Source organism: Sorghum bicolor, chromosome 4, assembly GCF_000003195.3.
Source record: "Sorghum bicolor cultivar BTx623 chromosome 4, Sorghum_bicolor_NCBIv3, whole genome shotgun sequence".
Taxonomy (NCBI): Eukaryota; Viridiplantae; Streptophyta; class Magnoliopsida; order Poales; family Poaceae; genus Sorghum; species Sorghum bicolor.
The window spans coordinates 54,655,282-54,797,472 of record NC_012873.2 but is presented as its reverse complement, the minus strand read 5'-3'; the positions used below and the strand labels follow the sequence as shown (position 1 = coordinate 54,797,472).

The 142,191-nt window shown below is 45.4% G+C and overlaps 12 protein-coding genes and 2 non-coding genes across 14 annotated transcripts in view; 8 read left to right on the top strand and 6 right to left on the bottom strand.

Moving 5' to 3' along the window:
* Nucleotides 1-3,638, bottom strand: part of LOC8070575 (protein FLUORESCENT IN BLUE LIGHT, chloroplastic) — a 4,158-nt gene extending 520 nt beyond the window's left edge. Inside the window, exons 1-4 of the mRNA XM_002452316.2 lie at nt 3,433-3,638; nt 3,200-3,345; nt 2,396-2,555; nt 1,962-2,279 (exon numbers count right to left, since the gene is read on the bottom strand). Coding sequence (XP_002452361.1) covers nt 1,962-2,279; nt 2,396-2,555; nt 3,200-3,345; nt 3,433-3,535 — 727 coding nt within the window. The 5' untranslated portion in view covers nt 3,536-3,638. The remainder of the gene's footprint in view (nt 1-1,961; nt 2,280-2,395; nt 2,556-3,199; nt 3,346-3,432) is intronic.
* LOC8070573 lies at nt 7,405-12,741 on the bottom strand. The gene is made up of 4 exons (XM_002452314.2): nt 12,474-12,741; nt 12,179-12,322; nt 11,505-11,673; nt 7,405-10,708 (listed from the first exon to the last, which is right to left on the bottom strand). Exons 2-4 carry the CDS (start codon nt 12,290-12,292, stop codon nt 7,680-7,682), a joined length of 3,312 nt encoding a protein of 1,103 aa, XP_002452359.1. The 5' UTR covers nt 12,293-12,322; nt 12,474-12,741; the 3' UTR covers nt 7,405-7,679.
* LOC8055425 (bifunctional epoxide hydrolase 2) lies at nt 41,982-44,621 on the bottom strand. Its single transcript, XM_002452312.2, has 5 exons — nt 43,630-44,621; nt 43,302-43,519; nt 43,032-43,193; nt 42,692-42,927; nt 41,982-42,607 (listed from the first exon to the last, which is right to left on the bottom strand). Exons 1-5 carry the CDS (start codon nt 43,700-43,702, stop codon nt 42,352-42,354), a joined length of 945 nt encoding a protein of 314 aa, XP_002452357.1. The 5' UTR covers nt 43,703-44,621; the 3' UTR covers nt 41,982-42,351.
* LOC8070571 (small nuclear ribonucleoprotein Sm D1) lies at nt 45,641-48,983 on the top strand. The gene is made up of 4 exons (XM_002454040.2): nt 45,641-45,799; nt 45,919-45,995; nt 48,363-48,554; nt 48,646-48,983. The coding sequence occupies exons 1-4, from the start codon at nt 45,786-45,788 to the stop codon at nt 48,705-48,707; spliced, it is 345 nt and encodes a 114-aa protein (XP_002454085.1). The 5' UTR covers nt 45,641-45,785; the 3' UTR covers nt 48,708-48,983.
* On the bottom strand, nt 49,516-53,291 carry LOC8055424 (ras-related protein Rab-2-B). Its single transcript, XM_002452311.2, has 6 exons — nt 52,996-53,291; nt 52,669-52,808; nt 51,575-51,657; nt 51,276-51,480; nt 51,123-51,191; nt 49,516-49,933 (listed from the first exon to the last, which is right to left on the bottom strand). Exons 1-6 carry the CDS (start codon nt 53,039-53,041, stop codon nt 49,844-49,846), a joined length of 633 nt encoding a protein of 210 aa, XP_002452356.1. The 5' UTR covers nt 53,042-53,291; the 3' UTR covers nt 49,516-49,843.
* LOC8055423 (cytochrome P450 724B1) lies at nt 74,880-78,396 on the top strand. Its single transcript, XM_021460482.1, has 8 exons — nt 74,880-75,113; nt 75,367-75,697; nt 75,879-76,031; nt 76,379-76,621; nt 76,935-77,021; nt 77,355-77,433; nt 77,675-77,781; nt 77,890-78,396. Exons 1-8 carry the CDS (start codon nt 74,911-74,913, stop codon nt 78,151-78,153), a joined length of 1,467 nt encoding a protein of 488 aa, XP_021316157.1. The 5' UTR covers nt 74,880-74,910; the 3' UTR covers nt 78,154-78,396.
* LOC8055422 (nitrate reductase [NADH] 3) lies at nt 86,024-89,389 on the top strand. Its single transcript, XM_002454038.2, has 4 exons — nt 86,024-87,197; nt 87,302-87,442; nt 87,550-87,782; nt 87,904-89,389. The coding sequence occupies exons 1-4, from the start codon at nt 86,135-86,137 to the stop codon at nt 89,236-89,238; spliced, it is 2,772 nt and encodes a 923-aa protein (XP_002454083.1). The 5' UTR covers nt 86,024-86,134; the 3' UTR covers nt 89,239-89,389.
* TRNAI-AAU lies at nt 90,962-91,035 on the bottom strand. The gene has a single exon. It is a non-coding gene; the product is annotated as a tRNA-Ile (tRNA).
* Nucleotides 96,897-97,918, top strand: LOC8055420 (late embryogenesis abundant protein 3). The gene is made up of 2 exons (XM_002454036.2): nt 96,897-97,219; nt 97,298-97,918. Exons 1-2 carry the CDS (start codon nt 97,031-97,033, stop codon nt 97,775-97,777), a joined length of 669 nt encoding a protein of 222 aa, XP_002454081.1. The 5' UTR covers nt 96,897-97,030; the 3' UTR covers nt 97,778-97,918.
* Nucleotides 99,035-99,108, bottom strand: TRNAI-AAU. The gene has a single exon. It is a non-coding gene; the product is annotated as a tRNA-Ile (tRNA).
* On the top strand, nt 103,510-104,288 carry LOC8055419 (heavy metal-associated isoprenylated plant protein 47). The gene is made up of 2 exons (XM_002454035.2): nt 103,510-103,725; nt 103,848-104,288. The coding sequence occupies exons 1-2, from the start codon at nt 103,717-103,719 to the stop codon at nt 104,220-104,222; spliced, it is 384 nt and encodes a 127-aa protein (XP_002454080.1). The 5' UTR covers nt 103,510-103,716; the 3' UTR covers nt 104,223-104,288.
* On the top strand, nt 107,530-108,363 carry LOC8055418 (heavy metal-associated isoprenylated plant protein 47). Its single transcript, XM_002454034.2, has 2 exons — nt 107,530-107,631; nt 107,753-108,363. The coding sequence occupies exons 1-2, from the start codon at nt 107,626-107,628 to the stop codon at nt 108,116-108,118; spliced, it is 372 nt and encodes a 123-aa protein (XP_002454079.1). The 5' UTR covers nt 107,530-107,625; the 3' UTR covers nt 108,119-108,363.
* LOC8055416 lies at nt 117,154-121,916 on the top strand. The gene is made up of 3 exons (XM_002454032.2): nt 117,154-117,188; nt 117,313-117,680; nt 121,667-121,916. Exons 1-3 carry the CDS (start codon nt 117,183-117,185, stop codon nt 121,722-121,724), a joined length of 432 nt encoding a protein of 143 aa, XP_002454077.2. The 5' UTR covers nt 117,154-117,182; the 3' UTR covers nt 121,725-121,916.
* LOC8055415 (heavy metal-associated isoprenylated plant protein 47) lies at nt 138,761-139,624 on the top strand. Its single transcript, XM_021458151.1, has 2 exons — nt 138,761-138,891; nt 138,977-139,624. Exons 1-2 carry the CDS (start codon nt 138,886-138,888, stop codon nt 139,415-139,417), a joined length of 447 nt encoding a protein of 148 aa, XP_021313826.1. The 5' UTR covers nt 138,761-138,885; the 3' UTR covers nt 139,418-139,624.

Genomic DNA, 142,191 nt, shown 5'->3' with positions numbered 1-142,191 from the left:
GTGCAAGTTACTGAAGCTTAAAACTTGAGTTTGTTCATTCGAGATGATAAAGGTTGACAAAAAATCGTCCATGAAAATAAAAATTAAAGCACCACTATAAACCAATACAACAAGAACAAATTACATAAGTTTGTTCATTCGAGACAACTCAGCCATAGGTTTGAAACATAACTAGTCACCTTATGCTAAGAACTAATGCAGTCATTTCAGTCCAGTTGATATAAGGTGTATTACTAGTTGACAACATAATTTGCTTCAAGTAATCTCCGGCATGTAAATAAATCTCCAAAGTTACAGACTAAGCACACATGCAGATAAAAATCTACAGTATGTATCTTAGGTATGTAGCTATCTGAAGACCCAACAATCCATTGCGATTTGCGACGTTTTGCATCTGCTGTGTATTTAGTTTTACAAATTGGAACTACAAAGGTCAACAAAAGATTTTGTTTCTGGAAAACCAGTAAACACCAGTATAAACTAAAGCAACCTCAACAAACTACATAACTTTGTTTGTTGGAGGCAACTAAACAAGAAGTTTGAAATCTCCCAAAAAAAAAGACCAAGAAGTTTGAAAGACATTGAATTCATCGTTAAAAAACTAAAGTCACCTTATGCTGAGCAATAGCTTTCCAGTTGATATAAACTCTGCTACTAGTTCACATTGAAATTTGTTTCAACTTATTTCAGATATGCAGATCTCCAATTAGAGAGCAAGGATACAGGAAAACAAGGCCGTGTTTGGTTGTTTTTCTAGATACTGTTTCATCTCGCCAAACAAGACTACCCATTTGGTATGTACCAAAAAACTTGCTTTGCAAGGCAAGCTGGCCTAACCCGGCAAGGAAATCCTTGCTCACACGGGCGAGCCAAATCGGCTTTCCTGCACAGGCAAGGTTGATTTGCTCGCTCATCTCTCCCATTGGGTACAGCGCTCTCTGACCAAATCGTTGTTGGCTCATCTGAATTAAGTTTTTGGCAGCCCAAATCGAAGTCCACAATGCTAGGAGCAACCACCAATCCAGCCCAGACTGCCTTATCATAGCTTTGGCGCATGGGATCGACGAGCAGACCACAAAATTGATACCGTACTGCTGGGATTAGAGACCAAATCACTATGGAGTCACCAAACCAAGAGGCCCACTTCTAGATCAAGCCCGTCACCACTGCAATTAGCTTCCCGTGCGTGTTGATTCCAAGCTCCCTTTGCCACCGGCCATGGAGTCTTCTCTCTCATCTCTCGATTCCCCTCTCTCCATTCTTATCGTCTGGTTCTCTCCTTGTCTCAATGACAAATGGCCCCACTGGTTTGGCAGATAATGAAGAATACGTAAGGCTAGGAAACCAAACACAGCAAGAAATCTTACTTGATATTTCTCAGCAAAGCGAGGCTACTTCAGCGAGGAAAGGCAAGCTTGGTAATGGTTCCAAACATGCCCTATGTATTCAGTAAGAAGCTAGATAAGATCTTCAGTATCTGCAAAATCTACTATCCAATGGGATTTGCGAAAAATTAGTTGAAAATTTTACTTGAAGATCTTCACCCAGCAATTATTCTCCTAGAAGGTTTGGCAAAAAAAAAATCTGCGCTTCTAATAAATAGAAATTATTCAAAATTCAAAGTGAAACAACAGTCATCTCATGCAGGAGCAACTGAAACACAATGACAGCAAGAAAATTCAACCTAGGTGAAACAACACCAAACATTTCAGTTATTTTTCAGTTTTTATATACAAATATCCACTACTTAGCTAATGCTTTGTGCCAAAGTTAGACAGCAGTGCTAGTTCTCCATCAGTCAACTACATTGTGCTGATTAATATTATATAACCCGACTAACCATTTTTATGAGAGCGGAAAGCATATATGCCTTTTTACGAACAGCACATGTTCTATTATTTATGCCCTGTTCATCCACTATGATAACAAAAAATAACAGTGATTATCAGGGAGAAAAGAACCTAGTCCTCGTGCAGCTTTCTTTTCTTCAAAACGATCTCCTATGCTCTCTGCAAGCTCCAAAGCTGTTCTGAACTCCACTATAGCCTTATGAAGATCTTGATTCCTCATGTAATTCTTCCCATTTCTCAGATTTGTGACCAACTGCTGCTTCCTTGGGTCAACAATAACATCAGTTTCATTTGTTCTCCTAACTGGCGCATAAGTAAGGCCAGGCGCAAATGATTCAATCTGTGCCTGCCTTCTAAGTGCTGCATTGATCTGGCGAAGTTGATTATTGAGCCGCTTCAATTCTGCCTTTCTTTGGCGTGCTAACAATCCTACATGTGGAAAATCAGAGAGGAAAAAATATTAGCAACTAAATAACATCCCTCTCCATCAACTTTACATGCAAGAAGCAATGATGCGAGCGAGCACATATGTTCAGATGTCTTACCGCCAACAGCAGCTCCTATTAGAGCTACAGCAATGAAAATTGGCATATTGGCGAAAGAATTAGGTGGTTGGCACATCTCCGCTGATGCCTCAAGAGGTACAGCAAGTAATGTCATGGTTGAAAGTACAGCAGCTTTCAGAAGGTTGGGACATGCCATCTTCTGCATTGGCAAATTTCAAGTGCACAGATAATGCCGGGTCAACATCCATGCTGCAACACAACTGAATGGAGAGCAGAACAGCATATCAAAGCAAAGGCAAGCAAGGATATGCTCTGCTAGTGAAATGTAAATGCTGTAAACCACTCGAAGTTTTGTAAATGTACACAAAATTATGTAGATTATGCTCACTGTGGCCTAAACCGACACACTGAACTCTGCAACAAGCCTCCTTCACGATGAGCAGAAATTCTGCTCACTAGTTCAGATGCAACTATGTAAGCCCATATTTCTGCCTGGTTGTGATTCACAAACTAGTTACAGGTGGTGGGCAAAAGGATCACACAAACTGCCAAGGAACAAGAAAAATACAAGTGCCTCGGATTAAATAAGCTATCTAATCTACAACTCTGCGTATACCATAGCCATAGCCACATCAACAGGGTATTCAGTTGCAATGTCAGTTTGCCACCTCGAAGACTTATTTTTTTTTTGAACTTAAAAAAAAAAAAATCTTCGAGGTGGCAAACTTCGAAGACTTATGCATTGCCACTGTACCCCCACATCACGTGAAATTTAAAGTAGTTGGTTCACAGTTCGATCAATTAAACTCCCATTGCAGCAATCGAAAGCATAATCGAACGCACCTGATGATCGATAAGCATTCCCCGGAGGGCGTGCGGCAGCCGCGGCGCCTCCGCATCCATGGCTTCGAGGTGCGCGAAACGGCCGCTGCCATGTGTCCGCGGCTGGGGCAGGTAGCCGACGCGAAGTGGCGCCGCCGCCACGCCTTCTACTCTCGCATCAACGCGGAACGCGAATCAATCGAAGCAGCGAAGGTAAGACCACAACCTGCGTCCTCGGCGGTTTAGCGGCTTACCAGAGAAGAGGCGGGCCCGGCCGGGGAGACGGAAGCCACACCGAAAGCGTGAGAGCGACGGGGAGCAAAGGTTGGCGGCGCGGCAGCCGCCTGCCGCCTGCATGTCGAGGCCTCGGGCGGCGTCGGCCTCGGTCTCGGCAGGCGGGGGAGGGAGGGAGTGGGGAGTGTGGAACGCGGTCGCGGGTGACGGCGGTCACGTGCTGCGTGCAGCATGTCGAGGTCGAGTGCGGCGTGCTCTACATCACCGCACGAAGGTTTCGACTGGGCCTGTGGCCCTGTGGGCTATGTGTACACGGTTTTGGTCAGCCCATGGAGATGACAGCTGAAGCCTTCGTTTTGGTTACTTTTTGTAAAGATTTTCTTGTAATAATATTTTTTTCCGCTACCGTTAGTACAGATCAACACCTTATTTTAAAACACAAAGTTGAATAAAAAATGCCACAAGTCCACAAGGCATGGACACTCCAAGAATTAGAGTCTGTTTGGATTGGCTAAAACTAATTTTTAGCCAGAGAACTAATAAATAGCGAGCCCAAATTACGCCTTGTTTAGTTCAAAAAAAAATTGTAAAATTTTATTTCGCATCATATCGAATCTTGCAGCACATACATGAAATATTAAATATAGATAAAAAATAACTAATTACACAGTTAGTTCGTAATTTGCGAGGCGAATTTTTTAAACCTAGTTAGGTCATGATTGAACAATATTAGTCAAATATAAACAAAAATGATACAGTATCCATTTGTCAAAATTTTTGGAACTAAACAAGACCTTAGACCATCAAACAGGCAGCTAATAAAGAGCTCGAATCATTTACAGCGTTGCTGCTGCTGCTCACTGCGTTGCTGCTGCTAGCCGCTCACTGCGTGCTTATGAAGTTGCTGCTGCTGCTACCTGCTACTAGGTGCCCTGCTCTGCCACTTCACATACAAATTTATATTCAACCGATAAATAAATTATATATAAGTGCAGAAATAAAACTAAAAAATTACAGTGCATACAAATTTTGTTATTTTCATTACAAATTCCACTCCTCTCCCAATCACTCTCTTCTACAGTACCTAGCAAACCATCAGCAGCAACTTCTTGAGATGTAGACGACTTCGACAATGGGAAGAGAAAAGTCTACTAGTTGTTCAAGTAAAGGATCAGCAACCTTCGGCAACCATCCCAAACACCTATGGTCAACAGAACAAACACAGGAACTGTTCAGATAAAGGAATTCTCTTCATAAGGGGAAAAAATATCAGTTAACAGAATCAAGTACTAGTCACAGTGTGTTTGTCATCAAGGTAATCCACATCATCCCACAAGGTAACGTAGAACTGAAAACATTAAAAAACACAAATAGAAGGCCAAAACAAGCAACAAAATACTGAAAAATGGAACATCCAATATTATCAATTAAGACGCTGGGGCAGGCATTGCACCTGTGAGGCATTGCAGTTTTCACCAGCACTGGCCAGAGCAACAGTTCCAGTTTTTGAATGCCTTAACACTGGATGGATCTCATCATCAAAAAATCAAGCTTGATCACCATAAAGAAATCTGAGAAAATAAGATATAGTTTTCAGGCATACATTTAACAATATGTAATAATAAGATACCTCAATAATAATAATAACTGCATACATATGAAAAAGAGCAAACAACTAAGAAAGACTATCAAAACTATGTGTATTGTATCCATTGAAGACACTAGGTATATCTAGATGTAGGATACCGCATTATATAGTTCAGAGATGAAACTTTGAAGACATTTCAAAAAGTTCAAATCAAAAGAATCACTTAACTTGTATACGGAATCACCACCGGTGACAGTTCCAGTTGGATCGCCAGTTTGTGCCAAGAAATCCTTCTCCACCTTGTGGAACAGACACCCATTGTAGTACTTCATTCTGGTCAGTCAAAGAAGAAAACCAGAGAATAAGTAACCTAATTATCTGAAATGATAATCTCAAATTCATGAGATGGTATTTTCCATTATTAAGTGATAACAAAAGAGCAGCCAGGCATAATCTTCGATTCTTCAAGCACTTCACCAATGGTGAAAATTCAATATTCTGTGGAAGAAATTGAGTGCAGGAACCACAGTAGAAGCTAAATCCGGTTCCAGTAATGCCATAAAAAATGATAACAAGAAACCTAAGAAACAAAATACAATCCTTTGATGGTACCTAAGATCACCTCTGTGGCTCTATCATCTCTATAAAGGTCCATTAGTAAGCCTGCAACGTAATAATTTCAAAATTTCTGGTAGCATAAATACGAGCCTAGAAATCAGTAAGCAGCTAAGTACATTAGGAATTAGGAATCCCACAAAACTAGATGTAAATTATGAATAGATGCAGGATCACCACTAGCGACTAGCTTCACCAACTTATACCTATTGCAATTGCAACCCAAAAATTACAATCAAGCCAATAGTGGCCCTACACGCTGAATTGGACAACTGAACAGCTTGATACAGGACAGAAAATAAATCATTGTGTTGTCAGAAACTACAGACGAACCCACGAGATCGAACAAGCCCTAGACACGGGACGGGATGCTTACATGCATAGCTTGAGGAAGTTCTTGGTGGTGAGGGGGCACCGGTTGGTGTGGAGATCCACCTCGATGTCACCCACGCTGGCGACGATAAGTCCAAAATTAAATTACGATGAGCCCAAATTACTACAGGTACAGCATGTTTAAACTAGCCCAAATTAAATTGTTCACTAACAAGTCGAATTACTTGAGGTACATAGTACCAAAACTCATGTATGACTCTTGACTCTGGCTGCACAGACTGACCGAACTGAACTTGACAGAAACAGATAGCAGCCTAATGTTGGTGATCATTATGTTTGCAACCAGAATTTTTTAACAAAAGAACACAAACTAGCTACTGATTCCAGCCAAAGCTTGAGCCCATCTTTTTATATACCATAACAAATTCCATTCCCATCTCAGTTGTATACATACAGTGATAGCAGCTGTATACATCAGTACTGTACAGCTGTAGAATACTGTCAAAATATCTTGAATATGTCTACCTCACCCATGCAAAAACAGTCATGACTCAATCACCAGGGACATAAGACACTACCGCAAAAAAACTAGCTGGACCATCAACTCTCAGCAAAAAAATACTAGTGCAATATGCTAATCTGTTATATGAATAAATCTTACCATTTAGAAATAAATCAATGAACAAGACAGCACACAGCAGCATCTTATTCTGAAGAACAAAATTCACAGATGGGTTCACCTTGTCCTTCCTCATGGATAATCCTTACACATGTTTTTTTGGATCAACATGGTGCTTGGGAGCTATTTACAGCAAATGGATCCATGGATCAACAAACTCAGAAAGCCATCACACAGTTATGTAGTACGCAGCTTGCCAATAACTGAATGTACATAACATGGCTCACACAAATATTTGGTTTGTCAAGACTCCAAGTGGGTGGTGAGACTGTGACCTGCTTCTATCTATCAAGGCACGTAACATAACCGATAAACCAGCAATGTGATGATCAGATCTATTGCAGAGGACGAAGTTTACTTCTGAATCAGTCATGACTAGCAACTTCTTTAGGACAGGTCTGAATTTTCTCTATGTAGTTGTCAATAACAGTCACTCAATAAAAGGCATAGATAACAATCACTCAATCACGCACCAACATATCACTACTAAAGAACAAGATATGCACTTGAGAGTAGGCAAAAAAATTCCATACCAGCTGCGAGAAGATGGAAATGCCAAATAGCATGGAAGGTGGAGGCATTGGAATCCTGTGCAAATGCCAAATAGCATAAGTTGGGAGCTTGAGAATGTCCATATGGACCGATAGATTGAGCATCTACTGACTACTGCCACGATTTGTAGTTGGCCCCTCATATTTTTGTTTGCCTCTAGGACTTTGGCCCTTGAAACATTATCAAATGACTAACATAAGAATTTTCCACATTTCAACTTTGATATGCTATATAATTGACATTCCCCATCATTGTGTATACATGAATTCGTGAAAAGAATCGTTGACCATCAGATTTTATTTTATTTACACATACACAAAAGGGCCTGCTCAAATAACACACAAGACAAACATGACATAAGTTATGTGCTCAAAGCTCACAAGTTGTGCCAAACAGGGTGACAAGATCACAAGATTCAATATGGTTCTATGTTCTAGCTGCAACCCTGTAACCAAATTGAACAACTGACAAAGAAGACGAGCAATTTGGGAGGGTGTTAGCTAAGTTGAGTTCAACTTCTTCTCCAGTCGCTTTGCCGAGCGAAGGGCCTCCAGGGCCTCTGCTTGTTTCCCTTCCCGCTTCAAGTTAAGCGCTTTCAGTTTCTCCACCTTGATCTGTTCTTCAAGTTGACTTCTCTCGCTCTGAGGTTTGCTGGTCCCTGTGACAGATGACTTCGCTTCCACTTTTTGAGGAGGTTGAGAAGTTGAGGGCTGCATGGGTTTCTGAGGTTGTGCACTAGAAGATTGCATGGATAAATCCATGTCGCTCCAACCAATGGATCTTAGGGCAGACATGATCTGAGGATCAAGAAGATTCTCGACTATCGCATCGTTTGGTTCACTTGACTTGCCCCCAGAGCTTGAACTTTGGTTGTCTGGCTCTTCAAGTTGGCTCTCTAGCTCCTTGGCCAGTTCGAATTCTGCATCTGCTTCTGCAGTCTTTCCTTCTCTCCTCAACTTGAGGGCGTTGCGCTTGTGAGCGAGAGATTCGCGCTGGATTTTGAGACGATCTCGGCTGGACATTGCTTTCTGAGGTTGCGTCGACTTGCTCACTTGTGCAGGAGGGGCAGAAGTTACGTCGTCAGTGTGATTGCTGGAGCTAGCAGGTTGTTGGACCACAATGTTCTGTTCCACAGCAGGAGTAATGGAGTCACCCACACCATCCATGCTGTCTTGTTGAGCACCTTGAAGGCGTTTTTCTAAGAGTTTTGCCAGTTTCAATTCTTCTCTAGCTTCTGCCATCTTCCCTTCTCTCTTAAAGGCAACTGCTTTTCTCTTATGAAGCAATATATCATCTTTAAGAGTATCATCTCCTTGTGTTTTCTGATGCTCATAATGATCATGTACTAAAGAAGGTGAATGTGACCCTTTTTCAGATCCCAAGGGATCAGTAAAAGCTGGCTGCGACAAGGCTAGAGACCTTCCAGCTCTACTTTCTTCTCCCACATCACCTTGTTTAGAATTGGTTGTATCAGTCTGCGGTTTGATTGAAGAACCAGGTTTGATTGAAGAACCAGATAGAGTAACCTCTGACGTACCAGATTCAGATGCATGCACTGGCAATATTTCGTCCCCCTTCATTGCGTTTCTTACTGAAGATGGGTGTACAGTTGCATCAACACCAGGAACATGCTGAACATCATACTTATTTTCTGTAATTTGATGGCCAGCAGTAGTAACACCTTGACTAGCACTCAAGTTATTTGATTCTTCGATCTCTGCAAGTTGCTGCTCCAAGACCTTAGCCTTCTCCAGCTCATCCTCAGCTTCAGTGGTTTTCCCTTCCCGTCTGAGTGCAAGAGCCTTCCTTTTTATACCAAGCAATTCCTTCTGAAGCTGGCCCTTAGTTTTTGATGATTTATGAGGAACTACATGTGAAGAAATTGATGGTTTGTCAGTTGTTTCCACCGAATCTGAACCAGCATCTTCCCATCCCATATTTTTTAGCACCGATAGCAATGCTGGATCCTGCATATCATTGTCTGTAACCTCAGGTTCATATACCTCATCAGCAAGACTGATATTTGGGGGTTCAACCTTGTACGGGGGATTAGATGGCAAGCTCCTGGTTTCCTTTGGTACAGGTGGTTTGGAGGAATTCTCAAGCTCTTCAAGCTGCTTTCCAAGAACACTACCTTTTTTCAGCTCTTCCTCAGACTCATCCACCTTCCCTTCCCTCCTCAAAGCTAGTGCCTTCTTCTTCAGAGCCAACAGTTCTCTCTGAATTGCAAGCTTACTTTTTGGCGCTGATATAGACCGGGCATTCATCCCTGCAAAAGTGGCATCTTCTACATTTGTAGTTTTCTGTCCTTCTGGAGAAGGAACCTTTGAGACTGGCTCTTCAATTTCAAGATCCTTTTCAAGTAGCTTTGCCTTTTTAAGCAACAACATGGCTTCTGCAACATTGCCAGACCTTCTGTTTGCAACAGCCTCTCTTTTTAGAGCAAGTACCTGCTCCTTTAGTACCTCTTGATTTGAAGAAACAGGTTCGTGATTTTCCAATTGTTTGTCGTCCTCCTCACTCCAGCCAAATGATTTTAGGGCAGCAGCCATATCTGGGTCATTCATGTCATCATCTGTAACATCAAAGTGACCATCAGTGGCAAGATCATTAGAGGCACCCAGAATTTGTTCAAAGTTGAAAGCAGGGAATTTTGGATCATCAACAAATATGTCATCATTCTTATCGCCGTCCATGTTCCGAATAATAGCAGCCAAATCATCATCTGAGTCTTCTGCTTCACCCAGAATCTCCTGTTCCTCAAGTTGTTTTTCCAAAATTTTAGCCTTCTTGAGCTCTTCCTTTGCTTCAGCAAGCCTACCTTCCCGCTTTAGCAGTAAAGCTTGCCTCTTCAGAGCATTAACCTGAGATTTATCAACACCACCTGTTCTCTTGCCCTCCAATGGTTTGGGGGCCACCTCTCTAAGAAGCTGTGACAACTCTCCTTCCAGACTCATAGGGGCAGCCTTTGTTTCATCACGAAGGTCTGCATCTGACCAGCCTAGATCTCGGAGCTCAGATGCAAGATCATTCTTTTCTTTCTTAATCCTTTTCCCAGTTGAAGACCTTTTTGTTTCGGCCTCATCAGAACCAGCAGTAGTCGAAGTACCAACAGCAGCAGAGACATTAGGTGCTTTTGTAGCCATTCTCCTACTCCTTCTCAACTCTAATTCCAGCGCTGCAGCTTGCCTCTCAAGTTCTTTACCATGCTTGAACGCCCGCAGTGCTTCCTCTGGTTTACCTTCTGATTTTAAAGTTTTGTACCTTTTCTTCTCTTCTACAGCTTGTTGGCGCAACTCCTCTGGGGTAAAAATAGATGCAGTATTGTTGAGTTCATAATTGTGTGCTTCGGCAGAAAGGCTTTCATCTCCATTTGAGTCTGCACTGAAATTAGAAGAAGTTCTTCTGGAGGTACTGGCATTGCTTGTGGTTCTCCCAGGAAGCTCAGAATCCAGAGATTGGATATGCTCTCCACCTCCAAGAATTTCACTTAGAATATCATCCTCTGGTTTCGAACCAGATTTGGTAGCTGTAGAAATAGGTAGAAAGGATTATTTATGTTAAAAATCTTTCTCAGATAATAAGAAACATAGATGACAACTACACAGTACATACTAAAAATATCTGCATGGTATGACCAAAAAGTTTTCTTGGTTTGATTGTGCACCATTTATCATAGATCAGTCTCATGCATGCATAACACACTATTTTATTTGAATAATTTCACTATATATGTTAGCTCCCATAGATCCTATTTTGAGATTTTTTTCATGTGCAATATAACGATAGGCAAAATACTGCATGTAATATAGAAATATGAAAAAGGTACACCGTTACATATGTACGAATAGATCTTTGTAAGTATATCAGATCAAAGATCAAACTTATGTCATTGCAACTGGTTAGGACGTAAGCACTTGTAGTTGTAGCTAACAAAAGGTAAACCACAGAATAAAATAGTTTCCCTGAGATAGAACAAAATAGTGTCAATAAGCATTGTGTTTCCGAGCTTAACGATATAGCTCCCATAAAGCATAATCAAATGTAAAAAAAAGAAAGAAAAAGAAATAATACCAACCAGCCCAAACCTTGTGCACAAGCACCCAAAATGGTCAAACGTGATTTATATTATGATGAGAGCCAAATTTCAACGTAAACTGCATCTACATTGGGTTCCATGCTGATAGTCAGATTTCAATCAACATGGCCTTGATTGCTATTGGTTTATTATGATTTCCACAAATGTACTACTTAAACATATTTCATAGAACGTTTATTCACTGAAACACATGACTGATCGAAAGGATAAGAAAAAGAAAATAGACCTCTTGTAGCTCTATTTTTGTGCCCATATCTCAACTCATGGCGTGCTGCTTCCTCAAGCTTTTTGCAAGGATCACAAATTCTAACAGGTGAATCACCCTGTCCACGTAAAACCATCCTCTGCTGGGTGCAGCTGCTGCAGAACAATCCCCCACATCTTTGGCAATGGTGCTACATATCAAATACACAAAAGTCAATTGAAGGGCAATTTCAGAAAAACCATTAACATGGAAATGCAAGCATTTAATTTATTGAAACAAACAAGTGAGACATTTTTTAGACAGTAGATTTCATAGCAAGCATTTCACTTCATGATTGACCATATTTATAACCAGTAAATGACTAAAGGAAAAGCATTCCAAGTGGAAAATGACTAAAGGAAAAACAATGGAGAACATGAACCAAACAAAGTGATTATAGTTTCTACAATTAACAAATTTCTTTAATCAATTTGCTTAGTAGTCCAACATTTCACGAGTTTTGCTAGTGGCGGAGCAAGTAATGTAAATAAGCAGCTTTTCATTATGGAGAAGAAAAATAGAATCTCATGATATAAACCAATCACGACAGCCTACGAGATTATGGAGAAGAACTAAATTAAGCTTTTCATTAACATAAAAAAAACAGAAAAGGGAGCATAATACTATCACTGCAAGGGAGGAAAAACAGAGATTACCTTCCTAGTAAACAAGGAGAACTGAACAGAACAACCCTGACAGTGGGATGCATCCACCACCCAGGTAGCGCCTCGCATGGACGGCTTCGGCGGCAACCCAATCTTTTCCAACATAGCTGCCTGTGTGGATAAACTCTCTTCTCCCTGCGATCACGGGCGGACCCAGTAAAGGACATGGGTGAGATTCAGATCCGATTACGAGGGTTTGGGCGCACGGTTTTATCTACGAATTACGTTTAAGGTTTGCGCGCACGGCTTCGCACAGCAGGAAGGGAGGACCAAGGCGAGGGAATACCTGCTGTCCTCGTGGTGCTCGTCGCCGGCCAAGGTGGCGATTGGCGAAGTAGGACAACGACGACGATCGCTGGGGCGAGTGGCTGCAGAGGGCGGACGCCGCGCCGGAACTGGTCGCGAGAACGCTGAGCCCCAGGTGGTGCTCGACCTAGCGTAGTCTCCTCTCCGGATTGCGGCGCGGCAAGCGGATGGAGGAGATGGCCGCGGGCGAGACGAGTTCAGGTTGCGTGCCGGCGGTATCTATACGGTGACCTTGCCTAGAGTTCAGGTGAGCACCTACACTTTGTACATATATTATACTTTTAAATAAAAGAAAAATAAAAAAATTATGGACTTAAAGTTGTACTCAGTACAAAAGATTAAAAAAAGTTCAATCCACCTTATCTTTGATTCTTCTTTCTAACTTCTACTCCCTCTGCCTTATTCAAAAAATGTTAAAAAAATATAAGAGGTTCTAGTGAATTTACCCCCTCAAAGTCTCAGTCATATGCATACTTGACATTAGTATTTATCATTAAGATCAAATATGGTAAGCACAAAGTCTCTCTATAGTTAAGGGAGGATACACGTGTCATTTGGATTGCCCTATATTTTTCCTAAAATTCCTAAGAAACCTTATATTTCAATGTATTTGTCATCAGACTCAAAATATGGTAAGTATAAAGTTTCTCTATAGTTAAGGAAAAATTATATATGTTATTTGCATAACCCTTGTCCTAGAGTTCCTAGGATACTTTAGGCCTTCTACAGTGTGATCCTAGAGTGATGCCTAAAGAAGAGAGGGTATTTAAACATCTTTTCTACCACTGCAGCATGTGATGCCAAAATTGAATGGTGCTCCAAAAACTGGGAGTGATGAAAGTGTAGACATTAGTTCCAACTCATACAACACAACATCAAAAACAGGGGAAAGCATATGCATGCTGAAGAAAATAGAGAGAGAACACAGGACATGAAGGGCTCAAGAGTGATGCCTTCCAATGTAGCACAAGAAGAGTGACTCCTATTTCTATATGTGGGGTCCATTCTTAGTTTTCTGGCATCACCACGCTATGGAAGACCTTATATTTTAGTGTCGATGATTTCTACGTCCACCTGGGAGGATACCAACGGGGCTAGAAACTAGCAAGATAATAGTTAGCCTTCAATAAAGGACAGAGCCCATACCTAGAAGGAGTGTACGTTTCTACGGCTCGAACTGGGTCAACTTTATGAGTGTGTCACCGAGTAGCTTGAGTGGGTTTCAACCTTGCGTCTGCCTGTGCTATATGAGCAAGGACACTCAATTAAAGAGGGTAACTGGAAGAACACTAAATAGTTTCCCCTAAGTTATCAATCTTCTAATTCCCTAATCCCAAATTCTTCTAGCCTTTCCTCAAACTCCTTCTACACATTGTAAGTATTTAACAAATTGGTATCAGAGACATCGTTCGGGAGATGATTTAAATCCACTATGATCATTTTACTCGCTTCCGCAAGCATCTCGTCATTATGGATCCCCAATTTAAGTTGATCCTCAAGGAGAAGGTTGTGCATGGCTCAGTGGTAGTTCTTTAGTCATTGCTTATTGCGCGCGCTAGTTTGATGGAGCATTCCATCGGCATACACTTTAGCGACCTAGAGATTGTAGCCAAGGTGTTTTACATTTGGAAGCTAAAGGTAGACGTGTTGATGGAAGACTTGTGCGTCGAGCTCGGAGCTTTGTGGAAGACTATGAATTGAGTGGTTCTTAATTTGGGTGTCGCTTCATCGGAGGGAGTCTTCTTAGTACTCGGAGTGACTGCAGTGACTTTACATGACGACAACTTGTCCACCAACCCTTTTGGGCACCACGTCGAACATGGTCACTGAGAGGTTGGATCTAGTGTGGTTTACACCTATATCCCTCTCCTGGTCAAGGGTTTGCATAGTCCACCCAAGCCTTTGTTGTTTCGTTCTTCATCTCCCTCAGCTTTGGAGGGCTTGGGTAAGAAACATGATGGGTTTTGTGTAGGGTTTGGCCACCCGTTTTGCAATACACCGCCTAGTTCTAGTAGCAAATTACCCAAGTTGAATTTTCCATCTTTTGATGAGGAAAACCCAAAGCTATGGATTAGCTTATGTGAAGATTACTTTGACATGTATTAGTCAAGTCTTGTCTATGGATCAAAGTAGCTCATATGCATTTTTTGGCTATTGTTGCACATTGGTTACAACCGCTTGACCATCCAGGATGTTTTCACTATATTTAGACACTAAAAAGAAGTGAAACCGAATAAAAATAGTAAAGGCTCCCTGCAATAGTGTCATGTCATTTTGTAATTAGATTTTGTGCAAAATATAACTTTACACAAATATTATCTCTATCCAATATCATACATATATAGAGAGATAGACCATTCTCAAAATAATTTGTAAGACCTTTTTTGACTTATGTAATTATCAATATGTCTTCAACTAGGGGCAATCATGAACTACACAAACTGAGTTCAAGGACATCTTATAATTAATGCAGAGATTGAGTGATGTATCATCATCATTTGGTAAAGAACATCTTGCATCATTACATATCCATAAGTGAATACTTTAGTATGTATATTAAGCTGGAAAAGATTGTTGTTTCCACTATATTAAGTGTGAACCTTGAATTGATTATTGTCTTCTTGATACATTCCTTATACTCTTTCCCTTTTCATTTATTAGTCACATTTCACATTTATGTATAGCATGTTCACACCCTCTACATCTAATTCAATTTCAATAGTGATTGAGCTTTCCTACCTAATCTCAAATGGTTCGGTGTTGGGATACTTCTATGGAATGATTCAATAAGACACCATAACTTTTTTGTCCATATGGAATTATGTTGGGTCGATTCACATCTAGAATTTTAGTAGTAAAAAATAGAGAGTTCAGCATCAAGTGATAAAATTAAGGAGGCAAGTAGATTTATAAGCTTTGGTACCACTATATACATGACATGCGGGTGGTCAGGTAGAAAGAAAGAATATTGTACACACTAGTATTATACCAACAACACTTAATTATTATTAAAAAAAGTCTTAGTTTTCCCTTATTTGTATGTAGTGAATTTCCATAATTTCTATAGAAAAGGTAGCAATATCGATTATTGATAGCTAGATGGCTTGGATCGAAGAAGAAACTGGATGCAGAGGTAGTTGTGGATAGAAGCAGAAATGCAAGAAAGGAACTATGTCTCCAAATCCGTGTAACATTCAGCATCTCAAACAAGGATCATACATAAAAGTAGGAATCAAAATATGTGTGTTCATTAATAGACATGTAAATTTATTACTTTTGCATCACTTGTTTGTATATGTAGTCATGGTATTTGAATAACATGAGTATGACTTGTGGTGTAATGAATAATCTATTGCATATACTTAATATGGTAGAATAGATATAAATGATGCTTCAAGTCTATTGATCTTGCTAGAGAGATTGCATCATTGTCCAAAATGAAGTATTCATGACTTGAGGGATGATTAAAAAAAAGATATGTTAGCATTCTAATCTCAAACTGCAATGAAACATAAGTAAATCACCTAACACTGGAACAAATCAACATTATGATCCTTCCAAGAATAGTTGTTAGAATCACAATACTATAAAGTTTAGAATCTCTAATTGCATTGATTCTAGAATATAAGATTTTAGGTTTCTAGTACTTACGTTACTATGATATGCGATTCTATCGGTAGAGTTCTGATACGGTTTAGGTTCACAATTTTACCACTTTTGTACCAAGTGGGCTAGATGAACTCCACTATTTCATCTTAGTGTTTTTGAAAGCCTAAGTTTGGTTTTGTTAATTAATGACACCAAGTTGCTAATGCCTTTTGTTTAAGTGACTTGAGTTAGGCATAGCAACACATGGGATGAAGGAGCATGGTGGCATGGAAAGGTGGCCACACGATCACAAAGGGATGAAGCATGAAGTGGAGATCATGGTGATAGACGAGGAGCAAAGTTATCAAGGCAAAGGTATAAACATAGGGTTTTACTTTTGCCGGTCTAAGATGAGTAGAGAAGTGATTGACCGGGTTTAGGATAGATAGCCGACTATCAAGAGGGGAAATCACGGTCATCTCTCGAATCAAGTGCTACTAGGTCCATATCTTGAGCATATGCATTAGGATCTAGTAAAGTGCTAACTTAACTCCTTTGGTGAAAATGTTTGTGAAAAGCTAACACACTTGCACTTTGGTGGTGGACGCTTGTTGGTGTTAGCACATTTACAAAGGAGGTGGAGTTCCTAGGGTTCAGAGGGGTGTGGGTTCCACGCTTTTGAGAAAAATAAGTGTATATTTTCTATTGCGCCGGTGAGAATTTTGGAGAAGTCGCGGGAGTGTTTTCTCACTGAGAAACACTCACTGGACGCTGAGTGCGGAGGCACCGGACGCTGGCCTCAGCGTCCGGTGTGCTTGACCCTGCTAGGGTTAAGCACCGGACGCACTCTAAGAGCGTCCGGTGGTTAGCGTCCGGTGTGAGGGGTTTTTGCAACCCTCTCTGCGCACGAGTCCGGTGAGCACCGGACCGTCCGGTGTGTTGCAGGTAGCCGTTAGAAACTGACACGCGAAATCGAGGAAGGACACGTGGCCAACTCTAGTGCACCGGACGCAGGGTGTCGAGCGTCCGGTGCTCACTTAGTAGCGTCCGGTGCCCTCGATTTCAGCCCAGTGAAAACAGCCAACGGCTAGTTTCTTTGAGGGGCTTATAAATTGAGGGTGGCCGGATTTGGGAGCTCATCTTATGCACATTTGATTACTTGAGACATACATTGAGCTAGAGAACACTCCCTCAACTCATCTCCTTGCTTGATTGCTCATCCTAGTGAGATTGAGTGAGATTCAAGTGTATTGCTTTGAGAGTTGCATTTAGTGGCACTTGATTCTTGAGTTTGCTGCGGATTTCTTGTTACTCTTGGGTGTTTCCCGACGCCCAAGACGGCTTGGAGCAGCGGTGGTGTTGAGCTCGTGATTGGAGATTGTTTCGAGCCTCACCAAGTGATTTGTGAGGGGTTCTTGAGCCTTCCCCGCACGAGATCGCAATTGGCTACTCTAGTGGATTGCTCGTGGCTTGGAGGATCCCCATCTTGTGAGTGGATGTGCGGCACCCGCTGAGGGTTTGGCTTTGGATTGCCAATTAGCTCGTGATCCATCAAATGGGTGCATCGCCACAAAGAGGAGTAGCTTGCCGGGAAGCAAGTGAACCTCGGTAAAAAATCTTGTGTCATCTCTTGCCGAGGTCTCTCTTGTGATTGTGTACGTGATTGATTGGATATATCTCTTCTCTACAACGTCGGTATAACAATCACCCTCCTCTCTTTACATTCTTGCCTACCTTGTTAGTTTAGCTTGTGTAGCTTAATTCTTGTTAGTATAGTGTTGTTGTGCTTTAGTGTTTAGCCTTGTACTAGACTTGTATAGGTGGCTTGCATAAGTTGTGCTAGTGCTAGTATAGCTTCGCCTTTGTTTTACTAATCAACTTATCTAGTTGAAGTTTGTAGAAAATTTAAATAGGCTATTCACCCCCTCTAGCCTTTTGGACCTTTCAGTTTTTGTATTTTCCTAGAAAAGATTCAAGCCACAAAATTGACTTGTGTGAATTTCACTCATCAGTTAGTTAGGTATGATCATGTTCTTGCTAACAAGCATGCCTAAGTGAAAGCCCTAGTTTGGTTTTGGATAATTGATGAAACCCTAGTATTAACCTCTATACTAAGTGTGTGTAGACTTAATGAGATTGGTACATGCCAAGTGATGGAGCAAGTGATGATCATGGTGATGATGGTGATGACCACAAGGTGATCAAGTCCTCAACTTAGAAAAGAAGAAAGAGAAAAACAAAACCCTATGGAGATCAAGGCAAAGGTATTGCTTAGGGTTTTGGTTTTGGTGATCAAGACACCATAGAGGGTGTGATCACATTTAGGATAGATAGTCGTACTATAAAGAGGGGAATTCTTTGGCCACTAGGTGTTTTTGTTCATGTGCTTGCATTTAGAACCTAGTGAGCTAACTTAACTTGTAACACCCAAAATTCGGATTTCAATTAATAGGATTTAATTTGATTTAATTAAGTATTTTTGCGAGCATTTAAATTTAGCATTTAAATAATTTTCGGGAAATTAAAATTTATCATAAGTTTAGTAACATGATTTTGTGCATTCATGCTGAGACATATTTTATTTTGTGTTGATTGCTTTTGGTTAGAAATAAATTGTGCTTTCAAAATTCTATTTGGAAAATGTTTTGGAAAAGAACCAGAAAAGAAAAGAAGAAAAAAAAGAGGGGAAACCCCCTGAGAAACCAGCCGAGGGCCAGCTTCCCCACTTTCCCTTCCCCGGCCCACTTCCCCTTCCCCGCGGCCCACGCGCGCACCCTCCCTCTCTCTCCTTTCTGCCGCTGGTGACCGGGACCCAGCGCCCCTTCGGCTGACGCGCGGGACCCACTGCGCAGCGCCCTTCTCCTTCCTTGCCGTACCCGGGTAGGACTCGGTTGGGAGCAAACCGACCCGAGCTCAAACTTCCAAATCCCGAAAACTTCGAGATTTTCTTGCCTTTTTTAGCACTATAAAGTTTCTCCCCCATCCCGCAACCTCCTTTTGCGTCCCAATTCCAAAAACCGAGCCCTAGCCGTCACCGTTTGGCGTTTTGGATCTCGCCGAAACTCTCCCTCGCGGCGACTCCTCCCTGCTCCTTCTCGTCTCGAGTGGACCGTCTAGGTGAGTTCGCGAAGTGATTCTCCAACTCCTGGTGTTTTTCCTTCAAGAAACGGTGCTCGGAATCGGCCAGGCAGCGAGCTCCGGCGAGCTCGGCCTCCCCGGCCATGGCGCCACCGCGCCGGAGGCCAGAGAGCCGGCCGGCACGCCGCCTGGTGACCCCTGGAGAAATCTCGGCCGTCGGATGGAGATCGGATGGCCAGCAAATGAAGATACCCCTTCGCTGCACACTTTGCTAAAGAGTCCCTGGATTTTCTCAGGATTTAACCCGCGGTCCATGGCGTATTTGCAACTTTACGCTTTCCAGTTTTAAAAGTGTATTTCCGTCGGCTGAGTTCCAAATGCACTTTTTAGAAATTACAGAATTGCCACTGATTTGGTTTTGCTCATAAAATATTCATTTTAATTCCATTTTTGTCCATTCAAATTCTGTTAGATTCGTATTTACGAGCTCTACATGTTAGAAGTATTTATTCTCTGTTTTGAAACTTTTTAATTCTGCAGTAGCATTTAATTAATTATTTCTCAATAGGAAATCTTAAAAAATTCATATCTTTCACGTTTTAATTCCGATTTTCGTGAACTTTACGTTTGTGTGATCGTAGCGCTGTGTAGAATATTTTCATAAACTTTTATCTTTGTTTTACCACTGTTTGGTGTAATGTTCTAATTATATCTTGTTTGCTTTGTGTATGATTGTCTCTATTGGATTGCGTGTTGTTGATTGATGATTGGGAATAGACGGTGAGCCGTACGTTGGTGATCAAGACCAAGCTTTTGAAGACCAGCAGGCTCAGGAGAGCTTTGATCAAGGCAAGTATAACTTGGGATCATCCTTGTTACCTACTCACTTATAACTACACTTATATATCATATGCATGCTATCACCTTGTCGACCTTAGCAAAATCATAGATGTTTGTTACCTGTATGCCTTGTTACCTATTTGATATGCATTTGGTGTAGATATGCTAGTGGTTGATATAATCCATGATCTTGTAAGATGATTAATAGCTATGCAATGAACGTTAAATGATGACAAATAACTATATGAGATCTTGTCTGTAAGTGATCACCGGGACAACAGTGCAACCATGAGGGCTATAATGGCTCTGGCTTTAGCTCAGTATGAAGCCTTTTTCTAGCTTGTTAGAGGTTACCCGAAAGGGCGAAGGGGCTAAACCGTTTTGGGTATAGTGCGAGCCCCTGTCCCTATGTGTATAGGCTGCGCGTCATTGTGCCATTCGGAAGGGGGGTATCTATATCTGCCCGCAAAGGAAACCTTGCGGCCCTAACATGTTAGACGAACTTTTGAAAGGCTTCATAGTGATCCCTGCCGTTCTCCCTAGGAAGGGGGTTAAGAGATTAGCTACCTTGGGCGAAAGGGTAAATCATGACTCATGGGTAAAGATGTACAACCTCCGCAGAGTGTTAAAGCTGGTATACTAGCCGCGCTCGCGGTTATGAGCGGCCTTGGGGGTTCTTGCTGCGACAACGATGAGCTTGTTAAGTTGTTATGTTCATTTGATTATCATTTATGCTATGAATTAATTATGCTTACACTTGATCATGGGATTAATGGATTATTTATGCTACCTTGACAATCGCTATTTAATTATGAATATGTTATCTACTATTAAAAGCTAAATGCAGTCAAACCCGTGTTAGCTATTTGAGCCTCATGAACCCCTGGTTATACTTGTTGAGTACGATATGTGCTCGCTCTTGCAATTTTCCAACACCTCAGGATATGATAATGAAGATGACTGGAATGAGGATTATCGCTATGAGTACTAGGTTTGGAGTCAACCAGTCAACAGTGTCCCTGTGTGGAGCTTCCGTTGAGAGCGTTGTTTACATATTATTATCATTTTTTGTGTAAGACTATGTGATTTACTATGTTCCGCTATGTAATAAACACTGCGATGGTACATTTGAGATTTGTCTACTTATGTGTGCGACTATTCATGGGGCACATATGAGTCTTTTATGCATCATATTTCGTTCTTAAAATATGGCTGTGACATAACTCCTTCAAAGAAAATGATTGTAAAAATGCTAACACACGTGCACTTGTTGGTTTACACATTGTGGTGTTGGCACACTTTGAGAAGGAGGTGGAGTTTGAAGAGTAGAGAGAGGATGGGTTCCTCTCTCCCTCTCGTTGAGCTTGCGAGGCGGGATTCGGCGCTTTTTGAGAAAATGAAGTGCATATTTTCTATTGCGCCGGTGGGAAAATTGGAGAAGTCGCGGGAGTGTTTCTCGCTACCGGACGCTGGCCACTGAGGCACCGGACGCTGAGTCTGTGCGTCTGGTGTAGTCAGTGCCTGGCCCAGCTAGGGTAAGGCACCGGACGACAGGCACCGGACGCAGGCTTGTGCGTCTGGTGGTACGTGTCCGGTGTGAGGTCTGTTTGTTTTCTTCCCTGGGTTTAAGTCCGGTGAGCACCGGACGGTCCGGTGCTCAGCGTCCGGTGCCATACGCGTTTTGCGAACCTCCCTACGTTTAAGACCGGTGTGCACCGGATGCGTCCGATGCCAACTTAGGAGCGTCCGGTGCTTTGCAGGTTACCGTTAGACTTTGACGCTGAGTTTCAAAAAGGTGACACGTGGCTGACTTTGGAGCACCGGACGCAGGTGTTGAGCGTCCGGTGCCCCCTGAAGAGCGTCCGGTGACCCTGTGTTTCGCCCAGTGAAAGAGCCAATGGCTCTATTTGTTTGAGGAGCTTATATATACGTGTTGGCCGGCTTGGGGCTCACTCTCTTGGCATTCTAGCATACTTGACATCCTTGTGAGCCTAAGCAAACATCTCCCACTCATCTCCTTCATAGATTAAACATCTTTATGAGATTGGGAGTGATTCCAAGTGCATTTGCTTGAGTGATTGCATCTACTGACACTTGGGGATCGTTCTAGCTGTGGTTTTCTTGTTACTCTTGGTGGTTGCCGCCACCTAGACGGCTTCGAGCAGCGGAGGAGGATTGGCACGAGTTGGTGATTGTTCGTGGCCATCTCCCAGTGATTGTGAGGGGTCTTGTACCTTCCCCGGCGGAGAGCCGAAAGGTAACTCTAGTAAAGTGCTCATGTTATTGAGCTACCTCACTTGTGGGTAGGTTCTTGTGGTGTCCTAGTGAGGACGAGGTTCATGCTACACCTCTTAGCCACCGAACCACCAAGTGTTGGTCGACACAACGGGGATGTAGCGTGCCGGCAAACACGTGAACCTCGGGAGAAATATTGGTGTCTCAATTGTGTTTGATTGGCATTCTCCCGGTGCTTGATTGTTTACATTGGTGAGTGGTTCATCCCCTACACAGCGGTATAAATATCTCATTCTATCTTTTACTTACCGCAACCTAGTGTAATTAGTTTAGTTGCTTACTTTGCCTTGTGTAGTATAGTTCACTAGTGTAACTTGTAGAGACTTAGTTCTTGTGTGCATAGTGATCATAGCTACTAGAGTGGGTAGGTGGCTTGCAAACACCCCTTTAGAGCTAGAGCAAAAAGGTTCGCTTTGTTATTTACTAACCACATGCTCTAGTGAGTTTGTAGAATTTTTAAATAGGCTATTCACCCCCCTCTAGCCATATTAGGACCTTTCACTAAGGCCCAACAATTCCAATTTGAAAGCAAAAAACTAATTGCTATCCTAGTGCTTCAGGGAAGATGACATCATATTGTTGGACCACACGGTCATTATTCATGCTTGGTTTGGTTATATCTTCTTCTTTAGCAATAATGAGATCCACTAGTGAGGGGTTTGCTGGTTGGAGTTTTCAATGAAATCTCATAAACTATTTTTTGAACTTCATAACACTTTATAAACCCAGAGCTCCAGGCAAATCGTTGGAGACCAAATCATTTACAAAGCTTGGTGCCTAACACCAGAACACATGCCCTCCATCAGGAAAAGCAGCTACAGTGCTACACCATGATTGGCCATTGAATCAGCCACCATGTTACATAATTGAGGACAGATAGAGATTGAACAAGAAACAAAGTTTCTATTCATAGCTAACTGAATTTGCCTAAGTAAAGCTCCTTCCGGACCATCACCCATCAGACTTGTTGTCAATGCCTTCCCCAAATTTGATGCATCTGTCTCCAAGATTATCCATGCCATTCCTAGGTGTTCTACCCTTTCCAAACCATAGAGGGTTGCCAATGCTTCACCATGAAGTGCACTTCAGCATGAATCTCATAAACTTAGATAGAGGGTTGTCGAACAATAGTACAAGATGATGTCAAGGTGGTAGGCATGGGCCCAAGAAGAGAGGTAGTTGTGATCACTAGCTGCAAGAGGTGGTGAAGTATGGTTAAAGAGGCAGGAGTACAACTATCATGACTTGATCAATTAGCATGTGCATCATAGATCTAATGCATTGGAGGCACCATATACAGGGATGGAGAGGTGAGAAAGAATAGTGTGATTGCACGTCTGAGTTAGAGACTTGCTACAAATTATGTTGTGACGGCGGTAGTAGTGGAATCACACACATCAGGAAGGAGATCCAGAGGTCGAAGATGACTAGGGTGGCCACTATATCTCGCTCAGTTGGTAAGGGTCATCAAATCTTCATTTAAGGGTGGAAGAACCATGTGTTAATGGTCTAAGAATACTTAGGACCTGTTTGGATGGACTAGAACTAACAACTAGTCCTGTTAGCTCCTATATGTGGACTAATGGATAAATAACTAGTCCATAATTAGTAGACTATTAATTAGTCAATCTATTTGGATCATTAAGGACTAAAAATTATTGTAAGTGCATTAAGCCACTTGATGTGTTTTGGATGATTGAATGGCAACTATGATTAAAGGAACTAATGATCTTGCTAAGTGTGAAACAGGGAAAAGCTATCTCACAGGATTTGATTCAAGTCTACAAAAGCCAAAATTATGTATTGTTGTATGAAGCAATCTAGTTCAAGCACAAAACAACAATGCAAATGGAATTATTGAAAGAGGCTTATTTATTGTGAAGATAGCTATCACTCATATGAAAGCAAAAATGAAAAGTATAAAGTTGATTGGATGATTCAAAGCACAATATGACTTGAAGACTTGAGATGGTGAAGATAGCAAGGAAAGGCTTCGAGGTACTAAGCAAGGGTGAAGGGCAAGCGACGGCTTGACGACCGAAAAACCTAGCTCGGGTGAAGAAGGATTTACTTGCATTTAGTTGAGGTACTAATCAAGCTCTAAGGGTCATGTTGTTGTGGAGGATCAAATCTACTATTGAAGTAGTTAATGGAAATGACTTGGTACATTTGGAGTCAAATCTATCTATTGAATGGAACCAAGTCATGTGCTCAAGATGGCTATGCTCAAGATGAAAACAAGTTTGACATGATGACATCCTCAGCTTATCAAGAATTGAAAGAAAGGCTTTGGTTTGATGGAAGCTTCTCAAGTGGTTTAAATTTGATTTATCTTTTGCCCTTGAGTTGATAGGAAAGCCGTACTATTAAGAGGGATGCATCATGAACATGGATTAATACTCTCTAGTGCTCAAGTCAACCCATGTGAGGTCTTAGAGAGACTAACCTGAGAGTTGAACTCAATGTGCACAGGCCGTGCATACCGGACGCGTCCGGTATGAGTACTGTTGCGCATACTAACTTTTTGAGTTGCGGTGACCAGGGAGTTGTTCTGGAGCGCGTTAGCACTTTCGGTGCACGTCAGTAGTGCTGTCTTGTCGGAAGTTCCGACGTACGTCGGGAGTTCCGACGTAGGCTTCTCCGTGGTTGGGAGTAGCAAGCTAACAGGGGTAAGTTTGTTGGCCTCGTTCATATCGGACGTGTCCGATATGATACCGGACGCGTCCGGTATGGCCAACGGCTAGTTAACGGCTAGTTTTGAAAACTGTCTTTAAATACCCCTCAGCCCTCCTCTTTGAGGGCTACTGATTCTACTGGCTTGGAGACACTTTGTTGAGCTTTGCTAACTCTCCACAACCCTCTCTTTGTGAGTGTTTGGTCTAGATTGACAAATCCAACTTGTGGGTTGAAAGTTCTTCGGTTTTGAGAGCAAGCCACCTCTTGAGCACTTGAGCATATTGTCTATCTCGTGATTTGCATTTGTTACTCTTGGACTCTTCGGTCCTAGACGGTTAGGCGTCGCCGGAGAGCACCCAAGTGTTTGTGGTTGCCTCGGATTGTTTGTGCAGGTCGGATTTCACCTCCGCAAGGGAAGAAATCAACTAGTGGAAGGAGGAGTTGGAGTTGGAAGAGACTCCGGCTAGAGTTACCTTCGCGGTATCCTCTAGGGAGGACCTTTGAGCTAGAGTGACCTTAGTGGTATCCTCTAGGTCATCGAGTGCCTTACCCGTAGCCCCCTCAACGGAGATTAGGTCTCTACGGAGACCGAACTTCGGTAAAACAAATTTTTGTGTCTCCATTTGCATTACATTTAAAATTTGTGTCTTATTCTTTGTGTGAGCTTCTCTGTAGGGTTCAAGTTTCATATATACTGTGATTGAGGTTTTTGCAGGGAAAGGAAGAAGTTTCACAGCACAAGGATTGAATATCCTCTGCTCGTGAATTCCGGACGCGTCCAAGATTAAGCCGGACGTGTCCGAGTTGTGCCAGCACAGCAGAATATATTTAATTTGTATTATCTGTGTTGGATACCTTCTTGCAGGGTATTGTATATCTTTACTTCATCATACAAGCTGTGTGTAGGTTTAGGAGAAGCTAGAGAACAGAAACAGCTAAGTGTTGTGTGCTCGTGTATCTCGGACGTGTCCGAGTTGATACCGGACGCGTCCGATATTTGCGAGTTGTCAAGAATATTTCTTTATGCGATCTAATCTCTGTGGTGCAGGTGTTAGACTTATTTAATATTGTTTACAACTGTTTCTCTGATTATCTTTGTGTGGAGTTTTTCATTTGCTTGGAAAACTCCAGTTCTAATCGTTTCCGCATTTTTAAGTTGTAAATTTTCAGAAACGCCTATTCAACCCCCCCCCCTCTAGGCGCATCCTTGGTCCTTTCAATTGGTATCAGAGCCAGGTTTCACGATCGAGCTTCACCGCTTGTGAGAAAAGGATGTCGACGCCTAATAACATGGATCCCATACTTCTCCAAAATGATGGTTCAAACTTTCTATCTTGGTCAATACTTTTCGGACTATAAGTCCACTTGTAGAGCAGATTGTGGATGCAAGTATATCTCATTCCATAGTTGATTGGTTTAGTTATAAGAACATTCCAAAAGAGGAAGAGATATATGTGCAACTCAATGCTCTAGCTACTAATATCATTTTGAGTACATTAAGTGTAGAGGTTCAGGATGAAGCAATTTTCAATGGACAAACTCTTCCATCAAGTGCTCATGTCATTTGGATCAAATTGTATGAGTTATATGGTAAACCCAATGACAATGAGTGCTATGTGTGGAAAACAAAGGATAACATGTCCACTATACTTCATTGCAATGAAGAAACATCCAGCAACCTCAAAAGTGCAGAGCCGAAGCTGATCAATGCAAATGCTGCTGTGCTGGCAGTGCAGCACATACCGGACGTGTCCGATATGATACCGGACGTGTCCGGTATGGCTGTGGCAGCAGGACAGCAAGCAGATCAATGCAGCAGTAATGCACCTCAGTGGAGACCAAGTGATGAGTCAACAATAGAATCCCATGACTCTCATCACTTGTGTCTCATGGCCAAGAAGAGCAAGAAGAAGAAGAAGAAGAAAGAAACCAAGCAAAAGAAGGCTCAAGAGGATGATCAAAGAGAAAGTGAAAATGAAGATAGTCACATGCTTGATCATCTTAGCAGCAAGGACAAGCTCATGTTCATGAAACTGATAAATGAGGAACAAGATCAAAAATTTCATGATCAAGACAAGTCCCTCATATCCAAGCTTGAAGAGCTAAAGGAAATGAATGAGAGGTATGAAAAATTGTCAATTGAGCATGATTTTGTTACTAATGCTCTTTCTAGTGTTGTTCAACTAGAAAAGGAAAACTTCGAGCTCAAGAAAAGGCTTGACAAGATTTCATGCAACTTCAACACTCTTCAAGTTGTGCATGAGCAACTCAAATGTTCACATGAAAGCCTAGTAGAATCACATGCCATGCTTGAGATAGCGCATGAGGTTGTTGTTACAATGGTAAAATCCTCTCAACCTCACACTCACCCACTCACTAGCACTCCCTCTAAATTAAATATTTCTTGTGCTAATGAGTGTGCTTCTCAAGCTAGCCAATCTTTGATCGAGCATGATCCTATGGAAAACCTTAGGCTCAAAGAAGAAGTAGAAAAATTAAAGAAATATGTGATTAGGTTGAAGGGTAAGGAGAAAGCACAACCTTCTCAAGATAACCGTGAAAACATGGTGAAGAAGCTTGAGAAGGGTTCAAATCTTGCTTCCTCCAACATACAACAAACTAACCACATCACAAGCAAAGAAATGTCAACCAAGAGCAAGAAACATGGTAAAAGGTTATGCTATGGTTGTGGGGCATATGGGCACATGAGAGATATGTGTCCAAACAAGAGTTGGGCCAACAAGTGTGAAGTGGACGAGAAAAAGGCCTCTAGCAAGTTGGCAAACCAACTCAAGATGGATGAACCTAAAGCTAGCATCAAGTGCAACAAAGTAAGCCACTTGAGCAATACTTGCAAGGATTTCAAGAAGAAAAGAAACAAGGCTCAAGTTGCAACAAGAAGATGTTATGCATGCAATGAGGTTGGACACATGATATATGAGTGTCACAACAAACAAAACAAGGATTGTAGCAACAAAGGCCGCATTTGCTACAATTGTAGAAGAAAGGGACATCTAAGCTATGATTGTCCCAAAGGTAACATGCCCAAGCCAAATGCATATGTTTTCAATGATAAGCTTAGAAGGACCACAAATGGATCTAGTACTAGCCAAGCAAGGTATTCACCACATGGTAGCACTAGAGCCACTTGGGTGCCTAAGCACATTGCAACTAACTCTATAGGACCCAACAAGAGTTGGGTACCAAAGTGTGCCTAAGCTGTAATTGTAGGTACTTGGTGAAGATGAAGGCTTTGGGGTGGTTGAGAAAGCATACCATGTCTTTACATTTGACACGCTCAACCTATCAACTTGTTCATCAATCTCCAATATGTAGTTGACCCAAAGCTAACTAAATTGTCGTATCATTCACTTCATCTTCATCGTCGGTGAGAAGTACCTAAACCAGTTAGCTTAGTCACTCATGCTTAATATTTCACAAATAGCAATATTTGTGATATTTGAGAAAGTGACTAAGTAAATTTGACCACTTTCTAACTTACCATTCAATGCCATTAATGTCTCTCTAGTAGAGAAATATTTTCACCTGTGTGCAGGTCAATTCAAAGGCAAAAGGAATGGCTAGAAAACAAAATGTTTAGTTTCTGTCCTGTGCATGTCGGACGTGTCCGACATTGGGTCGGACGTGTCCGATATTCTCGAGGCAGAAATTTTCTGATGAGAAGCCCATGAAAAGACATGAGCTAGAATCACTTTAGTATTTAACCATTAACAGTGGTCCAGGACTAGCTCTACTGCCCAAAAGATTTTATTGCAGGGGTGTGGGACATCTCGGACGTGTCCGACATTATCTCAGACGTGTCCGGAATGCACGTGACCATACTTCAGATTACACTAAGTGGTATTCATAGGGGCTCAAGGCTAAGGTATGGTTTCATATGAGCATTGTAAGTGCATGTAAGGTCCTTATGCTAGAATGTGCATTTGATTGACTTAAGATAAAATCTTTTCAAAATCTCTAATAGCATGAGTAGGCTGAGTGGTTTGTGAAAACAATTGATTCTTGGTCTTTGTGACCTAATCATGCTAAGTGTGGTTATTGTTCTCCTTGGTTGATTGACTGCCTAATCACACTCGGCATGATTCTCTCAAGTCCTAAGTCACTCTTTTATCTCTTCCTCACATCTCTAAGACATCATAAGACTCATGGACATAAGACTGAGGAAAGAATTCTTGAAGAAATTTCAAAAAGAGATTTGAAATATTTTGGAGTACAAATTGTAAAGAAAAGAGATGAGAAATGATTGGATTAAGTATATATGTGTTTGGACTCAGTGTTAACATAGAAGGGGTCTTGGATCAAGAAAAAGAAGAAATTCAGCAAACTATTTGGAGCCCGAGCATCTCGGACGCGTCCGGCTTCATCTCGGACACGTCCGGTATGCGCGGGGTTAAAGAAACAGCGTACCCCTTCAGACCTGTTCTCTCCTCATTCCCTTTCTCCCTCCCAACTGCACATTGCCACTTCTCTCTCATCTCCTCAGCGATTTTGTGAGTTGTCCGTGGAAAAGGAAGGGAGGAAGGTGGATTGGAGTCTCCAAGCATCAAGAATCAAGGATCTGCAGCAAGAAATTGAAGATGCTACATTCCTTGTCTAGAAGCCGTGTCCAAAGTTTGGATTGAATTGGTTGAGTTTTGGAGTTGGAACCCTAGGATGGGGCTGCTGCGTCCAAGTCGGACGCGTCCGACCTCATACCGGACGCGTCCGGTATGGATCAGCAGAGCAGCACCTGCTGCTTTCTTGCTTCAGACTTTTTCCCTATTGTCTTAGATGATCTCAATGATTATTGTAGATGCTTTGTGAACCTATTTGGCATTGAATTGTGTCTAGGTGATTACAAATTCATCGAATGATTATTGTTTCATCTTATGGCAATATGAGAGGCACTTTTGGACATGGCCCTAAATGCTTATATATCTCCTTGGTGTTTATGGATTCAGGGGGAGATCATGACTAGAGACGGACGGATTGAGCCATGAGCTAAGCACAAGAATGATCCCATTGCCATGAGGTACTACAAAAGAACTAGGGAAGCTAGGAGAGCAGCTGGCAGCGGTAGTGGCAGTGGCAGTGGAGGTGGGAGGAGAAAATCTGGCAGGCTTGCAGATAGAGCACCAGCTGATTATGCAGAAGGTAGTGATGATGATGATTCTTCATCTACTTCAGAGTCAGATCAGTTCAGAGTTGAGGCCAGAGGTGAGATTGAGTCTGGACATGAGTCAGGCAATGGTCAAGGGTCTGAGGATAGTGATGAAGACCATGTGCAGGCCCAGAATGTACCACCAGCACAGCAGCCAGGACAGGGAGGCGGACGTCACTTGGGGCATCCTAGAGTCTATGCTCCTAATGTGCCAGATTTTGTGCAGAGAGCAAATTACAAGGGCACAGGGATGACAAAGAGAGTGAAGACTCTTAGGAGTGAGGATCCCAGTACTCAGCAGCAGGTGATGTATGACTACAGGTTTCGCACTCTGTTTCAGATTGATTTCTACACCACTGTTATTTTGACTAGAAATCCTGTGGTCATCAAGTCTCAGTGGGCTAAGTGGAAGGAGTTGAAGGCTCACAAGAAGCCTTCACTTGATAAAGTTGTTGATATTTGTGCACGGATTGGTGCTAGTGAGATCATGTCCTTCAAGCATGATTGGAACACAGAGATAGTGGCTCAGTTCTATGCCATTTTGTATGTTGATTCAGATAGGGTGATGCACTGGATGACAGCTGGAGAGTGTTTCAGTGTTGAGTATGCAGCCTTTGCTGGATATCTTGGATTTGATGAGGAGGATCTTGCTAGAGACAAGATTCATGATGAGATAGTGACACCTCCAGAGAGGATGGGTCAGCTGTACATTCCAGGCTTTAGAGGAGCAGTTGTGGGGAAGGTGAAAGGTCTTTACCCCACATACAGATACTTGGACAGGATGTTTAGGAAGACCATCGCCTGCAAGGTTGGAGACAAGGGCAATGTGGGAGATTATAGCAGAAATCTATTGATGAGGATGTTGCCTAATGCTAGACCATTTAGTGTGTTTGATTTCATTTGGAATGAGATCAAGTCAGTGGGTGAGAGACCAGTCAAGGGATGTGGCTATGCACCATACATCACTTATATGATTCGACAGGTGACAGGCTACTCCTTTGAGTATGACAAGCAGCACAAGGTTATGAAGATTGCTGCTGACTTGGCTGAGATTGATTTGTTACCTCCAGGAGCAGCAGCAGGAGGAGGTTCAGCAGCACACCCTACTCCACCTCGTGGTCCTTCCCGGTCTTCTTCACGTGGCCATGCCCCTCCTTCTCCCATTAGGAAGTTTTTCAGTGCTATATTTGGGATGTGCAAGGACATGAATGCAATCAAGACTAGACAACACCATGAGAGAGAAGCAAGGAGGAAGGATACTCATACTCTCAAAGAGCTTGCACAGAAGAATGAGCTTCCTACTCCTAGGTCTCCTATTTCTGACGATGGTGCTAGTGAGCCCGAGACTTTTGAGCAGCAGCAGGCTAGATATGAGAGAGAGTTTCAGCAGGAGTTTGGTGGATACTCTCAGTCACAGCCAGTTCCACCACAGGTACAGCAGGGTCAGACAGACCAGGGCGAGCAGCCTGAGGCGCCCTTGCAGCAGCAGTCACAGGAGCACTGGTGGGACAGTTTTCTTTACTTTGGTGAGTCTGGCTACGGTGGTGCAGGGACCTCTAGTGGCTTTGGTGGATATGGTCATCTAGGTGACCCAGGACAAAGTGGTTCTCGCCCACCAGGTACTTCTCGCTCTCCAGATCAGAGGTATGGAGATGATGATGATGATGATGATGATGATGATGTCGATGACGAGTGAGAGACAGCCGGTTACAGCTTGCAGCCCTCCTATGTCATATGCTTTCTTGTACACTTTTTGGAGATGGATGACAAAGGGGGAGAGATATTGATTAAAGCTTCAGATATTCTTCATGTTTGGCATATTCTGAGATATGTACTGCAGTTTTAGTGTCTATGATGAGCTCTTTGATGAATGAGACTTGTTTTATTTATCATGAGACTTGTTATATCATCTTGTATCATGTTGAGTCTATGTGAGATGTTGAATAAGACATGATCTTTATCTTAGTGACTTGTGGACTTGGGAAATCTATGTGATGTTTGCTATGTGTGTTGGTTATTTTTTTTACTTTATTTCTATTTTTGCAAGTGTGTTGCCATGACATGTGTTGGTGTATGTTTCATATTTATTCTTGTGTGATCTACATGTCATGTGCATCACGGTTATATTGTTCACACTCACTTGCACTGGATGCAATGATTTAGGGGGAGCTTGACACTCACTTAAAATGTGCAAATTGACCTTTATAGGTCTCATTATGAATTCCACTCATATTGCACATATTAAGGAAGAGCTTCAAATAAATCATTAAACCCAAGAGCTTAATTTTATTATCTTTTGTAAGCTTTAATAAGGTTGTCATCAATCACCAAAAAGGGGGAGATTGTAAGTGCATTAAGCCACTTGATGTGTTTTGGATGATTGAATGGCAACTATGATTAAAGGAACTAATGATCTTGCTAAGTGTGAAACAGGGAAAAGCTATCTCACAGGATTTGATTCAAGTCTACAAAAGCCAAAATTATGTATTGTTGTATGAAGCAATCTAGTTCAAGCACAAAACAACAATGCAAATGGAATTATTGAAAGAGGCTTATTTATTGTGAAGATAGCTATCACTCATATGAAAGCAAAAATGAAAAGTATAAAGTTGATTGGATGATTCAAAGCACAATATGACTTGAAGACTTGAGATGGTGAAGATAGCAAGGAAAGGCTTCGAGGTACTAAGCAAGGGTGAAGGGCAAGCGACGGCTTGACGACCGAAAAACCTAGCTCGGGTGAAGAAGGATTTACTTGCATTTAGTTGAGGTACTAATCAAGCTCTAAGGGTCATGTTGTTGTGGAGGATCAAATCTACTATTGAAGTAGTTAATGGAAATGACTTGGTACATTTGGAGTCAAATCTATCTATTGAATGGAACCAAGTCATGTGCTCAAGATGGCTATGCTCAAGATGAAAACAAGTTTGACATGATGACATCCTCAGCTTATCAAGAATTGAAAGAAAGGCTTTGGTTTGATGGAAGCTTCTCAAGTGGTTTAAATTTGATTTATCTTTTGCCCTTGAGTTGATAGGAAAGCCGTACTATTAAGAGGGATGCATCATGAACATGGATTAATACTCTCTAGTGCTCAAGTCAACCCATGTGAGGTCTTAGAGAGACTAACCTGAGAGTTGAACTCAATGTGCACAGGCCGTGCATACCGGACGCGTCCGGTATGAGTACTGTTGCGCATACTAACTTTTTGAGTTGCGGTGACCAGGGAGTTGTTCTGGAGCGCGTTAGCACTTCCGGTGCACGTCAGTAGTGCTGTCTTGTCGGAAGTTCCGACGTACGTCGGGAGTTCCGACGTAGGCTTCTCCGTGGTTGGGAGTAGCAAGCTAACAGGGGTAAGTTTGTTGGCCTCGTTCATATCGGACGTGTCCGATATGATACCGGACGCGTCCGGTATGGCCAACGGCTAGTTAACGGCTAGTTTTGAAAACTGTCTTTAAATACCCCTCAGCCCTCCTCTTTGAGGGCTACTGATTCTACTGGCTTGGAGACACTTTGTTGAGCTTTGCTAACTCTCCACAACCCTCTCTTTGTGAGTGTTTGGTCTAGATTGACAAATCCAACTTGTGGGTTGAAAGTTCTTCGGTTTTGAGAGCAAGCCACCTCTTGAGCACTTGAGCATATTGTCTATCTCGTGATTTGCATTTGTTACTCTTGGACTCTTCGGTCCTAGACGGTTAGGCGTCGCCGGAGAGCACCCAAGTGTTTGTGGTTGCCTCGGATTGTTTGTGCAGGTCGGATTTCACCTCCGCAAGGGAAGAAATCAACTAGTGGAAGGAGGAGTTGGAGTTGGAAGAGACTCCGGCTAGAGTTACCTTCGCGGTATCCTCTAGGGAGGACCTTTGAGCTAGAGTGACCTTAGTGGTATCCTCTAGGTCATCGAGTGCCTTACCCGTAGCCCCCTCAACGGAGATTAGGTCTCTACGGAGACCGAACTTCGGTAAAACAAATTTTTGTGTCTCCCTTTGCATTACATTTAAAATTTGTGTCTTATTCTTTGTGTGAGCTTCTCTGTAGGGTTCAAGTTTCATATATACTGTGATTGAGGTTTTTGCAGGGAAAGGAAGAAGTTTCACAGCACAAGGATTGAATATCCTCTGCTCGTGAATTCCGGACGCGTCCAAGATTAAGCCGGACGTGTCCGAGTTGTGCCAGCACAGCAGAATATATTTAATTTGTATTATCTGTGTTGGATACCTTCTTGCAGGGTATTGTATATCTTTACTTCATCATACAAGCTGTGTGTAGGTTTAGGAGAAGCTAGAGAACAGAAACAGCTAAGTGTTGTGTGCTCGTGTATCTCGGACGTGTCCGAGTTGATACCGGACGCGTCCGATATTTGCGAGTTGTCAAGAATATTTCTTTATGCGATCTAATCTCTGTGGTGCAGGTGTTAGACTTATTTAATATTGTTTACAACTGTTTCTCTGATTATCTTTGTGTGGAGTTTTTCATTTGCTTGGAAAACTCCAGTTCTAATCGTTTCCGCATTTTTAAGTTGTAAATTTTCAGAAACGCCTATTCACCCCCCCTCTAGGCGCATCCTTGGTCCTTTCAATTAGTCAACTAGTAGTTAGGATCCAAACATTGCCTTAGTTATTTTGTACACACCCTTTGGAAATGGCTAAGTATGAATCCTTTTTGTGCTTGTGAACCAAAATTCAAAATGACTGGAACCAAAACGAAAAGATTTTGGAAAAGGCTATCACCAACAAACAAAACACACATTATCATGCTTGTTAACCATTCAAAACCACTAGCATCAAAACCAACGATACAACGGTGCCTTGACGCTTGCATGGTGCCCACGTTCCTAGAAAATCTACATGCCCTCTATCTCCATGTTCATGTCTTCACCATAAAAAACGAAGGCCAGTGGTGGTAGCTGCTCCTCCTCGTCCTCTTCTTCTTCACCGCCATCACCCTTTAGGAAGACCCTCAACTGCTGCAATATGATAGGGCAATCGGGAAAGAACAAAGGCCAACTCCATCGTTTACCTGGGGCTACGTCGTGCGCACGTCCTGATAATTTCTAGCAATTAACAAGTCAAAAAAGTTAAAACAACCGGGGCACGACATAAAACTTATATTGATAGTAAGAAAAGTCTAGACACAAAGCTCATGCCACACTGCATTTCCATGACGGTATCTCTTCTCTTGATTTATCCTTCGTATCATGAGTGACATGACTATAGCCAACTAGTAACTCATGCCTTTAAAAGTTTCTTGTCTTCTAGCATAATCTTTTTCATATATTTATAGTTTATATTTGTAGTGTATTAAATCTAGTTAGCTACCTTCATTGTGCTACTATAGCAAGGCAAACATAATTTTAGCTATGTGTCTATGTGTAAGCTTTTAGCTAGGAACAATAATTAAGGATTTGACGATCTGTATTAGTTACACCATATATCCTCCAAAGATCACATATTTGAATATCATATTATCGCTTACTTTTATGGAGGTGTTTTTCCCTTAGGGGCATGTGCCCCTGCACAATGCACCCCTGCCCAATGCACATTCAATGGTGCATTGAGGTGCCATATACAAGGATTGAGAGATGAAAAAGAATAGTGTGGTTGCACGTATGAGTTGAAGACATGCTATAGATTATGTTGTTGTGGTGGTAGTGGTGGAATCACACACCTCGAGAAGGAGATCTAGAGGTTGAAGATGACTCGGATTGCTACTGTATCTAGCTCAATTGATAAGGGCCATCAAATCTCCATTTAAGGATGGAAGAACCATGTGTTCAATGGCCTGGGAATTCTTAGAGCCTGTTTCGATGGATTACGACTAACAACTAGTCTTATTCGCTCCTATATATGGACTAATATATTAACAACTAATCCATAACTAGTGGACTAACAAATAGTATATTTGTTTGATTCTTAAGTACTAAAAACTAGTCAACTAGTTGTTAGGATCCAAACCTGGCCTTAATTATTTTTGTACACACACTCTTTGGAAATGGCTAAGTATGAATCATTTTCGTGCTTGTGAACCAAAATTCAAGAAGTTTGAAACCAAAATGAAAGGATTCTGGAAAAGGCTATCACCAACAAATAAATAAACAGACAAAACATACATTATCCTGCTTGTTAACCATGCAAAAACACTAGCCTGAGAATGGAAATACTAAGAGCTGATTTTTCCAAGGTGGGGAATTAGGGGTTGTACAAAACCAACGATGCAAAACAGCATTATATTGACGCATGCATGGTGCCTACGTTCCTAGAGAATCTGCCCGTCCTCTATCTCCATGTCCATGTCTTCACCATCAGAAGCGACGCCCAGCGGTGGCGGCTGCTCGTCCTCGTCCTCCTCCTCCTCCTCGCCGCCGACATCCGCGGCCTTCAGGAAGACCCCCAGCTGCTGCAATATGCTGGGGCGACCGGGAGAGACACGGAGGTCAACTTCATCGTTCACCTGGGGCTGCGCCGTGCGCGCGTTCCGCACGGTGCTCACGACGTGCTCGAACGCCGCGATGCCCAGCAGCTCCATGTCCCGCGGATGGATGCGCTCGTCGCGCAGCGCCGCCTTCTCCATCTCGAGAAGCTCCTGGCGAGCCTTGGCCATCGCACGCCTCGTCCTCTCCTGTCGCGCCATGGCGATCAGGTCGTTCGTCTGGACCTCCTGTGGCTGTGGCTGTGGCTGTGGCTCTTCAATCTGCGCCGCCACTGGCGCCGGCACAGGTGCCGGCTGAGAAGAGGTGCCATTCTCGTTGGGAAGAACCGCAGGCGGAGGCGCGCTGCCGGTGATGGGGTGCACCGTAGCCGCGGGCGCCACGAACTTTTCCTTAAGCTTCTCTGGCTCTGCAATCTGGACAGTTTCCGGTGCCTGCTCTGGTGGCTGAGCAAGGGCGCCACATTCCTTGGGAAGAACCGTCGGCGCAGGTGGGCTTTTGGTGACCGCGAACACCGTCGCCGCCGCGCACTGTTTCTCCGGCTCTGCGATATGCATCGCCTCAGGTGCCGGCTCTGGTGGCTGCGCATTGTGTTTGCCTTGGATAGGATTAGCCTCAGGCGCCGGCACTGGTTCTCCGGCTCTGCAACATGAATGCTCCTTGGGAAGAGCCTCCGGCGAGCTGCTGCTTGAGTCGGAATCAGAGGATGTTGCATCGGAGTCACTGCTGGTGCTTAAGCTTGGGCTGCTGCTATCGCAGGTCTTGGCCGGGAACACGACAGGAGAGGCGTCGCCGCAGATGTCAACGTAGCTGTCTTCCTCGGCGAGATCGACGTACTTGCGCTGGAGCGGCGACAGGAGCTGAACACCGATGTCATTCACGAGCTCGCCGTACTCCTCGGCGATGTCCCGGATCGCTATGCGAGAGACGCCGCCACAGATGTTGATGCCCTCCTCCTCTTCCTCTTGCACCGGGGGCATTCTGCCTCCTGCTTCTTGGTTCTCCGCCTGCGACAGGCAGCTGATGCCGGAGGCAGGCAGTGGTGCGCGCTCTCCGCGACTCTTCGGCGTGCTCACCTCCGGCGCGAACTTGTCCACCAGCAACTTGGGCGTGCTCTCCGGCGCGAACTTGTCCAGCAACATCTTCAGCTGGAACAGAGCACCATCTTCCATGGACTGCACGTCGTCCATCTCGATCTCGCCGTCGTCTTCGCGGGAATCGGCATCCCCAACGCGTCGGTTCTGCAGGAACGCGACGACGTCATCCGGCAGCACCGCCGCCATCGTGGCCAGGCGGCAGGCCAGCCGCTCCCTATCATCTCGCCTCGACTCCCTTGCGCGCTCCGCCTCCGCGAAAGGAGATACATTTCTGCTCTTCGCCGCTCTGCACCCACCATCATCATCCTCCACCGCCGCGCCGGGGGCAAAGAGCCGGTCGTCCTTCTTGCCGGCTGCGCCAGAAATGCAGGAATATAGCTCCGCCTTACTGAGGAGATCGCGCACGGCGTCGAGCTCCGACCTCAGCCGCTTCCTGAGGCGCCGCCGACCCGGGACGGACATCTCGGCGACCGGGAAGACCACCCTTTTGACGCCGAACACGTTCCTCCCGAGCGCGGAGGACTCATCGACGCCGACGCCACCGATGGCTAGGTCCATCTCGGTCGCCGTCGCGGACCTCGTGCCCGTCCGGAAACGGGCGCTCCGCGACGGCGGCTTGCTCCGTCGGTGACCTCGCACTGGATGCAGCAGGCAAGGCACGAGAGCCAGAGAAGAAGTGTACTGAATGGTGGCGCTCGCCTCCCCTATTTGAGGAGGAGGAGGAGGAGGAGGAGAAGGGGGCGGCGCCGCGGCGGCCGACGTGGAACAGCGTTCCGCGGCAGGGCTGAATTGGGAGATTGGAGGGCTGTCCGACTGCTTTGTGTCGACTGTGTGGGATGGAAACGTCAAGGAGAGGGCATGCACCCCACGTGCCACTTTTTTTTTTGTTGCCGTTTCTACGTGCTCTAAAAAGCTTTCTGGCAAATTACTGATCACAAGTTAAAATTCTTTTTACACAGGCAAAAATCAATATAGCTTGATGCTATAGCAATGCTTCAGGTAACAAGCAGTGGAAAACAAAGATTAAGCGTTCGACCGCCTTCACCTCCGGTATCACGTCTTGCGTGAGGCTCACACAAGGAATCAAAGTTTGTGCAATACATTTTTTTTCCAAAGAAAAAATAACTCAAATTATTTTTATCATTCCACATGAATTTCTTTAGTTTTTACATATTTATTAATATTACTTCTCAAGTTCACATATGGTGGTCAGATCTACTGCGTCTAGAGTACATGTGTCGTATCTACGAGATAATCTCTAGCAATTAACAAGTGGAAAGAGTTAACCCGAGCACGCAATAGAGCATCTATCTATAGTAGGAAAAGTCAAGGCACAAAGGTCATGCCACGCTGCATTTCCGTCACGATATCTTTTCTTGTTTTGTGCTCCATATCACGATATGCATTTCCATCACGATAACTATAGACAACTAGTAACCTGTGCCTTTACAAGTGTCTTGTCGTCTAGCATCATTTTTTTCTTCATATTTTTATACCTTATATTCGTAGTGTATTAAATCTAGTTAGCTACCTTAATTGTGCTACTATAGCAAGGCAAAATTAAAATAATTTCAGCTATGTGTAAGTTTTTAGCTAGGAACAATAATTAAGTAAGGATTTGGCGATTGCATCATTTATACCATATATCCTCCGAAGATCGCATATTTGAATATCGCATAATCACATATTTGAGAAGTTTGCATTTCCATGACAAGTTAGTATACTCTAGGTTTTCAGCATTTTGAGGTTGATCCTGTCCTTTGTAGTTAGTAGGATGAGAACATGTTGGTAAATGTATCCTGTGGATATGGTGATGCATAGACTAATAAAGTACAGAACCATAGAAGCACAACCCTCTTTTTCTTTCTTTTTTTTTCTTTTTTTTGGGCTATCTGCAGGCAATCAGGATACATGATAGAATTTTGTGTATTTTTCAGGTGGAGCATGCTGTCGTCTAAATACAAGTACGATACAAATCTTGTACAATAAATAGCAGGATTGTACCAAGACCAACCCTGCATATCATAACTGATCTAGCTCCATCTACTTCACCATCTTTTGCTTATTGTCATCTGACATGTGTGACGCGCTCGATGGTAGCTGTGCATGATTATTTGACCTTCTCGCTTCTTTGGAGAGATTTCATGGCTATCAAGTATGGATTATTGGACAGGGCATGACGGTGACTTGTAGTTCTTCCAGCACATTCGTAGCTTGGCTTTCCTCCGTGTTTTACGTGATGACTTCATGTGGTTTTTGCCATGGTCTGGGACAGCCAACATACGTGCAGTTCAGAGTGAACTAAAGATGATGATGATTATCTGCTCTGCGAGTGATTGAAAAGTAGCTTTGTTTTTCAGTTAGGTTCCACACACAACATAAAAAAAAATTCTGAAAGTGATCGTTGTCGCTGCTGCACAAAGGGTTATCTCCCAGTATCTGGAATTCCTCATTTGCCACGGTTCTGTAGCCACGAGAGAAACTAACTGCACTAGAGATAAGGATTCATCCACCCTCACTAGCCAAATTCACCTCATGGAGACTCTCAAGGCCACCGCTACTGAAGATGGTCTATTATTAGTAAGTTGTAAGCATAGCATATATATGATAAACCTCAAAAATTACTTAAGCGCTAGAGAGTAAAAAATGAATTAACTAACTAAATGACTAAAATCCACTTTCTAATTCTAAGCTTAGCATAATTCATGGGTATAGATGGGATTACAAAATACATTTCTCTTGACCTTAAACCCTTAGCATTTGGTTCTCGGTATTATTAGCACTACAAGATTGTTCATGAGATACTACTATACAACCTGTTTTTAGAGAAGATTAGAATTGGTTTTCAGAAATTTCTCAAAACCGTCTCTATTCAAGTGTCTCTAGGAAGATGGTATCTAATTTGTAAGAAAAAATGGACCCCATGGACCATTAAATTGGATTTTGATGTTTGATGAATAACACGATCATTTGGATTAATCTTGTTTGCTATAGTATATAAGATATAGTTCAAATGGATGTAAGGTGGACATGGACTTAGGCAAAGTGGTGATCTAGATAATTAACACCTCAAACAACACATGTTGAATACCTATAAGTGATACTAGGAGTCCAAGACGTAAGATAGAAGAATTCCAGACGAAGACACATGAAGAAACGAAATAAAACAGAGATTGTTGTGCAACACCAGAGCAGTCGGACCATGCGTGCACACTTATTCCTGGGCGGCTGCAGTAGGAGCACTGGATTGGTCTGCTACAAGGAGAAGAAATGCACTGGACGTCAAGGCACGGGCCCGTGGAGGAAACAAGTATGTTAGATTCACCTGAGTATTCTACTAAAGAGGGCTGTAGCAAGGTTGAAGGGAAGATCAACACACCGGATTAGTCTGGTGACCAACCATATCATTGAACCTCCAACGGTCTACAACAACTAGGTCTTGTTTACTTCTAATTTTTTTTTACAAAATGCACAAGGTAGTATTTTCGTCTCGCAAATTACAGATAAACTATCCAATTAGTTATTTTTTTATCTATATTTAATGTTTCATATATGTGCGACAAGATTCGATGTGATAAAAAATCTGAAAAAAATTTGCAAAATTTTTGAAAACTAAACAAGACCCTAGTTTGCCCGATGGCTAATCGACGTGGATGCACCGAATTGCTCCACAGTGCCACCACCGGACCAGTCCAGTGAGTGCGCAGTCCAACGGCTAGTTGAGGAACATTAATCTTAATCATAAAAGAATATGTGCTGACATTGTTCGACCTCGGAGAGGCCTAAAAAGATTAAAAATGTTAAATGAATTATTATGCAATTATGCAAATATCATAATTGCTTGTCTATCTACATCTCTATTTTTTAAAAAAAAAGATTTAAATGGACCGGCCTATCCGGCAGCGGTAACCGCCTGAGACCGATTTTAAACCAGCTATATACCTCTTCCCCTTCTGCACAGTTCACGTGTTAATTACCCTTCAACCGAATTGGAAATTGGAAAATATACCCCGTCTGCAGTTCTGAAGAGTTCACATGCTAATTACCCTCCCACCCAATTGGAAAATGGAACCTTAAAAATCAGCAATGTGCTAATTAGGAAATTAAACTTCCCATCATGCATGCCCACATACACCATTGCCTTCCTTCTCCCATCTCATCACATGCATTTCCCCTCATTTCCCATCACATCACTTGCTCTTCATGTACTGTATACGTCATTCTCATCGTGTTACATCCACCAGTCCACAGTCACAAACGGAAAATATGATCGCGGGTTCTTTGTCCACGACGCTGACCAGGGTCTCAAGATCAGGAATCACTCGGCCATGTTTCAAGATTGCTGACCCGATGTTTTATTGATATGATTGATTATACAAATGGAATTGCAAGCAACACGCTCAAACTATTGTTTCTTTTCTTGGTGAAGTATAGCACCTTCAAACTTAGATTATCATGATATAATTTTTCTTGTTGCAACGGACAAGCATATGACCGGCCCCTAGTGTCCAATAAATTTTGGATTCTATAGATCCCATTCAATCCCATCCAAAGCAACTAGAGTCTAACTAGACTTCACTCCATAATCTAAATCCAAAGCACCTCTACCTACAGCTACGACCGGGTAACGTAACAACGATCATTTTTTTTATCACAGTCATGGATCCAAGCTCACGGTCTCACTCTCTCCTTAAATCCTTTACGCAGTGGAGGGATGGTCCTTGAGGAAGCCGAGAAGCAGGTCGTTGACCTGCTCTGGGAACTGCTCCTGCACGAAGTGGCTCCCCTCCGGGATGTAGGTGATCTTCAGCTCCGGCACGAAGCTGTCCATGATGCCGCCGCGCATGGCGGTCTCGAACCCCGGGAACTTGAAGCAGTAGTCCTTCTCCCCCATCACAATGAACACCGGCACCTGGAACTTGGCGTCCAGCCGGTTCGGGATCTTGTGTAGAGCTCTGCATGCCCAAATCCATTTTATTTTCCATGGAAGGAACATCATCAGAGTCTGTTTGGCTGAGAGGAGTGCGCGCGGCGGCTACCTGTACGGCATCTGAAGTGGGTAGCGGAAGCCGGACTTCTCGTAGAGCTCGGCGTAGGCGTCGAGGTCCTCCTCGGTGAACCACTCCGGCAGCGGCGTGGACAGGTCGGCCAGGTCCATGATCTCCTGCCCTTCGTCGGCAATCGGGATCTCGGCGCGGGAGAAGAGCACGTAGACGGTGCGCACCACGCGCCTCACGTCGAACCGGCCGAAGTCCGCCTCCGCCCTGCCAGGCTCCTGCATGCATCAGAAGGAACACCAGCTGCAGACTGTCAGTTTCGATAAGAAGAAGGGTTTTTTATCAGAGGCAGTGAGTGGAGTGGAGTGGTACAGGTACGCACGCGCCAGCGCAGGACGTAGAAGCCTTCGGGCAAGGCGTCGATGGCTATGGGGATCGGGCTGAAGGGGATGCCAAGGCACACCACGCCGCGGGTGCGCTCCGGGTGCTGGAGCGCGAACTCGTACGCCGGAAAGGCGCCGAAATCTTTGCCCACCAGGAACGCCTGCACCGTACCAGACCACGTGTGGCATCATGGCAACGCTCAGCGTCAGTGTGTTGTCACGGGCGTGCAAATGTTTTCGGTTTGGTGCAGTGGTGAGCTGTTGCTTACCTTTGGGACGTCGAGGGCGTCGAGGATGCCGAGCACGTCGGCGACGAGGTCGTCAAAGGAGACCTCCTCGTGCTCCGGCGGCAGGTCGGACAGCCCGTACCCACGGCAGTCCGGCGCGACGGCGCGGTACCCCGCCGCGGCCACGGCCAGCATCTGGTGGCGCCATGTGTACCATATCTCCGGGAAGCCGTGCAGGAACACCACCGTGCCCAGGTCACCTGCAATGCAATGCAACACAACAGCACAGGTCACTCTGCTTTCTCCGCTGGGAATTGGTTGGGATCCATGAATGCAACTCAAGCAACGATGATGGCAGAGACTCGCTCACCTTTGCCTACTTGCGCGACGTGGAGGTTGAGCCCGCGGATGAGGAGGTGAGTGTGCTCGATCTCCTGCGCCATTGCTGCTGCTTGCTCTTCAAGGCTACGTATTTCATCAGCTTTTGTAGGGAGGGATATTATGGACGCACATCGATGGACAGTTCCTTCCGCCTGTCGTCTGTCTGCTCTGCCTTGGATTTGCCGTTTGGGTCCTCCACAGTTAGCGCCACACGGCACTTGGACACATATGGTGTTTTCCGAAGACGAGCACAAACACTAGACAGGGTGGAATCATAGAATCGATGGATCAGGTATCTCAGCACCAGCAGTCCTGTACCCAGGGCCGGAGCCAAAGGGAGGCCATGTCACCTCTTACGTCTTATAGCTTTTTTTTTTATCAATCGTAAGTTTTGACGACTCAGTGTTTTGGTACGGTCGAATCACCACCTTAGGCCTTGTTCGTTTGATTATGAGATGAGAGGGATTGAAGGGAGCAGAGGGAGATTTTGACTCGTAGGTGAATCCCTCTCAATCTCTTTCAAGTTTCAACCCGACCCCATGGACTTAGGATCAAACGAATAGTGTTTTAGGAGCATCTAGCATCCGAGTGTTGGATGCTACCTAAACACCCAATTGATATCAGAAATAAAATCGCATGTTTCTGATCCATGGAACATTGGATTGTCATGACCATTGAATTCAGATCAAATGAACCAAATAAAACTTATCAAAATAATGCAAAAAATATTAAATGAACAAAACAAAAAAAATAGCTAGATTATTTGTGTGAAAACCAAATTGGAAGATATCAAAGGGGAACCAAATAAAACATACAGAAAAGAAAAAGGCCAAACAAAAGGATTGTTCAAGTAATTCTGATCATTTTTATTTACGAACAATTACTTATACCTAAACAAAAATAGTAAAATATGATCGAATAAGATGTAATCTGCAACAACTACTAAGTAAGAAATGAATTGGATAACTTTCTCGCCTAGTACTTGCATTGACCTGGGCCTTGTTTAGTTCCCAAAATATTTTGCAAAATTTTTCACATTCTCCATCACATCGAATCTTGCGGCACATGCATGAAGTACTAAATATAAATAAAAAAAATAACTAATTACACAGTTTACTTGTAAGACGAATCTTTTAAACCTAGTTAGTCAATAATTGGACAATATTTGTCAAATATAAATAAAAATAGTACTGTGTAAAATTTTTTGGAAGCAAGGCCGTGGTTCTCAAAGTCACGAGGAAGACGACGAAGAAAATAGAAGAGCTGTATGTTTCGATAGAGACTGGGAGATAAAAATAGGCAAACATCCCGATCAAAATAGCTCAAGTTTGACCAAATACATGATAAATAGTTTTAGTATTTATGTTTCTAAATAAATATATTATGAAAATTTGTTGTACAACTAATCTAATGATACTTTTTTGTCTCATTAGTGTTAGTGTTAAATATGAGAATTGCATTTCTTCTATGGACCGACGGAGTACTAACGAGATGAGGAGAATCGCAGATCCAAGGGCCACCAAATCGAGTGATGGCATGAGCAGCAACACCCGAGTACCAGATAGCTTTCCTGAAATCAAATGCAACTATTTACTTCCAAAAATTTTCAGATGGATTGAAGTAAATTCGATAACACACCTGAGTCAATTTGTTCACTCGGGATGAAGGGAACTACAAAATCACACGGATTTAGTAATGCCTAAGGCTTTGTTTAGTTCCAAAATTTTTTGCAAAACAGGCACCGTAGTATTTTCGTTTGTATTTGACAAATATTGTCCAATCATGCACTAACTAGGCTTAAAAGATTCGTCTCGTCAATTTCGACCAAACTGTGCAATTAGTTTTTATTTTCGTCTATATTTAATACTCCATGTATGCGTCTAAAGATTCGATGTGACGGGGAATATGAAAAATTTTGCAAAATTTTCTAGGAAGTAAACAAGGCCTAAGTGATGCCAAGTGAAACCAATCATAGGCCCAGCTACAGCCCATTGAGCCCATCTCGCGACTACAGTCTACAGCCGCAGACTGGGAGAAGGGGTTTTATGCCTCCTCCCCCCGCTCCGAATCAGCTCGAGGCAGCAGCTCCCCCGCAAAAACCCTAGCTTTACCTCCGCCCCGAGTCTCCCACCAAGCGGCTCCAAGATGAAGCTCGTCAGGTAAGCCAGCATCCCCTTTTCCCCCTGTTTTTCCTCGATTCGGTTCACTCTGCTGATTCCTTTGGTGCAATTTTCGCCCGAATTGGTGCGGATTTGGGCGGGGGATTGCGGTTTTACAGGTTCTTGATGAAGCTGAACAACGAAACGGTGACCATCGAGCTCAAGAATGGCACCGTCGTACACGGAACCATTACCGGTATGACGTCCTGCGAACTTTACCACTGGGAACTAGAGGGGCGGGGCGCCTTTAGGTGTGCGGGTTTAGAACTGTGTTTGTGGCTATAACCTAGTAACATGTGACTAACAGAGCCAATATATGACCTTTTACTGTCATCCAGTTTCCGCTTGGTCCAATTACAGTGAATTTTATTCATCTCTAGTATGCCCATATATTCGAGTTATTCCTTCCATATAACATGTGACTTGCAGCATCATGTTTCCTTTTTGTGTAATTCACTTTAATTTTTGCCTTGCTACCAGTATTGGCTGTTAGAAATCTGATTTGAAGTGTTGGTCATTTTTATAGTTTCTAATGCTTGGTTTCAATGGGTAATGTTATACTGTCTCCAACAAGAGAGGCATCACGCTACCCATACCAAAAATGCATATTTCACAAGCAAAAATCACCGTCCAACAGAGCACGCAAATGGGAGACCTATTTTACGTCGAAGGAGAGAGGGAACCCAAATATACGTCGCCTCTCTCCTCAAACCCAAATCTCTGGTGCTGTGGTGGAGAAGGCCCACTCACCTGAGATGTGACGGGTGCCGCCTGCAGAGACCGGAAGGGGAGAGGGCACCGCTGGCTGGGCGCTTGGTGGGGAGGGAGGGAGGCTCGGCGCTCAGCGCTCAGATCCGCTGGGAAAGGGGCGCCGCCATGCCCAATCGACTGGATCCACCCACAGATGACCGGAAGGGGAGAGGGCGCTGGCGGCTGGGCACTCGGCTCTCGGGTCGGGAGGCTGGGCACACGGCGCTCCGTAGGGAGGAGGAAGCGAGCGATGCATGCAGGGATTGCTCGGTGGGGGGGAAGCGGAAGCGGGTGGCGCAAGCATCGGGGGCTCTCTTGTTTTGGGTCCACTGTTGGAAAACAACCAATTTGGGTGCGTGATCCTTTTTTCTTGTGTGCCCCAAAGGAACAAATGCGTCTTGTATATAGGTGAGGGCTGTTGGAGGCAGTCTTAGTCCCGCACATAAAAATTATGCTTAAAGTGGTTAAAATTTTTAGGCGATTTCAGTTGTCAAATGTGGAAATGGAAGATTTCCAGATGCAACCTAAACCAAATTTGAGTATAGTTTTCCTACTTCCTTCTAATTTAGGTGCTTGTGAAAGTGGGGGGGTGAACCAAGCATTTATTTGTGCTTCACACACAGACCATGTTTACTTTTCTTGTAGGCATCTTTTTTTCCGAGGGTTCAACTTTCATGCTTACTTACTTAATTAGTCTGTACTAGTGTACTTTGAACTTTGGATAGTAATTTGTTTCATGTCCTCATCATATGTTGGAATTTTCGAGAAATTTATTTTATCTGCAATGCCTCCACTAGATACTATGGTACTCCCTCTATACCTATAAAGAAAGTCGTTTTGGACAAGGTTTGGGTCAAACATTGGGAATATAAATCATGAATAACTTTTAAGTTGTTGAGTTTGGAAATGTGAAAACCATATGAATTGATTTGTCTTGAAAAATAATTTCATAAAAATATACATATACCATTTTTTGATAAATATTTTTATAAAAACAAGGAGTCAAAGTTAGGCTTTGGAGACCGTGTCGTTGTCCTAAATGACTTTCTTTACAGGTATGGAGGGAGTATTTGATAAAGGATATGTGCATTGTCCTTTATGTATTGGATTAATCCTACTTAGCATTCATAGTCACAATGTAATGTTTCTTTCGTAGGTTATCCGATCAATTATGATTTACGTATACATACAACTAGGTTCAGGTAGTTAAGTTTCATGGTGTTTAGAACATACCATATGAGAAGATTTTTGTCATTTGTTTGTGATTTAAAAATTGTTCATCTAATTTCAGTCCTTACAAGAACTCCACAAATCTTAAATTTTGCTTCATTGGTAGCATCAGTTACTCCGTACCAGTATAACTAAACATGGCAATCCCTACCAACGTTTAAAAATCTGAAGCAGGGAGAATTTTGAAGTTTGATCTTGAGCTATTGTTGAATGTGTCTTACAGAATGTGTAGGAAATACCACTATGGCATTTAATTAGGTTAGTGAGTTGCCCAAGTACATATAAGCATGGGATATTTCAATGGGAGTTTATTTAGAAATTTGAATTTTGAAGTGCCATGAGATGTAAGATTACAGATTTTGCCAGCAAACAATGGCTAGTTTTTAATCTTTTTCTTACTAGCCTTTCATTTGTTGCCTATATCATTGCCTATCTGTCAGCATCTTTCGCATGACTTTTATTATAATCAGTTTTTAACATCCCATTAAAATTCTCTCCCATGCCCTCAGACTTTTCAGTAATCCTAGATTCCTAGAAATAATATTATTTCAGTACTGTATCTGAATTTATGATCACTTTGTAGGCGTTGACATCAGCATGAATACTCATCTGAAGACTGTAAAGCTGACGCTAAAAGGGAAAAATCCTGTTACCCTTGATCACCTTAGTGTGAGGGGAAACAACATCCGCTATTATATTCTTCCTGACAGCCTAAATCTGGAGACTTTGCTGGTTGAGGAAACACCAAGGGTCAAGCCTAAGAAGCCTACTTCTGGTAAGAGTTCCTTTTCTTATTCTCCCATTTCAACCTTTGAGATTTACTACCTGCTAGCACTGTAATCTCATCCATTGTCGTCCAAAACCAGGGAAGCCCTTGGGACGTGGGCGTGGCCGTGGTCGTGGGCGCGGTCGGGGTCGGGGACGCTGAGCATGCTCGCAGCTTTTGGAAATTGCACTGCGTGCATCTGCAGTGTAATCTACATTCCTATCATTTGTATGGAGTATGCCTTTGATTATGGCACCCATATTAGTGTCAGTTGTTTTTGCTGTGGATTCATGTTGATGAGTTTACAATGTGATCATATGTTCTTTTCCAACTCCTATGGATGACGACTAAATACTATCTCTAGTAAGCATATGCCCTACTTTTTATCTACCATACCACACAATGATGATGAAGAGTAAAGATTGCACTATTCGCTAATCGCATACGTTCTATGCATTACATTCCCAATGTATTTGACATTTTGGTGAGGAAATCATTCTCAAGTCAGCCATACTTGGCAATTTATGAAGTGCAATTGTCGTGATCTTTGTTTTCTTTAAAGATTCTTGCGAGAATCCACAATCCAGTGATGCAATCACGGAGTTCGTCCAGATGCCATAAGCATTACCTAGCCTTTTTTTTTTGGTTTAAAAAAGACACTAAAGGGAGTGCCTTATATATAGACTTTGCCCAGTGATGCAATCACGGAGTTCGTCCAGTTGCCATAAGCATTACCTAGCCTTTTTTTTGTTTAAAAAAGACACTAAAGGGAGTGCCTTATAGGCAGCAGAGAAACAACACTAGCCAGACAAACAACACTAGCCAGACAAATTAAAATACCATAATAAAGCCAATTGCAGTTTGGCTACAGAAGACAGCCCATGAGGCAGTAATCGTGAATGATTGCCTTTACAGAATCCAGTAATGCAATCAGGGAGAGATTGTCCAGCAAGATCTATGTCTCGGGTTGTAGCTATAAGCTCCACCAAATTTCATCGTAGGGATAGGGTTGCAGGGAAACAACATGACTTGGCACAGAAGCATATATACATTTTGAACAAATGAATACCATAAAACTGATTTCAATTTGGTTACAGAAGACACATAGGGTAGTAATCGTCAATGATTGGCTTTACAGAAAGATTGCACAAGTATAAATGACAGCTAACACTGGAGATGGTTTGTTCATGGATTGAAACGTGATGGCTGAAAGAACAAATCATCCGGGGCCAGCTATAGGCAAACATCAAGATAGTGCAGGGAGAAACTTGTGCAATTGTATGACTCGCTGCCACCACTCAACTGCAGCAGCCACCAGCCTGGGAGGACGAGCCAGCACCACCTCCAGATGAGTTGGGAACAACGTAGCCAACTTTGATCCCATTGGACTGTAACATTTAGGGAAAACATTATATAATGCAAAACATATAAAAGATTACGATGACTCATCAACACACACAAAAAAGGAATAGTACGGTACCATCCTGCACCTGGACACTTCATGCAAAAGACATGTACCTCTTTCACATTAAAGAAAGAATTTCACACCCCCAAAACCGTAAAAGAATATCAAGTTGGTTTCATGTATATACTTATTAGTAGTTTACAGTCTTGATCAAACCAATACTATCATTGAAAAAAAAACTTAAAAGGATGCCTATCATTACACATTCACACTCATATAAAAAAAAAAGAATGTAAGACTACTCTTTCAATCATTAGCTATGATGAGGATTAAAGATCTAGAATCTCACACCCCCAGAACTGTAAAAGAATATGGTTTCATGTATATACTTATTAGTAGTTTACAGTCTAGATCAAACCAATACTATCATTGAAAAAAAAAACTTAAAAGGATGCCTATCATTACACATTCACAATCATTAAAAAAAAATGTAAGACTACTCTTTCAATCATTAGCTATGATGAGGGATTAGAGATCTAGAATTCCATATCCATACTTCCTACTGTTAACTAGTAAGTAGAAAATATTTGAATTGGAAAAGTTGTAACCCCCCCTCCCTCTTTTTTTCTGCACCAAAAAATCTTCCTTAAGCTGAGGTTGTGGAAATCCTACACAAAATACTACTCCCTCTATTCTAAAACTAGATACATTGTTTATATATCTAGAAAAGCCAAAACGTCTTATAATTTGGAATAGAGGGAGTACATAACATCATATGGTATTGGTCTTGAAGGTACAAGTAAAAAATGCATCAGATAGGCCACAAACATTTTTAATCAATCTTCTACAGACTACAGGTTTCTAGAAAGCCTTCAACATTTCTGTAGATTTATACAGCCGAAAGGATTTGGGGGAAGTGAAAAAGTGCAAGAGTTTTTTTAAAAAGTTTTGTGCAAGAATGTGACTCAAATGACAGTTCTGTTTCTTTTGTCGACTTTTATAATTTCTTGTAGCAAGTTTGCAATAATCATACAAGCCAGTGGCAGGATTTAAGACCAGTTCCCACATTAAATGAATTGTTACTGTGCTATAAACTTGAGATCTCCGTAATTACCAATGCCTAGCACAACCTTGAACAAACACCTGAAAAAGGAAAGTAACTAAAAACTAACCTCATTTGATACATCAAATATGCCATCTTGGATTTTCTTGTATATTGTACCAGCGGTCTTAATGAATGCCTACATCAGAAAACAATGTTAAAATGGTTAGAAAAGACACTAGTGGGCAATAGTAGTAAACATGTAGCAGGGTAAAAAATTCACCTCCTCAACGTTTTGTGCAGTTTTAGCAGATGCCTCCATAAAGACCAGACCATGCTCCTTGGCAAACTGTTCGCCTTCCTCATAGCTGACAGCACGTCTATGAGAAAGATCACATTTGTTTCCAATCAGCATCACTGTCATGTTAGCATTTGCATGCTGCCTTGCATCTTCTAGCCAACTTGCGAGATGATTGAAGGTCTCCCTCCTGAAGTCAGGTGACTCAAACGTAAGAATCATCAGTGATATTAAATGCCTAAGATATATAAATATACCAAAGAAACCATATAAGTAGTAAGTACCTAGTGATATCATAAACCAAAAGGGCACCAGCAGCACCTCTGTAGTATGACCTAGTAATAGATCTGAATGATTCTTGGCCAGCCTGAAATTCAAGTCATAATCAATTGAGCATATAGCGCTTCATGACATCACATTCAACAAAAAAGTACTGAATGTGTTGCAGTTGTAGTTAATTAAAACCATATACCAAGTCCTAAGTCCTAAGCAAAGAAACAAAAGCCAACATGACCAATTGACCATACCACATGATGAACAAATCAACAAACCAAGCAATTATAAACAGATTCTGAAACTTGAACTAATGTGGGCAATGCTAATAAAAAGGATTTACATACAATACCCTGGTTAAAAGTGTTAAATTCTTGAACACATGTAGCCAGAGCATCGTTGCAATTATCAAAGGTATCTTTGCAAACAAAAGTGTCGCAATTACATAAAGTTGAGATATAGGTGCAATTGTCTAAGAGGAGATTTTTTTCTTACATCTATATAACTTCCTTAAGTTTATATTGATAAGTACGAATGAAATCAGCAATCATACTTGCAATTTAGAATGCACGAGACTATGCTTCTTTCGTACTGCCAGTAGAATTTCCATAGGAAACAGGGACTAATAACATAGAATCAAAATAGACTAATGCCTGTTAGCTTGTTGGAGTCTGGTGCTTTGTCACTACCTAGTGGTAGCCTAAGTTTGGGATGTTTTTGTAAGCCAGCAGAATGGCCGAGACATACATATGACCTTATTCGCTTTCTATACAAGCAGGGTATCCTACTTGAAAAAGGAAAATTGACAAGAGTCTGCAAAAGGATACACAATTTTGCACAGACTGGCTGGATGTTGCAGAATTGCAGAGTCTATGCGATTCCAAAATCGCAGCATTATCAGTTCAGTACAGCAAACCGCAAGAGGAACATAAGTACCATCGGCAATTAAGGATCCGAATGGCCAATACTTAACTGCCTTTGTTTCTGAATTATTTTCAAATTCCTGCAGCCACCGTTGCTTAAAACTGCTAACCTCGCACACAGCCTAAATGACACCAAAGAGGACAGGGAAAAAAAAGGAAGGGAAGAGAGGAGCAGGACGGACCGTGTCCCAAATCTGGAGTTTGATGGGCTTGTTGTCGATGGTGATCATGCGGGCGCCGAATTCGACGCCGATGGTGAGGTCGTGCACGGGCTGGAAGCGCTTGTCCGTGAACTGCAGCAGCAGGCACGACTTCCCCACGCCTGCAACACAAACAAACAAACAACCGACGGACCGATCAATCGCCGCTCGTATCTACCGACACCAGCGACCACACGACACCCGGGCAACAGATCCCCAGCCGCGTGGATCCAATCCAATCTCCCCCGCAAGGGGCAGGGCGGCGGGGATCAGGGGAGCAGCGGGTTCGGAAGCGAGGGGGCGACGGACCTGTGTCGCCGATGATGATGTACTTGAAGAGGTAGGCGTACGACATCCTCGATCGATGGAATCGGGTCGGCCGGTCCTGGCGGCGGCGGCGGTCCTACGGCGGCGAGTTCCGGAGGATTCGGTTCGATCCTGCGTCGTTGGGGACTTGGGGTGGGGATTGTCAAGGCCGAACGGGAACGGGAACGGGAACGCGAACGCGAACGGAGCTAGCGAAACGTAACTGGACGCGGCAGCGAATGGCGACGCGTCCCGTTCCAGCGGATTCCAACGGGGCGCCTCGCTGGCTGGGCGGTGGGCCGGCGCGCGGCGCGGTTTTGCCATCTCTAAAATGAACTTAGCCCTTGTTTAGTTCACCCAAAAATCAAAAAATTTTCAAGATTTCTCATCACATTAAATCTTGTGATACATGCATGAAATATTAAATAAAAATAAAAATAAAAACTAATTATACAGTTTGCTTGTAAATTGCAATATGAATTTTTTGATTCTAGTTAGTCTATGATTGGACAATATTTGTCACAAACAAACGAAAGTGCTACAGTAGCGAAATAAAAAAAAATCGCATCTAAACAAGACCTTACTATGTTATTATTTATGCTAGAAAATAGTCACTCCAATAATTTGGTAAATGTGTTACTATCTTTTGGCAACTTGTCATTCCGCAACACCGCACGTCCATATTTGTCAACTTGCTATCCAGCAGATTAGTTGATTTGGTTGTTAGTTGTGAGTTTTCGTTTTAATTTTATCAAACTCAATTGGCAAATTGTTGGAGACAGAAGAAAATCTCACTTGCCATATGTTTTAGCAACTTGTTAAATCACAAGATTTGATAAGTGAGTTTTATCAAACTGTTGGAGATACTCTAGAATATTACTGTAGGTGAGGTGTTTTTTTCACTTCTCCTATATGTGTCAACACTTTCAACTAGTACAAATAAATTATTATTTTTTATTTGTCTTTTTATTTTTATGTCATAGTATATCAATTTTTTGCCTTTGCCTAACTATAGAAACAATTGTAAATTATTAATTATCTTTATGCCAACACAAAATAGATTTTATTGGGTTCATGGTTTTGTATAACGGGTTTTTTATATCCTTAGAACAGAAAATTACAGATTGTGCCTATTAAATTGCAACGAACTAAACTTACAAGTTTAATATAAATATATGCAATAACTTTCACTAAAACAAATCTAAAGCTGAGGCACCTGATTTTTAAGAAATTTATTTTTTATATAATTGCACCAAACATGAGAATGGACATTTGCCGGCACATCTTATAATCTTATATGAGCACAATGAACAATAGCATTTTGAGATTGACAAAAGTTACCATAATCTTGCTACATTGTCTATGTTTCAAAAGATAGTTGTTGTTTAAATAAATCTCGCTACTTCATTGTAGACGTCTCCATTGACAACGAGACATCTATGATGACTTTATGAATCTCGAGATCTGCCGGCTCAGTTCTTCGGATGTACTCATTGGGGTAGGGTTTGCGTAGTATGTTCATAGGGTGAGAGTGTTTGCGTGTTACATGTGTCTACGTTATACTGTGTAATTTTTTAAAAAGAAAAAAGAATAATCTCTCTAAGATGCAACATAAGTGTATTCTAACACTAATATAGTCAAAGTGTTAGTATTGTGCTAATTGGAAGCTCTCAAATGTAAGTAAAGACGCCCCCTCTAACTTTAGCCACCTTCAACAATATCCACAAGGCCCAGTCAATAATATCCACAAGGCCCTGGCTCGACGTGAGGTATGAACAACTCCAACACATATATAACTAGCTGATGCACTATTTGGCACAAAAAATACTATCATTGTGTGTAATGTGCCTTCAGTAAAGTATATGGGTATAGTCAAACTAACATTTGGAAATGCTATTGAACCTTCGACGACGCCTTTATGCAATCTTCTCATAAAGTACATGGGCATAAAGTGGCCGTGCACGCAATCTTCACTCCTACTATGAAATTGCACTAATAAGCATCTTCCTCATCACTAGTGTAGGATGATGCCCTTGTTAATGTTCCAATGAAACATTTGGCTCGCATTCTTCCTCGTCACTAATGTAGGATGATGCCCTTGTCAATGTTCCAATGAAACATTCGGCACGCATTGCTTGTGTAGTTGAAAATAAGAAAGGGAGATTTTGCCATTATATAATCAAATTTAGTTGGTAATTGCCATTTTTACACTGCAACACCAAAATTTATAAGGTATTGTTACAAAATAACAGTTGTTTGCCATGAACACCACACCCGTTAAAAATATTAATATTTTTCATATCTCAAAGAAAGAAAGTTTAACACCCTAAATTTAATTTTGCAATAACTAAATTTTTTGTTAGAGTTAAATAGAGACAATACCTAATTATTAGGAGGAAAATAACTTTTTATAAAATAAATTAAATACAATAGGTTATGAAGTTGTTGCATACATGCCCTCATGAATTGTGTTTAATTGGATGTTAAAATGATTTTTAAATGCATTTAAACAAAAACGATTTAAATTATATTTTCAAAAACATGTTTGCAAAAATATCAAAAGTTCCTAATATTGTTTTGGCCAAATACCACTTCAAATCCTGGCCCAAACTTTCCAACCCCCCTTCCTTTCTTTTTCGGCTAGTCCATTGTCATAACTCTAATCAAACCTACGTGTTTTGGTGACTATGTGAGTAGGAATAAATGGATGAAAAATAGCCTAGACCGGAGGTGAAGTGACCTAATCCAAGGTCGGCCCAATCCCCATCTACCCACCAAGCCCACCAATGCATCCCATGCGAAGGAAACACACTAGGAATCATCCTACATGTCGGTTTAAATCGAGCGATGAGATGAAGCAAGCACAAGGATTCATGGGCCCATCCAACAAGTCCAATCCAATACTTTGTAGTCAAAACTTTTTTCATTTAAGATCACTTAGTGGTTAAAATTTCCAATACAAGGTTACAGGATGTTGTATTAACATTTCTTCATCTTGTATGAACATTTCACGAATATCCTTTGTGTCATACACCAATCAATAAAAGAAGCCTTGGGGCAAAGACAGTTGTGGCCATTTTCATTGTGACTAACTCAATTGCATTCACCGTAATAAAACACATGTTAGTCATAATACTTTCATCAATCACCAAAATTCTAAACACACCACATCGGGGCCTAAATGCGTTCAATCATATAAGGTTTAATAGTGTGCAATTCAAAAGCATATTGTAAAAGAAGTTTGATTAATTCATAAAGGTTGTTGGTGTTGGAGGGAGTAACACGTTTCTACCACCCCTTAAGTTTTATCAGTTGGACAAAACCCAGCAAAAATTAAAAAAGCTCACACTTTTCTCAAAATATTATTGGGCTAATTATTGAGGTTGAAGGCTTCTATCATGTCACTACACCAAAAAACTACTTTACTATACATATAGAAAGCATACTATCTACTGCACCGCAAAACTACCTTACTATACGTATAGAAAGCATATTATCTATCTATCTATCTATCTATCTATCTATCTATCTATCTATCTATCTATCTATCTATCTATAATAATACCATTGTAGGATTTCATAGGATATTATATTCTAGATTTGTAGCCTTGTAGCAATGACTTGTAAGAAGTGGTTTGGACTTTGGAAAGTTCTTTTTTAATTATATCTATCTATCTATCTATCTATCTATCTATCTATCTGTTCTTGACGTGACCATGATAAGAAGGTACTCCCTCTATCTCATTGAAAATGTCGTTTTAACTTTTAGACTTCTTGTTTGATCATTCGTCTTATTCAAAATTTTATATAAATATTATTTATTTTGGTATGACTTGTTTTGTCAATAAAAATACTTTAGTATTTATTTATTTTACTATTTATATAAATAGTTTGAATAAAATGAACGGTCAAATAGAAATCTGAAAATAAAAAAAACCATACTTTAAATGGATGGAGGGAGTAACAACGAAGTCAAGTCAAAAGTGATCTCGGAGAAGTGTACGTACGAAAAAAACTCTGATGGACGACGAACAAAACAAAGAATGGCACAATGCATGGCAATGAGAAAAACACGAGAAGAAACTGGCCCTCATGCGACCTGGAGGGGCGTGTGAGATCACAGGCACCGACGCGCCCTACGTGCGCCAGCATGCAGCGTCAAGCGTCGTCATTTCGCCCGGGTCACAACTGGCCCATGCGGCCACGCCTATCACATTCTCAGGCATTGTTAAGTTGTGAAAAATTTTGGGTTTGGCAATTATAGCACTTTTATTTGTATTTGATAATTATTGTCTAATCATGGACTAACTAGATTCAAAACATTCATCTCACATATTAGAGACAAACTATATAATTAGTTATTATTTTTATTTATATTGAATGCTCCATGCATGTGTCAAAAGATTCAATGTGACGGAGAATCTTGAAAAATTTTAGCAAACTTTGGGAACTAAACAAGGCTAAAAAAGAGGCTAGCCAAATGATCCAATCTACATGCTTTGCTCCAACCACGAAGAAACACCCAAGCATATTTGCAAAGATTGTTCTTATACTAAAGAAGTATGGAATATCATCTTCTCATGGTTTAATCTGACGAGCTTAATGAATCTAGATCATCCAGGTTACATCTATAGACACCAGAAAAAACAAGATGCAAGATGATAAAAGAAGACCAAAGACAACTTGATGGTATAATGGTTTACCTTTGGTACAATATTTGGAAAGAAATAAACCAAAGAACTTTCCAACAAACCTCTTTGCAATCATTATAGCTAGCATTGTTGATCAAAGAAGAAATCCTATTCTATAAGATGGCACACCCCCAAATATTTCACAGGAGCAACCCAGGAGCAGTCTTGTTGAGATTTGTGTTTAGGTTGAATCTATGGGTTTGTCTGATTAAGTGTTGGCAGGGTGGTGTGTGAGGCAATGTTTTATCCACTCTAGTTGTAGCAGCCCCCTATTTTCGTCTGTTTATTAGAAACATTTTGTTGAACACGTGATGAGCATAGGATGGAACAAGTCACCTTTGTCATCACCATGGTCGTCATCCCCATTGCTGCTAGGCACTTGGGCTTCTCCTCCTCCATCACCGTCTGCTTTTCCTCTCCACGCTCTCGGGCCTTTCCACCTCCTCCATGCTCTTCACACACCTCCCGTCCTCCTCCTATGAGTGCTAGGGCATCACCACGCCACCTTCCTTTGCCTACCTACTCATGGGTGTCTAGGGGATATCAAGAAGCTCTTGTGGATGCTCCCCCCTCTACCACTCAAGGAACCGATACCTACTCCACCTCTTTATCATCCTCTGAGCGGTCTAGGCTCACCATGGCTGTTATGCGCACTACTACCAAGGTGTATGTGCATTCAAGAACTATGCTAGACCCTGCCCACATCGGCCGCGTGGAACTGCTTTGCTCAGGCCACATCGTGCTTCCTACACATGCGCTCATTCACTTAGTGTCACGGAGCACCAGAGCATCAGGGCACCAAGAGGGGCACTTGAGGTGACACGTAAGCTTATCGTGCACTAGCCAAGCTAGAATTACATGAAATGAGCCCACCTAGTCTTTCAAAGAAGCCAGGCCAATGGATGGTTTGTGTATTAGCTAGGCCTTGCTATATGAGCAAAAAATAGGCAACCAAACATATCGAAACTGTATTCTAGAGCTTGGAGGGGCTAGCCACCCAACCAAACACACCTATATAGTTTTTTCTAGGAAACTCACTTAGAAGGTTAGAAAGTTATAGTGGACACTCACACCAAGGTGAATATATGGCTTTGAGCGGTTACTTCGCAATGATATAGGAGGACTTAGGGGGAGACTAAGTGTGTTATGGTTAGGTGATTTGAAAGGCAAGCAAGATGGAAGTAGCAATAGAGGAGGTTGCCAAGCTTCATCTAACTAACGCCAAGTGGTAAGATAAGGTGGACATGCATGGACATTTCTTTTTTTTGCAAAATTAGGTTGAATTCATGTTAGTAAAGAAATTGGATCCCACAAATTACATAGAGGATCCTAAGTCTAAGAAAGACAAAATTACAATGAAGTCACTGAAAAGCTCTCATCATCCTCTTTGTCATAAAATGTATTAACTCGTGGCATCATCACCTGGTTGAAAGCTTGCAAATACATAGTATAACAAAGGATGAATGCGAAATAAGCTTCCAGATATGGTAGGTTATATGGTGGGGATACCGAAGATGAATGGTATAGGCTTTGCGGAACTCATTCTATTTGGATGATGGTATATATGGTGGGAATGGAGGAAAGTTGTGTACGGAGAAAGTATACAAAGTCCTTGGACATCTGCTTATGTCCATCACAACAATGGTGAACAATTTTATGAAGGCGAGAGAGAGGAAACCAATCCTAAGAGAGGGATGGAAAAACACTAGAGGGGAAACTTATGGTGAATGTGGATGTAGGTTTTGATGCAAACTCCAAAATAGAAAGTATGAGAGTGGTAATCATGGATGCAAGAGGAGGTTGTATTGTAGCAACTCACAGCTTCTGGTGCATGTAGTAGATGCAACAATATTTGGCCGAGGCGTATGCACTAAAGGCAGGTTTACAGCTAAGACTGCTGTCGAGGGTATCAACAAGGGGTACCCTCACCAATGCGTATCACCAGGCCATCCGTACGCACGCGCGGCCATTGACGGTCGCAGCCTCGAAGACGGAAATGCCGTCGAGCGAATCAGTCAGGGCTCGAGCGACCACTGCCGTCGAATGCGGAAGCGGGCTCGAGCGAACCGAGAGGCATCGACCGCAAGGACACTGTCCGCCGCCTGACGCGCGCACGAGAGCCAGGGCATTTAATGCACCTGACGCTTCCTCACCTAACACACGGGTCACGGGAGGCTTCTGTCCCATCGTTCTTTTTGCAGCCTTCCCACCGAACGATCAAGGGCGTGTCAGGACGCAGGGAACAAGGATGGAACGTCTAATCGGGACCCCCTCGAGACCTCCAAGGTCAGCGCTCCAGATATCAGCACATTACACGGCGTCCGACCCTCGACCGAACAGGGTCCCTTCCTAGGGGCAAGTTGGGCGTCGACTGACAACACCACAGCTACCCCGCCGGATCCGCCGCCATACCGTACCAGCATGTGACCTCAGAACCAGCGCGAGGCGGCGGGCAGGGCCGAACGCAGGGGCACGCGTAATCATCACCGGGCTATCAAGATGGGACGGCTCGAGGCCATGCCGTACGGAAGCCTCGAGTAGGTCAGCGCTCCATGCGGCTATCGACCCCTACTCTAACATCTACGCATGTACCCTGGGTCTCTCCTTGGAGCTATAAAAGGAGAGACTCAGGAATAGAACGGGCATGACGACACAAGACCATACTCATACGTAGTAGAGCTCCACACTCCATTCCACGCTTGTATTCGCCCCTGTACGAGCACTTAGGTGCAAGATAATATAAACTCTCTCCCCCCGCTGGACGTAGGGCTTTCTCTTGCCCGAACCAGGATAAATCTCTGTGTCTTCTTGCATCACCATCCGGGAAAGGGAGCACGCATACAAATTTACTCGTTGGAGTGACCCCCCGGGGAAAAAACACCGACAGTTGGCGCGCCAGGTAGGGGTCCTGCGTGTTTTTCATCGATTTCCCACTCCTTTCCGGATGGCTACTCTTGCCTCGCCGTTTCCGCGCTCCACGGTGATTTGGTTTGGGAGCCTCGAGTTCATGTCTACGGGCTCCGGCTACGACATGATCTTGCTCTCAGTCAAAGGACCAGGAGGAGCCCGCGTTACGCCAGCACGGTTGAAGGCCCCGAGACGCCCTCACCACCACGCCTCCCCGCCTAAGAAGAGGCGCGGACAGCACCACCGCGGCCCCTCTATTTCAGCACGACCAACAACTCGTGCGAGGCAGGGCGTAGGCCACAAGTCGGCGGCACCATGGGACGGAGCAACAAGCGCGACGACTCAGCACCGCGCGACGACGGGAGGTGACACGTCTCGCGCGCTCTCCCCCACCGCTGCTAGGCTACTTCCACACGGGTTGTTCACTCCAAGAGCGGCACTGCCGTTCGGATTGGACAACGCCGCGGCGTCGCTCGCCAGGACGATATGCCCAAACGCCCAGACGTACGTAGAAAGACCAATGGTCCTCCCACGTAGCTCTGAAGCGCGGCAGTCGGCGTCCGAGCTGCCGAACCTTTCCCGAGTACAAGGCCTCCGTCGTCTAGGCCCCGGACGATACTCGATCACCTCCCTCAGGCAACGATTGCTGGAGGAAGGACGTGGGTGTTTCTACGCCGCCGAACCGGACTCCGACTCCGAGACGGACAGCTATGACCCTACGAGGGAATGCTATCACATCGACGGGGCGGTAGAAACTACTGACGACACCCGGGATGCTGCTGCGGGAGGTCGAGCCCCCGCGGCGCGAGAAGACCCCAGGACGCCTGGGAACGACGGACAGGTCGACCCCCCTCCTCATGAAGACAGAACCGCGCAGCTCGCGCAGCTGCGGGAGCTCAAGATGAAGCTCGACGAAGACCACGAGCGCCTCGTCCTGCTCGAACAAATCCTCGAGCAAGACCTGCCCTACCCGCCGGGCGGAAGTGTCCGCAGACGCGCTCGAGAGGTACATCGACGGATCGTCGGCGACTCAGAGCCAGAGCAACCTGTCAGCTGTTTCCCTCGAGCAGGCCAGAATGTAGTGGCAGCGACGATGCTGCTACGTAACATGCCAGAGCCGTCGAATCCCCAGGCCCGACGCATTCGAGATGAGGTACAGACATTGCTCCAGGTGGCGGCGGTTCAACAAGCCGAAAGTTCGGCGTCTCGACGCCGAGGAGCTGCCACGGAGAAGCACGACGAACAGCCTCTAAACGAAGAGGAGGTGTCAGTCCAACAACAACCTCCCCCTCGAGGTAGAAAGACCGCTCTCATCCTCCCCGTCGACGGTCAACGTCGACACGACACACGGCACGACATCAAAGAAAATCGACGCCGCCGGCACGGAGACGCGGAAGAGCGCGGTTATAGCGCGCATCGCGGTGGGAGATACGACAGCGACGAGGACCGGGTGGCCCCCAAGCCACCAGGCCCACGGGTGTTCAGCAGGGCGATCCGCAGCACGCCCCTGCCCAATCCATTTCGACCCCCGACCAGCATCGCGAAGTACAATGGAGAGACCAAACCAGAGTTGTGGCTGGCCGACTTCAGACTGGCCTGTCAGCTAGGTGGCGCTCGAGGTGATGATCGAGCCATCATCAGACAGCTACCCCTTTTCCTCTCCGACACCGCCCGTCGATGGCTCGAGGAACTCCCTGCCAATCAGATCCACAACTGGGTTGATCTGGTCAGAGTCTTCGAGGGTAACTTCAAAGGGACCTACATACGACTAGGGAACTCATGGGACCTCAGCAAGTGCAAGCAGAAGTCAGGAGAAACTCTTCGGGAGTATGCTCGGCGCTTCTCGAAGCAGCGCACTGAGCTGCCGCACATCCCTGACCACGACGTCATCTTGGCGTTTGTCTCGGGCACCACCAGTCGAGACTTGGTGCGGGAACTAGGTCGCAATCGACCTCAGACCGTCGACGAGCTGATGGACGTAGTAGCCAACTACGCGGCAGGGGAGGAGGCAGTCGGCGCCTTCTTCAGCTCGGAAGGAAGGAAAGGCAAGCAGCCCATCAACGAAGATGGGACCCCCAGTCGAGGCCTCAAGAAAAACAAAAAGAAGCAGAAAGTGCGGCAGTTCCACCGGGAAGATTCCGATGACAACCTTGTCGCCGCCATGGATCGAAAGAAGCCTCGAGGTCCTCCGGATGGAGGCATCTTTGACAAGATGTTGGAGGAGCCGTGCCCTTACCATAAGGGAGGCGCCAACCACAAACTCAAGGACTGTCGTATGCTGAGAAAGCATTTCGACGGTCAGGGGTTCAAAAAAGATACGCGTGATGACTCCAAGAAAGAGAAGGCTGGCAGCAAGGAGGACAACAAAGATGACGACGGCTTCCCCGCCGTCCACGACTGCTACATGATCTATGGCGGGCCCTCGACTCAGTTGACCACGAGGCAGCGCAAAAGGGAGCGTCGCGAAGTCTTTGCAGCAAGAATGGCGGTGCCCCAATACCTTAGCTGGTCAAGCACTCCTATCACTTTCGACCGAGAAGACCACCCTGACAAGGTAGTCGCCCCAGGCGTCTACCCGCTCGTCGTCGACCCCATCATCGTCAACACTCGGCTCTCGAAAGTGCTGATGGATGGCGGTTGCAGCCTCAACATCATCTACCTCGAGACCCTTGACCTCCTCGGCATAGATAGAGGGAAGCTCCAACCAAGTGCCGGCGGGTTCCATGGCGTCGTGCCAGGTAAAAAGGCGCTGCCAGTAGGTCGGATTGACTTACCGGTCTGCTTCGGCACGGCGGTCAACTTCAGGAAGGAGACCCTCACCTTCGAGGTGGTTGGGTTTCGAGGCACGTACCACGCCATCATCGGGCGCCCGGGCTACGCCAAGTTCATGGCTATACCCAACTACACCTACTTGAAGCTGAAGATGCCCGGTCCCAAAGGTGTCATCACTGTCAGTTCCTCTTTCGAGCACGCGTACGAGTGCGACGTCGAGTGCGTCGAGTACGGGGAGGCGGTCGAGAACTCCACCGAGCTCGTCGCGAAGCTCGAGGCCCTGGCCGCTGAGGCTCCAGAGCCTAAGTGCCACGCAGGCAGCTTCGAGGCGGCGGAAGGAACCAAGAAGATCCCGCTCGACCCCAACAACTCCGACGGCAAAGTGCTGACGATCAGCACCGACCTTGACCCCAAATAGGAAGTTGTGCTCGTCAACTTTCTCCGTGCAAATGCCGACATGTTTGCATGGAGTCCCTCGGACATGCCAGGCATACCGAGGGAAGTCGCCGAGCACTCCTTGGAGATTCGAGCCGGTTCCAAGCCAGTGAAGCAGCGGTTGCGCCGATTCGACGAGGAGAAGCGCAAGATCATTGGCGAGGAAGTCCACAAGCTTTTGACGGCCGGATTCATCAAGGAGGTTCATCATCCTGACTGGTTAGCAAACCCTGTATTAGTTAAGAAAAAAATGGGAAAATGAGGATGTGTGTCGATTATACTAGTCTGAATAAAGCATGTCCAAAAGTTCCCTTTCCATTGCCACGCATTGATCAGATTGTCGATTCTACCGCGGGATGTGAAACCCTTTCTTTCCTTGATGCGTATTCTGGTTACCACCAAATAAAAATGAAGGAGTCCGACCAGCTCGCGACCTCTTTCATCACGCCTTTTGGGATGTATTGCTACGTGACCATGCCATTCGGGCTTCGAAACGCGGGAGCCACGTATCAACGTTGCATGCTCCACGTGTTTGGCGAACATATAGGGTCCACGGTCGAGGCCTACGTCGACGACATTGTCGTCAAGTCAAAGCGACGAGGAGACCTGATCCAGGACCTCGAGATTGCCTTTAGCTGCCTACGCACCAGCCGGATCAAGCTCAATCCCGAGAAGTGCGTTTTCGGTGTGCCTCGAGGCATGCTCCTAGGTTACATCGTTTCGCAGCGCGGCATCGAGGCCAACCCCGAGAAAATCTCGGCCATCACGAAAATGGGGCCGATCTGAGACGTCAAGGGTGTACAGAGAGTCACGGGGTGCCTGGCGGCTCTGAGCCGTTTCATCTCAAGACTAGGAGAAAAGGCATTACCATTATATCGACTCCTAAAGAAGGTCGAGCGTTTTTCTTGGACCCCCGAGACCGAGGAAGCACTCGAAAGGCTGAAGAAGACGCTGACCTCGGCCCCAGTCCTGGTTCCACCTCAACCGGCGGAGCCGCTGCTCCTCTACGTCGCGTCGACGACCCAGGTCGTCAGCGCGGCGGTGGTGGTCGAAAGACAAGAGGAGGGTCATGCGCTGCCGGTCCAAAGGCCAGTCTATTTCGTCAGCGAGGTGCTTTCGGAGACCAAGCCGCGTTATCCCCAAATCCAGAAGCTGATCTACGCCGTAATCCTTGCTCGCCGCAAGCTGCAGCATTACTTCCTCGGTCACCCCATCACGGTGGTTTCGTCTTTCCCTTTAGGAGAAATAATCCAGAGCAAAGAGGCCACGGGAAGAATAGCAAAATGGTCGGTCGAGCTCATGAGTGAGACTCTCACTTACGCGCCTCGGAAGGCCATCAAATTGCAAGCCCTGGTAGACTTCGTCGCGGAATGGACGGACTCCCAGCTTCCCCCGACTCAGGTCCAGGCGGAGCTGTGGACAATGTATTTCGACGGGACACTCATGAAAACTGGGGCCGGGGCCGGCCTGCTGTTCATCTCACCCTTAGGCGTCCACATGAGATATGTAATCAGGATTCATTTTGCCGCATCAAACAATGTCGCAGAATATGAGGCCCTGGTCAACGGTCTCAAGATCGCTATCGAGTTAGGAGTCCGACGCCTCGACGTCCGAGGAGACTCCCAATTCGTCATCGACCAAGTAATGAAAACCTCGAGCTGCCACGACCCAAAAATGGAAGCGTACTGCAAGGAGGTCCGCCGACTCGAAGACAGGTTCCACGGTCTCGAGCTTGTCCATGTCGCTCGACGCTACAACGAGGCAGCCGACGAACTCGCCAAGATCGCATCGACCAGAGGCACGGTGCCGCCTGATGCATTCTCAAAAGATCTTCATGAGCCATCCGTCGACCTAGGCACGGGGGCTGGCGTCGACGCCACCAGCGCCCAACCGACCAACGCTGTCGATACGCTCTTGATGGTGGAAGAAATGATGGAGATAGAACGACGACCAGGCCGACCATTCGATTGGCGCACACCGTTCCTCGACTGCCTTATCCGCGGCGAGTTACCAGAAGACAGGTCAGAAGCTCGTCGTATCGCTCGGCGGGCCAAATCATATGTGATCTATGGTGAAGACAACGAGCTATATCGACGGAGCCCGACGGGGGTCTTACAACGTTGCATCACTGTGGAAGAAGGCCGAAAACTCCTCGATGACCTGCACTCGGGGGCTTGCGGTCACCACGCCGCTCCACGGACCCTTGTAGGGAACGCTTTTCGACAAGGCTTCTACTGGCCAACGGCCGTGGCGGACGCCATCGAGCTCGTACGATCATGTCACGGGTGTCAGTTCTACGCCAAGCAGACGCATCTGCCTGCCCACGCACTTCAGATGATCCCCATTACCTGGCCGTTTGCGGTGTGGGGGCTCGATTTAGTAGGACCTCTACAAAAGGCGAAAGGAGGATTCACCCATTTGCTGGTGGCCATTGACAAGTTCTCCAAATGGATCGAGGCTCGACCCATCACCAACATCCGCTCCGAGCAGGCTGTCCTTTTCTTTACCGACATTATCCATCGGTTTGGGATCCCCAATGTCATCATCACCGACAACGGCACCCAGTTCACCGGCAAAAAGTTCTTGGACTTCTGCGATCGGCATCACATCCGTGTGAACTGGTCTGCAGTAGCCCACCCTCGAACTAACGGCCAAGTCGAGCGTGCCAACGGCATGATTTTGCAAGGACTCAAGCCAAGGATCTACAATCGATTGAAGAAATTCGGCAAAAAATGGGTCGAGGAGCTTTCCTCAGTCCTATGGAGCCTCAGGACAACACCAAGCAGGGCCACAAAATACACCCCGTTCTTCATGGTCTACGGCTCTGAGGCCATCCTCCCCACAGACCTCGAGTATGGGTCACCTCGACTCAAGGCCTACAACGAGCAATCGAACAAAGAGACTCAAGAAAACACGGTCGACCAACTTGAGGAGGCTAGAGACATGGCCCTCCTCAACTCTGCCAGATATCAGCAAAGGCTTCGACGCTATCACGACAAGCATGTGCGCAAGAGGGACCTCAACGTGGGCGACCTAGTCCTACGAAGCCGGCAAAGCAATCAGGGACGCCACAAGCTGACTCCGCCTTGGGAAGGTCCGTACGTGGTAGCCGAGGTCCTGAAGCCGGGAACGTACAAGCTGGCGGACGAAAAAGGGGCAATTCTCACCAACGCATGGAACATCGAACAGCTACGTCGATTCTACCCCTAGAAGTTCTAAACTTATGTTCCTGCTTACGTTTTGTACCAAGACTTTGTAAACGAATGAATGAATAAATAAAGTCTTTCCCTCGAAACAATTCTTCTTTCTTTGCGCCGAGAAGATTAATAAATCACGATCTCGACGTTAGAAGGGGGCGCCGACTCTGACCCATCACAGTCAGCACCCCCTCGGGGGCTACCAGGGGGACGACACCCCCCCCCGAGTATCGAAAAACCGAGAAGTTTTCTTTTCTTACGTAGTAAACATTGCACGGTTCAAGTTGCTAAGGCACCTCGAGCCCCTCAAAGGCCGAGGGACAACGAGCTGGAGAATTCCTACGCCCCCGGGCTACGGAAACTCTACTCGCTTCCCCACCATTGAAGTGATCGAGGTGATCTTTTACGAAAAATCGAGCAAGGGATACAAACGTAGGCGCAAAGAGAGACGAAAAGCATCAAGCGGAAAGACAAAATAAGCATCTGACAATTACGAAAGTGATACAGCATCAGTTAACCACAGAATTCACAAAGTATTGTACAAGGGGCCTCAGGCGCCCTGAGCAGGCTCGCAGGCCTTAGTCCGCGGCACGATCCTCAACGCCCTCGCCTCCGCCCGAGCTAGCCTCAGGAGGGAGCACCTCAGGCTCGAAAAGCTTGGCCAACCTTTCCCCAGGAGCCTCCGCGTCGTCGATCAAGGCATGGAGCCTCTCCTCGTTCTCCGCGTCGGTCTTGGAGATGTCGGTGACGAAGCCATGGGACACCACCTCCATGTCGTAGGAGAAGCCCGAGCAGACAACTGCCATCGCCCGCTTCACCCCGATGTGGAGGGCGTCCCGCACCCGATCTCGCAGCGTCGCGCCTATGTAGCACAACTGGTCGACCAGGGCGTCGCCTCGGGCGTCCTCCCTCGACTCATCCATAGGCTCGACCTCCCAAGAGGTCGAGAGATCACTTATCGCCGTCCGTACTCGACGGTTCAAAGCAACCTCCGCCTCGAGCTGAGCCTTGGCGTTGCGAGCCTCGGCTTGGGCGGCCAGGAGCTCGTCCTTGAGCCCTGTAAAAGCCAATACAAAGAGACCTTAGGAAAAACTAAGCACACCTCGGAAAAAGAAATCTGATAGAGGAAACATACCGCGTACGGTCTCCTCGAGGGTCGTGTTCTCGCCAACCAGCCTGGTGTTGGCCCCCTCGATCTCTTTGTTGGAGCGTGCCAGCTCGGTGTTGGCAACGCGGAGATCCTCGATCGCCTTGCCAGCCTGAGCAATGGCCCCACTCTTCTCCAGCAATTCTCCCTTCAGACGCTCGACGTCGTTAGAGAGACTGCGGGATCGAGCCCGCTCCGCCTCGAGATCTTCGAGGGCCTTCTTCTTGGCTTCCTCCGCGGCGCCCCTGGCGACCACGCCGTTCACATGCTCCACCTTCATCTTTCGGAAGGACTCTCGGAGAGAGTCCAGGTCGGATTTAAGGAGGCCCTTCTCCTTGTCCAGATCCGCGATAACGCTCTTGTAGGACAAGGCCTCCTCCCGGGCTCTGGACGCGGCCTCCTCGACCGTAAGAGCCCGCTCCCGTAGCTGCATCGTCTCCTCCTCCGCCTTCTTCGAGGCTTCTCGGGCCTCGGCCAAGGCAGCCTCCCTCGCCTTCTTCTCCTCCTCGAGTGCTATGAGATCCTTATAAGCTTTAAGGAGCTTTTCCTGCGACTCGAGGAGTTGATCCTTGAGGAGGGGAAGCTGCTCCCAGCCGCCTCTCGTGGCGTGTATGAAACTGGACTTGATGCGGGAGGTCTCTTTCATGTCCTGCGAACCAAGGGTTGAATGGTTAGAACACGAAAACCAAAAGGCACCACAAGGATTGAAGTTCGAAAAGCACTTACGAAATAAGCCGGGCCGAGCCCGTTGTTGATAACGTCTGAGAGGAGCCCCACCACATGCTTCATCCAAAGGCGGAGCTCCTCGACGTGCTCCCACTTCTCTGCCTCCTTCCGATCGTCCAGAAAGATGTTAGGCTCGGACGGGTCGTGGGAGGCCCGGATGCGGATCCGATCGGGGCACCAGTGCTCCATCTCCCGGTCGGCCCGTGCCTTGACACCGCGGATGAGATTCTCGACGGTCTCGAGGGAGCCCCCATGGCGCAGGAACAGGTCGACGAGGCATGGGAACCGCCCGTCGTCGTCCACCGTCTTCCAGGTACCGTCCTTGGTCCCCGACGTCCCGATTTCATCCTCCTCGGAGGGAAAGCGGTCCTCCCATGCCCGACGCTCCCGGAGGAACCCTGGGGCGATCCCGTCCATGCCGTAGATCGTCCGCTTGATCTCGGACTCAGGGTCGGTGGGGGTGCGCATCATGCAGGCGAGCGCCACCACTCCATCCGCACGCCCCGGCTCTGCCCGGATCGCGGCGGGCGCCCCCGGGAGGAGCCATGCTGGGGTCGGGGGGCCGTACACCGGCAAATCCTCTTCTTGTTCGCCGGGCCCTTGCGGCTCCGGCGGTACTGGTTGGGCCGGACCTTGGGGCGGGGGCTCGAGCAGCCCCTCCTCTTGGCCCCCTTGCTCCTGCTGTTGCTGTTCCTCCTCCTGCTGTTGCTGTTGCTGCGCCTCAGATTCCTGCGGCTGCTGCGCCGCCTCGCGCTCCCGTTGCTCATCCTCCTCCCTTTTCTTCTTCTGCTCCTCGAGGCTGCGGAGGCCGGCGGGCCAGGGAGTCGATCCCGCGACGTTGGGGGTCGACGCTTCCTCTTCCATAGGGCGAGCGCCCCCAGACGCTTCGTTACCATCGGACGTATCGCTGATGGTGATGGGTTCCCCCTCGACCCCCAGTCGAGGGGGCTCGGGGCTCCCTCTGACGCTTGCGTCCGGGGCGCCTCATCACGAGTCGGCGGAGACGGAGTAGGCGCGGGACGAGACGGAGCCCTCTCGACGCCGGCTGGAGGTTGGGAACTGGAGGAGCCTACAAAACAAAGGGTAAAAAGGTCAGACGTTATAATAACCGACACAGGAACATCGCAACGCCCAGAAATAAACTACGAACCTGGTTCCTTGGAGGCGGCACCCGTTCTGAGCTTCTTTGCCATGGACGGTTGGGCCTGCTCAAGGGTCCGCTTCAGCCTGAGAAAAGGTTGGCATATGAGGAAAGGTGGAAGAATGGGAAGACAAAAACCGCAACATCAAAAAGGCTTACCCCACAGGGAGAACGGCTCGCCTTCCGCCACCCCGACCAGTGGGCCTCGAGCCACCCCGCGTCGGGGCTCCAGGCCCCTCGAGGGCAGGCACTGGCTTAGGCGCGTCGGTCCCCGCCTGGCGGGCGCTGGGACTGGCGCTCCTACGGCCGGCATCTCCTTTCTCAGAGGCCGCGGCGCGACCACGAGTTAGTGGCCCCGACGCCTGGGGCCTAGCCAGACTGCTCTCCCTGGGCACCGGGGGAGGGCGCGGTGCGTCTTGGCCCGCCTTGGGCGCGGGAGGGGTGTCGGCCCGGGGGCGACGAGATCCGCTCGGACCCTCCTCTGGCGCCTCCGTCCGGGGGGCGTCGACGTCACCTCGAGGCGGGCCCTCGAGAATCCGATCGAGGCGCGACGCCATCCCCTCGGAGTCGTCGCTGTCCTCGTCATCATCGTCATCATCGTTAGGGGATTCCTCCTCAGGCTCCCCCCTCTGCCTGGATTTGGCTCGACGCGCCTCTAATGCTTGGCGGTCGAGGTTTTTCTTCTTCTCCCCCTTCTTTGCAGAGTCCTTCGCAGACTTTAGCTTTTCGGCAGATTGGCGCCGTTTGTCACGATCGAACTCGTCCTCCTTTACCGGAGGCCTCGAGGACCGGACATCAATCCGACCCTGCCAAAACTAAGGTAGACTTAGAAAAAAGAGAGGGGAGAAAGGAAACCCAGAATCGAGGCTGCGCGCAAGAAGAAGGCATACCAGATCGATCGAGCCTGCGTCAGGTCTCATGGGGAAGCCGTTAACATGCTCCGGCTGAAAATCACCGGCAATTGCAGCCCTGACTCGGGCCGCGACTTCGTCGTCCGCCGGAGCCTCGTTGGACATCCGACACGCCTCAAGGTCCCGGGATGAGACACCAGGGCCCATCTCGTCCATCCTCAACGGTCGAGACATCAAAGGGAGAACTCTCCGGTGATGGACGGCCGAGAGGACGAGAGCGGCGGTCAAACCCTCCTGGCGAAGCTTCTTCAGGGCGTCGAGGAGGGGGTCGAGCCGAGATTGATGAGCTTGGACGACGCCGTATGTCCAATCCGCTGGACGCTCCATGATCAGACGGCCCGAGTAGGGAGGCAGGAGGTTGTCATCGTTCCGCAGATAAAACCACTGGGAGTCCCAGCCGGCGTGGTTGGTCGATAACCCTACCGGGATGTACTCCCGCGGCCTGTCCGTCTTCCCCGTCTTCTGCACCAGATTGAGGCATCCCGCCCGCACGGGCTTCCTTACGCCCGTGGTTCCGGTGGGGGCATGGAAAAGCTCGCCCCTGTAGAGGTGGAGCCACAGCTCCCAGTGCGGCATCATCCCCAAGTAGCCCTCACATACGGCGGCGAAGACCGCCGCTACGGTGATGGCATTCGGAGAGAAGTGCTGGAGCTCCACCCCATAATGGAAGCAGAGGGCCCGCATGAAGCGGCTCGGGGGCGCGCCCAGACCGTGGCGGTGGAACTTGGCGAACGACACCACGTAGCCCTCGGGCGGCTGAGGCCTCCTGTGACTCGCTGGCGGCGCGATCCACTCTGGCGACGATAGCGAGGTACGGCGGCGCAGCAGTCCCTCTTTCTCAAGCTCTAACAACGGCGCTCCGTCATCAACGACGGGCGCCAGTCGTCGGCGGCGACGAGTCTTACAGGCATCTCGGCTGGAGGGACGGTAGATTCACTACAGCTCGAGGAAGTGTGTGCGCGTGAGACGGCGAGAAAGCAAAGGCAACGAGAGAATAAAAGCGAGAAGGCGGAAGGGAGAGGAACGGCGGCGACGCCACGATGTATTTATAGGCAGCAGTCCGCCAACGGACAGATCCGAGAAATAAGGTAACTCCCTCCCATAAATGCGCCGTCTAACAGTCCTTTCTCTCCACACAGGCCGGACGCTCCAAATTCCACGCCGATACAGTGTCGCAACGTCACTTACCTCAAAAGGTGCGCCCAACGGGCAGAAAGACGAACCGGCACGGCAGTTTCCTTACTTTGTAAGCCAAGGTATGCGCCCAGGATAGTCTCGAGAGGTCGATGGCTGGCCCGTCGAAAGGGTTCGACAGCCGATCTCGAGCACCAAGAGTCAGGGATCCCCAGCGAGCGGTCGAAAATCGAGGCCCGCCTCGAGGGCTCGCTGGCGATGTCCAAGGTAGGGTCGAGACAGTCGAGAGGAATCCCCCCGAAGGGAGGCATCGAGACGCTGGACTCTATCGAATGAGACCGGTACCCCCGACCACGTCGACCCCGCTTTATGAGGACGCCTCTGGGCTACAGCTGACCCCCTCGAAAGGGGCACAGGTTCTCACTTGGACTACCCGCTAGGAACTCAATCTGGGGTGGAAGACGCTCGCTCTATCGAGAGTACGTCGAAACCTCCACGCAAGGCGAAGCCGAACAGAACCTTCCACCACGGGTGTTGACAGCGTTTCTGCAATTTTGGCAAAATAACCCTCGAAGGAGTTGAATACTCCCTCGAGGGCTCGGGGGCTACCCCCGCGGGGTCGCTCGCGCGCCCCCGTGGAAGCTCGACCGTAAAAACGAAAGTCTCCACTCGAGCGCCAGCGCTCGAATGAAGACTCGGGGGCTACTGTCGAGGGTATCAACAAGGGGTACCCTCACCAATGCGTATAACCAGGCCATCCGTACGCACGCGCGGCCATTGACGGTCGCAGCCTCGAAGACGGAAATGTCGTCGAGCGAATCGGTCAGGGCTCGAGCGACCACTGCCGTCGAATGCGGAAGCGGGCTCGAGCGAACCGAGAGGCATCGACCGCAAGGACACTGTCCGCCGCCTGACGCGCGCACGAGAGCCAGGGCATTTAATGCACCTGACGCTTCCTCACCTAACACACGGGTCACGGGAGGCTTCTGTCCCATCGTTCTTTTTGCCGCCTTCCCACCGAACGATCAAGGGCGTGTCAGGACGCAGGGAACAAGGATGGAACGTCTAATCGGGACCCCCTCGAGACCTCCAAGGTCAGCGCTCCAGATATCAGCACATTACACGGCGTCCGACCCTCGACCGAACAGGGTCCCTTCCTAGGGGCAAGTTGGGCGTCGACTGACAACACCACAGCTACCCCGCCGGATCCGCCGCCATACCGTACCAGCATGTGACCTCAGAACCAGCGCGAGGCGGCGGGCAGGGCCGAACGCAGGGGCACGCGTAATCATCACCGGGCTGTCAAGATGGGACGGCTCGAGGCCATGCCGTACGGAAGCCTCGAGTAGGTCAGCGCTCCATGCGGCTATCGACCCCTACTCTAACATCTACGCATGTACCCTGGGTCTCTCCTTGGAGCTATAAAAGGAGAGACTCAGGAATAGAACGGGCATGACGACACAAGACCATACTCATACGTAGTAGAGCTCCACACTCCATTCCACGCTTGTATTCGCCCCTGTACAAGCACTTAGGTGCAAGATAATATAAACTCTCTCCCCCCGCTGGACGTAGGGCTTTCTCTTGCCCGAACCAGGATAAATCTCTGTGTCTTCTTGCATCACCATCCGGAAAAAGGAGCACGCATACAAATTTACTCGTTGGTGTGACCCCCCGGGGAAAAAACACCGACAACTGCTTTGCAGATCTCAACACAATGAAGGATGATGGTTTCTTGACAACATCAGCAGCGATAGCTTTACGATGAGTACGTGCATGTCGCTACGGATAGGTTTTGGAGAAGTTAACATTAAACACTGCTATAGAGAGGCTAATAGGGTGGCATATGAGCTAGCTAGGTGAGTGTTTGATGTAAAACAAGATTTTATACGGGTCGACAAAACCCTTAGCTTCATTTTTGAACTCATTAGCTTCTAAGGTAATGGTGTTTTGCAAATTAATAAAGTGCGTCGAGTGGCTCTCCTCGGAAAAAGAAGTAGCATTACCCATGTGACCCATTAGCATAGTACGCTATGGAACATGTGAAGTATATCAATCAAGCAATTATTCCATGTCCTATAATATATTGCATTCTAACATTCAAAATTTATCCACAAATATAAGATATTCTAGAGGACAAAATTTAGTTTTACATTAAATACTTTCTATTTATTAATCTATCACCATTAATCACGTTGTCACCATTAAATACTTTCAATCAACCAATCAAATTAATATTAGGCCTTGTTTAGTTCCCAAAAAATTTTGCAAAATTTTTCAGATTCTCCGTCACATCGAATCTTTAGACGCATGCATGGAGTATTAAATATAGACGAAAATAAAAACTAATTGCACAGTTTGATCGGAATTGACGAGACGAATCTTTTAAGCCTAGTTAGTCCATGATTGGACAATATTTATCAAATACAAACGAAAATGCTACAGTACCCATTTTGCAAAATTTTTTACAACTAAACAAGGCCTTAATAAATAGAGTTGCCACCATTAAATACTTTCAATCAACCAACCAATTTTTAAATCTTTGACCAAAATTTTAGACTAAAAATGCTAAGATTTATAGTATCAAATTAATATTAATAAATTTATTCTTGAATATATTTTTGTAAGATATTTATTTTATATTATAGATATTGATAATTTTTTTTTATAAAATTAGTCAAACTTTAAAATATTTGACTAACACGGATTTTAGAATGTTTGACTGACATTGATTCTAAGAATTAAAACTTTCAACAACCGAGGAAGTATATAAAGGGCCGAGGTCTCATTCCCCTCCCCGCAATTCTGTCACACCAAAATAATTTGACTTGTACATCTAGCTGCGCTGCGGTGTACAATGGTGACGACTGTGCTGCTGGCTGTCTTTGTAGCCGCCGCCGTCCTCGCCGCGGTGGTGTACCGCCACTTCGTGCCGCTGCTCCGCAACCCCGGCGCCCCAAGGGGCAGCTTCGGCTGGCCCCTCGTCGGTGAGACCATCGGCTTCCTCCGCCCCCACGCCTCCAACACCACCGGCGACTTCTTGCACAGTCACATCACCAGGTTCGTTAATAGCTTCGTCGCCATGCGCATCATGCATATGGACGTTAGTTAATAATTTCTATCTAGCTAGTAGTCAACGAGCCTCTATCGTGAAAAAAAACTGGTACCACAGCTAGCAAAGCAGTGCATATGCGCGTGTATGTCGTCGTTCCTTTTTCCTTGCTCATGATGGTCTCTCTCGATCGTCTCCCACGCGGCCGGCACGCACGAACACGCGCCGTTGCCGCAACCGTGCTCGGCCGGCATGATGCAGGTACGGCGCGGTGTTCAAGTCGCACCTGTTCGGCGCGCCGACGGTGGTGTCGTGCGACGAGGAGCTCAACCAGTTGGTGCTGCAGAACGAGGAGCGACTGTTCCAGTGCAGCTACCCGGGCTCCATCCGGGGCATCCTGGGCGCGTCCTCCCTGCTGGTGGTCACGGGCGAGCGCCACCGCCGGATCCGCGGCGTGTCGCTGGCATTCGTCGCCTCCAGGGGGATGCGCCCCGCCCACCTCGCCGACGTCGACCGGGCCGCGCGCGCCGCCATCGCGTCCTGGCGCGGCCGCTGCGGCGCCGTCGTTGTCTTCTGCGACGAGGCAAGACAGGTGACGTCCGTCTCCCTCCCAGATCGAGCAGCAGCACCCGATCGATCGTGTGCATTGTTTTGTCTCCACACTGGCACACTGCATTGCACGCAACCTTCTAGCGTTTTTGTCCTCTTTCTGGCTTGATGAATTGACTTTTTGGGTTGTATGCATGCATGTTTGGCGGGCGCTTGGCATGCAGTTTGCATTCGGCGCGATCGTGGAGCAGGTGCTGGGCTTGTCCCCGGAGGAGCCGCTCATCCGCAGGCTCCTGGAGCACTACTCCACCTTCATGAAAGGGCTCGTCGCTCTCCCTCTCAACATCCCTGGGACACCGTATGCCAGAGCTGTAGAGGTGCGTACCTATGGTAATATATATCCGTGGTCAAATATCTTAGGTGCCTGATTTATTTTTGTTTTTGTTCAGACTTGCAATTCTGTTCGGATATAAGAAATTTGTATATTGTTCCTTGTGAGTTTTTCTTTTAGTTCTTATCTCTGAAAATTCGTAAAGGTTCCAGATACCTGAAATATATATATCAACTCCTGTAAGTACGAGAAATATAATGTGGTCATTCCATCAAATCTAACTCTATCTAAAATGGGATTGTTTCCTCTAGCTAGACTCTTAACGATAGTTTTACTTCTCTGATAGTGTGTCTTCGTCGCTTAATTTAGCCTTACTATATGAACTATGAGCAGGCGAGGAGGAAGATATCTCTCACTTTGGAAGAGATTATGGACGAGAGGTGGAAGGAAGATGGGTCATCCAGGAAGTCATCCGCTTTCCTAGACGTGCTCATCGCAAATAGCGAGCTGTCCCACGATGACAAGGTCACCTTCCTGCTGGACTCGCTTTTAGCAGGCTATGAGACCACCTCCGTCTTGCTGTCCATGCTCGTGTATTTCATCGGGCAATCTCCCCAGTGTTTGCAGCAACTCAAGGTATGCGTACGATCGACAGGGATCATAATATAATAGTAATAGTATATATCCCTCAACGAGGAATACCACAGGGATCGCAAATAGTTTTTTCCTGTTTATCAATGTTAATAGCTGTTTATTACCATTTGTTTAGCTGTTCCTGTTCATATATACTTGTGTTCATGTTTTTTTTTTACTGTTTATTAGCCCGTGCCCGCGTTATGTGCTAGCATATATATAGCGGAGCATATGCATTTTAAGGCAAATAATCAGTTTGCTGATTAAATTGTTGTGTTGAAAATTAAACTTGAGCTAATTCTTGTGTAATATGTAGGTTGAGCATGAGAGCATAAGGTCCAGCAAGGGGACAGATGAGTTCTTGAACGCTGAAGACTACAGGAAGATGGAATATACCCAACGTGTAAGCTGGTTGATTCATCTCTATTGACAAGCGGACGACAAGCAAAGTCATCCCTCTTGTCATCTGAAGAAAACAAAAAGATTATTTTTTCCATCCATGTTTCATTTAGCGTGATGCTCGATCCATATGAATAATCTAGACGATATATACTTGCATTAAAATATAATGCAGCCCAACATTTGCCTGCATGATGTTGCAGGTTATCTGAAGAAAACAAAAAGATTATTCATCCATGTGTTTAGTTAGCGTGATATATGTGAAAAATCTAGACGATACTTGCCCTAAAATATAATGCAGCTTAACGACACATTTGCCTGCATCATGATGTTGCAGGTTATCAACGAGACGTTAAGATGCGGTAACATTGTCAAGTTTCTGCACCGGAAGGCCCTCAAGGATGTCAAATATAAAGGTAAAGTAAAATGGATATACCTTTTGTTTTGTTTTGCTGTGATCATATTCATATGATCATTGATTCATTTCTAACACAGTTGCCATGCATGATGGGAGGATTATTATACTGTTGCTTAATTTTGTGCTACCTACTACTGGTGCTCGGTGACTCCCAGTGACTGTAAAATCAGTATATATGCTGCAAGAGGATAGTGGCTGTTCCAGTGTCCCCTAATCCCTACTGTACTTTGTTTTGGCAGGGTATGTGATCCCAGCTGGCTGGAAAGTGCTGCCAATTTTGAGCTCCGTTCATTTGGACCCTGCTCTCTACAAGAACCCTCAAGAGTTCGATCCTTGCAGATGGGAGGTACACGTACGCATGAACCGTGTTGTTTGATCTGATCGTTTCGATCCCGGCCCAGTACTCCCTAGCTAGCTACTAATGCCATGAGTTCGTTATTTATTTGCATTGCAGGGGCAGGACCAGGCGTCGTCAGGCAAGAAGTTTGCGCCGTTCGGCGGCGGGCTCCGGCTGTGCCCCGGATCGGAGCTGGGCAAACTGGAGGCTGCCTTCTTCCTGCACCACCTCGTGCTCCAGTACAGGTGGAGCTTGGACGGCGAGGACGTCCCGATGGCGCACCCGTACGTGGAGTTCAGCAAGGGCCTGCCCATCAAGATATGGCGCCACCAGCAGGAGTCGTCTGATACGACGATCCCTTGGTTCGTCGGGCAGCTGTAGCGAGCAATGCATGCATCCAGCCATCGATCTATCAAAAGAAGCAGGAGCTGAGGACGACGACGAACGACTGAAACTCTTGACAGTAGTGTTACTAAAGCATATTAGAGCATCGCCAATAACTCACCAATATTTCATTCCCAATAGAATAGTACTAGTGATCACAGTATCACCAATACTAATACCGCTTTTTAGACTATTGGTGGAGATCCTTTCAACAGATCATTAATAATCTGTCTCAATACAAAGGTTCACATGTCAGATTATAATTTTTTATTTTTTCCCTCTTCTTTTCTTTTCTTTCCTCTCTCTCATATCTATGCAGCGGCTCTTTCCTCTCTCCAGCGCCCGAGCACAGCCTGCTGCTCCCCACCCACCGAGTACAAGCACGGGCACTCCCCTTGCTCCCCACACCCATTGAGCATGAGCACGGCCTGAGCACCCTCGCAGATCCAGATCCGGTGTCCTCCTCGAGTCCTCGACATGCAGCCCTTCCTCGATTTCTTTGGCTAGACGGTCACCACCCCTCTATGGCACCTCCACGAGTGATGGCGACAACCACGGGCGCTCAGGCGGCGGGCAGCAAGCAGCGAGCCATGATCGGCCGGCGAGCTCCGAGGTACGCGTGGGCGGAAGAAAAATCCAGACAGTGACAGTTGTGTGTGCACCTATAGTATTGGGAGAGTTGCATCTCCCCTTTTATTTGAGGGGAATTGGGCTTGTTTTTGGTGATCACCAATTTATGGGGATGAGCTGGGATCTATTGGAGCTGAGATTTTGAGCCAACTCCCCCAATACGGTGGTTGGATTGGGGATATAGGGGAGCTGTTGGAAATGCTCTCAGTAGAAGCACATGCAGCAGCCGACTGGCAGGGAAGACATAGAAAACATCGATATCGGATCTACCAGAGAGGGGTAAATGTGAGTCAATCAAAATTTCTTTTGAAATAACCACTGTCCTAAACAACCCTCTAAACACCAAACAAAACAAATACGACGCCGTCAAGTCAACAGGCGACTGAATGCTCTCCGTGAATACTAGAATATACAGCAGGACACTCACGTCGACACCGAGAACAAGGCCGATGGAGTGTCATGGCAATGGGTACGGTGGGACGGCGCCATTGCGCAGGCAACATGGAACATTACCCGCTGGCCCGCCAACGGCCAGCTGATGCTGGGATCAGAATGGGCCATATGGATTCAGGCCGGATGTTTCCGCTCGGTCTTCCGCCTTGTGAATTGTGACCTTAACCGAAGGCGGCAGCAGTGCAGCCGGAGCAAATATATCGTCGGAAGGAAACAATTTTACTGCTGTACTGGATTAGATGGAGACTTTCTAGGAGCAATTGGATTATGCATTCTAGAAATTTGTTAAAAACCTTAAAAATTGCTTTCCAACAATTAGATATTTGACTTATGCATTTTGACAAACTTGGCATTTGATGAACCAAACTTGGTATTTTTACATAAGCACAATGACTTGACAATTTTGATATCCCGAGTTTCCTGGACTCCTTATCGTGCGCGACCTCCCCACGCGCTGCGGTAGTTTCCCGCGAGGACTCCTCCTCACGCGAACATTTCTTCCTTCACGTGACGCGACGTAGCTATGGTTGACTGGCCGGTGACCTCGAAGGCTTGGTGCGGAATGATGGGGAGAAGGCCGCGGCGGACCTGGAGGCCGCGCGCGACATGAACTCTGCGACCTGCGACTTCGTGGACTACTGGCGCGCGACGCAACTCTGGCGAACTGCGACTTCGTGGACTGGTGGACCGGGAGGCCACGATTCACAGAAACGGCGGTGACTTGTGACTTTGTGGACTAGCGGCGACGGACGACGGAAATTCCCGCGCAGAGGAAAAATCTCACGCGAAGCGCGCCAAACAAAAAAAAGATCCCGGACAAAAAATAGTTGGGTCCACTATTTTGGGAAATGTCAAGTCAAAAATGCCAAGCACTTGGAGATAGACTTATTTTTCCTTTGGCAAAACGTTTAGGGACTTGGCAAATTCCAACAAATGACAAATTTCAATTGCATAACTGTTGGAGATGCTCTAAGAGCAACTCCAAGAAACTATTTATATCTTTTCTAAATGTTAGAAATAAAAAATATTCGTGAGAGTTTATCCTCCAACAACTTGTCTAAATGGTTATGCAAATATAGTCATCTTTTATTTTGGATTTTTCGCTAGCCAAAAATAAAAGACGAAAATAGCTCTGTAAAAAGCACACGAGATATAAAAAAGTTGTTGGAGAGTGAAAAGATAACAAATCAGCCAAACGAAGCCGAGTCTTTTTCGCATAATGAAAATTAATGTAGGTTAGAGTATCTCGTCCTATATCAAACTTGCAATGTGCAAATGGCCGTATTAGAACATCTTGCCGAGTCTTTTTTCTTTTTTTTTTCCTTCTGAAATTTATCAATTTGAGATACATATTTTGCTCGTGGACCATGCGTCTGCACACAAAACACAACTACTGCAAACTACCAAAGCTCTACTGTACAGTATGTACTACCAACATGCATGCATGTACTGATGTACCCAATCTCTTAATTAATAGGCTCTACTGTTGCTACAGTATATAGCAACATCATCTACAGATGATTTCAAGACTAGGAGTATATATGTATTAATCTCTTCACTGTTAATTGATTGAGCTCGCTCAACGCCCGTGAATGAACAAGAACAACTTGCATTGTGAGTTGATCTCACTGCCTTAGTATTTGATCCCATTTTTATACAATTCTGGTTTTGAAGTCGCCGATCGACTTCATTAATTAATTAATTAATCTATTGGTGCATAATCCCATCTCTATTATGGTGGAACCGTCCAAGTCTACCGCTGTCGCGTATAATTTTTTTTTCGCGCCATCCGTAGTAACAGTGACACAGGCATATATACGCACTGAAATACGGGTGGGAATCAGGTGTGACTACGGTACGGTGACATTAACAATATGAAGAAAGATTAGTTTAATATTGCTGGCGGCATGAGTTGGCAATTTGGCATGCATACTGCATTTTTCCAACAATAAACACCGGTAAATAAAACTGGACATCCGCGTGCATCTCGTGGGACGAGCTGAGTGTCAGTACCGTGTAGCACTGCTAGAGAACGTACCTTTGGTAGAGATGTACCAAATGACTTTTAGTCCCAGTATTTTTGGTGTCCGGGACAAGGTTCCTCCCCAACGGCTCCGGTGTCAGGCGCCGTCGCGGAGGGACCTTTAGTCCCGGTGTGTGTTACGAACCGAGACTAAAGACCTACCTTTAGCCCCGGTTTATGCCACTAACCGGGACTAAACCTTTTGTCCCGGTCTTTGGCACCAACCGGGGCTAAAGGTAGGTTTTTAGTCCCGGTTCGCAACACCAACCGGGACTAAACCCTCCCCGCTATAAATTGAATCTCCCTTCTCCCTTCTTCCTCTCCCTGCCCGAGCCCGAGCTCTTTTGTTCTTGCTTGTTCTTCCATTGTTCTTTCTTGTTATTGCTCTCATCTCCCGCGATCGATCCATTTCAACGCTTCTACGCCGTCGTCGATTTGTTTGAAAGGTTGCTAGCTTCATCCTCCTATGTTTCTCACCGCCATATGTAATTTTATATTGGACATATGTCTATTTTAATTATTTCATGTTGCCATCTCTCCAATCATCGTCTTCTCATGTTTGAATTTTTTTGAACGATGCTAAGTGTGTGCCCGCTAAAAACTAGTATACACAAATCATTACTACTATGTATACACGAATCATGTTAAGTTCTATTATAGATATTATAGGATATTTTTACTTTAATATGTTCATGTTCTTATTTTAAAATATTAATAATATAATTTTTGTTGTAATTGTTAAATAAATTGTTTTTCACTTTAAAAATTCTTGAAATTAATTTTCTTTACTGATAAAATTATAGCTTTTAATAGAAAAATTACAATTCCATGATAATGCAGATAATGACACGCCATTGGATGTGCAATGTTGATCGCCGCTCCAACGAGTTCATTGAGGGCGTGCGAGAATTCCACTGAGTGGCGGAGCAAAATAAGCGTGATGATTTTATGTGCTGCCCATGTGCCGTTTGTAAGAATTTGAAGGAATTTTCAAACTCAAGAGAAATTCACTTGCACTTGTTCACGAATGGTTTCATGCCAAACTATATTTGTTGGACCAAACACAGAGAGTCCGGGGTTATGATGGAAGAAGGTGAAGAAGAGCAAGCGTACCCTGACGATGTTTTTGCTCAATAGTGCGACTTCGCAGTAGAGGACGAAGGTGAAGAAGACGGGGATGCAGGAAACAGTATCGTTGATGATGACGATGCTCTTGATGATGTCATTCGCGACGTACAGAGAGATTGCGAAAGTGCAAAGGAGAAGGCTAAATTTGACCAAATGCTAGAGGATCACAAGAAGCTACTCTACCTGTCGGCCGAAGAGGGACAGAAAAAGCTAGGAACGACACTGGAGTTGTTACAGTGGAAGGCAGATAATGGTATTTCTGACAAGACATTTGGAAAATTACTGAAGATCCAAAAAAAGATGCTTCTGAAGCCTAATGAGTTACCCACCACTACATACGAAGCAAAAAAGATCGTCTGCCCTTTGGGATTACAAATCGAGAAGATACATGCATGCCCTAATGACTGCATCCTGTACCGTGGCGAGCACGAGAAATTAGATGAATGCCCTGTTTGCCATGCGTCAGGTACAAGATCTTGCGAGATGACCCTGGCAATGTTGAGGATGAAGAACGTCCGAGAAATAGAATCACTGCCAAGGTTATGTGGTATGCTCCAATAATTCCACGCCTAAAACGTTTGTTCAGAAATAAGGAGCATGCAAAGTTGTTGCGATGGCACAAAGAAGACCGTAAGGTGGACAACATGTTGAGACACCCTGCAGATGGTTCTCAGCGGAGAGGAATCGATAGAGAATTCCCGTACTTTGCAGAGGACGCAAGAAACCTAAGGTTCGCATTGAGTACGGATGGATTTAATCCTTTTGGGGACCAGAGCTCTAGTCATAGCACTTGGCCCGTTACTCTATATGTATCTACAACCTTCCTCCGTGGTTATGCATGAAGCGGAAGTTCATTATGATGCCGATGCTCATCCAAGGTCCGAAGCAACCTGGCAACGACATCGATGTTTACTACCTGAGGCCATTGATGTCCTGTCCCCGTGTAGCTAGGTAATTAACATACTTAATAATTTATGGATTATTGATCAGGGATAACTTCTTGGAGTGGAAATCACAAGGTGACCTGGGATATCTAACTTCATAGCGTGGAAATCACAGGTTCTATACCCGCTGTGTGCGTGCCTTGATCGAGCAATGGTGATGCCGCTGAGACACAATTACAAAATCTATCATGCATTCTTTTATACGGAGTATATCTTGCAGCCACTTGCAAGTGTTTTTGATTGACTGCATCTTGATCACAAAGTCAAAATACACCCTTATTGACGGAGTAGGATCTTGTAGGGTCAGTTATTGTTGTAATGTTAACTGTATATAATTACTGGAGAATGGAATGTGTGTAGTTGTATGGACACGGTTTACGCTAGCTACACATCGTCCATGTGTGATGTCGTTGTTGAAGAACGTATGGCAATATGCGACAACTTCAAAAGTACTATGTGGTCAATGTGTGCATATATTTGGATTGTACTTAATTAGCCGGGTGTATATCCCTTATTTGTCCAGCTAGCTAGCTAAAAGATTGTCTTTTGGATCTCTCTGGACAAATATGATCTAGTCAGCTCCTTGAAAATTTCTTAATTAGGTTGATGGAAATGTCGATCCACACGATCAATTCCTTTCATTTTTTTAGTTAACGGATCGGAACAAATGATTCCAACAACAGCTGTTTGCTACTTGTCAAAAAAGAAAAAACAGCTGTTTGCTGCAACTTAACTGGAGGCTTCTTGCAGCCGCTGTTATAGGAGTAACGTAGTCACGTTATTTTGAATTGATTCTTGCACTGGCCGGTTGACATCGACAAAGTAATACACGAGGAACACGCTATACCCAATCAAACAGACCCGTACGCCATAGCGATGACATGGCATTTCACATCAGAAAAAAAAAATGGAGACAATGAGCGCAGTTCGCTAGTGCGTCACTACGTATCTATCGCCACGCACCTATGTATATCTAGTAGTAAGAACTTTCAAAATACTAGTGTACTGTATGTAGTAGCATACGTAGTCGACGGTCTTTTATGTTAATTTCCATACTGTAGTGACGCAAAAAAAGAAGTGATTCAAAGCTACAGCTACTGTTTGACTTGGACCCGTTCGGGGAAAGTCGAACTGTTTCCTATTGTTTGTTGACATGTAGTACAAAGTCAGCAGCCAGGGAAAAATTTCCCCAATCATCGGAGCTGTGTACCTTCATAATACTGCTATTTATTTTTCGAACGGACCTTCTTCCACACGGAATATGCTTGACGGTTCAAATACAATCCATTCAAATTGCATTGTGCCGCAAGATGTTCAAACAAAACCCACGTATACGTCATGTGTTTGCTCGGTTCAAATGATATATATATAGTGCTTGCTGGACGTTTAGCACGTCTAACAGATCGAAGGAAAGGTCTGTGTCCTCCCCCTTAATTTTACACATATATGTCTCGTTGCACCATTTATGAGCAATTTGCACCAATTATTAGGAGCTCGCTGTCCTTGTTGCGTCAACACGGAGCTAGCCATTTAGCTTTAACGACGGATAGCTGAGGTTTTTTTTTTAAAAAAAAATATTCCTATCCCGTTTAAAAGTGTCCATTACAACCAAGTAGTCATATCATCATATCATCGATCGGCCAAACTTACTATTAATAAGAGGAGAAATATTTTGAAGCGTCCATGTAGATTCACATGAAATGCTCTAAGAAAAATATGTAAGTCCTAATATTTTTCATAAACCTCTGGTCATCAATTCTAGAGACCCTAATCATCAACGTCAATAATAAGGTACTAGATCTAACTCCATTAAAAAATTTATCCACCTTCGCCTTATAAAAATTCCTAAATCAACACATACACACTCATATATATGCATATATACACAATCCTATGAACACACACTCTCTATCCTTACGAGCAACTCCGAATAACTGATCACTCAATCGATCTTGAGATTGCTAAAGTCATAAAAGATGTCTAGATGTTGATGAACACGTAACGTACACACTAAAATGGACAGCAAAAATGTGAGGTTCTAACGACGTATCTAAAACCCTGTCACTTTTTTGTTGTCCCACGTCAGAAGTTCCGACGTATGTTAGAAGTGATTACGTATGTTTCAAGAGACCCTCCCATGTTAGAAGTTCTAACATACACCGCGAGGGATGAGACCGTGGGAAGTTTCCAAAAGGTATTGGAAGTTATGGCATCCCGTGTCAAAGCCCAATATCATATGGATCTTGATTGATCTCTTTTCAGAAGTTGAAAACAAAAACTTGTTCGCCTGTAACTGCTTACCATTCGCCCACACCAATTTTCATAATGAAAATAAAGGTGGGACCTTCCCCGAATTGTTCGAAAAAACCGAAAGTCGTTGTTCCGCAACTCGATCCACGCATGACTCATGATATACACACACTTGTTTTATCTTCTTTTTTTTGGTTATATGTTACTATATACACGAGAAAACCGTGCTAGGAACCGTGAGCAGACATATGCATGGTTTTGGCTGGTTGTCGCTCAAGTGACGTGTGCTCAATGGCGGCTCCAGGCCAGCCATTTTTTTGTTGGCGTCTGACGATGGGTCCAAAATTTGCGGGATTGTGGGAGCATCACCGGCACGCGAGTGTATATATACTGCTCGTGCACAAGCACAACCCGATGCAACGACCTGCCTAGCCTTGTCACGAGCACAAACGCTCTACACGACAGCAGGGAGTTCCCGCTCGGTCGCTCGCTGCTCCTCTCTCACCCAGCACAAGCAGCAAGGAGCAAGCACACCACCCGATCGACCATCATGAGCACTTGTGTTGAGCCGCCAACGCACTTGGCCAACCTCGACCCGGGCGCCGCCGCGCAGCGTTTGCCGTACCCCGCTCTGCCGGGCGACGACGTCCTGCGCCGCTCATCCGTGAGCGGCAGCAGCTTCGTCGACGTCGCTGCCCCCGTCTCGTCGGACGGCAAGAAGGCCGACGACGACGCATCCTCCTCCGACGACGACGACGACGAACACCAGGATGATGATCATCATCGACACGAGACGTACGGATCGCACTACCTGCGCCGTCGTCTCGGCGTGGAGCCGTCGGTGCAGCACGACCCGCGCGACGAGGGCACCGCGGACGCGTGGGTGGAGCGCAGCGCGTCGCTGATCCGCCTCACGGGGAAGCACCCGTTCAACGGCGAGCCGCCGCTGCGGCGTCTCATGGAGCACGGCTTCGTCACCCCTGCGCCGCTGCACTACGTGCGCAACCACGGGCCCGTCCCGCGCGGGGACTGGGCGGCGTGGACCGTGGAGGTGGCCGGACTCGTCCGCCGCCCCGCGCGCCTCACCATGGACGAGCTCGCCCGCGGCTTCCGGGCCCTGGAGCTCCCCGTCACGCTCGTCTGCTCCAGCAACCGCCGCAAGGAGCAGAACATGGCGCGACAGACGCTGGGCTTCAACTGGGGCCCCGGCGCCGTGTCCACGTCCGTGTGGCGCGGCGCGCGCCTCCGCGACGTGCTGCGCCGGTGCGGCGGCGTCGTCGACGACGGCGACGGCGGCGCGCTCTACGTGTGCTTCGAGGGCGACGAGGACCTCCCCGGCGGCGGCGGATCCAAGTACGGCACCAGCATCACGCGCGAGCGGGCCTTGGACCCCACCATGGACGTCATGCTCGCGTACCAGCAGAACGGCGGGCCGCTGCTGCCCGACCATGGCTTCCCCGTGCGCCTCATCGTCCCCGGATGCACGGCCGGACGCATGGTCAAGTGGCTCCGCCGCATCGTCGTCACCCGGGCTGAGTCCGACAACTACTACCATTACCGGGACAACCGATTCCTGCCGTCCCACGTCGACGCCAAGCTCGCCGACGCCCAAGGTAAATTCTTGAGAGTGATTTAATTTCAGATTTGTTCATCTCTGACTGAAAGATCAGATTTACCCCTTGCTGAATTTGCTGGCACACATAATATGCATATGCAGGCTGGTGGTACAAGCCGGAGTATGTGATCAACGAGATGAACACAAACTCGGTGATCACAACGCCAGGGCACAATGACTTCCTGCCCATCAACGCCATCACGACACAGCGCACCTACACCATGAAAGGATTCGCCTACTCTGGTAATAACCCGCTACATGCATGCCGATGTGGAGCATCATCATCTGCAGCAGATGGTTCATATATATTTCCCTGTGTTCTTCATCACTGAATTCCTACTTGTTTGTAGGTGGTGGCAAGAAAGTGACGCGAGTTGAGGTGACGCTGGACGGCGGTCAGACATGGCTCCTCTGCGTGCTGGACCACCCGGAGAAGCCCACCAAGTACGGCAGGTGCTGGTGCTGGTGCTTCTGGTCCATCGACGTCGAGCTCGCCGACCTCCTCGCCTGCAAGGAGATCGCCGTCCGCGCATGGGACCAATCGCTCAACACCCAGCCCGAGTTCCTCACCTGGAACCTCTTGGTACATGCATGCTGGCATGGCACCGTTTCTTGTTCCTAACCATGCATGTCCATGTCGACGTTCTTTGTTTCTCTATCATGATGCTGATGATGTTGTCTCACACGCGCTTAATTGTTTGCAGGGAATGATGACCAACTGCTGGTTCAGGGTGAAGGTTAACGTGTGCCGGCCGAGCAACGGGGAGATAGGGCTTGCGTTCGAGCACCCGGTGCAGCCCGGCAACCAGCCGGGCGGATGGATGGCGCAGCAGAAGCACATCGAGTCCGCGGAGGCCGCCGGTGCGGCGTCGCCACCGGCGCTGCCACCACGCAGCACCTCCGCGGCGACGTCCACCACCAACACCGCCAGCAATCAGTTCACCATGTCCGAGGTGCGCAAGCACGCGTCCAAGGACTCGGCGTGGATCGTCGTCCACGGCCACGTCTACGACTGCACGGAGTATCTCAAGGACCACCCGGGCGGCGCCGACAGCATCCTCATCAACGCCGGCACCGACTGCACCGAGGAGTTCGACGCCATCCACTCCGACAAGGCCAAGGACCTCCTCGGCGCGTACCGCATCGGCGATCTGCTCGTCACCGCCGCCGGCACCGAGCAGGCATCTCATTCTCACCTCGAGCACGCCCCCATCGGTGGCCCAGCGCCGCCGGTCGTCGTCGCGCTCTCCAACCCGCGGGAAGAGAAGGTCCCGTGCCGGCTCGTCGCCAAGACGGTGCTGTCCCGCGACGTCCGCCTGTTCCGCTTCGCGCTGCCGTCGTCCGGCCAGGTGCTGGGCCTCCCGGTCGGCAAGCACATCTTCGTGTGCGCCAGCATCGACGGCAAGCTGTGCATGCGGGCGTACACGCCGACGAGCTCCGTGGACGAGGTCGGCCACTTCGACCTCCTGGTGAAGGTGTACTTCAAGAACGAGAACCCCAAGTTCCCCGACGGCGGGCGGATGACACAGTACCTGGACTCGCTTCCGATCGGCGCCCGCGTCGACGTCAAGGGGCCTGTCGGCCACGTCGAGTACGCCGGCCGGGGAGGCTTGGTGATCGACGGCGAGCCGCGCAGGGCGGGGCGCCTCGTCATGGTCGCCGGCGGGAGCGGGATCACGCCGATCTACCAGGTGATCCAGGCGGTGCTGCGCGACCAGCCGGAGGACCCGACGGAGATGCACCTCGTGTACGCCAACCGGACGGAGGACGACATCCTCCTGCGCGGCGAGCTGGACCGGTGGGCGGCCGAGTACCCAGACAGGCTCAAGGTGTGGTACGTCATCAGCCAGGTGAAACGCCCGGAGGAGTGGAAGTACAGCGTCGGGGTGGTGACGGAGGCCATTCTGCGGGAGCACGTGCCCGAGGGCGGCGACGGCACGCTGGCTCTCGTCTGCGGACCACCGCTAATGATCCAGTTCGCCGTATCGCCGAACCTAGAGAAGATGAAACACCATGTCGATTCTGTCATCGTCTTCTAAGTTACATAGCATCTCCCAATGTCGTTAGCTCCAGCAGATAAATTGGCTTCGTATCTCCCTCAGCAGTGAAGGAATGTGTGTGTCTGTTATAAAAACATTTCTCCTATGTTCCATTGCCTGATTTTTAAGATTATTTTCGTGTCACAGCGAATTACACTTTCTTTTTCATTTTAATATGTCCACTATCTCGATCGAGGTATGTAACTGCAGAGCTCTGAATGTGCCAGTGAGGTTCTCTCTATGAGAGAGAGAGAGAGAGGTTGCTAATCTTGGATCAAACGCACACTCCTTTCTTCCAGGAGCCTTTCACCGAAAAGAGCAAAACACTTGAGATAGCACTGGTTCTGCATTTTTTAAAATATGCCCTATAAGGTAAGATTGATCGACGGATTCAAGAGGGACTTGCTAAATTTCAGATGGCAGAATTTTAGTTACTATTTAGACGACACTTATTGCATATAGTTTATACTAAATTATAGATTTTGTTCGATGCAATTTTTGTAGGTGCAATCTGTAATTTTTGGTACCAAGAATAAGAAAACTCGTTAGACAAAACCACGAAACTGGCAAAGTCTGATTTGTGTTTGCACAAAGATAATTAACAATCTACAATTATTTCTATACGTACATAAGGACAAAAAAATTAATATGTTATTACACAAAGACAAATAAAAAAAATCACAAAAGTAACAATTTACTTATACTATAAGAGTGTTGTCTGAAATCATCTTAGGCCTTGTTTAGTTCTGAAAATTTTTGCAAAATGCTACTGTAGTGTTTTCGTATGTATTTGATAAATGTTGTCAAATCATAGACTAACTAGGCTCAAAAGATCATTTCACCAATTACAGATGAATTGTGTAATTAGTTTTTTTATTTATATTTAGTACTTCATACATGTGCCGTAAGATTCGATGTGACGGAAAATCTTTGCCATTTTGCAAAATATATCTGCAACTAAACACGGCCTTAAAATTCAGGCTGAAATATAGGAGAACTGATAAAATATATGCACTAACTGTCATCTAAAAAAATAAAAATTCATACACCTAGATTTTAGCAAGTCCCTTATAAAAACACTCTACTCATATATGTTGGTCTTTAAAAAGAAAAGATATTTGTACTTTGAAGTGGAGTCTAGAATAATAGATCTTATTATCTTGCTATTGTTAATTACAAGCTTCATCGGACACGTTAGAAAAAAATATATAAATACTGTAATACTATTACTAATTAAAGACATTAATTTTCACCACATGAGCTTAAAAGGATAAATCATTAGTTACCTGCGGACTCCAACCAAGTGTTAATTCTCGCTAGATGTGCTAGAAGAAAAGATGAATCATGAAAAAAATCACACAATAATAAAAAGACATTTAACACAATAAAGCCATGAATGATGCATGAAAAATGGAAAAAGAAAAAGTCAAACCGGGAATGAAAAAGGAAAAAAAAAAGTCAACCTGTGAATGAAAAACAAAAAATTTGGCTCATGCATGAAAAAAGAAAAGGTCAACAGTGAATGAAAAAAATGGCCTAGAAAAGAAAAAAAAAAGACAACTTGTGAATGAAAAACAAAAAGATAGCCCATGCATGAAAAAAGAAAAGTCAAAAAAATGGCCTAGAAAAGAAAAAAAAAAGACAACTTGTGAATGAAAAACAAAAAGATAGCCCATGCATGAAAAAAGAAAAGTCAACAGGGAATGAAAAACAGAAGAAAAAATGGCCCATGCAGGTCTCGAACCTGCGACCTTCGCGTTATTAGCACGACGCTCTAACCAACTGAGCTAATAGGCCAGTTGGTTATATAATTTTCAAAATTTATTAATAGTCTTCTTGATGCACTTGTGTCTTGTCTTGCAACTTGCCTAAAATCGTGATTGAGAGGTAAAGCTTGGTGGCTGAGAGCATATCCTTCATGGAGCTCTAACATGTACTGGAGGTTGCGTTTTGGTAACCAACAATACTATATGATAAATCTTCGTCTTGGGAGTTTGCTCTCTCTTGGCTTATTCTTTACCTTACACATTAAGCCTTTTCACTTTTATGTTTGGCTTGTGTGTCATTTACCCTTTCCAAGATAAGAATAGGTTAGTACACTAGAAAAACTAAGATCCACACCATGTTTGTTAGGGCACCTCTAAGGGTTAGAGCTAGTTACTAGCTCTATGACAACTTCTTTAATAATGTTAACTTTTAGCATGGATAGTCACACATGACACTCTCACATAACCTTAAAATACGTGCAAGATCTTAGCTCTTAATCAAGAGCTAGATTTTCTCTCTCTTCAACTAAAATATAAAAAATATTTAGAGCTAGCTTAAGAGTCAATTATTGAAGCTCCCTTAGTTTATGTTTCAAGTGCAAACCAAACTAGCCTAGCTTTATGTTTTATAACTGGCCCAATTCACACCCCTCTTGGCATCACGTGCTCCTATCAGGGCCGTCCCTGTGGGAGTGCGACCTGTGCGACGGCACAGGGCCTCCATTTTTAGGGGCCCCAAACTCCAATTGCAATGCATCATCTAGTAGTAGGATGTGCTGGTCGCTGCAGGCAGCTCAAGGCTTGGTTCTAAACTGTTGGTCCACTTTTCTTGACGTGCACAACAAAAGGGTGCAAGTGCCGCGCTGAACTGCTGGTTGCATCTGGCCTTCGGCAAGCTAACAAGTTCATTTCTATTTCTTTTTCTTCATTTGTTATGAGTCTTTTGCAAGTGAAATGGAACTAGCTTGTTTGTTGTCTGATGCATATAACTAACGCAATGTCTCTTAATTTGGTTTTTTTCCCTTACTTATTGTTGTGTATTGACGTGTCTAGGCATAAAGTGTTTCAAATCAAAGCCATTTCTTTGCAAATGAATCTAGGAAAATATGAATGGAATTACAAAAAACTCAAAAAGATAGAGAACTTAATATTATGAAGGAGCTATGGATAGGTCATGCAGCCAAAAGTTAAAACTGTATAGTTGTTGATCATTGTACATACTCCCTATATTTCCAATTATACGTCATTCTAAAAATCATGAAGAGCTAAAACATCACCAAGCTTCTTGCAATAAGTACATTATTTTACTATTGTATTTTGTTAGTTGTTAGGGCCTATTTTAGAATTTAGCACAGGGTCCCCATTTATGCCAGGACGGCCCTGGCTCCTATATTTATCTGTGGGCTTAGATGACATGTACTACGATATTTGAATTGGCAATGACCTACTCTGTGGCGCCATGTTGTAAGAGTTGGAACGAGGTTTGAGGAGATGCAAAGGAGCAATAAGATCTAGAAGTGTGAAGAGGTTACAGTGGAGGTTGCTCGTACGTACTCCCCCCATTAAAAAAAAGATATTATTATAGGATTCATACAGGCCAAACTTTTTAAAATTTAATTAAATTTCTATAAAATATTAGTCTATCCTTAATACTAAAGTGTGTGTGCGTCTTGAGTGTCTACGTTGTACTGTGTAATCTCAAAAAAAGAGGTAAAATTTTAGCTAAAAATTTGGTCTGATCGTCTGGTATGATGGCCGTGTGGGGAACTAGAGAAGGGGAATGACGCACGTGTGCGAGGCGGATCACAGAAAAGTATCCGTTGGGTCGTGGATGGGGCGCAGACAAGTTTTAGCTAGGCCATAGTGTTACATCGATTATTGGGGCATACTTAGGATTTTTGGGTGAGGCCCAAATCTGTCTCATGTGGCCGTGTGCTATCCCTCTACGCATAAAACGTTGATATATTATCGGACGCTAAATCTTACAACACATTTAGATTCAAGAATACCTTAAAATTGCTCATTTATCCCTAGTACTAAAAAGACAAATCGTCTAGCCTCTCCCCGCACATTGGTGACTACGTCGAAAGATTGGCGCGGCTCCGCCATGCAGCAATAAATAATAACAGATAGAATATCAAGGGTGTTCGAACTTTTTATCTTTTTCTAATCTAATATAAGTAATTGATGAGTAAAATCTTACATAATTTATATTATGTCTAATTCTAATCTTATCTATACCTATATATGGCTCTGTGGCTTTTTTATGTTTTTCTGTCTCCTAAATAAAAAAATCTTTATCAACCAATCTAATCTATATCTTAATAAATAAATTGAATACAAATTAGGTTAAATTTAAACACCAATTAAACTATACAAGCACGGCACTATATCATCTCATGCAAGGCGGTGCGAAAAGATGTTGTGGCCGAAACGACGATGACATGACATGTGGAGACCATGGCGAGGTTGGGCAACGAAGGGGCAACCTGACAAGATGGCGACGTGAGCATGACCGAGACGAGGATATGTGATGGTGATGATGCAGGGCGAGGTTCGAGGAGAGAGGATACGGTGACACGAGCGAGGTTGCCAAGACGTCGTTGGCATATGCAGCTATTGGGGCTCCGTCTCATCGATTTGCCAGGCTACGGAGACGCCATCACATGATGGTATCGGGGCATTGTCGTGTCAGGACTCTATGGCCACCGGGGTGCTGTCACCATCAATCCATTAGAGCTCCATGTTCGCCTTGGGATGCGAGTGGTGAGGCCACGTGGCTCTAAATATGAGCTTGCAGATAAGGATGAGAAATAAGAGAAAAAGAACAAAGAGGAAAATAGAAAGTAAAAAAATAGGGTATTATATTTCCTCATTGATGAATTATGTACTATTTGCACTATGTAAAGATATGCAGTATGCGCAGTTATATCTGCTAATTCTTTGATGCTATAATTCAAAGTGGAAGTGAAAACATAAACCCCTAGCCCTTTGTGTTCGCCTACGCTTGGCATAGATGCAATTGTTTACTTAAGTATAAGAAATTATATTGATTTCAAAATTAGTTATATATACATTTTAGCGTAGCATTGAGTGCAATAAAAACAATAGCTTTGAAGATAAAACAACACATAGATGTCAAAAGTACTGATGAAACTATATTTTTTCTTCCATTATAACGTACGAGCATTTTTGCTAGTTACTTATGTCTTTAAATAATTTTTTTAGAAAAACATATTTAGCGTTTTGTCTGATGATATTAATGATGTATATCATCAATATTAATATTTTTTATGTATTTAGTTTGTTGAAAATATTTGACTTTTTGAAGAGTGAGATAATTTATAGGATTGAGGGAGTGCCAACGCACCCTTCCCTCTCCTCCAATTTCTATTTGACTCATAAAAAATGAAATTAACGATGACACGCTGCCGACTGAAAATCGTGGTGGAGACGAATCTGCAAAGAGAGAGATCATTTGCCGTTTAGCAACGTTAGCTGCCGCGTACGGTACCTCAAGCGGAGACGTGCGTGGGTTCAGCCGGGAACAAACCAGAGACGGCGAACTGTAGCTGTGGGCACTGTCTGTCAACCTGTCATGGCATCTTGCAAACTGGTGGCCTGGGCGTGATCGATCCACCACCCACCGTTGTAGTTGTAGCCGTCTCGACGCACCGTTGTAGCTAGGCATCGACGAGACAAGGCCCATGCCACGCCAACGCAACGCAACTCAAGGAATGGTTTATATATGCATGTGCAGCTGGTTGCTCTGCTCAATACTTGCGTTGCCAGGGCTTGTGCTAGCCGAACCATTTGTTCAATCCTTGTGAGGCTGCTGCCGTTCTTTAGCCCAGACAGCTACATCATCGCGTGCGACGGCGACGCTGATCAGCAGTGCAGTTCAGCACCATGAGGCAGTCTAGCCGCCCCGGGGACGTCGATCCTGCCGCTGGCGGTCATCAGGTACAAATACATCATATAATATGAATATATATATATATATAGTTTTGTGAAAGTTTTCACTCCTAAAATCCGTGTCAATCAAATTTTTAAAGTTTAACTAATTTTATAAAAAAAAATATATCAATATTTATGAAATAAAATAAATATTTTATAAAAATATATTTTATACTAATTAATGATATTGATTAATACTATAAATTTTAGTGTTTTTTTTTTCTAAAAATTCAGTTAAAGTTTTAAAATTTGATTTTAGGATAAGAAGTTGAAGCTTTGCGGTGAACGGTCCCATGGTTTGGACGTTTTGCAGGGGACGGCGAACCGGGATGAGGAGGACGCCCCCGCCACGGGCGCAGCAGTCACCATTCCCGGCCAGGCTCTGCGAGCGGCGGCGCTGTCCCCGGCCGGAGACAGGCCGGTGGACCACGCCGACGCGACGGTGGTGCAGGCCGCGGTGCAGAGGGCAGCGGGGCAGGGCGGGGTCGTGGTCCCCGGCGGCGTCGCGGCCGTAGCACAGCGGGCCGCGGAGACGAACAAGCGACCACCGGATCAGGAAGCGCGCGGCGGCGAGGAGGCGAAGCCGGTGGCTCTGAGGGACGTGCTATGCGACCCCTCGGCCGTGGTGCCGGGCGACAGGGCGGCCACGTGGCTGGACGCGGAGAAGGTCGCGGCTGCCTACTCAGCGGGGGAAGGCGGCGGCATGGGCGAGGTCGCCGACGCCATGGCGGCGGCCGCGCTGATGAACGAGGGCCATCGATATGATGCTGCAACGCTGCGATGCAAAGGGGACTAGCTAGCACCTCGTGGACAAAAATAAGCTGCGAGTTGAGTACTTAATGCTCCTCCTTCGTCCCACAAATAATGTAAAATTCACTTTTTAAGTCTAATTTAATGAAACTGTAAAATTATGATCATATTCGTGTGAGTTTATGTACCGAATCTACTAGTCATTTAATATTATTTTTCTCTTACAATAAATCAATGAATAGTATTTCAACCATGATTTTTTAGCCAAGCGAACAAGCCCTGTATATGTGCCTCTCAAAACCATCTAGAATGTTTCTACGTTACAATCTAGAGTGTTCTTAGAGCATCTCCAAGAATACCTCATATTTCTTTCCATTCATATTTTTTAAGAAAAAAGAGAAAAACTCATCTTTAAGAGTACCCATATCCTTTCCGTCATCATACGTAAAAATGTGCACGGCCTTTCTTCTATGCACCCTCTTCCCCCACACTATCTTCTCTGCTAATTTAAAGGTAGAAGGGTGTGAAAAGGATAGAGAGTAGAAAAGGATTCTGATGTAAATGTACGAGAGAGTGAATATATATATAAAAGTGGTAACGATAATTTAAAAATACTATAGGATTTTTTATGTAAAAGTGTCTGCTATAATTTATGAGTGAATTATTGAAAACTCTTGAAAATGACCTTCTTTTTTCTTCACAACTATATGTTTTTAGGAGAAAAAAATAGGATACTTTTAGAGATGCTCTTTGTTTGGAAAAATCAAGTCTTCCAATCAAAAAATATAAAATACAAAAAATCAAGTCCTTTGTTTGGAAAAAAAAATGAAGTCGTTTTGCCCTCCAAAACATCTCAGCGCGTGTACCAACTAAGGTCGGCGTGTTGTCGGAAAAAAAAAAAGAAAATAAAAAAGCTTGAAGCCAGCGTCCGTTCTGCGGCTTGCAGGTGTCAGTGCGAACGAGAGCAGCGTGTCAATGTGTCATGCAGTGGCCGGCCGGGGTGCCAAACCTTTGCCGCTCTATCTCTGTCACTCGGATTAGCCCACACGCACGCGTCGCGTCTTGACGTGTCGCTGTAAGACGTGAACTGCAGCTGCAGGCACCATGCATGCATGTGCCAACAGCCCAACACCACGTATCACGTATAGCGCTAAGAGCAGTACATATACACCTTGTGTGCGTTTGCCGATCGACCTGCCACCCATCCGCCATCCGGAGCTAGCAAAACACAGCAGCGATCCTTGAATTTCTCCGCTGTTTCGCCCAGGTATCTGTCTAGCTATATAGCTTGCGAGTGTCCGCCGGTCGATCTCGGCAGCATGAACAACCAGGCTCAGCCCGTCCGCACCGGCGACGTCTACCCACCGACGGCGGCCGCCAAGCGAGAGGCGAGCCACGAGCGGGACAAGATCACTCGAGAAGGCCAGCAGCGCGGCGGCGACCTGCATGTCGAGGAGACAACTCTTCCCGCCGGCAGACGCATGGTCACCGCCAGCGCCGGCGGCCAGGTAAGGTTCCATTGAGTTGCACGTCTACACGAACAGGGCGGGGGACCTTTTGAAACGCGCGCGCTCCTGAACATGCAGGTGATGGCACAGTTCGCCGTGCCGGTGCCGGGCCGGACGGTGGCGGGGGCGACGGACGCGGTGACCATCGCCGAGGCCATCGACGCGGCGGCGCAGACGACGCCGGCGGGCGACAAGCCGGTGGACCTCGCGGACGCGGCGGCGGCGCAGGCCGCGGAGATGCGCGCGACGGGGCTGCCCGGCAACGTCCGCGGCGGCGTGGCGGCCCGCGCGCAGCAGGCCCGGGAGACGAACGCGAGGCACGCATCAGCGGCGGAGGCCGACGGCGGCGGCGGCGAGAACCAGCTGGTGACGCTCAGGGACGTGGTGATCGGCGCGGGCGCGGCGCCGATGCCCGCCGACAAGGTGGCCACGAGGGAGGACGCCCGGATGGTGGCGGCTGCCGCGGCGCGCCACGTGGGGAAGGGGGACGGCGGTGGCGGTGCCATCGCCGATGCTGTCGCAGCGGCGGCGGATATGAACGAGGGGAGGATGATGTAACAAAGTGTAGTAGTGGACCTCTGTAATATTATTGTGATGCTGGCGCCGCTGGCAGCTATAGTAGTCTAGTTACGTACTTGTATCCTAGGCCTTGTTTAGTTCCAAAATATTTTGCAAAATCGACACTGTAGCTTTTTCGTTTGTATTTGACAAATATTATCCAATCATAGACTAACTAGGCTCAAAAGATTCGTTACGTCAATTTCGATCAAACTGTGCAATTAGTTTTTATTTTTATCTATATTTAATACTTCATGCATGTGTCTAAAGATTCGATGTGACAGGGAATCTGAAAAATTTTGCAAAATTTTTTAGGAACTAAACAAGGCCCTAGTACTACCGTTTTACGTGCGTCTTCTTCGGTAATAGAATAAAATGGAGCATTGTCATATAATATACGAGCACGAGTGAAGAAGACATGGAAGGTAAGCATGAGAACGGCAGTGACTACGGAGCATTCTCGGTGCCTTTCAGCTGCTCCCTCGGCGGCGATGATATGAGCACACACACCTCGTCGCTGAACATGTAGTGTTTTTTTGCCCGACGGTGAGCACAGCGGCGGTGGCGTAAGCATTGGTCCGGCGATGTTGTGTAGTCCAAGCCCAATTGCTGTGGAGGAGAGAGTCGTTCAAAATCCCTAGGAAAAAGAGCACAATGACAATCCCTAAAAAGAAGCAAAATAAAACGGCTGAGGGGGGAAAAGCAATTTCTGTGGAGGAGAGAATGGTCCAAAATCCCTTAAAAGGGTCCAAACTAATAATCCCAAAAAAAGCAAAAAGAAAAACACAAAAAAGGCTTCAGGGAAAAAAGAACACAAAAAAAGAATCTCTAAAAAAGGCAAAAAAGAGGCCGAGGATAAAAGCACAAAATTGGCCCAAGCAGGTCCAAATAAAAAGGAAAAAAAAGTCGAGGAAAAAACACAAATTTGCCCTATGCAGGTCTAAAAAATATAAAAAGAAAAAGTTTGAGGAAAAAACACAAAATTGGCCAAAAGTCTTAAAAAGCACAAAAAAAAAGGCTTCAGGGAAAAAAGAACACAAAAAAAGAATCTCTAAAAAAGGCAAAAAAGAGGCCGAGGATAAAAGCACAAAATTGGCCCAAGCAGGTCCAAATAAAAAGGAAAAAAAAGTCGAGGAAAAAACACAAATTTGCCCTATGCAGGTCTAAAAAATATAAAAAGAAAAAGTTTGAGGAAAAAACACAAAATTGGCCAAAAGTCTTAAAAAGCACAAAAAAAAAGGTGAGGAAAGAAAAAAATGGCCCATGCAGGTCTCGAACCTGCGACCTTCGCGTTATTAGCACGACGCTCTAACCAACTGAGCTAATAGGCCTTTTATCTTTAGTTGAATTTTTACTGATATAAAACATAGAAATACTACACAGTTTCTACCTTGGCACCTCCCATGTAGTATGGGCCTCTGCCTGAGCTGTACGCATGATGGTTACCATATCCAGGGCTGGGTTGCCCAGTCCAGGCCTTTTGAACCCTTCTGAGGCGATCGGGCATTACGTATATATGTACAAAGAATTTCCTCCCAAGAACGTATGTACAAAGATTGTCAACATATACCAGAACGGCAGTGTGTATTTTATAAATTTTTACAACTAAACAAGACCCAATTCCACGTTTGAATAGTGTTCTACGGCAAAATTTGACTAAAAACCGTAAAAATGCAAGAGAAACACTTCTAGATTGCTGAGAAAAATCATGACTTCATCTATTTCAATGAAGAGAACTTAGGCCATAATTATACAGGATGTGAACGCATCGACACCCATAAGAATTTTGGTGACTGATAAACACAAGAAAATGTGCCCTACTTTGTTTTTCTTTGCTAATTACAAAGAAAATGTGGCTTACCATGAGGAACATCGAATGCCTGCTGGCTGAATATTGGTGACTGAATTTTAGCCTCTAGGCCTAGGTTCGACTTGGCCTTGTTTACTTCCATCCTAAAATTTAAAATTTTTCAAGATTCCTGTCGCATCGAATCATTAGACGCATGCATGGAGTATTAAATATAGACGAAAATAAAAACTAATTGCACAGTTTGGTCGAAATTTACGAGACGAATCTTTTGAGCCTAGTTAGTCCATAGTTGGACAATAATTATCACAAACAAACAAAAGTGCTACAGTGTCACGAAATTTTTCACTTCAGGAACTAAACACGGCCTTATAAATATGATCACCGGTGCAGCAACGCCTAGCAAAGTATAATTGCAGGATGTAAACAGGCTCACTGTTGACATGAAGGAGAAAGTAGTAATCATGAAACTCCCTAGAAAAATAGGTAGACCATGCATTAATGCTAAAGAGCTATATCTATTACTCCCTCTATCTGTGAAAGAATTAATTTTAGAATTCGTGTTAGTTATTTTTTTTAAAGTTTGGATAATTTTATAGAAAACAGTAACAATATCTATACTATAAAATATATATTTTAATATATTTTATAATAGATCTAATGATACTAATATGATACTATAAATTTTAGTATTTTTTTGAAAAATTTAAAAAATTTTAAAAAAATTGATTTAAAATTTGTGACCGGATAAAAATATGGGTGGTGCTAAGAGGCGTGGCCGCGAGAATCCTTGCAGTCAGCGGGAACCTTGCTGGCTGTCTCCAATAGGAGACCTATTTGGAAATCCAAACCTAAAATGGGTCTTCAACATAATACCTATAGCCTTCAAGGTATCAGGAGAGGCATAACCCAAATTTGGGTATTCTCTCTCCTAGAGACCCATTTGCAGAGAGTGATTTCTTTTAGGTCTCGTTGCTGGAGAAGACTAAATATAAGTATGGAACCTTTTACCTGTAGCGCTACCCAAAGGATAAATGGATCTTGTATTTTAGGTGATGATTGTTGGAGATAGTCTAACGTGATAAGATAGCGTCTACGTGTACCGGATACCGTGGTGCTGGCGCCGCGTGGTCCCCTCCGGTCCCGGAACGGAACAACCTGCTTCCAGAGGTAGGCGCCGTGCCGCGTGTGAATCGAATCGGTCGCCTGGTCAGTCGTCGTCCCAGGTCAAGTCGTCCGATCTTGGGAGTACGTATTATTATTGATCTTTTGGGTCCCAAGATCGCAGCTTAAAAATCAACCCATCACTCGTTTTCGCAGGGTAGGAAGAACGTTACTATACTACCGGTTTGGACTGTCACACCATTATTATCATCTCCGCACGTCGCAATTATCGCTGACTTGAGGTCAAGCAAGCTCCCGTTTTGTTTTTTTATATAATACTGTAGTTACTGAGACACGAGAAGTATTAAAATCGCGTGCTTCTGTGTGTCCCACAATTGGTCCCATTGAATATTCCAAATCATTGATAATCACTAGCTAGTAGTATGTCGCGGCTGGCGGTTGGCGGCAACGGCGAGAGAGTTCGTCAAGGAATGGAGCTATGGCCTTGTTTAGTTCACCCCGAAATCTAAAAAGTTTTCAAGATTTCTCGTCACATTGAATCTTACGGCACATGGATGAAGCATTAAATATAGACGAAAACAAAAACTAATTACACAGTTTGTCTGTAAATCACGAGACGAATCTTTTGATCCTAGTTAGTTTATGATTGGACAATATTTGTCAAATAAAAACGAAAATGCTACAGTAGCGAAATCCAAAAATTTTTCGGAACTAAACAAGGCCCACATGAAAAAGTTTTTGGATTTTGATATTGTAGTATTTTCGTTTTTATTTAACAAACATTGTCTAATTATGAAATAACTAGGCTTAAAAGATTTATCTCGTGATTTACAGTATAAACTGTACAATCAGTTATTCTTTTTATCTATATTTAATACTTCATACATAGTGGCGGACCTACAGGGTATGCCGGTAGGTCCACGGCATACCCTGGGATCTGGCCGTAATAAGTACGTATACATATGTATATGGGAAAAAAACTTACGTATCTAATCTTACCAGCTTGTTAACGAGGAAGTTTCGCCTGGCCACATAATACACACAGTCGATAGCAAGCATCAAGGGGCAGACCAATACGGCGAGTCGACGCCTAAAGCCTAATCATAGATTCCCACGACAATCATCCCAGTGTGTGGTTTCAAACCGTCGTGATGTCAAGTGCTCGACTCGCTGCGGCTGAGACATGGGCGATCGGCGGCGGCTAGCTTAACGTCCAAACACCGATCTCGCGACACCAAGCGAGAGGCCAAGCACGGTTTTGCGATGCCCCATGGCCAGTGGAGCCAAGCGTTGTGGAGGCCAGAAACTGGCAAGCGGCAAGAGGTTTGCACTTTGGCACAATAATCCTCTCTTGTTTATATCTTCCTTTTGCTACACAGAAAGGTTGGAGAATTTATCACAACTCACCTATCCAGTTATCTATTTCTTCATGTGCTGCTTATTGATCGCTTTTGTTACATAGAAAATATATATTTGGTCCTTTTAGTTAGTCGTCTGCAAGCTGATGCAAGATATTATACTTAAAAATTGGATCTGCAAGCCAACGCATGAAGCGCTAAAACTATTTATTAGAATACTCATCACAGGTGAAACCTGGAAACTAGAGTCTGAGCTTATAGGCTCTGCTGACCACTTACGGTATACTCCTCGGCGTTCAAATGGTTTTAGAGGCACATCCATAATTTTTTTTGTTTGAGAATACGGAAGTCTACTGGTTGATGGATTATCTGGCACACACCAGCAAATCCATAATAAAGATTATACCAAATTGTATGAAAAAAAATAATGGCATACCCTGAGTAAAAATTCTAGGTCCGCCACTGTTCATACATATGCCGCAAAATTCGATGTGACAGAAAATCTTATAAAGTTTTGAGTTTTTAGATGTACCTAAACAAGGCCACGTATAGCTAAGCAACGACGGCACCAAGGGTGTGTCAGATCACGCACGGCGTGGATGGAATAATTAAGCAAAGCTGTAGCTTAATTACATTATTTTGCTGGGGTGTTGCGTTGCGTGCGAGACGGGCGCGCGTCAAGAATAATCCTTCTAGCTAGCTACGACAGTACTCAGAGATGACGTACGTACCCGTCAACCACGCACGTCAGTCAAGTCGATAGACATATATCGATGAGCCGTGTGCCGATCAGTCGTACTCGTACGGAGTATCTCTACGTAGCACTGAAACTGACCGATGAGCCACACACCCGTACGTACGTGCGTCCATGCCCCAACCCCAATGCAACCCAAGGGACACGGATCACACCATGCATGCATGATTAGCCTTGCATTGATCGGTACTGCAGAATGGAATCGCCTGGGATGATGGGATCGTCATCGGATCGGATCATCCATTTTTCTCCGCCCAGTAGTCCATGTCCACGTACGACGTCGTCTTTCTTCTCGGCGTTGGATCGCTGACCTGATTCCTCGCCATGGCCATCGCCATCGCCGTCGCCCATCGATTTGGCCGCCGCCGGGGGTCCGACGACCGTGACAACCTTGAGCTTGAGCACCAAGGATCGCTGCGCTGGAGACCGCTTCCTAGTTTGGCCGCCAAGTCGTCCTACTCTACTCGTTCAGCAGCTCTCACTGTCTACTTATTAAGCGGCCGGACTGCTAAATTGTGCCGCTAGTGTGCTGGGCTCCAAAGTCTGAAGCCTGATCGAACACGGTTTCCCTTTGTCTTATCGCGTTTGGTACAGTGACCACAGCGGCCAGGTCATAAACAATACAATACGTACGGCGTAGCTCATCTCCCGTTGGGGAGCTCCGTTGTGTCGTCTGTATACCTAAGCGCCGGCCCGGCGGGTCCCGTCGGCTATATATAATTGGGACGCTCGCTGCTCTGCTCTCACCACAGACTACTACTGCTTCGAGTCACGACCCACGGACAGTCGATCGGATCGATCTCCCCTCCAAATCATTCCAAGCTAGCGAGCCTCTTCGTCCATCAGCGCACCGGGCGTTCTCTGAAACTCCAAATCTTGGATTAAATCATCAGCCATGGCCAAGGTACCTGCATGCATCAGCTTCTTCCTCGCTTTGCGCTCTGCTCTGCTCTGCTCCTAGTTCGTTCCAGCTCAAAGCACTAACGAACACTACTGCTGGTGAATTCCCTCCCTGACTCTCCGCAGCAAAAGATCGTGATCAAGGTGCCGATGTCGAGCGACAAGTCGCGGTCCAAGGCCATGGCGCTGGTGGCGGCGGCGGGCGGGGTACACTCGGTGGCCATCGCCGGCGACGGCAAGGACCAGGTCGTCGTCGTCGGCGAGGGCGTCGACTCCATCAAGCTCACCACCGACCTGCGCAAGAAGATGGGCGACGCGCAGCTCGTCGAGGTCGGAGAGGACAAGAAGAAGGAGGAGAAGACGAAGCCCGACCCCGTCGCCGACGCTGTGGCAGCCTACTACAACAGCCAGTACTACTACCACTACCCGCCGCCGCCGCCGGCGGTCGCCGTCGCCTACGACCCCTACTCGCGGCCGGGCAGCACCTGCTCCATAATGTAGACTACTACAGCCTGTGCATATGTCTCTAATTTAATTAATGAAAAGGGAAGGCCATGTGTTGTGTAATCGTTGTGAAGAGTATCCGTATGAGAACTGATCAACCGTCAGCGTATCCGTCAGGTTATAACCCGCGCACCTCGATTTGCTCATCCGACCGAGCCAGCCGCACACACAACGACAATCGCGGCCTTTCTATCATGACTTATCAGACGAACGAATAAGATGGACAATCACGACTACTATATGGTAGTAGACGACACACTTTTATGGAGCACCAAAAGAGGTCGATCTAACACAGCTAAAGCTGGACAATTCTAGCAAAAAAAGACCTTATATTATAATTTGAGATGGACAATCCTAACACAATCAAAATTGGACAATCCTAACAAAAAATCCTACCACAATAGCAGCGGCTTAACAGGAGGTTACTTGGGAAGCTCGTGAATCAGCGGAGAGTCCCTCTTACGTATGAAATTGTTGATAAAGCTGTCGAGGCATCATTTGACAGAGCCGTTGTTGTCCATCGCCTGGAAAGTAACCCCCTGGTGGTGAACTGGGAGGGCATCCACCATGAGGTCATCCGTGTGTGTCTTTGGCGAGTCATTCGCCACTAAATATTGGGACACAAGGGTGGTGTCCGCAGCTCACATAAAACTACCGTCACTTCCACATCCTCTAGCTGGGGGGCCACCACCACTGGGGCCTCATCCGGGGGGTTGCCGAAGTTGACAAGTGGCGCTCAAGGAAAGGCCACACGATGATGAAACTACTGTCGACGAGCGGGGCTACAAACTCCTCAACCATCGGGTCCGCCAAGATGTCGCGAGCATGTGTGGCGCCCGTGTGCATCATGAGCGTCAATAGGTCAGGTTCAACGATGTCCGTCGTGTTGGTCGGCCCACTGCGGCATGCCTGAGCACTAGTAGCGACATGGTGAAGTCCGGTGTTGCTTGGGTGGCCCGGTGCCTGTGACTATTGGTGGTGACACTTCCCTTGAGTCGGCACCAATGCCTCCGTGATCTGTGCGCACAACCTTCGTGCATAGTCGCACCGGGCACAACTCCAGCCATGCTCGACATGCCATCCTAGGTATACGGCGGATTGCCTAAGGCATGTTCCTAGACAGGGCGTTGTTGTCAGCCTTCTAGGGCACCAACTGTGCCAGAGTTGGAAGGAGGCACCTTCTGCCGCTGCTTACAGTCCCACGTGAGGTGTCGGAACCCCTTGCAAGAGAGGTAGCGTGGAGGCAGCTTGTAGGTTGCCAACCTGTGCGTGGTGAAGAGATAGTTGAAGCACTTCTCGTGTTTGTCTGTCACCTAGTGGGCAGGAGGCCACTGGTTCGCGGATGCAGTGAGGAGTGACGACGGGGCAAGCCCCCACCGGCACCACTAACTGACCCCTACGACAAGACCTCGCGCCAGCCTTCGACATCCAAAGCGGAGATGCGACAGCGGGCAGAGCCGCATCCGCGACGTCCGAGGCGCTATCGGACATGGACATGGTCATCCATGGGTCGAGTAGGCATGCCGTGCACAGGGGTGCGGCCGTGACCGGCGAGTCCTATGGTTGCGCCGCCCGTGCCTCAGCCTAGGCTCCTGCCGTCCTACTTCCACGCCCTTTAACTACTTAGGTCCACAAGTGTTTTTCTCTCTAACTGAATGTTATTGAAGCTCAAACTGTTTTTGAGGAATCTACTAAAGTTCAAACTGTTACAGGTGTCAAAATCTCATCCTACTATTCCGTACAACAGTATTATATCATCCAATTATTTTGAGTGCCTAAAGGTCTGTAGTTCTTATATGTTACTCCCTCTATCTTAAATTATAAGGCATTTAAAGAATTTTGGAGAGTTAAAGTATTTTAAGTTTGATCAAATTTATATAATAAGATAATAGCATTTATAATATTAATTAAATATCATTAGGTTCTTCATTAATTATATTTTTATAGTACGTCTATTTAATATCATAAATCTTTATAATTTTTTCTATAATTTTGACCAAACTTAATATACTTTGACTCTTTAAGGTTTTTAAAATATCTTATAATTTAAGATGGATGGAATACATAGACTATAGTAATGTATTTTTATAAAATCTCGGCAGGAACGACGTGGGATATTATCTAGTCCTTTAAGTGCTATGCATTTATCTGTTGGTCCATCAAACTTAAGACCTGTCGATTCATCAGACTTGAGATCTGCTGCCTTAGTGTTGCGGATGTATCCATAAGAGTAGAAAATATGCATGTGTATTAGTACGTGATTAAAAAACGGTGGTACATATCCTTTTTTTCTTCTTCTTTCCCCTTCTTTCCTCCACATATTGTACTCACTATATGATTCTGAACACCAAGGCATATATATGCTGCTTTAGGGAACGACGGAACTACGGAAGAAGTCATTTTCTCCGAGGTAAAGTACAGCAAGACACGGAGTGTTTTGTTGGCATCCACTTGTTGGGTTGTTGCTGACTCTCATTCAGCGCATGTGTATCTTCACTCTTCAGCGCCATATATAGTATGTAGTTAGAGAAAGCTAGGCCACCAACCATAGAAAACTTGCAAAATCTCATTCTCATCTGGAAGGAGCACATGACGACCTTTCGTGATGAAGCAATCATCCCACAGAGAGAGTGACATACCTGTTGAAGAAGAAACGTCTGCGGAGGATCACGTCAGCGCAGGAGATCCGAACGAACGAACTTGGTGCCGCTGAACGGGCACACACATTTGACAGCGGACTTTAATTAAGGATTAGCAGATGCATGGTCATTTCGCATTCCGGACACCGGAGGAAGGAAACGTGTTTCGCCGCTCGCCACTGACCAGCAGCTCGCAATGAGTGATGACTGATGACCCACCGTTAAACCTCTCCAGATTGCGGCTTCTTCCGTAGAGAATTTAATGATTCCCCAAAGTACGTTTTGACATAATAAGTAAGGTTTCAGCTTCAGTGTTAGTTTCAGTTTTAAGTTCAAGTTTAAGACTAGGCTTTTGCTTTCTTTTCCTTTTCCTTTTCCTTTTTCTTTGTAATCTGTATTACTTTACTTGTTCAATAATAAATACTGCAGGGGTTTTTAACCCCTCCAGATTCTTCAAAAAAAAACATAATAAGTAAGGTCTTTTTTTTTAGACTTGGTCATGTCTAAAAATAGTGAAGCCAGAAAAAAAAAAGCATACCTTCGTAGCTTCTTCATAGACGAAAATGGTTTAAGCTTCATTTCATTAAACCCAACAAAAATCCTACCAAATTGTACCGCCTCTTCGTAGACCCAGTCACCCAGCGATATAATAAATACTCCACCACGACACGCCGGTACATTGGTTGCTAGCAGGACAGCAAACTCTTTTGCTTCCCCCACTTCGTCTCTTTCTCCAACAACCTACAGAGAGCCTCAGCAAAATGAAGGTACTCCCTGATTGTTTGCAGCTGCAGCACGTAGTAGCTATTGTTCGCTCTAATTAGGTTTAAGATGAAATTAAAGCCTGGATCACTAACGTTACCTTGTCTTTGGGTGTCCTTGGTGCAGCAAAAGATCGTGATCAAGGTGCAGATGAGCTGCGACAAGTGCCGGTCCAAGGCCCTGGCCGTGGTGGCGGCCACGGGCGGCGTCGACTCCGTGGCGATCGACGGCGAAGGCAGGGACAAGGTCGTCGTCGTGGGCGACGTCGACTCCGTCAAGCTCACCAGCGCGCTGCGCAAGAAGGTAGGGCCCGCGCACCTGCTGCAGGTCGGCGAGGCCAAGAAGGACGACAAGACGAAGCCGCCGGCCGCCGTCGTGCCCGCTTATTATTACCCGCCGCCGCACCCGGTCACCGTCGTCTACGACCACCCTGCCGGCTACTCGTGGTACGGCTACCAGGCGCAGCAAGACACCAGCTGCTCCATAATGTAGAGACAAAGTAGACGACAGACCATGCATATACGTATGTACGGTCGTACGGATAGTATATTTTTTTAGTTTGCTGCACTACTCTTATATATTTGTATACGGCTGGACTGTGTGCAACTCCTGGTTTTCCTTGCACTGTGTTGAAGTGGACACCATATTTTAGAAATGTAATATGAAGCCCTAGGATTTTTTTATGAGAAACAACCACACATAATATTATATTAGCAAATATGCTTGTGCACTATGCAGTCTATTGTATGGTGCTCATGCCAATGACAATGAGCTAGCAATGTCTTAAATATATAGCGGGCTAAGGTATTTAGCGGTATATCTCTAAAATAGCTAATAGCGGAGCTAAATCGAGCTATAGCGGGATATAGCAGCTAAATTATATATGAATGCAAATAGCGACACTCTGCCTCAAAAGGCTATAGTGATAGCTATAGCTGGAGATTTAAAACTATGTGAGCTAGTACCTATTTTTTGTTAGATTTAATTAAGCTTGGTCCAATCTTAAATCAAATAAATTTCAAGATCCATAATAAATGCCAGTGGAATAAAAGAATTAATCACGTATGAGAAATAGACATAACAGTGACTCAATTTAAATAAGTGCCTATTGTATGCGCTTGTTGTGAGTTTAGAGAAGATGGAAGACGTGGCCACCGTGTGCCGCGATGTGACCAGGCTCATATATGACTAAGTGGAGGGACGTTGACAAAGGTTTTTGCAAGCCCAAACTCACAATGAGAAAGGTGAAAGTGCGAGACGATGAACCAAGGAACATAAAACTCAAAATGATAAGGGTGAGAGTAATGAACCAAGGAGCATGCATGTTCGAAGTCAAACGTTTCTCTTTCGAGTAATTAACAAGTGGAGCCCAGATTAATAAAACAATGCACATCACTCGCATTCCGACACGTAGTACGTATACATGCATTTTAGCATTTTGCAATTACTTGACCAGGCAAGTCATCAGTTCCAGGAAGGGAAAAGTATGCACGGACCAATTCTTTCACGTGCCCTTGACGCTGACACACCAGCTGTTCACCAGGACCAGATGTCTAATGAGTCTTCGAGTGAAGTGATGGAGTTGTTGGGACCAATCCATCTAAGCTCTAGTACGTAGCTCATTACAGTTACAATAATTTTCTAGTATGCATCTAACTGTATCGTTATCTTATCTCTACTATTATTAAGCCACGAAGAATTTCTTTGATTTCGGTCTTTTTTTATTTTTGTTTTCCAGTTTTTTTTCTGACGAGGAGATCGTTCTGATTTAATTTTAGTTTTTTTCCCAGTAACTAACGACCGTCCTAATATGTTTCAATTTTTTTTTTCTAAGCTGCACAGAGAAGTGGTCCGTCAGGCACACCGCAGTACACTACCTTTTTTTTCTGAGTTGCACAGAGAAGTGGTCCTCCAGTTCTACTTTTTTTTTTGTTTTTCTCCATCTTGATTTTTTTTCGAGTTCAAGCAAATGTGGAAATAGAAATAGCTAGTAAGACTCCTTCTATTTCAATTTATAGGTTGTTTTTAGATTTTTTAGATATACGATTATTATGTATCTAGACATTATATATATATATATATATATATATATATATATATATATATATATATATATATATATATATATGTATATATATCAAATTTATTATTTCCATTTAGGTGCATAGCAAAAGCTATGTAGCTGTAAAAGCCAAAATGATATATAATTTAGGACAGAGGGTGTAACAAATATATAATTTCATTTTTTTTGTTTTTTGTCCTTTTTTCTGTCTCAGACAAGTGTGCAAATGGAAATAGGAAGATTAATAGTGTTGTTCTATATCTATTTTGAAAGGATCACATGCCTAGATGGGGGAGGGATAAATAGGTGTAATTTGAAACTTAAAAACTTTGCAATGGAGATTAAATTAGGATATTATAATTTTTGGTCCCAATTGGAATTCCCTCACTTGCAAAACATTTCAGTGAGGACCGAACTTTCGAGCCTTGGAGGGAAGTGAACTAGCTAGGGTTATGAAAACTAAATTTCGCAAATGCTAAATTGATTTCACCACAGATGTAGAGATGTAGTACAAAGTGATTCCATGCTTTTGCTTGCTCCACCACCTATACACAATATAGATTTGGCCACCACACTAAATAATACAAAATATGCAAATACAAGGTCACAAGCACATGGGGACACAAGATTTATCTGAGGTTCAGACACACTACAAAGTTGTACCTATGTCCATTGTTGAGGCGACTACAATGGCTTTTAGAGTCTCCTTTAACTCCTCTCTTTTCCTAGCGACCACAAAAATCAGCCGGGAATATTACTAGAACAAATAGGTAATACAAACTTCCCAAAGAACCTCACAAGCAAGAGATGAGGGTGTCATTAGGCAACACCTAGCATATTAGGGTTCCAAGAACCCAATAGCGGATGCCACACGTGCTCAAGAGATGGATCTTACTCCAAGAGTCGCAAGCACGAAGAACTCACTCCAATCTCACTCTCAAAGATGAGAATCTAAGCTTTTGTGAGAGAAGAGCTTGGGAGAGGGAGAAAGTTGAACACCTTTGTCTCAAAGTTGTTGGGAGCTTCAATAGTGGCCAAGAGAGAGGAAGGAGGAAGAGTGAAAATAAATTCACTCCCCACCTTCGGCCGACCATTGGCGCACAACACCTAGATCCATCGTGGGCCCTAGAATATCCCTTCCATCCTACAACTTAGACACAATGCGCTTCTTTCTCATATCTAGGTTAGATCGGATATTCTAGGTGGGGCCCGACATATTTGATGAATGCTCTGCCAGCAACCTAGGAAGGGCTAGCCAAAAATTGCGAGGCCCTTAGCCTACAAATTCTAGGCCAGAGTTGGAATATTCGAGCACACAGTGGAAAACAGCCCTGGGTAAAGTTAGCAAGAGGTGGCTATTGTAAGGTGTTTAAGCTTTATGTTAGTGATCCATATGGGACTTAGGGCACATGCAAGTAATGACACTTTGATCCCTCTTAGTGGTACGACATCCTATACTCAAGTGAAGTTCAAATAAATTTGAAATAAAACCAAACTTCTTTCACTTTCAAACGTATTGCTGCATCTTTCTTTGGAGTAAGAAATGAGGGGTCCCGTGTTCCCTTGAACTTTTCACATTAGTATAAAACTGAAATGCTCATGAAACATAATTAGATCTTGATATGCATTGTCACTTATTCACCGAAACCCATTAGTAGGATTGATGCACTTACATATACCTATTATGCATCCTATATGTCTATAGTTTTATACCTTATATGAAAAAGTGAAGGGTTTCTTCTATCTTTTTTACCTCCCAAACTGTCCCACACCCTCCGTATTTCGCATGTAACATGGATTTTTGACCCTAGATCATATGAGTTAGAACAACACGCGTCTAACAATAATATGAAGTCTTTGATTTCAAGACGTATTGAGTTCCGTGCATATAAGTTATAAGTCTAGCATTATTAAAAAAACTAAAGTATCGGTTCACATCTATATACAAAAACTAGAGGTAAAGTGAATATGCAGATCAAGTAATTCTTGTTACAATGTTAAACATGAACATCTAATGCTTATGCCTCCTAAAATTCTAGCCCCTCTAGAAGCAAGGCTAGTGGTTTAGAGTTCAGTTGTAGAGTGGTGAAGTGGTTTAGAGTTATGATGAGGCGGTGTGAGTTGAGGTCTCAGTCCAACCACCAACTGTCTAAAATGTAATTATTAATTAAACATGAACATCTAATGCTAATGGTTTGTCTTGCTTGCTTTTTTTTTGTCTAACCCTTTTAGGGTCTTTGTTATTCTACTCCCTTTTTAATGTAAATCGCTGCTTCTATTGGTGTTTCTATTACCTTTTAGGTTCCTATCATTGGTGGACGCACGAGGGGGGCTGGGTGGCTGCAGCCCCCTCTTGGGCTCAATTTTTTTAACACGTTTTTTTAGCAAAAGACTCCATATATTTGGTATTTTCTATATTTATTTTATAAATTTTTGCCTTTAAACACTTTGAATCAATATTGAATTATCAATCTTAGCTATATCTATTAGGCCTTGTTTAGTTCCCAAAATATTTTGCAAAATTTCTCAGATTCCCCATCACATATAATCTTGCGGCACGTGCATGAAGCACTAAATATAGATAAAAGAAATAACTAATTACACAATCTACCTATAATTTGCGAGACAAATCTTTTGAGCCTAGTTAGTCCATGATCGGACAATATTTGTCAAATACAAACAAAAATGCTACTATTTCTATTTTGCAAAAAAAATTGGAACTAAACAAGGTCTTAGTGTACTGGATTGAGCGAGAAAAAAAATAGCCTATATTATTTAGCCTCCCTCTAGGTCTATTTCTGGATCCGCCACTGGTTCCTATTAGTATTATTTTGTCTGGTCTGAGCTTCTTCTTTTTAATGTAGGCCTTGTTTAGATGTGAAATGTTTTTGAATTTTGTTACTGTAGCACTTTCGTTTGTTTGTGGTAAATATTATTTAATAATAGACTAACTAGGATCAAAAGATTCATCTCGTGATTTACAGACAAACTGTGTAATTAGTTTTTATTTTTATCTATATTTAATGTTTAATGCATATACCGCAAGATTCCATATGACGGAGAATCTAAAATTTTTTGGTTTTTGTTGGTAACTAAACAAGGCCGTAATCGCTGTTTGATTTTTGTTTGGTGAAGCTCCCACCGAATTGTCTGAACATTGGTACGCATGTTAACGGGAAGCAGAGTAACCTTGCTGGGCTCCTGTTGGATCTTGGTGGCGACGATGCATGTCAAACGTGGGATGCATGTGGCAGTGAACCCTAAAAATTTTCAAGATTTCCCGTCACATCGAATTTTTGGTCGTATGCATGGAGTATTAAATATAGACGAAAATAAAAACTAATTGCACAGTTTACCTGTAATTTGTGAGATAAATCTTTTGAGCCTAGTTACTTCGTGATTAGACAATGTTTGTCAAATAAAAACGAAAGTGCTACAGTTGCCAAAAAGCAAAATTTTTGCAAACTAAACAAGGCCAAGTTTGATTGGGAGTGTACAATAGTACTCCAGGTGTGGTACTCCAAGTTCCTAGCTCTGGAAGGCTCCAAGTATCACTGTAGTGCAGCAGTGCGAACGACCATCTCGAGTTGACCACCCTAGCCCGTCTTCCAAGTTCCTAGCTAGTAAAGAAGCTCTGGAAGGCTCCAAGTATCACTGTGAACCTTTATTAGTGTTGGAATGTACTCCGTATGCATGAATATGTATGCCGCCCATAGAGAATTTTTAATTGTTCCAAACAAATCTCAAAGAGTCATTTAGGCCAGTCTCAATGCATAGTTTCATGGCACAGTTACCAAAACTATAAACTAGATAACCGAGCCACAGGAGTTTCATGGGGATGAAACTCCTCTCTCATCTGATAAAACTCCTTCATTTAATGACTCTGCCAAGTCAGCAATTATGCTTATGTGGCACCCTATTTAATGTGCATAACATTCTCATGAAACATGCATTAAGACTGGCCTTATATATATGCATACGAGGGTAGTAGTTGGAAACATTAATTTCACTATATTAGTTGAAGTGGAGGTACAGTTGTCATAATTACGTAAGAAACTTATATCCATTTCTTCAAATCAAGGCCTTGTTTAGATCACCCTAAAATCCAAAAAAAATTCAAGATTTCTCGTCACATCAAATCTTGCTGTACATGCATAGAACATTAAATAAATAGATAAAAATTAACTAATTGCACAATTTGTCTGTATTTATGAGACGAATCTTTTAATTCTTAGTCCATGGTTGGATAATAATTGCTAAATAAAAACGAAAGTGTTACAGTGTCAAAATTCAAAACAATAAATCTAAACAAGGCCCTAGTGTAGAGAGGGAAAAACGTACACACGCATTTGCTCGTCGGGCCGGTGCAGGACGCCTGCTTGTGGATGGTCCGCTAAAATCCGATTCATTGTTTTGCAGGAGAGCTTTCAGTTTTTTTTTTTGATCGGCTAGAAATAGTTCTATTCGAATTAGGGTTTTACCTCTTTTCTGCTACCATATTGCCACCATACTCTCCCCACCTCAAGTACACCATCCACTGATCGAAAGAATATGTCTCCACAACCACTCGTCCTTGTGTGATCTTGCACCAAGAGAGGATGAATACGGCTTTTAGGAAGCAACTTCGTATGACTGGTCCTGACCTCTACGACGACTTGTCTCTTCCATCTAAGTTAGTCAGTGTCGCATACTGTCATCTCTGCTTCGGTTGCTTCGACTCGCACTATCTCAGATCAGGCCATCACTATCGGTTCAAAATCCCTCTTCACTACCGGATTTTGAACCGATGGTAATCGTAGTTTAGATCTATAATTTTGTGTAATTAATAGAATTTTTTGTCATGCATCCTCTCTCTCGGAATCTGCCGCAGCAAAAGATCGTCATCCAGGTGCAGACCAAGGCGATGGCGCTGGTGGCGGCCACGGGCGGGGTTGACTCCGTGGTGCTCGACGGCTAAGGCAGCTTTGTTTGTTTGGCTGATAAGTTACGGTAAAAAGTACTTTTGGCTGATTTGTTGGTTGAGTGATTCGGCTGATAAGATTAAATAAACGAAGATAGTGACGTCGTCGTGGGCGAGGGCGGCGTCGACCCCGTCTATCTCACCAGAGTGCTGCGCAAGAAGGTGGGAGCCGTGGAACTGCTGCAGGTCAGCGACGCCAACCGCCCGCCGGCCGCCGTGCCATACGTTCCGCCGCCGCTGCAGCCGCGCACCAATGTGCACTACTACTACCACCCGGCCGGCTACCCGGCACAGCATGACAGCAACCGCACACACAGAAACAAGTAGGAACAGGCGTGCGTACGTAGATTGCATCTGATATTTAGCCTTAGATTCGAAAAGTTTTGGATTTTGACAATGTATTATCCAATTACGAAGTAACCAGACTTAAAAGCTTCGTCTCGCGATTTACAGATGAATTGTGCAATTAGTTTTTTATTTTTATCTATATTTAATGCTCCATACATATACCGCAAGATTCGATGTGACAAAAATTTTTAAATTTTTTTTGGTTTTTAGGGTGAATTAAACAAGGCCTATGCTCTCTTTGGTTGGCGTCATTAAACTTTAACTTTCATCATATTAATTGTTTAGACACATACATAAAGTACTAAATATAAAATATTTACGAAATTAAAAATAAAGTTTAAAAGTAATTTGCGAGACGAATTTTTTAAACTTAATTAATTAATTTATAATTAGATAATAATTATCAAATAAAACAAAAATACTACTGTGTTAATTTTAACACCCTAACAAAACACCTATTATATAAATGCGTCAACCACGTTCGATCGGGTGTGTACAGCGGTGCTGCGGGTGTGGTCGGGTTGACCACCCGAGCCCGTCGTCCTCTAAGTCCCTGCAGGGGCAGCTCTGGAAGGCTCCCAGTATCCAACAGAGGAGCTGGATGGGAACAAGCAACAGAGGAGGTACGTAGTGACATGCTAATGTACGTAGCGACATGTGCTGCTACTATCATCTGACCATTTGCGCTCTTGGCACCAACCTGCGGATGCTATTAGAACAGTATTGGACCATTTTGTGCCGTATTGGTCATTTGACTGATAAATTATGATATAAAGTACTGTTGGTTGATTTTTTTTATGAGAGAAAAACACTGTTGAATGGTTAATAAATTCAACTGATAAGCTAAAGCGAACAAGCTCGCACAAATTCCTATCTTGCATGCCCGGTTTTAATTTCATGCTCGCGCCAGCGGTTCCTCACAGGCGGAACCCATAGATTTTTCCTCTCTTTTCCTCGTCTATACGTCGAATAAAATCGCATTACTTTTCCCAACATCTTGAATATCGTTGATGCAGAAAGGGATGTGGTTAGGCCTTGTTTAGTTCACCCCGAAATCCAAAAAGTTTTCAAGATTTCCTGTCACATCGAATCTTGCGGCACATGCATGAAGCATTAAATATAGACAAAAATAAAACTAATTACACAGTTTATCTGTAAATCACGAAACGAGTCTTTTAATCCTAGTTAGTTCATGATTGAATAATATTTGTCAAATAAAAATGAAAGTGCTACAGTAGCGAAATCCAAAAATTTTTCGGAACTAAACCAGGCCTATTCTCCCTGGCCGCTGACCTGTAGTGTATCATCCGCCATCGGCCATCGCACCATGTGCGTGCCTGTGCCGTGTGTGCGTGTGCTCTGAAACACGGTTTCCATCCACTGCCGCAGCGCGTTGGCGGCAAATTAATGCTGCAAGGTCAAGTCATAAACAAGAAAACTAATCACATGTGGTGTGGTGCGGGCTAACAACTCCCACAGTATGCCATCACTGGAGTCCAAGTGCTGCTTTTTTTTTTTTAAACTGTGAGTCCAAGTGCTGCTACCAGTATCACTTTACACCGGTCTTGATCAGTTCACTCTGAAAACCAAAAAATTTTCAATATTCGTCACATACATGAAATATTAAATATAGATAAAAACAAAAACTAATTACACAGTTTAGTTGTAAATCACGAGACGAATCTTTTGATTCTAGTTAGTCTATAATTAGATAATATTTATCACAAACAAACGAAAGTGCTACAGTTCTGAAAAGTTTTCACTTTTCGTAACTAAACAAGGCACCAATCAGGCTCAGGCACCCACCACCACCACCACCACCAGTGCTATATATAGGCTTTGTTTAGTTGGCAAAATTTTTGGGTTTTGCGTACTGTAGCAGTTTCGTTTGTTTGTACTAAATATTATCCAATTATAAACTAATTAGGATCAAAAGATTCATCTCGCGATTTACAGGCAAACTGTGTAATTAGTTTTTGTTTTCGTCTAAATTTAATACTCTATACATGTGCCGCCAGATTTGATATGATGGGGAATCTTGAAATTTTTTGCAAAATAAACAAGGCCATAAATCCGCATCCGCTCGGCGCTCGCACATCAACCACCGTAGGCGCGCCGCACTTGGTTCAATTCCGAGGCTTGCATTGGAGCGCAATCCGCCGATCGATCAGGAGAACCAGCTAGCGATGAAGGTGAGAATGCCGAACCATAATCACTTCCCTTCCTATTCCTGAAACGTCTCCATCGCCATCGTCGTCTTTCCTCTTTCACCAGTACTGAGCTGGGCATACATTGCATCGATCCTCCCTGCCGCAGCAAAAGATCGTGATCAGGGTGCACATGGAGTGCGACCGGTGCCGGTCCAAGGCGCTGGCGCTGGTGGCGGCCACGGGCGGGGTGGACTCCGTGTCGCTCGCCGGCGACGCCAGGGACCAGGTCGTCGTCGTGGGCGACGACGTCGACTCCATCAAGCTCGCCAGCGCGCTGCGCAAGAAGGTCGGGCCTGCAGAGATCGTGCAGGTCGCCGCCGCCGAAGCCAAGAAGGAGGAGAGCGGCGCCGGCGGCAAGAATCCTCCGGCCACCACCCCCACCGCGCTGCCCGAGTTCGTCGCGTCGACCCCGTGGTACTACTACCAGCACTACCCGCAGCCGGCGGCCGTGGTCTACGAGCACCCCGCGGCCGGGTATAGATGGCCATCGGGCCGTGCCGGCCCGGCCCTTCGGCACGGCGTGCCGTGCTGGCCCGTGCCGGTGTCGTGCCTCAGCGGGCCGTCGTGCCGCACGGGCCGTGCCTCCTTCGTGCTCGTGCCTGGCCTACGGCCCAAGGCACGGTCCGTGGGCCATTTGGCCGTGCCGTGCCGCCCGTTGGGCACGGCCAATTTTGCCGTGCCGGGCTGGCCCGTGGCCCGTTCAAGAGAGAGGGTTGAGCTTGAGCACAAGTGCAAACACTAACACAAATTCAGAACTTAACCAATTCAGGTAGCACAATATAGACACAATTCAGTCAGCATAAGATAGTATGAATATATTATCAAAAGGAGCTGTTTTGTGCAATGCTGCCTCATTAAAAACCTTTCTAGGTAAAACTCACCCTTGTGAGAAACCCTAGAAAGGAAAAAAGAGTGCAGCCAGCTCAAATGTTCAAAGTCTTAGTTCAACTATCCTATTACAAATTTACAATAGCCAGCATCAGTTGCAATGCATCAGTGGCAAGGCAAATATGAAAGTTCTATCCTATTACAGAGTTCTTGCACCAGACATCTTGCACTTGCACCAAAAGACATGCACCAAAAGACTTCTTGCAACAAGATGCACCAAAAGACTTCTTGCACCAAGACACCAAAATGTGCCTGCAAATAGTAGAATCCATTATCAAGCAATGTTATACAGAATTGAGTGATGATTTGAGTTTTAAGACAAGTTCATTACCTGGGCAGTTTCCTTCTTTCTCCCATCAAGTACCAGCAGTAGTATCAGCAGTAGTACCACCACTGCCGCTGCCGCTGCCGCTCCCTTCACCTACTTCATCCAGGTAGAGGTTCTTGAACTTGTCCTCCAGGTCAAAGTCTTGAGCTTTATGTTGTTCTCTTGCTGCTCCTTGCTCCCAATCCTTGATGCAGGTGAGCATCTCCACATGCTCAGGCAACAATCTCCACCGCCGGTCTTCTAGAATCCTGGAGGTACAGCTGAAACAAGACTCCGAAGAGACAGTAGAGACAGGAACAGACATAACATCGCGAGCCATAATAGATAGAATTGGATAGGTTAGCTTGTGGTCACGCCACCATAGCAGTATGTCAAATGACTCATCCCAATTAGTGACTGGGTCACTGTCCAAGTAAGCTTGGAGCTCACTAGCAGCAGATGGACTAGATGAACATGAGGGGGAAAGGATGCACCAGGACCTCCATAGATCCTTCCCCATACCTGCTTATTCTTACCAGGACAGGCTGAGGGCATTGCAACCCTTTGAGACCTACTTGTACCACCAAATTTCTCCTCATACTTGCCAAACAGCCTGGACATCTCATCTTTAACATCACCACAGTACAGAGTATAAGAGACACCAGTACTCTCAGCGAGCAAGCCAAGCACATTAACAAAGCCCTTCCATTTACCTCTAGGATCAAGGATGAATGCATATGAATAGATCAATGGAATTTTCTCCCAATATTTCAGAAATTTAAGCTTCATAGGAGAAGCAATATTTCTGAAATTTGCATCATTCTCAGCCTCATGCAAGTGCTCAGCAATGTGAAGAAGATGATGCAAAACAAGTGGAGCAGTTGGATAATAAACACCAGACAGAACAAGAGTGGCATCATAAAACACTTCCAGGAATTTCAACATGTGTTCAGCAACAATCCAATGATCTCTAGTCAACAAGTTCTCACCATGATTAGTGGTGATCCACACAGAAAAGACTTCCTTATAAGGCACCAAATGCTTAAGCATTAGATAGGTGGAATTCCACCTAACATCCATATCCAAGCCAAACTTTCTAGGTCTTAAGCCTTTAGAAATGCAATAGTTTTTGAACAGTGCAATTCTCTGATTAGAGGAATTCAAGAAGTTTATTGCAGTTCTAAATGCTTCAAGATAAGGATTAATCCTCTTCAAACCAGTCTTAACAATCAGATTAATAATATGACAAGTACAACGCTGATGCACAAGCAAATAGTTAACTTTGTGAGGTTCTTCACGTGTAGGTGCAGGATAAGAACCCATGTAACCAAACAAGCAAGGTTGCAAAATCTCAAAAGCCCTAGTATTAGCAGAGGCATTATCAAGAGTTATAGCAAAGGTCTTATCTGTCAAATTAAACTCTTCAAGCACAGAACATATTCTATCAGCTATGTTTTCACCAGTATGTTTCACTTCAATCAGCCTAAACCCAATAACCTTCTTCTGCAACTCCCAATCAGCAGAAACATAATGAGCAACAATAGATATGTAATCTTCTTTAGCATTACCAGACCAAATGTCAGATGTGATAGACACAGATGAACAAGCAGGCAACAAAGAATTCATAAGCAAAGACCGTTCATCAGCAAACAACTTGCCAAGATCCCTAGTTGTGGACTGCCTAGAGACCCGCTCGAACAAAGGGTTATGAGCACGCTTGATATAATCTTCCCAGGCCTGAGTATCACCAATGCCTAAGGGAAGGTCTAACTTAGCTATCAGCCTACACAACTCAGTGCGAGCAACAACAGGATCATACACCCAGTTTTTCAAGCCATCAGCGTTAAGTGCAAGTTTAGATTGAATCATAGTTGCATGTTTTTGTTTTTTCATGCAGGTTCTCATGTGCCGTCTCAAATGCCCAGTGCCCCCCGTGGATCTAGCAGTATACCGAGAACGACAGTGTTTGCATACGGCACCAGATCGTAGCCCATTTTCATCCTTGATCTCATCAAAGTAAGTCCACACAACAGACTTGCGCTTACCAGTGCCCGTGGTTGAAGTACCACGAGTGTCAGTCGAAGCAGCCACGCCACTGTCGTCGTCCCCATCCCCTTCGAGGTTGATGATGGGTGGCTGTTGGTCACCGAGGTCGATGCCGAAGAACTCACGAGCGTCTTCACGCAAGTCGTCATCGTTCTCGAGTTCGGCTTCCATATCCTCGACCTCGTCCGGGTGCGGCGCTAGGTCCTCGCCGTCGCCGAGAGGGGGATGCAGATCCGCCCCTCGCGTTGCGAGCCCTGCACCAGCACCAGCACTGGACTTCGACGGCTGAGCACGACCTGGACCCACCAGACCTCCAGCACCGCCCCTCGACGGACGCTTTGGCGGCCTGGCCATGTCCACTACTCCAGAGGAGGAGGACGCGGCGTCAGGCACGAACCTGCAAAAACAAAGAAGAAAGAATGAAATAACGAATAAAGATGAGATCATGAGAACAGAGACCGAGAGATTGAGAGAGTGAGACAGCAAAGCAGATCTAGGGTTTAGACAGTGCACCTGCATTACCGGAGCCCGGTGCCGGAGGACAAGCGGTCGACGAGTCAAGATGAGACACGAGACAGAGACAGACAGACATCCATTAGAGACGACGGCGAGCAGCGGCTGAGTGAGCAAGATGAACTCACATGCTTCTCCAGAGTCCAGAGGAGATAGAGGAGTGGAGAGGGGAAAGGAGGGAGGAGGAGAGTGAGAGGGTAAGGCAACTCAGGCAAGCGGCGAGCGGCGTCGTGGAGCCGAGCGGGATCTGCGAGTGGTGGCCCTGGCCGGCGGTCGGCGGACGGAGGGAAGAGGGATATCGAGGAAGACGGAGCGGAGGCCGGAGCGGATCGGAGCGAATGAGTCGATGAGACGAAGAGAGCGGCTGCGGCGCTGTGGGGATGGGGAATGGGGAGTTAGGGTTAGGGTTCAGCTCCACCCCCTGGCTGAGCGCTTATATATGGAAGCGGGCGGGGCGGGGGTGGTGGCCTGGTGGGCTGGAATAGCCGTTGGGGTCATCGGGCCGCCATCGTGCCACTGCCAAATTCGGGCCGTGCCCGTGCCGTGCCTTGGGCCGAGGTGGCGGCCCACGCACGTCCCACTGCCTCGGGCCGTGCCGGCACGGGCCCGTCGATCACCGGGCCGGGCCGTGCCCGTGCCGGGCCAAATCTTCGTGCCTTGGGCCGTGCCAACGGGCCGCATGGCATCTGGAAATCTATACGGCCGGGTACGCGTGCGCGTACGGGGACCAGACGCGGACTGGCAGCATCTGCTCCATAATGTAATGTAGAGAGCCGGCTTCTTCCATGCAAGCATTGACTTGACTTGGTTCTGTCTTTTGAGCTTTTGTTTGTTGTTGATGATCCGTGATCGGTGAGGAATAGGTAGTCTTTTCCACAGAATTCTTTGTATCTGTATGGGCTTTATTTTTGTTTTCTATAAGCGCCAGCTTAATGGGCCCAATTCCATCATGTATTCTGGTCTTTTTGTGAATCGCAAAAAGAAATATCTCAATAAAAAAACAAGTTTTACATCACGATTACACTTTTCCCCGGACAAAATAGTGGCAACGAATCGAGACAAATTCAACTCCAGCAATTCCGCAGGAATCTTCAAGGCAAAAAGAAAAGTGTGCAAACGTTCTACCAGTAGGCCTTGTTTACTTTCACCCAAAAATCTAAAATTTTTCAAGATTTCTCGCCACATCGAATCTTTAGACGCATGCATGGAGTATTAAATATAGACGAAAATAAAAACTAATTACACAGTTTGGCCGGAATTGACAAGACAAATTTTTTAAGCCTAGCTAGTCCATAGTTAGACAATAACAGGGGCGGATCCACGGGGTGGGCAGCCTGGGCTGCAGCCCCCCTGAGCCTGATTTCTGCCTTTAAATCCATAGTACTTTGTTTCAAATTACCATTAATCTCTAGCTTTAGTTCTAAACCTTCACTATTTAGCCCCTATTTTGTCCCAATTCTGGATCCGCCCCTAGACAATAATTAGCACAAACAATCGAAAGTGCTATAATGTTGCAAAATTTTTTCCTTTACAAACTAAACAACGCCTAAGTGTATCAACGACGAAGTCCAAATCGCGACTGCCGGTGAGGTAGATGGTAAGGTACTTCATGTTGGATACGTCGTAGCCGTAGTTGGCTAGTTGCTGCAAAGCAAATGGAGGTACCTACTAGGCCTCATAGTCTCACGGTGTGGCCCTGAGTAGATTTAGGCCTTGTTTAGTTCACCTCAAAAATCAAAAAGTTATCAAGATTCTCTGTCATATCGAATCTTTTGGTACATGCATAAAGCATTAAATATAGACAAAAATAAAAACTAATTGCACATTTTAATTGTAAATCGCGAGACGAATCTTTTGATCCTAATTAGTCCATAATTGGATAATTTTGCCACAAACAAACGAAAGTGCTACTGTAGCGAAATCCAAAATCTTTTCGCATCTAAACAACGCGTTATCTGTGTACGCGATTGTAAAAGCGCTAACGAGAATGATTGGAATGTACGAACTAATAACTATATAAAGACGAGCCTATTCTTTAGGTTAAAAAGTTCGCTGATTTATTGTAAGATAAAATACTGTAAAATGATTAGTAAATTCGACATATAAGTTCAAGCGAACAGGCTCAATTTAATGGTGTTTGGGACTACTCTCCAAACGGTTTCACCCCAATGCACTCTGTTCGAGAAAAATATGTAGAGTTGTGAGAACGCCTAAATAGATGCTCCACGAACTTTAATTTTTTGTGAAGTTATTCCACGGTGGAGTTATAGAATAGAGTTTGTAGAGCAATCCCAAACAACCCTTTAGGACTGCTCTACTTCACGTTTCTCAGCTCTGCTCCACGTTTTTAGTCAAACAGTTTCACCTCGACACACTCTATTCAAGAAAAAATATGAAGTTGTGAGAGCACCTAAAGAGATGTTCTACAAACTCTAGTTTTTTATGAACCTAATCTACGGTGGAGTTTAAGGAGCAGTCCCAAACACCCATCCTCTAGTCGTGCCATACAGGCGTGCTATGCACCGACCTAGGGGACGCCGAGTCGTGCACCAACCAAAGTGATGATTAGACCTTGCCCGTCCCGTGTGGTCCACTGTAGCCCACCACCTTTCGCGACCTTCTTCCTCTTGACGTGCTATCTTTGGCCTTCTTCCTTGAGACACGCTGGCACCACCCTGCCACCTACCGCCCACGACCACGGCAACGGAGCTCTGGCGACAAACCCTAGCGTGGCTACGGTGGCCTCCTTCTCTGTCTCCCTCACCCTACTCTCACCCCTACCATGGCCATGCTCGCCGACAAGCCACGACACTCCCACCCTAGCCTGGCTCGGCTGTCGCAGCCACCACCACGATCCTAACCGCCCAGGCCACCATCCCCATCGCCTGGCTACCCTACCTCGCCTCGATCTCTTCCTTTCTAAGCCCACCGGAGTTAGGGACGAGTGAAAGAGCATATAGGCCCCTAGTGATTTCGGTGATTAATGACAATATTGATTACTATGACTAACGTGTGTTTTGCAGAGGCAAAGTCATAGGTAAGGTCATGGTAATAGGTACTCGATGGACAGGGACGTACATGCCTACTTAATAGTGGAAATCGTTTTCGGTTTTCATAGGATGGATGGACATCGTCAAGACTAGACTAGGTCTAAGTGCCATATGGTGAAGAAGGGCACTTAGAGTAGTTTAGGACTTTGTTTTCCTTTGACCGTACTATTAAGAGGGGCTTTGATCTAGTAGCTTGACTTAGGCAAGGCTTTAGATTTAGGTGTGGTGCACACTTGGTAAACCTAGCACTAGGCAGCTCAGAGACAGTCCTTAGATCGAGAGAAACAAACTTCGTTTTGGAGCGATCGTGTTTCGACGAAGTTAGGGTGCCCAAGGGGGCACCGGACGCTGCACCGGACGCTCTGTGAGTGCGTCCGGTGAGGTCCTTAGCCGTTGGGAGTTCTCAGTGCTTAGGGTTAGGCACCGGACGCTGGCACCGGACTCACCGGGCAGCGTCCGGTCCCATACCCAGGGAGGTTGTAAACCTGCCCCGAGCACCGGACGCTAGCACCGGACGCACCGGGTAGCGTCCGGTCCCATGCGCAGGGAGCATGTAAAACTTCCCGGAGCACCGGACGGTGCACCAGACGCCGAGAGTTAGCGTCCGGTGACCTGTCAGACGCAAGTATAGTTAGCCGTTATGGAGCACCGGACGCTCGGTGCAGTGCGTCCGGTGCAACATAAAGAGCGTCCGGTGACCACGTTTTTAGTGGAAAACGGTTGGCTGACCTTTGGACTTCGTGGATAGTATTTATACTCCTCCACCTCGTCCATGAGAGCACTCTTGCCCATTTGAACATCTGAGAAACTTGTTGTGGAGCAAGAGAGTAGCAAGAGCCTAGAGAGGATTGAGATTTGAGTGATTTCTTGAGAGAATCCTTCTCTAGTGAATTCCAAGAGTCAAGTGTGCATCCACCACTCTCTAGAGCCTTGTTTGGGTCAAGTGAGAGTTCTTTGCTTGTTACTCTTGGTGATCGCCATCACCTAGACGGTTCGGTGGTGATTGGAGGCATGAAGACCGCCCGGAGTTCTTGTGGGTGGCTTGTGTCAAGCTTGTGAGCGGTTTTGGGCGATTCACCGCGACGGAGTGTCGAAGAATCAGCCCGTAGAGAGCACTTGGTCCTTGCGCGGACCAAGGGGGAGCAAGACCCTTGCGCGGGTGCTCCAACGAGGACTAGTGGAGAGTGGCGACTCTCCGATACCTCGACAAAACATCGCCGAGCACTTTCTTCCACTACTCCTTTACATTCTAGCATTTGCTTTGTGCTTTTACATTCTTAGAATTGCCTTGCTAGAATAGGATTGGAACTAGGTTGTAAAACTTTTATCCGGTAGCTCTCTAGGTCACACTAGGCACAAGGGGTTGAATTAGAGGTTATAGGTTGCTTAAATTTTTAGAGAAGCCCAATTCACCCCCCCTCTTGGGCATCTTGATCCTTTCAATTGGTATCAAAGCCTAGTGCTCTTGTTTTAGGCTTCACCGCCTAGAGAAAAGATGTCTAACGGGGATGGACCGCCACCCATGTTCGATGGGGATGACTTCCCGTATTGGAAAATACGGATGGAGTCATACCTTGAGGCATGTGATGTAAAGTGCCTAAAAGCCACGACCGAAGGGTTTACCCCTCCGGAAAAAGACACCGTTCTTACTCCACAAGAGCAAGAAAACGAGAAGTGGAATGCGAAGGGCAAAAACCACATCTTTAGAGGCCTTTGCAAAGAGGTGTTTAACCGCGTTCGGAGCCACAAAACCGCCAATGCTCTTTGGAAGGAACTTTGTGCGCTCCATGAGGGATCAAAGAGTGAACGCGAGGAACACTATCACTTAGTAATGAACAAGCTTAATACATTTGAGATGCTTCCAAAAGAAAATGCTAATGAAATGTATTCTCGCTTGAATGTCATTGTAGAGGAGCTTAATGGCCTTGGGCTCACTCAAATGAGTGCGGTGGATGTAGCAAGGAAGATACTATGTGTGCTTCCCATTGAGAAATATGGGCACATAGTAATGGTGCTTCATCAAGGCGATCTTTCCACCGCTACACCAACCGCCATATTGGGGAAGATCAATGCTCATGAGATGTACATGCACATGAACCCCCAAGATGGCTCCTCATCGGCCAAGAAGGAGAAGTACTTGGCCCTCAAAGATTCTCACAAGGGTAAGGCCAAGAAGATTGAAGTTGAGTCATCAACTTCAAGTGATGATGATGCATCTATTGCTCTCATGGTGAGAAGAACCACAAAGATGTTAAAGAAGCTCAACAAGAATGGAGTCAACTTTGACTCCAAGAAGAAGAAGTTCTTCACAAGTAGCAAGAGAAAGCCCATCTTCGAGATGGATTGCTACAATTGTGGTGAGCTTGGCCATCTTGCTCACCAATGTCCAAAGCCCAAGAAGGACAAATACAAGAAGAAGAACAAAGATCAAGATGACTCAAGTGATGTTGACAAGAATGAGAAGAAGCAATACAAGAAGAAAGGTGGCAAGAAGAAGGAGCACTACAAGAAGAAAAATGGCAAGGCTTACATTGTTGGTGATTGGCTCACTGACATTGAGAGCTCAAGTGGTGACTCCTCCGGCAATGAGAGTGATGATGAGAAGGTTGCCGCCATTGCCATTGATGCTTCATCACCATCATCTTCACCACCATCTACATCCTCTACACACCTATGCCTTATGGCTAAGGGTGACCGGAAGGTACAAAGTGAGGATGAGAGTAGTGAAAGTGATAGTGAATTTGAACCACCATCTTATGATGAACTTGTAAAATTGCTTAACAAGTACACAAAATTCATAAGAAAAACTAGAAGTGAATATGAAAAACTAGAACTTGAAAATGAAACACTTCTAGCAAAGCTTAAGTCTAGTGATGAGCTTAGAGACCATAATGAGATCATGACCACTAAGCTCAAGGAGCTCAAACTCTCTCTAAAAGAGCTCAAAGAAAAACATGATAAACTTGAGAGTGTTCATGATGAGCTTATCACTAGATATAGAGCAATGAAAGAAGAGCTAACAACTCTAAAAGCAAACTATGACAACCTTGAGATTGCTTATGAACTTGCAATTGATGAAACACATGTTGCTACTAACAATGTTGCTAAGCTTGATGTAGCCACATCTTGTGATGATTTACTTGTGGAGAGCACAAGAAAATGTGTTGATTGCAAGGCAAGAAAGTGGTAGTGGTCGAGAGCTATGAGGACACTATCAAGCTCAAGGATGAAATTGTCATGCTCAAGAAAGAGTTGCAAGACCAAGCCAAGCACAAGACCATTGTGATTGAGTCACTTGATCAAGACAAGAAGCTTGCATATGAGAACAAGTTACTCAAGGAAGAAAATCAATATCTCAAGCTTGGTTTGATGTATGACAAGCAAGAAGAGGATGAGACATTCATCTTGGATGAGTTAGCTAGCAACAATGATCCAATCATCAAGAAGCTAACTCAAGAGAACAACAAGCTCAAGAAAGAGAAGGAACATCTAACCATAGGGTTAGCAAAGTTCACAAAAGGAAAGGATCTTCAAAGTGAGCTTTTCATGAACACCGTCATGAAGATGGACAAGAGTGGGATTGGCTACAAGGCTCATCAATCAAAGCTCACCAAGTCTCTAGCCACTCATGATCAACCAAGCAAGCCAAAGCTAAAGAGATGTTTTGAGTGTGGTCAAGAAGGACACTTTGCTCATGAGTGCAAGGCACCACTACCACCACCCTTGCCCAAGCATGCAAGACCATTTGCCTTCAATGCTCACTACATTGTAAGGAAAGACAAGAGTGGCAAGGTCAAGGTTAGCTTCATGGGGCCGCCCAACAAGCAAAGGCCAAAGAAAATTTGGGTGCCAAAGCAACTAGTAGAGAAGGTCAAGGGCCCTAAACAAATGTGGGTCCCTAAATCTCAAGCTTGATCTCTTGTGTGTAGGTGAACTACAAGACCGGTGGATCACATTGGGTAATTGATAGTGGTTGCACTCAACATATGACCGGAGATCCCTGGATGTTCACCTCTCTTGATGAAGATGTTGACAACCAAGAGAAGATTACATTTGGTGACAATTCAAAAGGCAAGGTCAAAGGACTAGGAAAGGTTGCTATATCAAATGACAACTCCATCACCAATGTGCTCTATGTGCAATCATTGAGTTTCAATTTGCTCTCGGTTGGACAACTTTGTGATCTTGGATTTGAATGCCTATTCAAGAAGAAGGAAGTAATTGTGACCAAGGAAGATGACAATGAAGTGATATTCAAAGGCTTCCGACACAACAACTTATATGTAGTTGATTTCTCATCCGATGAAGTTGATGTCAAGACTTGCTTATTCACCAAGACTTCACTTGGGTGGTTGTGGCATAGAAGGTTAGCACATGTTGGAATGGGCACACTCAAGAAGTTGATGAAGAAAGAATTGATTAGAGGCTTGAAGGATGTGACATTTGAGAAGGAAAAGCTTTGTAGTGCATGTCAAGCGGGCAAACAAGTTGCAAACACCCATCCAACCAAGGCCTATCTCTCTACTTCAAGAGTGCTTGAGCGACTTCACATGGACTTATTTGGACCAACCACATATGCTAGTCTTGGGGGCAACAAATATTGCTTGGTCATAGTTGATGATTTTTCCCGGTACACTTGGACATTCTTCTTGCAAGACAAGGCTGAAGTTGCATCAATATTCAAGAAGTTTGCAAAGAATGCCCAAAATCAATTTGATGTGAAAATCAAGAAAATTAGAAGTGACAATGGCAAAGAGTTTGACAACACGAACATTGAAGAATATTGTGATGAAGTGGAAATCAAGCATGAGTTCTCCTCAACATACACACTACAACAAAATGGGGTTGTAGAAAGAAAGAACCAGACATTGATCACCTTGGCAAGAACAATGTTAGATGAATACAACACTTCAGAGAAGATGTGGGCCGAGGCAATCAACACCGCATGCTATGCTTCAAACCGGCTCTTTCCTCACAAGTTCCTAGAGAAGACACCATATGAGTTGTTCAATGGGAAGAAGCCCGATGTCTCATTCTTTAGAGTGTTTGGGTGCAAATGCTACATCTACAAGAAGCGCCAACACTTGGGAAAGTTCCAAAGAAGATGTGACATTGGCTACTTGGTTGGCTATTCATCAAAGTCCAAGGCATATAAAGTCTTTAACCATGCCACAAACATGGTTGAGGAAACATTTGATGTTGAATTTGATGAAACTAATGGCTCCCAAGGAGCAAGTGATAATCTTGATGATGTAGGTGGTGAACCATTGAGGGATGCCATGAAGAACATGCCGGTGGGAGACATCAAGCCAAAAGAAGATGATGAAGATGTGCAAATTATTGAGCCACCATCCACCTCACATGTTCCACAAGATGAAGATAAGGATGTGAGAGATGCTCATGAAGACACTCAAGTCACTCATGAAAAAGTGGTGGCACAAGCACAAGATGTTGATGCTCCCCAACCAACCCCTCAAGTGGCACCAAGAAGAACATCACATCTCCTCCAAGATCACTCTCAAGATCTCATCATCGGGAGTCCATCACGTGGTGTAACTACTCGTTCTAGACATGCTTTATTTATTGAACATCACGCTTTTGTGTCTCTTGAAGATGAACCAAAGACTATAGAGGAAGCTCTTCGTGATGCGGATTGGATCATGGCCATGCAACAGGAGTTGAACAACTTCTCTTGCAACCAAGTATGGACACTTGAAGAGCGACCCAAAGATGCAAGAGTGATTGGAACAATGTGGGTCTTCCGGAACAAGAAGGATGATCAAGGCAAAGTGGTGCGCAACAAGGCAAGACTTGTGGCAAAAGGCTTTTCACAAGTGGAAGGTCTTGACTTCGGTGAAACCTTTGCACCGGTGGCAAGACTTGAAGCAATCCGTATCCTACTTGCATATGCATCTAGTCATGATATCAAGTTATTTCAAATGGATGCGAAAAGTGCTTTTTTGAATGGATATATTAATGAGCTTGTCTATGTTGAGCAACCCCCCAGTTTTGAAGATCCTAGGTACCCCAAGCATGTCTACCGGTTGTCCAAGGCTGTCTATGGTCTCAAGCAAGCTCCTAGAGCTTGGTATGAGAGGCTTAGGGACTTCCTCATTGAGAAGGGCTTCAAGATTGGGAAAGTTGACACAACACTCTTCACCAAGAAAATGAATGGGGAAATCTTCATTTGCCAAGTTTATGTTGATGATATTATTTTTGGCTCTACTAATGAAGATTTTTGCAAGGAATTTGGTGATTTGATGTCCAAGGAGTTTGAGATGTCCATGATTGGCGAGCTATCCTTCTTCCTAGGATTTCAAGTCAAACAAATGAAGGAAGGAGTCTTCATCTCTCAAGAGAAGTACACTCAAGATCTTCTCAAGAGGTTCAAGATGATGGATTGCAAACCAATCAAGACTCCCATGGCATCAAATGGGCATCTTGACTTGGATGAGGGAGGTAACCCAATTGACAAGACTCTCTATCGCTCCATGATAGGAAGTCTACTCTACCTCACCGCATCTAGGCCCGATATCATGTTTAGTGTGTGTATGTGTACAAGATATCAAGCAATGCCTATGGAATCTCACTTGATTGCGGTCAAGAGAATTCTTAGGTATCTAAAATACACACCTTGCCTAGGTTTGTGGTATCCCAAAGGTGCAAGATTCCAACTTGTTGGCTATTTCGATTCGGATTATAACGGGTGCCGGATTGATAGAAAAAGCACATCCGGAGGGTGCCACTTCCTAGGTAGATCACTTGTCTCTTAGATGTCAAATAAACAAAATAGTGTCGCCTTGTCAACGGCCGAGGTGGAATACATTGCCGCCGATGCTTGTTGTGCACAAATACTCTACATGAAACAAACTTTGCTAGACTATGAAGTAGTACTAGACAAAGTACCTTTGTTGTGTGACAACGAAAGTGCCGTAAAACTTGCAAACAACCCGGTTTAACACACCCGCACAAAACATATTGACATCCGCCACCACTTCCTTAGGGATCATGTTGCTAAAGGTGACATATCTCTAGAGAATGTAGGAACGGAAAATCAATTGGCGGATATCTTCACAAAACCTCTAGTTGAAGCTAGGTTTTGTATGTTGAGAAATGAACTTAATGTACTTGATTTCTCTAACTTCACTAAAAGATAAAGTTGTGTGTTGAAACTTGTAAATAGCTTTTGCTTTGCATATCATGCAAACTAAAACTAAAATACAAAACTTGCATGTAGGGCTTGTCTAACATGGTTAAGATAACCCCCTTATGTGTGTGAAAAAGCTTAACCTTGGATCAAACTTGACAAGCATTAGTTTACTTTCAAGTTTTGCATTTCACTCATATCATATGCATGCTTGTTAGTTGACCGTTTCTTTTCGGTTATTCTTTGAGCATCCGCTGTGTTCGTCCATAGATAGGGAGAGCATTCAAAGCTCTTTATGATCAAAACCCCTAGCTTTATGGCCATATGATGCTCCTTGGTGATTTCTCGAATTATTCTCATAAAAACTACTAAGCCTATAGCTAAATATTTGTGAAAACTTGAGAGTTTGAGAGAAGTCACTCATACCAGTTCCATTTGGTGTTTATTTGTGTGTCTTTGAAGATGGAACTTGGTTGGGTCAAAGTCGGACGTAAAGCTAAGTCGAAAAAGGACTTAGAGGAGCACCGGACGCTGTCTCGGTGCGTCCGGTGCGATGAGTGTGCCAGACTGCACTCACCGAACGCAGGAACAGTGTCCCTGCAGCGTCCGGTGAGGTGCGTCCGGTGCTCACCATGCGTGCCCTAGGGCACCGGACGCTAAAGCCAGTGTCCGGTGGCCATCGCCTATCAGCGGCAGAAAAAGGCAAGGGCAAGAAGCTAGCCACCAAGAAGCGCAAGGCCAGTGATAGAGAGGCAGAGGTGGCAGAGGCAGTTGCAGCAGCGGTTGAGGCAGCTGAGAGAGGTGGATGCTCAGTTGCTCTGAGGATTGGGGATGACCTTACGCCACAGCAGCGGTGTGCAGTTCTTCAGACAGAGGCACTCCATGGATCCCCTCCAGGCACAGTTATGATAGGGGGCCAGCGGGTCAGGATTGTGGTCAGAGATCTAGCCCAGGAGGATCCAGAGACAGAGGCCCAGGCAGAGGGTCCAGCAGAGGCACAGGAGCAGCTCCTTAGGAGGTCGACTCGTGCACGTGCCCAGGCCACTCCTCGGACTGGTACGCCGGGTCTGTCTACTTCCACTGCTCGTGCTACACCAGTTAGAGGCACACCAGCTGCCCGTCAGGGGCCAGTGAGGATACACAGGGATCTCACTCTTGTGTCAGCCAGAGAGATCCAGCAGCTGCAGTTCGTTCCGTTTCCTACTTGGTTTCCAGCTGCTAGGGATCCACGAGCCGGTGCCAGGTTCTACACTGTGGTCCAGGAGGACATCTACGAGGCACTGGTTCGCTCTCAGTCTCAGTTCAGGGAGCACAGAGTTATTGATCTTCAGATACTAGGGAACGTGGTTGGGGCAGATATCAGACAGTACTTCACCTACCTCCACGGCCTCCCAGAGTTGCTAGCTCTCCCTGATACTTACTGTGAGCAGTGGGTCAGAGAGTTCTATGCTTGAGTGTGGATCTCTCCGGATCACAGCTATATACACTACGCTCTGGCAGGGACTGATTACAGAGTGACAGCACAGAGGGCCAGAGAGGTGCTTGGCTTGAGAGCCTACTCCACCAGGATTCACCAGCTGTGCTACGGGAACTTCGAGCCTCCTCGTCGTCCTCATGGTGGTGAGATACCACCGGTTGACTTCGTGGCTCCTTATTTCCGTCCGCCGTTTGGAGAGGCTCCAGCAGGACTGTAGGAGACTTGACTCGCCCAGCCAGGATCCTCGACTTTGTGTTGAGGAAGACTCTTCTCCCCAGGATAGGCTATAGAGATGGCTTCACTCGGATTCAGCAGTGGCTCGTGGTTCACCTCATCTCACAGACAGCGTTTGACCTATGGGATCTGATAGTCTCAGAGATTGAGGACACTATTTTTGAGAGCTTCAGGGGACGGTGTCAGTTGCCGTACGCACATTGGATCACCTTGCTTATTCTCCGTGCTAGGCCAGTTCCCCTACCAGCTCACCTCCAGAGAGAGCTGACTGACTCCGACACCGTCTTCCCCCACTACGACCCCAGGCAGATGTTGAGAGCACACCACGACCTCAGAGCTACTCCACCTCCTCGTGCACCACGTGGCCCTGTGCCCCCTCCTTCTCCTAGGGGCACTCGCAGTACAGGAGCAGTACCAGAGACCGAGGAGCAGCAGGACATAGCCATTGGGGCTTTTGCAGATGCTGAGGCTGAGGGAGAGTTTGACTTCACTTCGGACAGCTCGGATGATGACTATCGTCCTCCAGTGTCAGACCTTCCACCGAGGGCACACGACCACGAGGCAGGAGGCTCCTCGAGTGCTTCTGACCCCGCTCTGCTTGCCATTCTAGAGGGGTTGAGAGCCGATCAGCGGCGGGCAGCTGAGGAGCAGGCGAGGAGAGACAGGGACCAGGCTGCCATCAATGCAGCCGTGCAGGCTAGGCAGGATGAGCTCCAGCGACAGTTTCTGACTTTTCAGGAGCAGCAGCTTGCGTTCTAGGCCCAGCAGACAGCGATGATGGCCGCCTCAGGGATTCAAATTCCGCACATACAGCTCCCAGGCACTTCGACTGTCAGGCCACTCAATCCAGCTCCTCAGACTCAGAGCCAGTCACAGCAGCCTCTCTAGCTACCCGCTCAGAGTCAGTTGTTTTCGACGCCTCAGCACCAGGTCTCCCAGGGTGCTATCTCCTCTGGCTTTGAGCAGGTACCACAGTTTATGCCTCTCCGCTCAGGCTTTACACCTCAGTCAGCGACAGCGTCACAGCTAGTGTTGGACTCGTCGACAGACCCGCACCTCAGCTTCTCTTACAGTGCTCTGACTGGTGACCCTAAGCCTCCACCTCAGCAGGCTCCTGCAGCCTTTACGGCACCAGTCACCACCACAGAGCATCTGTCGTCGTCAGTAGCGTCGTCTGAGCAGCTCGCACCGTCGTCCACCGTGCCCGAGACTTCAGCTACAGCGACCGAGTCCGTGCCAGCTTCGTCAGCAGGACTCGAGCAGCCCGCACAGCCAGTGACAGCTCCAGCACCTCCAGAGCAGACCCAGACCGCTTCGCCAGCTCGTGCAGCTTCAGAGGGTCACTCCACCTCCTCCGCCTCGACGACCGATGGTTCAGATGACGCAGCTCGCTTTGAGGCCGTGCCGAGGGACTCCACTGCTCCGCCTCCTCCACCGTCATCTTAGTTTTTTCGCGCTTGATGCCAAAGGGGAGAGAGCTGTGAGTATGAGAGTTACGGGGAGCTAGAGAGCTGTGAGTATGAGAGTTAGGGGGAGCTAGAGAGGGCATTTTTATTCTTTTGATATACTCTTGTGTGCATTGCATTTGTGTGAGATACACTACTTGTGAGACATGACTTGTGCTTATTTGTGATATCTTATGTCATGTGTTTTGACTCATATTACCTTTGCTTCTGTGTTTTACTCCGATGTACTTATGAGCCTTGTGTTTTTATCCTGTTGTGTATCACTCACATATTTGGATGCAGGATGTTGGACTTGGTTGATATAAGCATGACTAATCCCTTTGTTCTTATTGTAACATGCTTATTGAAACCAAGTCATTTGAAAACCTCAACCTTTTTCATACTCGAGGTTATTGTCATCAATCACCAAAAAGGAGGAGATTGAAACAGCATCTAGGCCCCTAGTGATTTCGGTGATTAATGACAATATTGATTACTATGACTAACGTGTGTTTTGCAGAGGCAAAGTCATAGGTAAGGTCATGGTAATAGGTACTCGATGGACAGGGACGTACATGCCTACTTAATAGTGGAAATCGTTTTCGGTTTTCATAGGATGGATGGACATCGTCAAGACTAGACTAGGTCTAAGTGCCATATGGTGAAGAAGGGCACTTAGAGTAGTTTAGGACTTTGTTTTCCTTTGACCGTACTATTAAGAGGGGCTTTGATCTAGTAGCTTGACTTAGGCAAGGTTTTAGATTTAGGTGTGGTGCACACTTGGTAAACCTAGCACTAGGCAGCTCAGAAACAGTCCTTAGATCGAGAGAAACCAACTTCGTTTTGGAGCGATCGCGTTTCGACGAAGTTAGGGTGCCCAAGGGGGCACCAGACGCTGCACCGGACGCTCTGTGAGTGCGTCCGGTGAGGTCCTTAGCCGTTGGGAGTTCTCGGTGCTTAGGGTTAGGCACCGGACGCTGGCACCGGACTCACCGGGCAGCGTCCGGTCCCATACCCAGGGAGGTTGTAAACCTGCCCCGAGCACCGGACGCTAGCACCGGACGCACCGGGTAGCGTCCGGTCCCATGCGCAGGGAGCATGTAAAACTTCCCGGAGCACCGGACGGTGCACCGGACGCTGAGAGTTAGCGTCCGGTGACCTGTCAGACGCAAGTACAGTTAGCCATTATGGAGCACCGGACGCTCGGTGCAGTGCGTCCGGTGCAACATGAAGAGCGTCCGGTGACCCCGTTTTCAGTGGAAAACGGTTGGCTGACCTTTGGACTTCGTGGATAGTATTTATACTCCTCCACCTCGTCCATGAGAGCACTCTTGCCCATTTGAACATCTGAAAAACTTGTTGTGGAGCAAGAGAGTAGCAAGAGCCTAGAGAGGATTGAGATTTGAGTGATTTCTTGAGAGAATCCTTCTCTAGTGAATTCCAAGAGTGTGCATCCACCACTCTCTAGAGCCTTGTTTGGGTCAAGTGAGAGTTCTTTGCTTGTTACTCTTGGTGATCGCCATCACCTAAACGGTTCGGTGGTGATTGGAGGCACGAAGACCGCCCGGAGTTCTTGTGGGTGGCTTGTGTCAAGCTTGTGAGCGGTTTTGGGCGATTCACCGCGACGGAGTGTCGAAGAATCAGCCCGTAGAGAGCACTTGGTCCTTGCGCGGACCAAGGGGGAGCAAGACCCTTGCGCGGGTGCTCCAACGAGGACTAGTGGAGAGTGGCGACTCTCCGATACCTCGGCAAAACATCGCCGAGCACTTTCTTCCACTACTCCTTTACATTCTAGCATTTACTTTGTGTTTTTACATTCTTAGAATTGCCTTGCTAGAATAGGATTGGAACTAGGTTGCAAAACTTTTATCCGGTAGCTCTCTAGGTCACACTAGGCACAAGGGGTTGAATTGGAGCTTATAGGTTGCTTAAATTTTTAGAGAAGCCAAATTCACCCCCCCTCTTGGGCATCTTGATCCTTTCAACGAGGGAGGGAGAGAGCTGCCAAAGATTGAGACGAGGGCGGCGCCAACAAGCTCGGGTGGAGGCACAGGCGTGGTGCTGGGCTTCCGGGCTGCGTTGGGCTGGTTAGCATGTGGAGGGAGGAAGATAAAAGTGGTGGGAGGGAGGGTTGGCGCGCTGCTAGTGGCCACCTAGTTAGACGCTAAGATTCTCAGTGCCATACACCACTCTGTAGATGACATCCCTCACCATTGCTCTGTAGCCATGCATGAACCCAAAATTCCCCACAAATTCCCCATTCCTAATGATTTGAACCTGGAACCTTAGCTTTACCAAAGTTCATGGTCTGAATCTGTTAGAGGTGTGCGGCTCACCATAGTAGAAGATAGAGCACTAATCTTTTGACCGAGTCAATAGGAGAGTCTACTACCTATTTTTGTTTCTTTTTCATTAGATAAAAAATAATATTTACAAATTGCACATGAAAAATGGAGTACAAGGCTTCCAAGCCCAAAAAGGAAAAGGTTGTGACTATAATAAGTAGTTATCTCTCCAAGCAATGAGGGGTGCCTGTCTACTTGGCTTGGTCTTAGTGCAAACTTGTTCAAGCTCTTCCATATTTTAAGATATCACCAATCTCAAATCCAAAGATAGAAAATTCAATGGCTTTTATAACTCTCTAAACTACTAGTCAATTTACTAATTCACATGTACTGTATACATGGCTAGCTCGACATTTGGCGCGGCAAAAGGCCACATACACGCAGGCGTTTTTAGGATTACTAATCGAGATGAATGGTTGTTCGGTTAATTTAGGGCTGAATTATAGCTAGCCCATTCCTAGCATTTTTTCTGTGTTATTCCACACAGGATCAATTCCGGGGGCCCTACTCTCCGGAAGAAAAACAGGTCGTTTTCAATATGCTCACCAGGTTTCGGTAAACCACTGAGAATCACCCAATCCAGCCCACGAAGAGAAACAGACCCGTTTTGGATACAGAAGAAACGAACAAGGCCTTATTGATTTAACTTAAAAATAGTCTAAATTAGCTGAGTTTGGTTCACTAGTTGGTTAACGAGCAGTTAAAAAGCTTGATCTCAATTAGATAGGCTACAGCAAATTTTGACTAACTTTTAGCTAGCTAGCAATTAGAGCAAGTTTAATAATACAGTCCACTTGCTGGCTGTAAGGTTCCTTACAGCGTTCTTGCAGCTCACTCATACAATAGTTAGCTATTCACTATTAATAATACATGACTCACTTATCTCTCTCACAAAGTTTCTTGGTTTTTATGTCTAAGCTTGTTGTAAACTTACAGCCTGCTTCTCCTCTCTCTCTCCTCCCTTCTCTCCTCTACATCAGCATTTAGCCAGCTTACAGCCCACCATAATACTTGCTCTTAGGCAAGTCTCAATACATAGTTTCATGACACAGTTACCAAGACTATAAACTAGGTAACCGAGCCACAAGAGTTTCATGGGGATGAAACTCCTCTCTCATCTAATGAAACTCCTTCATTTAATGACCCTACCAAGTCAGCAATTTTGCTTACGTGGCAACCTATTTAATGTGCATGACACTCTCATGAAACATGCATTGAGACTGGCCTTAGGCTTTGTATCGAACAGTCCTTAAATGTCATCAATCCAAATGGTTGACTTGACTTGGAGCTCAAGAGGCTCTTGGATCAGCTCCCACGTAGTAACATTAATTATTCAGATCGAGAACCGACCGCCGTCATCAATCATTGAAAACCAGGGAGGCACCAACCACAGAAAAAATCATCTGGAAGGAAAGCGCACAGGACGATCGACCTTGGTTTTGGTAGTATGCGCAATTAAGCCAGTGAACAAGAAAAATCATCCCATCCCAGCTGTGTTGAACAAGAAACGTACCCGCATTTCAAGCCCGATCACGCGTCATCCGTCACGGCATCAGCTAGCGCAGGAGAGATTATTATTCGAACGTCTTGCCGCGCGCTGAACGGCCACACACACATTTGACAGTGGATCGGAACGCCGAGAGAGAGTTTAGCAAGCATGTCGTTGCCGGCCGTCTGCCGACCCAAGAGTTATACAACGTGATTTACTAGCTACTAACAGAATTGCGGTATTGCGAATACAGAGAGTTCTGAGAGCTAGCATTAGAGAAAAACTACAGCACTCACACAGCGGGAGTTTGAGGATTAGCATGATGATGATCATTCGCATTCCAGATGGAGGAAGGAAGGAACATGTGGTTTCGCCGTTCGCCGGATCGGAGGAAGAAACGTCGTCTTCACCCTCTGAGCCACGTGCATGCATAGCTTTTAATCTCTCCATCATCGCACCTAGAAAAAAATATTCGTTTGAATTTATCTGCAAAATCGATCGACTAGTGTTTTTTTTTTTTGACAATAAATCGTAGCCATAGGTTTACTGCTGGAGTAGTATAAATACTACACCACAGCACGGGTTCTGCTCTCAGGTCGCAGCACAGCAAACTCCAGTCCCCACGCACTTCGTCTCTTTCTACGTGCAACAACGTAGGTACAGGGGTCTCACAAAAAATCCTCGATTACATACCTTCACACCGCTCTGTGAGGGAGCCTCATCGATCAGCTAAGCAAAATGAAGGTACGCATACGTACCATAGCCGGTGCTGATCTTTTTCTCGGCTCAAACGCTAACACATACACACGTCGTCGATCCGGACGCGCAGCAAAAGATCGTGATCAGGGTGTGCATGTGCTGCGACAAGTGCCGGTCCAAGGCCATGGCGCTGGCGGCGGCGACGTGCGGCGTCGACTCCGTGGAGCTCGACGGCAAATACAGGGACGAGGTGGTCGTCGTGGGCGAGGGCGTCGACTCCGTCAAGCTCACCAGAGCGCTGCGCAAGAAGGTCGGGCACGCCGACCTCCTGCACGTCAGCGAGGTCGGCATCAAGAAAGGACAACAAGAAGCCGTCGGACACCGCGGCGCCATCCAACCCGCCGCCGTCGGCCAAACCCGCCGCCGCCATCCAACCCGCCGACGCCGCCGACCACGGCGCCACCCAACCCGCCGACGCCGCCGCAGCAGGTCACCTTCGTCTGCCACCACTGCCACCCTGTCTGCTACGGATACTACTCGTGCTACTGCTACTGCCACCGCCACTAGCTAGACGCGGCAAGGACGAGTGGAGACTGGAGACCATAACGCAGAGACGACGCGTACCAACGGATAGGATCCGAGTAGTCCATATTTTTAGTTTTTCTACCAGTAATCAACTCTATATGCGTTGCCATGCATGTAATGTGCAACTTGTTACGTGGTTATATAAACCAGTACCTAGCTCGTGTCAATAATAATGATGTAACTATATTTGTTAGATTTAGTTTGCTCGGCTTTATTTCAACTAAATTAATAAGCAAATTCGAAGTCCCATAATAAATTCTAGAAGTAATTAATTTTTCAAAAAAGAAATTCTAGAAGAAACACAGAAGATTAATCTTGTATAAAAAATTGATCAGAAAATGACTCAGCTCATCATAAGAAAAGTGGAAGGTGAAGTCATATATATTCCCATACTGGAGCTCAAGCGCGGTCAGGTCAAAATTAACGGTGTTGCGTTAACAAAGGTTTTTCATTTCCAAACTGCAACTGTTTTATTAAAAGTAAAATTAGCTAAAGTAAATATGCATGTTGTAATGTCATGCAGATCTCAAGTACATGTTTATGCATGAGCAACAAATATACATATGTTCCAGCACTCATGAAAATTCTCTCTTATCTACACTCGTCATATATGAGTGATACTAGCAAATCATTTAAAGTTACATTAATATCAATGACATATTCTTAAGGTTAACACTCATGTGCAATCATAAATCTCACTTGAAGATGATCTACCACTGATTTTGAGTGGTCTGATGTAAGTTTAAATAACGTTTATTGGTCATAGTACTTAAGAGTGTAGCCTACAATCAAAAGTCCTTATCTTTATTAGTGAAAATACAAAGGGAGAGATTTAATCAAAGATACAATTGTTTATTAAAGATGCAATAAGCACAAGAGTTTCAATTTGACCTGAGGATTAAAATTTCTAGTAACTATAATTAATAAGATCTCACAGTTTTAAAATCCAAATATAGATTAAGGTGCCATGAAACATAGGCTTCAACAAGACACCGTATATTAAGCTAAGGTTTCAAGAATGTTTATTAAAGATACGTGGAGGTGCCTGCCGTTGCAAACAGTAATTGATAAAATTATCAGAACTGTTCAGATATAATTATAGATAGTATTTGTATGTGAGTTGTGTTAGGCAGTAAACAAACAAAAAAACGTGCCATGAACTAATGAGCAGTAGTGGAATATTAAGCAACACGTGAGCAACGAACGAAGTGTGTGAACGTTATTATTAGTACGTACGTTAACTGGAAGCAGAGAGGTGGCGACGATGCATGTCATCACATTATTATTGCATGTCAGACGTGGGATTAATTTGCATGTGGCAGACAGACTGGTACATCATCCGTCAACCACCGTTCGATCGATCTCGTCTTCCAAGCCCCTACGTACGTACTGGAACAGCTCTGGATCGGAGCAAGCAGCAGAGGTACGTAGCGACGTGCTATCACGCCAGTATCTGGCCATTTTTGCGCTCTTGGCCACACAGCTCACCAGCCTCACTCAGGAAGAAGCTACCAGGGGGACGGTCGAGACAGAGCACCGAATCTTGATGGCCAATAATGCAGTGCAATGCAAAGCTAGCATCCTCGGTTTTCACTATAAAACAAAGCGTGGTGTTGCCGCGCCTGTGTGGAGTGCTTGCCCTTAATTGCTGCCATTGTGAAGTCAGGGTTTTTGCGAGGTTGATCGAGATGATGCTGTGGGGGAGAGAGGTCAGATGAAGGTAAATGACTCGTAAAGAGTAAAGGAGGATGTGCCTTATAGCAAGAAAATGTAAAGAAATAGCATGAAGATATGTAGAGCAATAGGGTAAAAAAGAATATATAGGAATTACAGTTTGACCTTTGTTGTAAGTGTACGTAGTAATACAGTGTTTTTTCCCCATTTACCTTTTGAATTTTACATATTTATGTGTGGGCTTTTTGCTATGGTACTCCAATTAACTCCTAGGAGATAAAACCTGAAATAAATCATTGCCCCTGATTTTTAGAACAAATACAACTGAAAAGTACACCAACCGTCTTCTTTCAGCACCCGAGCTCGCCTGTCCAGGCCCTTAAGTACTGGAATAGGGAGCAGCTCTGGATCGGAGCAGGTAGCAGAGGTACCCAGCGAGCTGATAAGTTCAAAATACTGTCTTTACAAGGAACACAACTTTGATAATACGGATACAGTGTTTTAGGAAACAATTTGCGGTGCAACCTGTATAGGCCACTGATTTACATGCGCTTGATTTGTAGAAGTAAAAGATGGTTTGTGTAGATTGAGATTGACTTGCCACAAAAGCTTGCTTTGCTAGCAGGTGCTTCCAATCATGTAGATTTTGCAGTTGTTGTCATTTTGCTGCAGAGGATGAAATGATGAGCTGACTCAGAGGTGAAGCTACGTTATGGCATCGGGGTCGGCCGACCTTGACGACTCGGCGGCCACATCACGTACTCTATGATTTTTCTACCAGTCTACGACCCCACCAAAAAAGAACTTCTTGACCCACATGGAAAATGATTACACTAAAACTTCTTGATCCTTACTTAGTACCAGGGGCGAAGCTGCGTTGGACTCAGGGGGTGCAAATGCACCCCCCAAAATATTCAAAAACAGTAGATTTAGTTAAAATTTCACCATATATGCACCCCCTACAATCAATCTTTATGCATCCACAAGCTAGATGCACCCCTCTCTAATTTGCTCTAGCTTCGCCACTGCTTAGTACTACTAAATAGCTCTTTTATTCTCTGGTACATTTGGAAGGTACGCAATGAT

Excerpts from the sequence above, each read along its gene's own strand:
- LOC8070573 (XM_002452314.2), bottom strand. The coding sequence starts at position 12,292 with ATGTTGGAAAAGATTGGGTTGCCGCCGAAGCCGTCCATGCGAGGCGCT. Across the intron at positions 11,674-12,178 it reads TCTCCTTGTTTACTAGGAAG|CACCATTGCCAAAGATGTGG; the intron begins GTAATCTCTGTT and ends TTTGATATGTAG. Across the intron at positions 10,709-11,504 it reads CAAAAATAGAGCTACAAGAG|CTACCAAATCTGGTTCGAAA; the intron begins GTCTATTTTCTT and ends CTATTTCTACAG.
- LOC8055424 (XM_002452311.2), bottom strand. The coding sequence starts at position 53,041 with ATGTCGTACGCCTACCTCTTCAAGTACATCATCATCGGCGACACAG. Across the intron at positions 51,658-52,668 it reads AACTCCAGATTTGGGACACG|GCTGGCCAAGAATCATTCAG; the intron begins GTCCGTCCTGCT and ends CTTGAATTTCAG. Across the intron at positions 51,481-51,574 it reads TTGGTTTATGATATCACTAG|GAGGGAGACCTTCAATCATC; the intron begins GTACTTACTACT and ends ACCTGACTTCAG.
- LOC8055425 (XM_002452312.2), bottom strand. The coding sequence starts at position 43,702 with ATGGCGCAGGAGATCGAGCACACTCACCTCCTCATCCGCGGGCTCAAC. Across the intron at positions 43,520-43,629 it reads CGTCGCGCAAGTAGGCAAAG|GTGACCTGGGCACGGTGGTG; the intron begins GTGAGCGAGTCT and ends ATTGCATTGCAG. Across the intron at positions 42,928-43,031 it reads TCTACGTCCTGCGCTGGCGC|GAGCCTGGCAGGGCGGAGGC; the intron begins GTGCGTACCTGT and ends TGATGCATGCAG.
- LOC8055420 (XM_002454036.2), top strand. The coding sequence starts at position 97,031 with ATGAACAACCAGGCTCAGCCCGTCCGCACCGGCGACGTCTACCCACCG. Across the intron at positions 97,220-97,297 it reads CCGCCAGCGCCGGCGGCCAG|GTGATGGCACAGTTCGCCGT; the intron begins GTAAGGTTCCAT and ends CTGAACATGCAG.
- LOC8055422 (XM_002454038.2), top strand. The coding sequence starts at position 86,135 with ATGAGCACTTGTGTTGAGCCGCCAACGCACTTGGCCAACCTCGACCCG. Across the intron at positions 87,443-87,549 it reads GAAAGGATTCGCCTACTCTG|GTGGTGGCAAGAAAGTGACG; the intron begins GTAATAACCCGC and ends ACTTGTTTGTAG. Across the intron at positions 87,783-87,903 it reads TCCTCACCTGGAACCTCTTG|GGAATGATGACCAACTGCTG; the intron begins GTACATGCATGC and ends AATTGTTTGCAG.
- LOC8055416 (XM_002454032.2), top strand. Across the intron at positions 117,681-121,666 it reads TACGAGCACCCCGCGGCCGG|GTACGCGTGCGCGTACGGGG; the intron begins GTATAGATGGCC and ends CTATACGGCCGG.
- LOC8070571 (XM_002454040.2), top strand. Across the intron at positions 45,996-48,362 it reads CGTACACGGAACCATTACCG|GCGTTGACATCAGCATGAAT; the intron begins GTATGACGTCCT and ends ATCACTTTGTAG. Across the intron at positions 48,555-48,645 it reads GCCTAAGAAGCCTACTTCTG|GGAAGCCCTTGGGACGTGGG; the intron begins GTAAGAGTTCCT and ends GTCCAAAACCAG.
- LOC8055423 (XM_021460482.1), top strand. The coding sequence starts at position 74,911 with ATGGTGACGACTGTGCTGCTGGCTGTCTTTGTAGCCGCCGCCGTCCTC. Across the intron at positions 76,622-76,934 it reads AGTGTTTGCAGCAACTCAAG|GTTGAGCATGAGAGCATAAG; the intron begins GTATGCGTACGA and ends TGTAATATGTAG. Across the intron at positions 77,022-77,354 it reads AGATGGAATATACCCAACGT|GTTATCAACGAGACGTTAAG; the intron begins GTAAGCTGGTTG and ends ATGATGTTGCAG.